We start from the raw sequence: 143,757 nt of genomic DNA, 5'->3' as shown, positions 1-143,757 counted from the left end.
TTTCTTGCTTTTTTGAAACAGTCTCAGGCTCAGGCACTTGCTTGCAAAGTCTATGGGCACGGGTTCAATTCTCCAATATCCACGTAAAGTGGTACATGCATCTGTCTTTCATTTGCAGTGGCAGGGGATGTTAGCATGCCCATACTCTCTCTCTCTCTCTCAAATAATAAAAAAATAAATACATAATATTAAAAAAAAAAAAGAAACAGGGTTTCATGTAGCCAAAGCTGACCTTGAACTCCTGATCCTTCTGTCTCAACTTTCGTTTTTTGTCATTTTTTTAAATTATTTATTTATTTATTTGAGAGCGACAGACACAAAGAGAAAGACAGATAAAGGGGGAGAGAGAGAATGGGCGCGCCAGGGCTTCCAGCCTCTGCAAACGAACTCCAGACGCGTGCGCCCCCTTGTGCATCTGGCTAACGTGGGACCTGGGGAACTGAGCCTCGAACCGGGGTCCTTAGGCTTCACAGGCAAGCGCTTAACCACTAAGCCATCTCTCCAGCCCTTTGTCATTTTTTTGAGGTATGGTCTCATCTAACCCAGGCTAATCTGGAATTCATTATGTCGTCTCAGGCTAGCCTGAGGATCACAGTGATCCTCCTACTTCTGCCTCCCTAGTGCTGGGAGTAAAGGTGTGTGTCACCATGCCCGTTTTCCTCACCTTTCTGAGTGCTGGAATTATAGGCCTGCCCCACCCCATCCAACAAAGACTAGACACAAAGGAAAGAGGAGTACAGCATCAGTGTCTGGCAACTCAGAGGGCTCCAGAAACCTAGGATTCAATGCCCCAGAGGAGGGGCCACTGCAGTGTTGCTGCTGCCTCAGAGCTGAAACTCAGCTTTAAGAAAGTGGATTCTGTCAATGTTGATGGTCTCTGATGAGCACAGTAATGCTTACTCTGCATCTGCTGGGAAAAAGCTGGAGCCTCAAGCCCAGTACCATCTTTATAGAGAGAAGGGAAGGGAAAGAAGAGAAGCAAGTAAGCAAACCAGCCAGCTTTGTACAGCACTTGCCTAGCATGCAGGAGGCCCTGGATTCAATCCCCAGCAATGAATAAACCCAGGCAGGATGGTACTTGCCTATAATCCTAACACTTGGGAGGTAGATGCAAGAGGATCAGAAGTTCAAGTTTATCCTCAGCCACAGAGCTGTGGACCTGAGCTATGTAAGGCTCTGTCTCACAGACAGAGAGATGGGGGTGGGAGAAAAAAAAAGAAATAGGTTTTATCTAGAGCAGTATTTACTTTGACCTGGGGGTGGGTGGCTAGGCTCAGCTGAACAGGCCTCCTTTAAAGCCTCTCATGAGATGCAGCCAGTGGTGGCTGGGGCTGGACTCATACCCACTGGGCTGTATTCCTGTGTGTGGTGCTCAGGCATTGCCAGGGGCTGGAGCAGCTAAGGCTCCTTGGGTATGTTTCTGTATCTGGGTGGTCATTCCAAATGGGGGTCTCAGGAGAACAGGACTTTCTGCAGTGCAGCTGAGGATCCCTAGAGTATCAGAAGAACTGGGGGGAAGCCACATGCCTTTAATAGTGTAGATTGGAAGATCCTCAGAATCACATTCTCTGCATTCCATCATGGAAAGCCAGTCTATATTTAAAGGGGGAGAACTGGATTGTACCTTGATGAAAAAAATGTTAAAATTATCAGAGCCAGGCATGGCGGCACACACATTTTTCCCAGCACTCAGGAGGCAGAGGTACGAGGGTTGCTGTAAGTTCGAGACCACCCTGAGACTACATAGTGAATTCCGAGTCAACCTGGGCTACTACCTCAGGGGAAAAAAAAAAATCAAAAACTAGCCAGGCGTGGTGGTGCATGCCTTTAATCCCAGACCTCTCAAAAAAACAAAACAAAACAAAATAAATAAGTAGCCAGGTGTGGTGGTACATGCCTTTAATCCCAGCACTTGGGAGGCAGAGGTAGGAGGATTACTGAGTTTGAGGCCACCCTGAAACCACATAGTGAATTCCAGGTCAACCTGCACTACAGACCCTACCTCTAAAAACAAAAACAAACAATAAATAATTTTAAAATGTCAAAAAAAAGATACATTTTAAAACCATCTCAAAATAAAGGGGTTGAAATCAAGTTAATTCTCAGGCTAGAGAGATGGCTTAGCAGTTAAGATGCTTACCTACAAAGCCAAAGGACCCAGGTTACATTCCTGAGGACCCACATAAACCAGATGTACAAGGTGGCACATGCATGTGGAGTTTGTTTACAGTGGCTGGATGTCCTGGTGCTCCCCCATCTCAAATAAATAAAAAATATGTGGCAAAAAGTCATTCCACCTAAAATATAGTATGGTGCAAAGAAGAAGCCATCTAGCGAAAGTATGGAAATGCCATCTGCAAAGCCCTAAGGCGCCTAATGAGATTCACAGGTGAAGGAGGTTAGTTAGAAGAAAGGTAGACTGAGGATCCTTCTGGAGAGAGGAAGTCTTCACAGTCTGGTGGGCCTGTACTCCTTTGAAATGTACTTTCCCTACTGATGTCTGGCTTTCTCCTCCCCATTTCTCTGGGAAGCAGTCTGTGATGGTTTGATTCAGGGATCCCCAATAAACTTAGATGTTCTGAATGCTAGGTTCCCAGCTGATGGAGATTTGGGAATTAATGCCTCCAAGGAGGCATTGCATTGTTGGGGGAAGGCTTATGGGTGTTATAGCCAGTTTCCACTTGCCAGTGTTTGGCACACTCTCCTGTTGCTACTGTCCACCTTATGTTGACCAGGGGGAGATGTCCACCCTCTGCTCTTGCCATCGTTTTCCCCTGCCATCATGGAGCTTCCCCTTGAATCTGTAAGCCAAAATACTAGCTTACCCACTAGCTGATCTTGGTTAGGTGATTTCTACCAGCAATGCAAACCTAACTGTAACACCTTCCTTAATCCAAACTTGGGCTCAGTGTCCCTTCCATAGGGTTTTGGGTCCTTTGCCTTGGCTCAGTGCTCGCCAATGTCTATCATTTCTCCATTCCTTCATTCCTTTTCGTTCCCAGGGTTTAAACTGCACTAAGACACAGGGCAGTATGCTGCATTCCCTAGAGTGTTTAAGTGATGAATGGCTGAAGTGAGGAGTGGGATATTCCTGAGCCACTACACAGGACTCAAAACCACACAATGGGAGCAAGCTCTGTCACTTTGTCTGCAGGTCTCCTGTGTCCTCCCCACACAGGTACACCAGAGCTGGGCAAAGCTGAGCTGAAAGGTGATTAACTAGTTCCTTCATGTCAGCAGCCAGCAGGGCAATCTGCTCAGCCATGGCCTTCCTACCACCTCCCCAAATCAGCCAATCCTCTTCCCAGGTCCTCTCTGGGAGTAGATCGACCTGCTTCCCACTAAAACCTTAGACGTGATAATAGGAGCAAAAGAAATAAGGGTCACAAGTAGGACAATTGGTGGCAACAAGATGAACACAGATTAATGAAGCGGACCTTGCCCCAGCCTCCTCAGCCTGGACTGGGGAAGGTTCATGGTTGATACCCATTAAAGGGCTTAATGAAATAATTATAATTCACACCCAAGAGCATCAAAGAATCAATACTGGGGAACTTTGAGCCACTCTGGGGGTGGCATCCCACTGGCTTCACAGTTCAGCACAGCAGGCAGAGCCAGTAGGAAGCAAATGCAGTTGACATGGAAGTTGCATTAAAAGAGGGCAATAATAGATTAAAAGCTGCTGGGATCCTGGAGACTGGACGTCGATATCCTTTAGTCCCTGCCTTGCCCCAATTCTGCCCCTACCATGCACTATTAGCCCAAATCAATGGGCTGTCAATTGACATCACGAGCTACAGCATTAATGCGAGCTCACAAAGGAAGTCCAGCCCTATGTTATCACTTCTCTCGCTTCCAAATTACCACATAATGCAGGCTTCGGGCAGCTTGTGACATGTTAACACTATGCACGATTTGTTGGGATTGGACTAAACATTTCATAGCTAAAGATTTCATCAGAGACTTGATGACAGAAATAAACTGCTGCCTGTGGGGAAATCATTGGAAATAATAGAATTAGGCATTGTTTGGGAATCCAGAGACAGGATGGAGGGATATGAAGAGACAGAGAGAAATGAGGCCTTCAATCGGTGGCCTGCTGTGTGGGGGAGCAGCTCTAGAGAAAAAGACTGAAATTCAAAGGCCTTTTGTTAGTCCCAAAGAACAGGTATCTGGATTTTGTCTAGGGCCCACTTTCTATTTCCTTTTTTAAAAAAATATTATTTATTTATTTGCAAGCAGACAGAGATAAGAAAAGAGAGACACAGAGTGGGCACACCCAGGACTTCTAGCTGCTGCAAACAAACTCTAGATGTATGTGCCACTGTGCATATGGCTTTACATGGGTGTTGGGGAACAGAACCCAGGTTGTTAGGTTTTGCAGGTACCTTAACTGCTGAGCCATCTCACCAGCTCCTCACTTCCTATTTCTTGTTTGGAGGGAACTCCTAAGGTTCAACAGAGAATGTGATTGTGCTGTGACCATCTACTCCCAAAATGACAAATTTAAGTCCTTACCCCAGAAAGATTCTTTACTTGGAACAGAGGCAACTGGAAAATTAATGATTATGGTGGGCCTTTATCCAATTTAAGTAATGGTATCCTAAATGTAGACACAGATGGGCACAGAAGACAATGTGAACACAAACAGGGCGAAGACAGCCAGGTGACTGGAGTGAGTCAAGGAGTACCTGGGGTTACCAGCAGACAACAGGGGAATCACTGGACAATTCCCTCCTCAGCACGTTCAGATCAAGCCTGGACTCAGCCCAACCCTTGATTTCAGACTAACAGTCCCTATAGAATGGTGACGCATTTCTGCTTTTTGAAGCTATCCATCTTTGGTGCTTTTTACAGCACCCTTAGGAGATATTAATATTTAGGTGATAGCTAAGGCAGCCCCAATTTACTGAGCTTTCTCAATCAGCTGTGGAACTAACTTCTATATACACTGACATTTCATCCTTTATGTTTAGTAGTCTAACCTCCATTTCCACAGGTATGGTTTAAAAAAAAAATTTGAAAGTAGGCATGGTGGTGTACACCTTTGATCCTAGCACTCACTCCAGATGCAGAGGTAGGAGGACCAGTGAGTTCAAGGCCACCCTGAGACTACATGGTGAATTCCAGGTCACCCTGGGCTAGAGTGGAACCCTACCTTAAAAAACCAAAAAAAAAAAAAAAAAAAAAGGAAGAAAAAAGCAATGTTTTCATGTCCCACACACCTTATAAAGTGGGTATAGGTCTCTAATTAGACAGAATGATGAGAAATACTAAGTATGGTTTTCTCAAGTTTGTTTGCAGCCTGCTTTCAAGTCTTATCTGCTATTCCCTGTGAGTGGGAACTATTTAAGCACACAATATTTCAGTGCAAATGTAGATTAAAAACAAGTATGGCCAGGCGTGGTGGTGCATGCCTTTAATCCCAGCACTAGGGAGGCAGAAGTAGGTGGATCGCCACGAGTTTGAGGCCACCCTGAGATACAGAGTGAATTCCAGGTCAGCCTGGGCTAGAGTGAGACCCTACCTCGAAAAACCAAAAAAAAAAAAAAAAAGTATGGTTCTTCTAGGTGTGGTGGCTCATGCCTTTTATCCTAGCACTTGGGAGGCAGAGGTAGCAAAATTGCTGTGAGTTAAAGGCCACCTTGAGTATACAGAATGAATTCTAGGTCAGCCTGGGGCTACAGTGAGACCCTACCTCGAGAAACCAAAAAAATAAATAAATAAATAAAAATAAAAAAAATTATGGGATGGAGAGATGGCTCAGCAGATAAAGCACTTGCTTGCAAAGCCTAACTACCCAGGTTCAAGTACCGAGTACCCATGCAAAGCTAGATGCACAAAGTGGTGCATAAATCTGGAATTCATTTGCAGAAGCTGGAGGCCCTGGCCTATCCATTCTCTATTCTCTCTCTGCTTACAAATAAAATAAAAATATTTATAAAAACAGCCAGGCATGGTGGCACATGCCTTTAATCCAGCACTTAGGAGGCAGAGGTAAGAGGATCGCCATGAGTTGAAGGCCACCCTGAGACTACATAATAAATTCCAAAGCTGGGCATGGTGGTGTACACCTTTAATTCCAGCACTTGGGAGGCAGAGGTAGGAGGATCACTGTGAGTTTGAGGCCACCCTGAGACTACATAGTAAATTCTAGGTCAGCCTGAGCTAGAGTGAAACTCTACCTCGAGAAGAAAAAAATTCCAGGTCAGCCTGAACTACAGTGAGACCCTACCTTGAAAAAACAAAAATAGCCCCCATTGTTTAGATCCTTTGTTTGTGTGTGTGTGTGTGTGTGTGTGTGTGTGTGTGTGTGCACGTACACAGGGTCTCAGCATGTAGCCCAGGCTAGCCTCTAATTTAAAATACTCCCTGTATCTCCCAAATGCTGACATTATAGGCATGCAGTACCACATTCAACCTTACTCAGATCCTTCAGCACAGAACCTTATCCCACCTTCCCAGCTACTGTAACAGCTTGCATTCACTCTTGTTCTCTCCCTGCTCCCCCCAACTCCTTGGACAAGGTGAACAGGCAGCCCCACAAGCCAATGTAGTTCTGAAACATGGTAGTAGAGGCCAGTCACAACAGACCACATATGTGGTTGTTTATGAAATGCCCAGGAAGTATGGCTGTCTAAGGCTAGGAGGGGTGTGGGGCTGGGGAGAAATGCAGAGAGGTAGTGGTGAGATTTTGTTTGAATTGTTCCAAATTGTGCTGCACCATTCTGTGAATATGCTGAGGATATTGACAAGCACTTTAAGCGAGTAAGTTACATGGCATAGCTATATCTCAAAGCTCTTGTGTTCTTTTTTTTTTTTTTTTTTTTTAGGTTTTTCGATCGAGGTAGGGTCTCATTCTGGTCCAGGCTGACCTGGAATTCACTATGTAGTCTCAGGCTGGCCTCGAACTCATGGTGATCCTACCTCTGCCTCCCAAGTGCTGGGATTAAAGGTATGTGCCACCACACCCAGCTTCTTACATCCATTTTTAAAGGTCATCTCAAAAAGTAGTAAGTCAGAGGATGAGAATTAACATAGGAATTTAAAACTAGCAAATGCAATTAGTAAAGATTGTTATCTCTTTGCCATCAAGCCAGATTTCCTGGCCTCCTGCCCCCACTAGCACCTCCATGTATTCTGTCCCTTTCCTTACAAATGTAGTTAGGTCTCTACTTTTAAGCCATACTCTACCACACCCCTAGAAGGGGCATTTGTTTAGTTGGGAATGCCATATTTGGAAAATGAAATGTAAGCTTGGGGTTGCCTGCACACTTGCTATTTCTGTTTCCAGGTAGTAAGGCAATTGGTGAAACAAAGCGCAGTTTTTGATAGAATCAGTCCAATAGCTTCCTTTGCATATCCTGGTAGTTGCTTTGTAGTTAACTACTGCCATCTACTGGAAAAAAAAAATGACCTTTCCTTAGTAGGCGCACCCTTATTTGCCCCAAAGTCCCACTCCAAACAGACGTGGTGGTGCTCACCTTTAAAGCCAGCACTTGGGAAACAGGCCAGCCTGGCATAGAATGAGATCCAGGTCAGCCTCAATTAGTGAGACCCTACCTTGAACAAATAAAAGCACAGTTGCTAATCCAACAATTCATGTCCAAAACATTATCATACAATACTTTGTTGTGTATTCAGTTTATGTATTGAGATGGGCATGGTTGCATATGCCTTTGGTCCCAGCACTTGGGATGTAGAGGTAGGAGGATGTCCATGAGTCCAAGGCCACCCATAGTGAATTTTCAGGCCAGCCTGGGCTACAGTGAAACCCTACCGTGAAAAGCCAAAAAAGTACATGTATGAAGTTAAATGCTGGGCATGTTAAAGCATGCCTTCGGTCCTAGTTCGGAGCTGGAGACCCTACCTTGGGGGGTGGGGGGGGGGAAGAATCCGAATCTTGCTACTCCACTAACCATAAAGGTCTTTTTTTTTTTTTTATTTTTTGGTTTTTCGAGGTAGTGTCTCACTCTGGCTCAGGCTGGCCTGGAATTAACTATGTAGTCTCAGGGTGGCCTTGAATTCTGGGAGATCCTTCTACCTCTACTTCCCAAATGCTGGGATTAAAGGCATGCACCATCACGCCTGGCTTTTAAAGGTCACTTTTTCTATTAAAGCTAGCCTACTTAACGTTTGAGCAAGATCGTCTAGAGGTATTTATCATTACATGTGGTTGTCTCTTTTAGAATTTCATTTGAGAAAAGACAAAGAGGTAGAGAATGGGGGCTCAGGGATTCCAGCCACTGCAAATTAACTCCAGACACATGTGCCCCTTGTGCATCTGGGTCCTTTGGCTTTGCAGGCAAACTTCTTAGCCGCTCTCTTCTCCAGCCCTTATTTGAATACAGTATTGGCACGAATTCTATTTCTATAGCTAATTTCTCCCTTAGTGAAGTCTTGGTGCTGGGGAGATGGGTCAGCAGCCACCTTATTATGTAAAGTTGGGACAGGCACTCATTTGCAGGGGCAGAGACTGTGGTGTGCCTTATATGCATAACATAGGCAAGGAAAACCTTGACAGTTATAGTAATAATTTAACTACAAACCAGGGATGGATTCTACCTACCACGTGAAGGGAATTAAAGGCACACACCACCACACACACAGCTGCTTACCTTCTGAGACCAGCCTGGGCTAGTGAGACCCTACCTCAAAGAGACAACTGACTTATAATCATGGAAAATGCTAATAAAAATTTCTTAAAAAGACAACTGAATATCAGCACCAAAGATGTGCTGGGATGTTTCAGAAAGACTACTTGCCCAGGAATGGTGGCACAAGACTCTAATGCCAGCACTCATGAGGCAGAGGTAGAAGAAACACTGCTGAGTTCAAGGCCATGCTGAGTCTATATGGAATTCCAGGTGAGCCTTGAAAAACCATTAAATACCTTGATAAGGTTGGGTAAGGTGCAGTTTATGTGCAATCCCGGCACTTGGGGCAGCGCAAGTCAAAACGATCCCAGGTCCACTCAAAATGATCTAGATAACTTAAGGCAATCTAAAACAGCCCAGAACAAGTTTTCCAAAAAACCCAACAGTACTAAAAATGGTACCCACCTGTGAAGGAGCTTCATCTTACAGCACAGCAGAAAACTATTTAGGCTGTGTACTTAAATTGCACCCTGTGCTCAATTCACTATTGGGACAAGTCTAGCCAGTAGGTGGAAGCCTAGCAGCCATGCAATACACAATATTCCCTAATCAACCCTTGTAAGACATGTAAAAAGGCAAAGGGTGTCTCAACATTACATTATACTAAGTACCTTTTGCACGCCTTTAATCCTAGCACTTGGGAAGGCAGAGTTCTAGGCCATCCTGAGTGAATTCAACAGTAAATTGCAGGTCAGCCTGAGCTAGCTAGGGTGAAGACTATACCTCAGAAAAACCAGGACCAGGGCTGAGAGAGATGGCTTAGCGGTTGAGGGACATGTCTGCAAAACCTAAGGACACTGGTTTAATTCTCCAGGTCCCACATAAGCCAGATGCACATGCATGTGGAGTTTGTTTGCAGTGGCTAGAGGCCCTGAGGTGCCCACTCTCATCTGTAATAAATAGTCACTTGAGTAATGGGTTTCTTTAAGCTCCTCTACTTCAGAGCTACCCCAGTTCATGCATGAAAGCAAACTACAAACTACCCACCCCAACTTCCACTTTACCACCTTACTATATCTATAGGCATCCAAGGCCAGACCAGTAATTGAGAGTCACACAAGTGCATTCTGCCAATTTTAAATAGTTTATTTAAGACATTGCATTTTTCACTTACATACAGTGCTTATAAAGTGCAATGTTATTTCCTTTCCCTGTGCACAAATGTTCCATATTCAAGTATTGAGAATGCTCAGTAAAATTTATAGCAGCCGAACTTTAAACTGCCACAGAACTCACTAATTTGGGTCCTTCAAACATTTGACTGGAACAAGACTGTCTACTTGGGCTGATTTAATCAACCTCTTCAATGGTGGGCCCTGAGGAAGCACCACCAGAGGGAGGAGCTCCCCCTCCAGGAAAGCCCCCAGGCATTCCTCCTGGCATGCCTCCTGCACTCTGGTACAGCTTGGTGATGATGGGATTGCACACCTTCTCCAATTCTTTCTGCTGATGCTCAAATTCTTCCTTCTCTGCAGTCTAGGAGGGAAAAAAAATCCCATTAAAAGTGAGCACTTTACTAGTACAAAAAAATCCCACTTATTAAAGCCAAGTTTTGGCTATTGAAATTGAGTCACTCAGACATCCAAGGAAGGTTGTAACCAACACTGCCAAATTCTGGTGGAAACCGCGAATGTATGGAACCATTCATCACAGTGACCCTCCTATAAACCCAGCTAATTATTTAGAAAACAATACCAACCTGATTCTTATCCAGCCAGCTGATGATTTCATTACACTTATCCAGAATCTTCTGTTTATCCTCATCATTGATCTTGCCTTGAAGTTTCTCATCTTCAACAGTTGCTTTCATGTTGAATGCATAGGACTCCAGGGAATTCTTGGATGATACCTTGTCTCTCTGCTTCTCATCTTCAGCTTTGTACTTCTCAGCTTCCTGGACCATTCTCTCAATGTCCTCCTTGCTCAAACGGCCTGTTGAGGAATCATGTGTTAAAATGTTAAGAGAAAGTTCTAATTAACCAGTCAGTCCTTTTTAGGTGCCTTTTATTTGAAGATCCAACAGGATCCTAGTGAGAATGACAGTGCTTCCTTACCCTTGTCATTTGTGATGGTAATCTTGTTCTCTTTTCCTGTACTCTTGTCTACAGCAGAAACATTGAGGATACCATTGGCATCAATATCAAATGTAACTTCAATCTGAGGAACACCACGGGGTGCAGGAGGTATGCCTGTGAGTTCAAACTTCCCAAGCAGGTTGTTATCCTTGGTCATGGCTCTTTCACCTTCATATACCTTGGTGTAATAAGAAACATGTTACTGTAATATTAAGACTTCTGTGCTTATGACTATACACCTAACTAGGGGGGAAAGGCTAGTCGCTCAGACATCCAAGGAAGGAACTGGCCAACACAGTGTTTCTGGTGGAAACTACGAATGGTTTTGGAATCCATCATCATAGCGAAAACTTCATGCATTGTCCAAACTAACCAAAATTAAAATGTACCTGAATTAGCACACCAGGCTGGTTGTCAGAATAGGTAGTGAAGGTCTGTGTTTGCTTGGTAGGAATGGTAGTGTTTCGTTTGATGAGGACAGTCATGACTCCACCAGCTGTTTCAATACCCAGAGAAAGAGGAGTGACATCCAGAAGCAGCAAGTCCTGAACATTCTCAGACTTGTCACCCGATAGAATGGCTGCCTGGACAGCTAACAAGAGGGAAAAAAAAATAACATGTTAGTTAAGAGGCACTATTTCTGAAAAAAAATCACTTCAACCCATTTCACTCGCTCAGACATCCAAGGAAGGAACTGGCCAACACAAGGTTTCTGGTGGAAACTACGAATGGTTTTGGAATCCATCATCACAGCGAGCCACCCACATATCAGCCTGTGAGGGTTACAAAGTTCTATTACCTGCACCATAGGCAACAGCTTCATCAGGGTTGATGCTCTTATTCAGTTCCTTTCCATTGAAAAAGTCCTGTAGAAGCTTCTGAATCTTGGGGATACGAGTAGAACCCCCCACCAGGACAATGTCGTGGATCTGTGACTTATCCAGCTTGGCATCCCTAAGAGCCTTTTCTACAGGGTCTAGAGTGCCACGGAACAGGTCAGCATTCAGCTCTTCAAATCGAGCACGGGTGATGGAGGTGTAGAAGTCGATTCCTTCATAAAGGGAATCAATCTCAATACTGGCCTGGGTGCTAGAGGAGAGGGTGCGCTTGGCTCGTTCACAAGCAGTGCGGAGACGCCGCACAGCTCTCTTGTTCTCACTGATGTCTTTCTTATGCTTGCGTTTGAATTCAGCAATGAAATGGTTGACCATTCGGTTATCAAAGTCTTCACCACCCAAGTGGGTGTCTCCAGCTGTAGATTTTACCTCAAAGATTCCATCCTCAATAGTGAGGATTGACACATCAAAAGTGCCACCTCCCAAATCAAAAATCAGCACATTTCTCTCTGCCCCAACCTATTTTTGAAAAAAAAAAAAGACTTATAAAAATCCTGATGGTTACAAGCCTTTACAACTGAGATTTACATACACAAAACACATACCTTCTTGTCTAAACCATAAGCAATAGCAGCAGCAGTTGGCTCATTGATAATCCTAAGTACATTGAGACCAGCAATGGTTCCAGCATCTTTGGTTGCCTGCCGCTGGGAGTCGTTAAAGTATGCTGGCACTGTGACCACCGCATTGGTAACAGTCTAGGAATGCAAAGGAAAATACAAATGAGCACGTGGTCTCAATCCCAACGGTAACCCTTACTAATACAGAAGACAGCTTTGAGAAAATTTGACGATTAAATGCACTTCATATGAGTACATAACAAGGCTGTAAGCACCCCTAGATGACCGCTATACTGCCCAAATCTCACCTTCCCTAGGTATGCCTCTGCGATTTCCTTCATCTTTGTCAGAACCATGGAGGACACCTCCTCTGGATAGAAGCTTTTTGTCTCTCCCTTGTATTCTACTTGGACCTTGGGCCTGCCAGCATCATTTACCACCATGAAAGGCCAATGCTTCATGTCAGACTGAACAACGGCATCATCAAACCTACGTCCAATTAGACGTTTGGCATCTGTAAAGTATAACAAATTTCGTCATATCCCAGATTGAGAAATGCACCTAAACATGTATATGAGCCTGCCTAGTCTCCCATCACAGGAAAAACGCCCCAACTGAGCGTTCGTAAATACGAACTCTGTATGGACGTTAGTAGCTTAACTCCTTAAGTTGCTGTATGAATTAAAAAACTTCCTAAATTTTCGTTGCCCCATTACTCCAAGCCCACACCACAGACCTCTTAAAAAAGTGACTTACCAAAAACCGTGTTGGTGGGGTTCATAGCAACCTGATTCTTGGCAGCATCACCAATCAATCGTTCGGTGTCAGTAAAGGCGACATAGCTTGGTGTGGTTCGGTTGCCCTGATCGTTGGCAATAATTTCCACTTTTCCGTGCTGGAAGACACCCACACAAGAGTAGGTGGTGCCAAGATCAATGCCAACAGCAGGTCCCTTAGACATGGTTGCTGAAAAGAGATTAAAAAACGCGCCCGAGGTCAATTCCTTCCCCACCTAAGCACGGCTGCGCCCGAACCCCCTTTTGTGTAAGGCAGCCAGGCGGAAGCGCGCACGTAACTGCAGCCCGGGGCTCCTGCCAGCGCTGCCTGGCAGAGGCCGCCCTTAGCGGACGGTCTGCGACAATGCTGAGCACGTGGCCTCGCCGCGGCGGCCCTCTGACCTCCTTGGCAGGCGCCGGCGTCCCCGGACGGCCTGCTCACGAACCACTCCGCACACATCCGCCCCGCCCCGGGTGCCAGCTTATGAGAGGAGCACAGCAGCGAGGTGAGGCCGGGCCAAGAGAGGCGCGGCCGGGGCGGCGACCTGCGCGCTGGAGCGGACGCGGCAAGCACCCTCCCCCCGCCCGTCGCGCGGTCTCGGAGGGCCCCGGGGCGGGGACGCCGCCCTGCCGCACCGCGCGGCCCCATCCGCTCCGCTCCCCCTCCTGCAGCCTCCCGCCTTCGCTGCGCTCCGCCATCGCGAGAGCGCGCGGCCTTCCGCCCCGGCAAGCCACCCGCCACCTGCCGTCGCCACCCTTCAACGCTACCCGGGTGTCGGCACCGGCTCCCCGCTGCTCCCTTCAGGCTTTCGGGCCGGGATGAGGACTTACCTCACGACTAGCGCCGACTCTGCTCACGAAGACGCCACGCAAGACCCCCAGAAAGCTAACACCGCGTTCAATGAGACCGGTTTCCGCCCGCCACCCTGTCTCTTATACCCTGTCTCAGAACCTTCCAGAAGGGTCCCGCCCCAGCCGCTGTCTATCATGCATGCCTCAGCCAATGGACGGCAGGAAGCCTCTGCACGCACCAATGAGGACCGCGGGCCTGCTCCGAGGGCTCGTCCCCCTCCCGCGCCCAGCCCGCCCCTAGGCGCGATGACGCACGGCCGCGGCGTTCTGGAACTTTCATGCTCGCCCCCGCTCTCCGACCGGCCCGGGGAAAGGGGAGGGTGGGGCGGAGAGAGCCCGCGCGCGGGAGTCTTCAGTCACTGGAGCGGGGGAGGGGAGCGCCCCACGGTACGCATGCGCGGCCAGCCCGCGCGGGCAAAGCGGGACCGGAAGGAGGTGGGGAAAGAAGGGAGGATGCTCTTGAAAGCAGCCAATGATCGCAGCGTTAGCCGAGACTTGAGCCCCGCGGAATGGGCTGATTGAGCGCAAGCCCTGAAGGGAGGGGTCGGGGTCCCGGTGCCCGGGGAAGAGAAGACGGAAGTGCGGCGAGGACAAAATGGCCGCGAAGGTTGTCGCCCCCCTCCCCCACTCCAGTGCTCCTTCTCCTTTCCCAAGTCCCGCGTCGCTGGTGGGGCCGTCCTCCTCGCTCCGCACGACCCAGCTTGCGCGTACCCACTTTTCGAAGAGTGGGGTAACCTAGTCGCCCCAAGTCCCGACTTAGGGGCGCCATTAGGCCGCCACGCGGGCTGGCTTCTGTGTCTGCGAGAGGAGGGACAAAGCAGCCCGGCTGCCCTTCAGGGCTGGTTTGAGGAGGCCGACTTCCCTGAAACACCTCGGGGTACGGTCCTGTTTTGTCCCTCATTGAAGTGAGTGGTCAGAAACCGGGCACCAACCCCGGCCCCCTCAGCTCTCGGGCCGAGCCGCCCCTGGCCCGCTGGCCCCTCTTCTCTCCGGGAAATAAACGTTCCAGGCAGGGTCTTTGTTTCCTTGAGAGCGAGCCCTTGAACCTTGGCAGTCCTCGCGACCTTCATTTCGCGTTCTCGAACTTTTATTTTCAGTAACATGAGGTAATGTTTTTCCTGACTTGACCTTTTCTTTTTAACCAAAACTGAAAGGCGGACCCTTATACAGTCCTTGAAAACGTGTTTGAGCCATAAACAGCTGCGCCTACAATTTGGTAGGTAGTTCGGTGCTTGTGGGAGGGCATCTGGGGCCTTGTCATTGTCTGCCAGTCTCAGCGCCTTGAACACTTTCCATGTGACCTTTCAAAGGCAGGACAGCTAATTCTACTCAGTAGATAGACATACATACACAAAAAGTTTGTTTTTTTTCTTAAGAATTTCTAACAACCTTAGTTTCAGGACTGGAATTGGAAGATCTCCAGGCCATGTAAGGAAGGTTATCTGAATATTGAGGACACCCTGTCCTTGTTAAAGCCAGTAAACCATTGAGACAATTCATTTTAAAAAAAGAATGATAAATTAAAAAAGGAAGAATGTTTTTATATATTTGCTTCTTGGGGGAATGCTGACTTGGAGTCCATGGAGATTTTACACATATATATGGCCTTTTCTACTCTCCAGATGTTAATTATATGCTTTGTGTGTATTATTGCTCCCTACCCCACCTAGGTAAGGACTCACTCTAGCTCCAGGAATTCCTCGAACTCACAAGGATCCTCCTTCCAATGCCTTTCATGCACCACCAAGCCTGGCTCTACACAAGGTTTTTCAACATACAAAGTGCTCATATTTGTTAATTATCAAAATAATTATCTCAAGCAAGGTGTGGTGACACATGCCTTTAATCCCAGCACTTGGGAGGCAGAGAGAGGAGGATGGCCATGAGTTCAAGGCCAACCTGAGACTACATAGTGAATTCCAGGTCAGCTTGTCTAAGAGTGAGACCCTGCCTTGAAAAGAAAACAAAACGAAACAAAATTCTTTCTAAGGTATATATTAATGAGGCAGTTTAGGGAGTGACAGAACCTTCAAAGTGAATAACTTCCTCCTTGACTAAATGTGGAAATTATTCTTAGGCCCATAGGGGGAAATCTAGGTCAGAAATGTCGGAAGGTTCTGGGCCTTTCCTTCTCTCTCCCCTTTAGGAAGTCCTTCCACTCCCTTCTGGGAAGGCCCTTCCTAGAAAATTTAAGATTTCTGGGAAGGTTGCCCTTTTTTTCCAGACATCTGAAGTCAGGACTAGACTGGCTAAACCAACTGTGCACCCATGCAGCTCATATGAAGCCCGATCTGAGTCTTGAGGTGGCTTTCTCAAACCCTCTCTTGCTTCCCTGGGCAAGAGCTCTACCTGCCTTCCCGTAAGATCCCCTTGTCCCTTAAGCTGTCTTTTTTTTTTTTTTAATAAGATTTTATTTTTATTTATTTATTTAGGTAAGGGAAAGAGGGGGAGAGAGAGAGAATGGGCACACCAGGGCTTCCAGCCACTGCAAATAAACTCCAGATACATGTGCCACCTTGTGCATCTGGCTTACATGGGTCCTGAGGAATCGAACGGAGGTCCTTTGGCTTTGCAGGCAAGCACCTCAACTGCTAAACCATCTCTCTAGCTCCCCCTTTTTTTTTCAAAATGTTTTTTATTAACTTCCATTTAAAAAATACCCCATGGTAATGGCCTCCCTCCCCTCACTTTCCCCTTTGAGACCCCATTCCCTATCATATCCCCTCTCCCTCTCCATCAGTCTCTCTTTTATTTTGATGTCATGATCTTTTCCTCCTATTATGATGGTCTTGTGTAGGTAGTGTCAGGCACTGTGAGGTTATGGATACCCAGGCCATTTTGTGTCTGGGGGGGAGCATGTTCTTTGGCTCTTACATTCTGTCCGCCACCTCTTCCACAATAGACCTTGAGATGGTGTGATAGAGATATTGCAGTGCTGAATGCTCCTGTCACTTCGTTTTAGCACCATGATGCTGAGTTATCCCAAGGTCACTGCCATCTGAAAAGAGAACATTCTCTACCAAAAGTGAGAGTAGCATTAATATAAGTGTATGAACATTAAGAGAAGTGCTTACTGGGCAGTTTGATAAGTATAGTATATGCATTTAGCCAGACAGCAGCAGATGTTACACCCCTAGGGCTCATGTTTGAGGTTTTTAGTATCAGGGATGTATTCCTTCCCATAGAGCAATTAGAGGGCAGTTGGTTTCCACCATAACAGATGTGCCACTGTTGCACTCATTGGCTCATTTGGCCTGGCTGGCCAAATAAGGCTTGCACTGTCCACTGTTGAGTATCTTCACTGGTATTGTCTCTCCCATTGAACTACAAGCAGAATGGCTTCTTCCAGCTGTCAGCTGGTCTACATGGAGGAGGTTATTAGCCCAGTTCCAGCAGGATTTCTCAGTGGCCTTGCAGCCCAAGTATGTGGAATTTTCAGCAATAGTTAAAGCTGTTCTTGAAAGCTCTAAGTAATAAAATCATTGTGCACCTTATCCTCTGGTCTATGGATTTTATTCATTGCATTGATAAAACAAGAATCTGAAGACACCTCAAAATTATTGATGCATTGGCTTATTGTATTGGTACATTGGTGAAGCACCCCAAAATTCCTGTATTATTATTCCCATATTAGGAGAAAATTGAGGCATAGGGATGTTACTTTTTTTTCTTTCCTAATGTGGCTTCCACATTCAATCCCAGAATTCAGGAGATTTAGATATCTATTAGAATTAGTAATCCTGTGGAATAACAAGGTAGGAGAATCACAGTGACTTCAAGACCTGCTTTGGCTACAGAGTGAGGTCTAGGTTAGCATGAGTTAGATACTCAAAAACAAAACAAAAACCAGGCATGATGGTACACAGCTTTAATCCCAGAACTCAAGAGGCAGAAGTAGGATTGCAGGGAGTTCAATGCCAGCCTGGGACTTCAAAGTGAGCTCCAGGTCATCCTGGGCTAGTGTAAGACCTTGCCTTGACAAAACCAAAAAAGGCAAACCTCATGGGCTGGAGAGATGGCTCAGCAATTAAGAGACTTGCCTGCAAGGCTTCAGGACCGGGGTTCAATTCCCCAGTACCCATACAAACCAGGTGCACAAAGTGGCACATGTGTCTGGAGTTCATTTTCAGTGGTTAGATGCCCTGGTGCACCCTTTCTGTCTATACTGTTGTTGTTTTTTTTAATTTATTTTATTTGAGAGAGAAAGTGGCAGTTAGAGAGAGAATGGATGTGCCAGGGTCTTCAGCTGCTGCAAATGAATTCCAGATGCATGTGCCACCTTGTGCATCGGTCTAAGTAGATCCTAGGGAATCAAATTTGGGTACTTTGGCTTTACAGACTAGCACCATAAGTGGTAAGCTATCCCACCCCCACACACATTTTCTGTCTATTTGTCTCTGTCTCATCTCAGATGAATAAAATACTAAAAAAAAACCTACAGTGTAACCTTTACAAAAACAGTTCTGAGCTGGGCGTGGTGGCACATGCCTTTAATCCCAGCACTTGGGGGGCAGAGGTAGGAGGATCACCATGAGTTTGAGGCCACCCTGAGTGAGACCCCTGAGACTGCATAGTGAATTCCAGATCAGCCTGAGCTAGAGTGAAACCCTGCCTCAAAAAGAAAACAATAAAAAACCAGTTCCAACTCTAGAAAAAAGAGTAGGCACTGACTTTCCTTTGGTGTCTGCACACTTCCTCTTTCACATTCAAGAGCCCAGGTCCCAGCCGGACTGATGTGGTGCTTCTTGTAACCCCCTCATTCACGAAACTAAAATAGGAGGATTCTGTCTGAAGAAATGGCTTAGTGGTTAAAGGCGCTTGCCTGCAAAGCAAAAGGACCACAGTTTGATTCCCCAGGACCCACGAAAGCCAGATGCACAAGGTGGCACATGCATCAGAAGTTAGTTTGCAGCGGCTGGAGACCCTGGCATGCCCATTCTCTACTCTCCCTCTGCCTCTCTCTCAAATAAATAAATAAATAATTTTTTTCAAGGTAAGGTCTCACTCTAGCCCAGGCTGACCTGGAACTTACTCTGTAGTCCCAGGCTGGCCTCGAACTCACAGTGATCCTCCTACCTCTGCCTCCTGAGTGCTGGGATTAAAGGCATTTGCCACCATGCCCAGTTTGTTTTAGATGCAGAGTCTCATGTAGACCAGGCTGGTGTCAAATTTGAGGCAATCCTATTTTACTTTAAAAAAAAAAAATGCTGGGTGTGGTGGCACAGGCTTTTAATCACAGCACTTGGGAGGCAGAGGTAGGTGGATCACTGAGTTCAAGGCCACCCTGAGATTGCACAGTGAGTTCCAGGTCAGCCTGGACTAGAGTGAGACCCTATCTCAAAACAAAAAAAAGGAGCCAGGCATGGTGGCACACATCTTGTTTGTTTGTTTTTTTTTTTAATTTTTTATTTATTTATTTGAGAGTGACAGACATAGAGAGAAAGACAGATAGAGGGAGAGAGAGAGAATGGGCGTGCCAGGGCTTCCAGCCTCTGCAAACGAACTCCAGACGCGTGCGCCCCCTTGTGCATCTGGCTAATGTGTGACCTGGGGAACTGAGCCTCGAACCGGGGTCCTTAGACTTCACAGGCAAGCGCTTAACCACTAAGTCATCTCTCCAGCCCGGCACACATCTTTAATCCCAGCAATGGAAGATGTAGGAGATCACCTCAAATTCAAGGTCACCCTGAGACTACAAAGTAAATTCCAGGTCAGCCTGGACTAGAGTGAAACCCTACCTTGAAAAACCAAATACAAAAATATACATGAAAGTATACTTCTACACCTTTAATCCCAACACTGGGAACAGGAAGGCAGAGGTAGGAGGATTTCTGAGTTCAAGGTCAGCCTGGGCTAGAGTGAGAGCCTACCTCGAAAACCAAAAAAAAAAGTATACTTTCTGTGGGGTCTGGAGGTACAGGCCTACAATCCTATAATCCTGAACATTCGAAAACTAAAATAAGAGGCTAGGAAATTCAAAGCTTGCCTAAAGTACAGAGTGACTTTAAGGCCAGCCTGGGCAACTTAGTAAAATCCTCTCAAAAAGTGCAGGGGGCAGGGGCTGGAGGGATGGCTTATTGGATAATGTGCTTGCCTGCAAAGCCTAAAGACCTAGGTTTAATTCCCCACATAAGCCAGGTGCACAAGGTTTGCAGTTATTGGAGGTCCTAACATGCCCATATTGTCTCTCTCTATGCCTCATTCTCTCTCAAATAAGTAAGTGTAGGATGGTCAGCATGGTGGCACACGCCTTTAATCCCAGCACTGGGGAGGCAGAGGTAGGAGAATTGCCATGAGTATGAGGCCACCTTGAGACTACATAGTGAATTCCAGGTCAGCCTGAGCTAGAATAAAACCCTACCTCAAAAATCAAAAAAAAAGAAAAAGTAAAACAACCTCTCTTTGTAGTCCCTCAAAATATGTTTAGGATTTGGACAATGGTTTTATCAAGTGATTCAGACTTTTATATATTAAAAGTGCAAAATATGATAAATGCCATTTTGATTTTGTTTTGTTTTTTGAGGTAGGTTCTCACCTAAGATTTAAGGCATGTACTACCATACCCGACCATGTGTGACTGATTTTAGATCTTGAATAACTGTGCTGTTTGAAATCCTGTGCATAAAAAGGCAGAAAAAGCTGGGCATGGTGGCACTCCTTTAATCCCAGAACTCAGGAGGCAGAGGTAGGAGGATCGCCATGAGTTTGAGGCCACCCTGAGACTGCATAGTGAATTCCAGGTCAGCCTGAACTAGAGCAAGACCCTACCTTGAATATCCCAAAATAAATAAAATCAACCAAACGTGGTGATGCAGGCCTGTAATCTGTGAACTCAGGAGACAGGCAATAAGGGTATTTCAAATTCAAGGCCAGCCACATCCACATAGCAAGAGTTTCAGGCCAGTCAGGGCTACATAATGAAACCCTGTCTCAATTATAACAAAATAACTTGCTGAGCATGGTGGCTCAAGCCTTTAATCCCAACAGTTGGAATACAGAGGTAGGAGGATTGCTGTGAGTTCAAGGCCAGCCTGGGACTATAGAGTTCCAGGATAGTCTGGGCTAGAGGGAGACCCCACCTTGAAAAAAAAAAAGTTTGGGTGCTTTGAGCTACAAAGAAATTTGAAATGTGTGGTTTCTGATGAGAGAATAGGGTCATATTGACGTTGTCATGTGTCCATCACATGCTAAGCACTGTTCTAAGTGGGCTGTATGTGCTTCCTCCTTTAATTTTCACCACATACCTATAGTCTCAGCATTTTGGAGATTGAGACAAGAAGATCACAGGGTCAAGGTCAGCCTGAGCTGCAAAGAAAGAACCTGTCTCAAAAGCTAATGACATTTTAAAAGATTCTGTAGCTGAGTATAGTGGTAGCACTTAGGAGACGGAGTTAGGAAGATCTCCGGAGTTCAAGGCCAGCCTGGGACTAAAGAGTGAGTTCTAGGTCAGCCTTGGCTAGAATGAGACCTTACCCCAAAAGATCAAAAATGCTGGGGTCGGGGGGAGACTGGAGAGAGTGCTCAGTGGTTAAAGGCTTGCAAATCTGACCGCTGGGTTCAATACCTCAGTACCAACCTAAAGCCAAATGCACTAGGTGGTATATATGTTTGGAGTTTGTTTGCAATGGCAGGAGGCCCAAGTGAGTACATCCCTCCCCCCCGCCTTTCTCTGTCTCTCTCAACTAAATAGATCAAAATAATAATAATAATAAACCAGAAATCTTAGGAGGTAGCAATTATGGTCAATTTTGTCCATGCAAAAAGTAAGGCACGTAAGTAAGTAAGATTAAATGACTGAGCACAACATCTCCTTTCTGCTATCTAAAATACCAGCATGAAGCCCTGAGTGGTGGCACATGCCTTTAATCCCAGCACTTGGGAAGTAGAGGTAGAAGGATCGCCATGACTTCAAGGCCACCCTGAGAGTACATAGTTAATTCCAGGTCAACCTGGGCCAGAGAGACCCTACCCTGAAAAACCAAAAAAATAAAAATACAAGTAAAATAAAATACCAGCATGAGCCGGGCGTGGTGGCACACACCTTTAATTCCAGCAGAGGTAGTAGGATTGCCATGAGTTCAAGGCCACCTTGAGACTACAGAGTGAATTCTAGGTCAGCCTGAGCTAGACTGAGACACTACCTCGTAAAACCAAAAATAAAGAAATAAATAAATAAAATACCAGCATGTACAGAAAGGTAAAACATTAAAGTGAAGATTGGATTGTGTGGCTTTTAGTCTCAGAGTACTTGGTTTTATCAGACTTTAGTCAGCCCCCTGGGATGCCTTGTCAGTAGTCAGCATAAAGTCTTGTTTTGACTTGTATGGTCATCATGGAAGAGTGGCAAGAACATGGATTTTTAAGTCAGATGTGAACTTGAATTCCAGCTATTTACTTGTATAGTGGCATAGAGATAATCTCTCTGTTTTTCTGTTTCTTGCCTTAATCTTCCTTCTTCCCACCCTCTCTGTTTTGAGATGGCAGTTGCAGTTGCTGTATAGCTCAGCTGGTCTGAACAGCAGCCGTCTACTGCCTCAGCCTCCTGAATACTGTGAGATGGCAAGTTTGTGTCACAACACCCACCTTCAGAGTCTAGAGTACAATGCCTTCAAAGTTTTGGCGATTTGAAGCATGTTAAGTTTTTCGTCCTTTGCTTGTCTTTTCAGTTCTTTTCCTTTTTCCTTACAATTCCTAAGACTGAAAGTCTCAGAAGCCCCAAAGTCTTTTATTGAATTCTGAAAGATATCCAAGATCTGTAAAATATGATGACTCCGTCATGTCCCCTTTGGTTCAAACCTGTTTTGAGAAAGATAATATATAAAAACTGGCCGGGCATGGTGGCGCATGCCTTTAATCCCAGCACTTGGGAGGCAGAGGTGGGAGGATCATCGAGAGTTCGAGGCCACCCTGAGACTACATAGTTAATTCCAGGTCAGCCAGGACCAAAGTGAGACCCTACCTCGAAAAAAAAAAAAAAAAAAAAACAAACAAAAAAAAAAAACTGCCACACTCAAATTTATGTTGTTGGTATAAAGAAGAATTGGGATTGCTTAGATGTGTGCAAATATAATTTTTCTTCCTTTCCTTCCCTTTCTGTTATTAAAAAAGATTTTATCTGAGAGAAAGACTGAGGGGATGAGTAACAGACTCCAGGCAATGTATCACTTTGAGTTCTGGCTCTATGTGGGTATTGGGGAATTGAACCCAGACAGTCATACTTCACAAACTAGCCCCTTTAATCACAGAGCAATCTCCCCAAGAGCCTTCCTTTCCTTTTTTTCCCTCCCCTCCCCCTTCCTTCCTTTCGTCCTTTCTCTAAATTGCTCAGGCCCTAGTACAAATCACTCTGTAGCCAAGGCAAGCCTTGAACCTGTCTCAGTTTCCCAAGGAGCTAGGATTCTGTGCCACCAGACCCAGCTTATAAGTAGAACCTTTATATTTTGCTGCTACCAGAGACTATATATATGTATAGATGATCCTAATTCTATTCATACTTGCAGCATACAGTTAAAGAACCACTAAAATTCAAAAGAAGAAAATTGGGTTGGGAATGTGATTTGGGAATGTTTACCTAGAATGTCAGGTCCCACTACCACACAAAAAGAGGAGTCTTGAATTTCTGATCCTCTGCATTTCTTATCCTTTGCTTTCACCTCCCAAGTCCTGGCATTTAGAAGCATGTGCTGCCAAGCCTATGTGGTATGAGTGTGTTTCCTTGCACATGGTAGGAAAGTGCTCCACGACTGATCTTCACTCCCAGCCTGCTTTTAACATTAAAAAAAAAAATTAAATATATTTTACTTGTATTTATTTATTTGAGAGGGAGAGAGAAGAAGAACTCCAGATGTATGAGCCACCTTGTACATCTGGCTTATATGGATCCTGGGGAATTCAACCTGTGTCCTTTGGCTTTGTAGGCAAGTGCCTTAATTGCTAAGACACTTCTCCAGCCCAACATTAAATTTTTGAGCTCAGTAGCTGAGGCAAGTCTTGAATTTTCTTTTCTTTTTCTTCATTCCTTCCTTTCTTTCTTCCTTCTTCTTTCTTTTATTTTCTTTCTTTTTTTGTGTACTTTGCTTTATGCGGGTACTGGGGAATGAATTTTCAATCTCCCTATCTCAGTCACCTGAGTAGCTGGGATTCCAGGCCCATACCACCAGGCCCAACACAAACAGATTTTATAAAATGTTTTGGTACATCATTACCAGTACTTGTTGAATAAGAATATTATGGTATTGTTGCCAGGCATGGTGGTGCACGTCTTTAATCTCAGCACTTGGGAGGCAGAGGTAGAAGGCTATCCATGAGTCTGAGGCCACCCTAAGACTACATAGTGAATTCCTGGTCAGCCTGGGCTAGAGCAAGACCTCACCTCAAACACACACACACACACACACACGCACACACACACACACACACACACACTTACACACACACATATACAAATATTATGTTATCATTGATTGAAAAACTTCCAAATAGTTTACTAATTTATTAGGTAATATGTTAATACTAAGTTAATCAACCCATGTTAGATAGCCCTGTATTTTTTCCCTAAGAGGTTTAAGTTTAGAATTTAATAATTTATTTATGATTCTGGGCATCTCCCCAGTCCCTCCTTTAATTATATACATATATATATAAAGATTTATTTATTTATTTATTTATTTATTTATTTATTTATTTATTTATTTATTTATTTGAGACAGAGTGAGTGAAACTGGGTGCACCAGGGCCTCTAGCCACTGCAAATGAACTCTAGATGCATGCATGTGCTACCATGTGCATCTGGCTTACATGGGATCTGGAGAATCAAACCTGGGTCCTTAGGCTTCCCACAGGCATGTGCCTTAACCACTAAGCAATCTCTCCAGCCCCTTTTTAAAATTTTTTTGAGCTAGGGTCTCACTTTATCCTAGGCTGACCTAGAATTCACTAATCTCAGGCTGGCCTAGAACTCACAATGATCCTCCTACCTAATCCTCCCAAGTGCCAGGATAAAAGGCTTATACCACCATGCCCAGCTAATTATATATATAATTTTCTTAGACAGGTCCCATGTAGTCCAGGCTGGCCTAGAACTTGCATATAACTGAGCAGTAACTTGGGCTCCAAGTGCTGGGATTACGTCAGTGCTACCGCATCTGGCTTTTTAAGACATCTTGTTTAGCCCCTACACTGTGGGAAGGTGTTTCATTAATTGTGTTGTTTGTTGGGTTTTTTTTTTTTTTTTTTTTCAAAGAAGGGTCTCATTCTAGCCCAAGCTGACCTGGAATTCACTATGTAGTCTCAGGCTGGTCTCAAACTCAGAGTGATCTTTCTAACTCTGCCTCCCAAGTGCTAGAATTATAGGCATGTACCACTATGCCCTGCTATTTTTTTAATTGAAAACTTTTTAAAAAGTGAGGTCAGGGGAAGAGACTGAGTAAAGGAAAGGTGGAAGGAGGGCCAATAAAAGTCTAAGAGGATATAAATAAGTCATATGGAAAACTACTTTTTTGGACAATGGAACACACGGGAGCTATAGATTATTGCTAGAAATTTTCAGTGCTGGGGATGGTATACCTTCCAGTGAGTTGTTGGCCAGGGAGGTCCCTGATGCTTCCAAAACATTAGAAGCCATCACCAAGGCCCTTGGTTTCCCACCAGAAATAGATGGCAAAACCCTGTTGCTGAAAACTGCACATACTTGGGCTGTAAGGTCACTGAGAAACCCTGCTGGAGCTGAGCTGAAAACCTCCTCCTTGTAGACCAGCTGACAGAAAGCTGGAAAAAGCCATGCTGCATGTGGGCCAATAGGAGAGAAATCACCAGTGAAGATACCCAACAGTGGACACTGCAAGCCTTATATTTGGTCAGCCAGGCCAAATGAGCCAATGGGTACAATAGTGGCATATCTGTTGTGGGGGAAACCAACTGCCCTCTAATTTTACTGGAGGCCCACTCCATGGGAGGGAATACATCCTGATACTGAAAGCCTACAACATGAGTCCTAGGGGTGTAACATCTGCTGGTGTGTGGCTAAATGTTCATACCCATATATTAATGCTACTCTCACTTTTGGTTTAGAGAAGCTTCTCTTTTCATATGGTAATGACCTTGGGATGATTCAGAAGGTATCATGGTGCTGATAAATGACAGAGGAGTGCTCAGCAATGAAATATCCCAATCACACCTTCCAAGGCTCAGGGTCCATCACGAAAGAGGTGGCAGGAAGAATGTAGGAGCCAAAGGAAGGGTAGGACTTCTTATAACGTGCTCCCTCCAGACACAAAATGGCCTGGATATCCATGACCTCACAGTGTCTGACACTACCTACACAAGACCATCATAATAGGAGGAAAAGATCATGACATCAAAATAAAAAGAGAGACTGATTGAGAGGGGGAGGGGATATGATAGAGAGTGGAGTTTCAAAGAGGAAAAGAGGGAGGGAGGGAAGGAATTACCATGAGATATTGTTTACAATTATGGGAGTTGTCAATAAAATAGTAATAATTTTATTTGTTCATTTGTTGTGTACGTGAGTGTAGGTGCATACATGCCACACTGCATGTGGGTCAGATGCCAACTTTCAGGCTGGTCCTCACCTTCTATCTCATGTGTGGCAAGATCTTTTTTTGTAGTTCACTGCTCCATTCCAGAACTGGGAAATTCTCTTTTCTCAGCACAGAAACCACCATAGCTTCCAGCTTTGACATGGGGTCGTAGGGTCCAAACTCAGTACCAGGAGTTCCACGGCAAGCACTTTATCCACTTAGTCATTTCCTCAGCCCTTAATTAAAATCTTTATCAGAATTGCTTATAACTAGAAAAACTGATTGCTATCTATTTACTTATTTTTCTTTCTTTCTTTTTTTTTTTTTTTTTTTTAGGTTTTTCAGGGTAGAGTCGCAGTCTAGCACAGCCTGACTTGGAACTCACTCTGTAGTACCAGGCTGGCCTTGAACTCACAGCAAGCCTCCTATCTCTGCCTTCTAAGTGCTAAGTGCTGGAATTCAAGGCCTATGCCACCATGCCAAGTTTTCTTTCTTCTCTCTTTCTCTGTTTGAGAAAGTGTGAGAGGGAAAGAGACAGACAGACACACACACACACACACACACATACACACACACAGAGAGAGAGAGAGAGAGAGAGAGGGAGAGCGGGAGAGAGAGAGAGAGAGAGAGAGAATGGGTGCACCACTGCCTCCAGCCACTGCAAACAAACTCCAGATGCGTATGCCCCCTTGTGCATCTGGCTAACGTGGGTCTTAGGGAATCAAATCTGGGTCCCTTGGCTTTATAGGCAAATGCCTTAACTGCTAAGCCATCTCTCCAGCTCTCTCTCTCTTTTTTTTTTATTTTTTGTGTTTTTTGGTTTTTCAAGGTAGGGTCTCACTCTAGCTCAGGCTGACCTGGAATTCACTATGGAGTCTCAGGGTGGCCTCGAACTCACAGTGATCCTCCTACCTCTGCCTCCCAAGTGCTAGGATTAAAGGCGTGTGCCACCACACCTGGCTAATAGTTTTATTTTTATTTATTTATTTGTGAGAAAGAGGCAAAGAGAGAGAGAGAGCGCTAGAGCCTCCAGCCACTGCAAATGAAGACCAGATGCATGTGCCACCTTGTGCATCTGGCTTATGTGCATTCTGGGAAATTGAACCAAGTTTCTTTGGATTTGCAGACAAGTGCCTTAATCACTCAGCCACCTCTCCAGCCCTCTTCTTTCTTTTTTTTTGGGGGGGGGGGTTGTTTTCGAGGCAGAGTCTTGTTCTACCCCAAATTGACCTGGAATTCACTATGTAGTCCCAGGGTGGCCTTGAACTCAGGGCACTCCTCCTACCTCTGCCTCCCTAGTGCTGGGATTAGAGGCATGCACCACTATACCTGGCTGTCATTTACTTATTTTTCAGAAAGATCTTGCTCTGTAGCCCGTGCTTTCCTTGAACTTACTTGTAGCCCAGCCTGGAACTTGTGACCCGCCTTGCCTCAACCACTCATGTGCTGGGATTGCAGGGATGTATATTACACTGTTACCGCCAGGTTTACATTCAGCCACTGCTACTGACTTAACTCCTGTGCCAGAGCTTGTTTTCTTTTCTTTCTCATCTTTTCTTTTCTTCTTCTTCTTTTTTTTTTTTTTGAGATAGGGTCTCACTCTCTGGATAGCCTTGAACTCATAACTATCCTCCTACCTCTGTCTCCTGAGTGTTGGGATTAAAGGCATGTGTCACCATGCCTGGCAGCTTTCTTGTTTGTAAAATGAGAATGCGAACATTGTTTTATGGGATTGATGGGAGTATGAAGTTGAGACAAAAATATATTATGTATTTAGAATATAAATTATTTAATGTATCTATAAAAAAGGAAAAGAGAAGGGGAAGGGAAGAAAGGGGAGGGGAGGAGAGGAGCCAGTATGGTATTGCTCCCCTATAATGCCAGTACTCATAGGCAGCTCAAGAGTGCAAGGTCACCCTCAGCTTTATCTATAGTGCATGGCTAGTCTGGGCCATGAGATGCTGTATAAAAAATATAAAGAGAAGCCGGGCATCGTAGTGCATGCCTTTAGATGCCTTTAGTCCCAGCACTCGGGAGGCAGAGGTAGAAGGATCACTGTGAGTTCGAGGCCACCCTGAGACGACATAGTGAATTCCAGAGGTCAGCCTGGACTAGAGTGAAACCTTACCTCAAAAAAAAAACAATAATGACAACTACATACACACACACACACACACACACACACACACACACACACACACATAGAGAGAGAGAGCGAGAGCGAGCAGTGGGTGTGATGATTTACACCTTTAATTCCAGCACTCAGAAGGCTGAGGTAGGAGGATTGCCATGAGTTCAAAATCAGCTTGGGTAAGTGTGAGACCCTGTCAGAGAGAGAGAGAGAGAAAGAGAGAGAGAGAGAACGAACAAAAGAATGTGTGGCCCATGACATTTCAGCGATAAGTACTAGTGCTGCTATTATTTTTTGGACCTCTGTGGAGTTGTTTTCAGAGTGTTGCAAATCTCTAAGTGTATACTTGTCTTTTCAGATTTAATGGAATCCCTTAGTGTGTGTTTCTTCTTGTTCACTATGGCACAAAATACTTGCTTAGTATTGTTTTTTGTAATTTTTGGGGGGTGTTCTAAGATAGGGTCTCACACTAGCTCAGGCTGACCTGGAATTCACTATGTGGTCTCAGGGTGGCCTCAAACTCAAGTTGATCCTCCTACCTCTGCCTCCCAAGTGCTGGGATTAAAGGCGTGCACTACCACGTCCAGCTAGCTTAGTACTTTTATTTGCATACACACATGCTCCCCTCCCAGGTCTCTTGAAAGTGCAAATGAACTACATATATGCATCACTTCCTCCTCCTCCTCCTCCTCCTCTTCTTCTTCTTCTTCTTCTTCTTCTTCTTCTTCTTCTTCTTCTTCTTCTTCTTCTATTTCTTCTTCTTCTTCTTTTTTTTGTTTGTTTTTTGTTGTTTTGTTGTTGTTGTCTTTCGAGGTAGGGTCTCGCTCTATCACTCTAGCCCAGGCTGACTTGAAATTCATTCTGTAGTCTCAGGGTAGACTTGAACTCACAGTAGTCCTCCTGCCTCTGCCTCCAAAGTGCTAGGATTTAAGGTGTGTGCCACCACACCCAGCTTTCTGCATCTGGATTTATGTTGATGCTAGGGAATTGAACCCAGATTGTTAGCTTTTGCAAGCCAGCACCTTTAATTGCTGAGCCATCTCCTTAGCTCTTTTTTGATAAAGTCCTTAAGGGCAGCAACTCTTCCATCTGTGCTATTTAACATCTTACCTTGAGAGGAAAAGAATAAAAAGTACTGTGTATTCTTGTGACTGAAATCAATGAATAAAAGATCATATTTAGCCTGAGTTCTGTTCTTCTGGGAACAAGGTTATAAACACATTTCCAGTGCAGGTTCCAGGAGCTTCAGTCTCTCCCACAGGTCACATTTATTTACTTGTTTTTAATTACTGATGTAAATGGATCTATAATAAAGACTTGGTGATTCTCGAGGTCCCATTTACAACGCAACTCAGGAGTTAAAATTGAAACATAAACAACTTAACACCAAAAATGAACCAAAATATAAATATCTTTTTGGAACAGCAATTCTGAAATTCTTTTTAGACAAGTTGACGACAAAGACATCAGTTTCATTGTTTTATAACTAAGTTTGGTTTATAATATTTTATTGGAGTGGCTATTCTTTAAACATCCACATTATTCCATCTGCATTTTCTTTTACAAACTTAGCTTTCTTCTGCTATGTAGTTACATTATCATTTTCTGTTTGTTTCCTGGAAAATCAGTCAATATGTAATCTGCAAACCCATCAGATGGTAGAGGCTCTGACTTTTATCATAAACCCAGAGGCCCAGTGCCTGACTCAGAGAGAGGAGTTCAGTCACTGCTGAGACTTTACCGCCTTATGTCTCAGAAGTTTGCAGCTCTTAGTATAATCTGTGTTCTGTGTTGGATGTTTTCCATTGTGAATAGGTTTCCAAACAATTTGATATTCAATGATATTAGTCTCTGAAAACATGTTTAAATAATTGGAAACTCCTTTTCATACAAAGGGAATTGATTCCTGCTTTCAAAACATAGGCAGGAAAACTTAGGCTCAAAGATAGAAAATAATAAGAGAAAATTGCTAGTGAGGGCACAGCTGCAGCCTCCACTGTAAACTTGTCTGGCTCAGGTACTCCAGGAGTGAGAAGTGTCTGAATTACATAGCAGAAGAGATAGGTTGCCTGGATACCATACTCCAAGAAGAACAAAAATGCAGCCAGAGTACTTTTTTTTTAATCTTACAATGAGATAAGAGTTGGTATGAGAAGCATTTCAGATATGCCAGTTCTTTTACACTAGCAGACATTCTTGATTATTTCCTCAGTGTCTCTTGTTTTCTACCTTTTTTAGAAAAAGATGAAGCACAGGTTAAACTTTCACCTTAGCATGCGTGAGGCCCACCAAAAACAAAGATACTTTAACCCCAGGATAAATTCCTGTGGACTTTAGAATAAAATGAATTTATATTCTGTGAGGACATTATTGTGAGAATTAAATGTACAAATGAGGAACTCGGGAAATGTGGCCGTCTCAGAGATCAACCTTTTCCTTTTAAGCACTCGGTTCTCGTTTTAGAGACTGTTTTTACCACAGTATGCACTGTGCTGCTCTTCCCTCTAGCCTGCTGCCCTTTCTGCTCTACCAGTGGCGGTCAGCTGACATTCATGTCCTGTTCCTTGGAGGCTAGCTCAAGTTTAGCATCTGTGCTATAGACAGCCCTAGAAGTCAAAGCTATTAAAACTATACCGAAGGCTGCTGCTTCCTTTTTACTTCCTGGACACCTTCCTCTCCTGTGCATCAGATGCCTCAGTAATTCTTCTGGTGAATCCTTTCTGCTACTTCCCTCCAAGATACTGACAACTGAAGTTAGCTGAACCCTGTCCCATCACCCCTTGTTATTCTTACCCTCTCTTCCCTAAATGTTAGTTTGTTTTCCTCTTAGCCCAGGTCTAGGCCTCCTTGGAAGCTCAAGTTGGGAAGACACTGAGGTTTGCTGTGTGTCAGCTTTTCAGGAGGGAATGATTTTGGCATGCACTGATCATGCCTTTAGAAAATGATCTTTTTGATACTTTAAGGCCTAGGGTCATCAGAAGTCTCAGGTTTACATTTCTAAAATGAAAGAAATGGAGATGCTCTGAGTTTGGTGCTATATTCAGTTTCCTGATATCACTTTTTGACATCTTAGCAGATCTCTCTTTCCAGTCCAGTCAGTCTTGAAATACTGGTTTCATGTGGCCTCAGGAAGAGACCATACTGGTATGCCAAGTGATCTTTCAACATCCCTAGGTCTATAAGATACTTTTCTTAAGAACACCGAGAAATGATGTGTAGTGAATGTTTGTTTCTTCTCAAACTATCCAGCTGGAAAGTCCTTAAAGATATCATATTTGAGGAGAAACTCACAATTGCTCCAGTTTATATTTTTATGTCTATTAGCAATTCTCTGAACATTACAATGGAAAGCTTTTCACAAATTCTTGTCACATTTTCGACTCTTTTCTTAGCTCTTATTTTAGGGTTCAATGGAAGTAGGAAGTAGTTGTCAAAGTAAGAAAAACTCACTTTTCTCCATCTCCCAGTATTTCAAATACTTCTGCAGTTAATATCCAAACCTTATGACACATGAAATCAAGTCAATATAGAAGAAACATGTTTCTTTTTCTTTCTTCCTTCCTTCCTTCCTTCCTTCCTTTCTTTCATTTTCTTTTCTTTTTTTGAATTTCTTAGAAGTAGTTAGCCTGGTACATGGTGCAGGTAGGCATAATATAAGGCTGTGGGTTTCTGTTTGACTATCTGAATAATCACAATTATCCAATAAGTTTATAGAAATGAATAGAAAATTTACGAACATGGTCCCATTTCTTCTTGACAATGATGACTTGAAACATTGATTCAAAACATCCTAGGTGAGATGGTTTTAGTTATTCAATCTCACCTTTCCTTAATATTCTCCCCACAAGTCCTGGTCAGCAAATGATCCCCCACCCCACACTCTGGTCTAACTGCACAATGAGATGATCAGCTTATATCCTTTTGTTTATTTGGTGCCCCATAGGGAAAGTGCTCATCAACCCGTTCCATGTGATGTTCACTGCTACTTAAATGACCTCTTAGCTGGCTGAGGGAGTTGTGTGGCTGGTGAGTGAGCTCCAATGACTAGAAGAGTCCTGAGACCCTGACTCCTAGAAAAGCACAGGTCAAGTCCACTTGGATTCAGACAGTTTGGAAGGCTCTGCTCTGGCTGGGAATCGTGCTGAGCGTGGTTTCTGCTTTGGTCAGGGTAGCATGGTGGGCTTTCTTTGGTTCAGAACCTCTTGCTTCTGGCCCCATGAGGCTGTAGGCCTGGGGGGCTAGCCCTGGCTGGGGTGCTGCTTCCGTGGACAGTGTCCGCTGGCTGCGTGAGGCACTGTTCGCAGTGGAGCGTGTGGAGGAGGAACCGGAGCGTGAGCTCTGAGAACCTGAGGAAGAGGAGCTGGCCTTCACAAGGCGGGCTTTGGGAGCTTCGGCATCTTCTCTGAAGGGAAAAAACCAGCAGTTAGTTTAGTTTTGGCAGGACTGTGACAGTGTCCACCAAGGCTACTTCCTCCTGGGTGTCCCAGTAAATTCCTCAAGTAGCAAACCTCAAATACCATCAGAAGACAACCATTTAGGCAACTAAGCACCTCCTCATTTCATAAGAGATAATGATTGGTTTAGGCAAATGCTTATCTTGTTAGCCCAGAGGTCTAGCCTGTTACACTGCGAGGACACAGATCAACTTGAGATGGTCTAGGTGGTATCTGCTCTAATTTAGGGTTTGTGGACTTAAACCCTGTTGTGTCGTGCATGTTATACCCATCTGTTATTATGTGTCCTTTGTAAGTAGATATGGATCAGAAGTAATGTAAAGTTGAGACAGTTTTACAATAAAGTTAGATCAACTGTATCTTTTATCCCTAGACTGTAATGTCCTGCCTACTAGCATAATCCTTTTTACAGACTCTTGGTTCAGAATATTTATACTGACTGAGTACTGTGGAACTAGCTCTGGAAAGGAAGTTCTGTCTAAGTAGGAAAGCTTACCGAATTTCGTTAGGTCTGTCTTCTTCCTCATATCTCTCTTTGTCCTTCCTCCGGATTAGCAGCCATATTAAGAGGAAGATGAGCAGGGCTCCAGCCACTATGCCCGTCACTGCTCCTGCAACCATGCCGATGCTGTGCACATCTGTTTTCTCAGAGGCAGAAGCACAAGGAAGCCAAACATAAGCCAGGAAACACATGAACGCACGAAACAACGCTGAAGGTGACTCCGGAGGAGCTCCTGTTCCCTCTCCTGTGTATGATTCCCTTTCGATACTCTTGCAGTTGAAAGTCAGTTACCGAACCAAAAACTTTACTCATAATTAGCCCCGACTTTAGATGGTTAGTTAGTTCACATGATAAGATGGCCTGGGAAAGTTGAATTACTATATATGTTCAAAGATCTGTCAACCACAACAGAATAAATTTGGGCAGTTTTTAGACCTGCCAAATCCTTGCTTTCTTTAATTTCTTCCTTTTGCCAGTAAAATAAAAAGAATATAAATGACAGTATAAGACTCTATGGGGAGGGGGGGGCTGTACAGATGGCTCAGCAGTTAAGACACTTGCCTGCAAAGCCTAAGGACACAGGATCCATTTCCCATACCCATGTAAAGCCAGATACACAGGGTGGTTCATGTATCTGGAATTTGGGTTTGCAGTGGCTGGAGGCCCTGGTGTGCTCATTCTTTCTCTCTCTCTCTCCATATATATATGTCTCTCTCACTCTCTCAAATAAATAATAAATAAGAATATTTTTTAAAAAAGACTCTGACCGGGCATGGTGGCCCAAGCCTTTAATCCCAGCTCAGGAGGCAGAGGTAGGAGGATTGCCATGAGTTCGAGGCCACCTGAGACTCCATAGTGAATTCCAGGTCAGCCTGGGCTAGAGTGAGACCCCACCTCGAAAAAACAAAAAACAAAACCAAAACAAAACAAAAAGACTCTGGGATTACCCATGGCTCCTAGAAATTCAAAAATCAAGGTAGTTATGATTCACACATGAGTAACATATGCTCTTTCATTTATATACTAAATATTTATTTATTTTTCTTTTTTATGTATACTAAATATTTATTAACTGCCTATCCTAAGCCAGGCACAGTCCTAGGTACAGTTGTTTACATTCTGAAAAAGGGAAACAGATCCACTGTCTGAAGTTATTTTTATTTATTTTATCCTCTGAGACCCTTGCACTTAGTTTTATTCATGACAAATGCCTTATACTAAGCCACAATGCAAGAATGAAATTTCACAATGAAACCAAAAGACTCTTTGGAGGGTAGGGGTAGAGCTCAGTGTGGAGTGTTTGCCTGGTATGCCGAAGGCCAGGGGTTGTGTCCTCAGCACCACAAAAGAAAGGACAAAAAGAAAAACCTGAGCCAGGTGTGGTGGCGCTTGCCTTTAATCCCAGTACTTAGGAGGCAGAGGTAGGAGGATTGCCATGAATTTGAGGACAGTCTGAGATTGCATATTCAATTCCAGGTCAGCCTGGGCTAGAGTAAGACCCTACCTCAAAACAAACAAACAAGCAAACACAAAAACCCTTGAGATACTTACACTGCACAGTCACTCGTACCACACAGCTTTCCTTCCCAGCCTCATTGCCTGCAGTGCACTGGTAGAGCCCAGAGTAGGACATTGTGAGGTTCTGCAGCAGAACACGGCCAGGGTTGTTGTAGTCTATAGAAGCAGGAACAATTACAGGAAATCCCTTTAGTGATGGTAACTAGATTGTTTGCTGTAGTACATACTACATATGTACCTAAGATATCTAAGATAGCTCCATGGGATGAAATGATAGAAAACACCTCTTTGTGGAACATGAGAAAACTTTTAGAATATATTTATTTATTTATTTAAAAGAGAGGAAGAGAGAGAGGGAATGGGTACACCAGGGCCTCCAGCCACTGCAAACAAACTCCAGATGCATGTGCCCCTTGTGTGTCTGGCTAATGTGGGTCCTGGGAAATCAAACCTGAGTCCTTTGGCTTTGCAGGAAGACCCCTTAACCACTAAGCAATCCCTCCAGCCCGAGAAAACTTTTAAATTGTAATGCATCCTCAAACCTACAAAGAACTGAACATTGGTTTGTGGGCCCAAGCTTATAATCCAGCTATTCAGGAAACTGAGGCAAGAGGGTCACACGTTTAAGGTCTACTTGAGCTACACAGTGAGTTCAAGACTAGCCTGGGAAATTTAGACCCTTTTTCAAAACAAACAAAATGTAGAGAGAGGGCTGGAGCTGGGCATGGTGGTGTACACCTTTAATCCCAACACTTGAGAGGCAGAGGTAGGAGAATTGCTGTGAGTTTGAGGCCACCATGAGACTACAAAGTGAATTCTAGGTCAGCCAGAGCTAGAGTGAGACTCTACCTTAAACAAACAAAAAACCAAACAGGGGTGGGGGGCTAAAATTATAGCCCAGTGATAGAGTGGCCTAGAGCACACAAGGCCTACTGCTGGGGAAAAAAAAAAGATTGTGAACAGTCAAGATAGTAGATATAGTGGATTTATGTAGCCCATCTCTTCTCTCTCTCCTACTTTGTCATTTTAAAACAAATTTTCTCTTTTCCTAGTTTATAGATGAAGAAAATGGAAGTTTAAGAGGTTTAACAGCTAGCTTGCACATGGTGGTGAACTCCTGAAATCCCAGCACTTGAGAAGTAGAGGCAGGATGATGAGGAGTTCAAGGCCATTCTTGGCTATATAGCAAGTTCAGTGCCAACCTGAGCTGCATAAGATCCTGTCTCCAAACAACAACAGAAAGAGGTTCAGGCTGAATATGATGATACATGCCTATAATCCCACATGGAAGTAGAGGCTGAAGGACCAAATGTTGAAGGCCAGCTTGGGCTATGTAAGTCCCTACACTCAGAGAGTACCATAGAAATACACTTACAGAGTCCGTACATATAGCAATGCTACGTGAAATTCTGTCTTGAAAAGAAAAAACAGGGCTGGAGAAACGGCTTAGCAGTTAAGGCACTTGCCTGCAAAACCAAGGACCCAGGTACAATTCCCTAGGCCCTCGTAAACCAGATACACAAGGTGGCACATGCATCTGGAGTTCATTTGCAGTGGCTAGAGGTCCTGGCATGCCCATTCTCTCTATTTGTCTCTTTCTTTCTATCAAGTAAATAAATAAAAATAGCCAGAGGTGGTGGCACATGCCTTGAATCCCAGTACTCGGGAGGCAGAGGCCGGAGGATTGCCATGAAGTTCAAGGCCACCCTGAGACTACATTGAGACTACATAGTGAATTCCAGGTCAGCCTGGGCTAGAGTGAGTGAGACTCTGCCTTGGAAAAGCAAACAAACAAACAAACAAATGAAAGAAAGAAAATAAAAGAAAAAAAACAAACAAGAAGTTTAGCAGCAAATTCAAGGACATAGTGAGTTGCTAACCAAGCATCTGGAGAATACAGGACTACAGGACTGTCCTGTTGACCCAGCTTACTGTAGGAAGACCACTCACCAATCCTGGATTTGGGAGGCAAATGTTCGTCCTCTCCCTCCTTTTCCCGGACTCTCTGCCAGTGGTACACTATGGGCTTAGTGCCAGAAGATGACTCACACTGTAGAGTCAGGTCACTTCCTTCTGTCAGCTCACCTTCCAATTCACATCTGGGCTTGGATGGTCTCACTGGCCAAAAGAGGAAAATACAATCATTGAGATTCTTCAAATACTAAATTTTAGTGGAAAAATTGTCCTCTTGAGCTATTTCTTCAGCCTGCCAGTCTTTATGACTATTTGACTTGTGTTCAATTTTAAGTTGAAGTTCAACTAGCCATGCTTTGCATTCCAGAAGGCAGCATATCCTGCCCCCTTCTCTCTCTCTCTCTCTTTCTCTCTCACACACACACACACATACACACACACACCACTCTTAACTGCTACTAGTGGTGCTATAAGATTCAGTGATGGATGCAGGGACTCCCATAGCATGTCTCATAAAAGAGGGTCGAGGGAGAGGACTCAGTGAGTAAACCACTTCCTACACAAATGTGGGGACCTGAGTTCAGACCCCCAGAACCCACACTGTGTCCACAGATTGTCTATAGTCCCAGTATTCTATGGCGAGATTGGCGGCAGACTTAGGAGAATCCCCTGGAAGCTCTTGGGCCAGTGAGCCTGGTGAATGCAGTAGAAAATCAGAGATCCTATCTGAAACACAGTGGAGGGCGGAGGGTGGTGCTCGCTTCAGCAGCACACATACTAAAATTGGAACAATACAGAGAAGTTAGCATGGCCCCTGTACAGGGATGACATGCAAATTTGTGAAGCATTCTATATTAAAAAAAAAAAAAAGTGGAGGGTGAAGACCAACACCTGGGGTTGGGGTTATTGTCCTCTGACTTACACATACCTGTTGTGGTATATGTTACACACACAAAGGTTGAAAAACAGGGGACACTGTTACTTATTAGAAATTTTAAGAAAGTTAATTGTAATTTTACTGGTAACAAAACAGGGATAGAAGATCATTACTTTGAAAAGTAAGTAAGTAGAACTTAGTAGTTGTTTTCTTTTTTCTTTTCTGTTTTGTCTTTTGAAACAGGGTCTTGCTCTGTAGCCCAAGCCAGCCTCAAACTTTTGGCAATCCTCCTGCTATATATAGCCTCTCAAGTAAGCCACAAAACTCAGTAGTAATTCCTAATGTCAAAGTGCAGAAGTACCTTTTTTTTTTTTTTTTTTTTTTTTTGAGGTAGGGTTTCACTCTAGTCCAGGCTGACCTGCAATTCACTCTGTATTCTAAGGGAGGCCTCGAACTCATGGAGTTCCTCCTACCTCTGCCTCCTGAGTGCCGGGATTAAAGGTGTGTGAGTCAACACACCTGGCCAGAAGTGAATTTGAAAAATTTTTTTTGTTCATTTTTATTTATTTGTTTGAGAGAGAAAGAGGGAGAGAGAGAGAGAGAGAGAGAGAGAGAGAAAGAGGAAGAGAGGGAGAGAGAGAATGGGCGTGCCAGGGTTTCCAGCTACTGCAAATGAATTCCAGATGCATGTGCCCCCTTGTGCATCTGGCTAACGTGGGTCCTGGAGAATCGAGCCTCAAAGCGGGGTCCTTAGGCTTCACAGGCAAGCGCTTAACTGCTAAGCCATCTCTCCAGCCCTGAAAATATTTTTTGCTGTTGATTTTTTCAAGGTAGGGTCTCACTCACTCTCGCTCAAGCTGACCTGGAACTCACTCTGTAGTCCCAGGCTGGCCTCAAACTCAGTGATCTTATCTTTGACCCCCAAGTGCTGGGATTAAAAGCGTGTATCACCACTACCTGCTAATATTTATTTTTATTTTATTTTGTATTTTTAATTTTTATTTGTTTATTTTTATTTATTTATGTGAGAAAGAGACAGGGAGAATGGGCACACCAGGGCCTCCAGCCACTGCAAACAAACTCCAGATGCATGTGCCCCCTTGTGCATCTGGTTTACATGGAAGCTGGGGAATCGAGCCTTGAACCAGGGTCCTTAGACTTCATAGGCAAGTGCTTAACTGCTAAGCCATCTCTGCAGCCCTATTTTTTTTATTTTTATTTGTAAGCAGAGAGAGAGAAAACGCACAGAATGAAGATGGGTGTGCCAGGATTTCTTGCTGTGCAAATAAACTCCAGACACATGCATCACTTTGTGGCATTTGGATTTATGTGGGTACTGGGTAATCAAACTAGGGCTGGCAGGCTTTGGAAGCAATCTCCTCTAATCACTGAACCATCTCCCTAGCTCCAAGAGCAGAAGGGAATTAGAATAACATCTCAGAGGTTTAAGATAAATGTGGGGGTGGGGATATCAATCAGTGATAGATCACCTGATATTTAAGGTTTTGGCTTACATCCTCAGAACCCCAAAATAGCAACAACAAAAGGTTTACAGTTTTTTGATTTTGGTACTGGGGATTGAATTTAGGGCATCCTGCATGCTGGGCAAGTTCTATCAGTGAGGTACATGCTGTTTCCCCGTTTTGACACTGTCTCACTAAGGTAATCAAGCTGATCTTGAACTCTTTACTTAGTTTGTAGACTGTGAACTTTGATACCTCTGCCTCAGTCTCCTGAGGAGATGGGAATACAGGCCTGTGGTACCAGTTAAATTTAATATAAGGATACTATAAAAAATATTAGAAGCTGGGCGTGGTGGTGCCACATGCCTTTAATCTCAGCACTCGGGAGGCAAAAGTGGGTGGATCTCTGTGAGTTTGAGGCCACTCTGAGATTACATAGTGAATTCCAGGTCAGCCTGGGCTAGATCAGGACCCTACCTCAACAAAACAAAACAAAACAAAGAAAATGGAGGATATTTAAAACTTTAAAACAAACTGGTGGTTTGAGTCAGGTTCCCCCACAAATTTAGGTATTCTGGCCAGGCGTGGTGGTGCACACCTTTAATCCTAGCCCTCGGGAAACAGAGGTAGGAGGATCAATGAGAGTTCAAGGCTACCCTGAGACTACACAGTGAATTCCAGGTTAGCCTGAGCCAGAGTGAGACCCTGCCTCGAAAAACAAAAACAAAAACAAACAAACAAAAACAAATTTAGGTGTGCTGAATGCTAGGTTCCAAGCTGATGGAGATTAGGGAATTAATGCCTCCTGGAGGGAGTGTATTTTTGGGGGTGAGCTTTTGGGTATTATAGCCAGTTTTCCCCTGCCAGTGTTTGGTACACTCTCCTTTTCCTGTTGTCCATGTTTTGTGGGCCGGGGTTGATGTCCACTCTCTACTCATACCATCATTTCCCACTGCCATTGTGGAGCTTCCCCTCGAGCCCGTGAGCCAAAATAAACCTCTTTTTCCCACAAGATGCTCTTGGTTGGGTGATTTCTACCAGCAATGAGAACTTGACTGCAACAGTAAAGTGTTACCAAGGAATGGGATTGCTTCTAGATACCTGACTGTGTGGCTTTGGCCTCTTGGAGCTGATTTTCCAGAAGAATGTGGAAGGATTTGAAACCTTGGCCTAAGAGATGCCTTGCAGTGCTGTAAATACAACTTGATAGACTATTCTGGTCAGAGTTGACAGGTTTGAATGCAGGATGAACTATGGACTAAGAGGTTTGGCTTATGATGGTTAGAAAGAGCTTTGCCTAGACTGGGCTAGCAGTTTGTGTGAGAAGCTTGCTGTTATGCCAGTGTTCTTAGAAGTTGTGCAGGGTTGCTTTGCATAGAAATGAACTGGTGTAAGCAGAGGAATATGGAACAGAAAAATCTTCGGAGAACTGCTGCCTGTTCAGCTGCAATTGAAAGATTACAACCTCTGAGATTGGGCTTGCTGACCTACATTGGGGCAACAGGAAGAATGTAGACTCTTGAAGAGGCCTCAGTACTGAAGGAGTGCCCTGTTCTTCAAAGTCTGCTTTATTCCTCTTGGATCAACAAATTGGCACCCTACCTGGTATTGCGCAATATAAGAAATGCAGGAAAGAGAGGGTCATTGAGTTTGCAACACGGTCTTGTGTTTTGGAAATGGCTATGAGCAGTTTTGCTGGATGCTTGAACGGAGACCCAGTGGAGCCATGAGGATGAACCACGGATTGCAGTGGAGACCCAGTGGAGATGCCAGGATCACAAGGTGGCTGCTAAGGAAAGCTGCCAGCCCCAGTGAAGTTTTGCAGGACTGTGAGTAGCCTAGCTGGAAGGGCAGAATTGGAATACTAGAGACTTGTTGCTGGTTAGAATTATTGGACTTGGAGATTTGTCACTGGCTAGTTGTTGGACTTGAGGCTACAGAGTTTGATGTTTGCCCTGGTTGTTTTAAATCTTGTATTGGTTAAATATTTCTTTGCTATGCCCAATGCCATCTTTTGCAGTGTGAATGTTTACTCTGTGCCATTATGGGTTTTGGAGGGATTTTTTTGGTACTATGGCTCAGTTAAAAGATCTTGGACTATGGGGATATATAAACATCATTTGAATTGATAAAAACTATGGGTACTTTAAAAATTGGATGAATGCATTGCATTTTAACATGGATGGTAATCAGCTTATGGGGGCCAGGGGTGGAATGTGGTGGTTTGCGCAAGGTGTCCCCTATAAACTTAGGTGTGCTGAATGCTAGGTTCCCAGCTGATGGAGATTTGGGAATCAACATCTTCAGGAGGCAGTGTATAGTTGGGGGAGGGCTTATGTGTGTTGTAGCCAGTTTCCCATACCAGTGTTTGGCACACTCTCCTGTTCCTGTTGTCTACCTTATATGGACCAGGGCGTGATGTCCACCCTCTGCTCATGCCATCATTTTCTCCTACCATTGTGGAGCTTCCCCTCAAGCCTGTAAGCCAAATAAACCTTTTCCCCACAAGCTGCTCTTGGTTGGGTGATTTTTTTTTATTTATTTTTTTAAATTTTTTATTTATTTATTTGAGAGCGACAGACACAGAGAGAAAGACAGATAGAGGGAGAGAGAGAATGGGCGCGCCAGGGCTTCCAGCCTCTGCAAACGAACTCCAGACGCGTGCGCCCCCTTGTGCATCTGGCTAACGTGGGACCTGGGGAACCGAGCCTCGAACCGGGGTCCTTAGGCTTCACAGGCAAGCGCTTAACCGCTACGCCATCTCTCCAGCCCGGTTGGGTGATTTTTACCAGCAACGAGGAAACTGATTGCAACAAAAACTATCATGAAAAACTGTAATTATATGTTCTTTTCTCATTATAGCTAAAACATAAAACATAATTGCTTCTTTGCAGGGATTTGGGAAGTAGATGAAGTATTTCAAAGTATAGAATACGAAGTCATAGACACGTGTTTTTTTTTAAACTAGCAGGCTCCATTTTGGTATCCCTCCCAGACACCTTTGGGTCCTACCTTACCTAAGACTTTTAAGATGACATGGCTCCACACGTAGCGTCCTGAGTTTTTCACTTTGCAGGTGTATCGGCCCTCATCACTGGGCTTCAGAGGCTCAATCTGCAGGGAGGCGTCTCCTGCCAGGAAATTGGAAGCAAAGGCCACTCGGCCTTTCTGTTCCTCAGTCAAGTTATTGTAGACATGGCGACTGGAGTAAGTAATCACCTGTAGGACAGACCAAGGTGGAGTCAAGCAGTGTGGCTGTCAGCCTTCTGCTGTCAAAGTGAGAAGAGGGCCAAGTGTGGTAACGCAAACCTATAATCCCAGCACTGACGAGGCTAAGGACCAGCCTAGGTGACAAAGCAAAATCCTGTATAAAACAAACAATGGGACTAGTGCCAGCAGCACAGAGTAGTCAAGCTTGGGGCTGATTCTCAGAGACTAAGAGACATCTGTTCTGATAAAAGTACAATCCTTTTGCTTAGGCCTTGCTTTTCCTTCCAAAAATAAAGTATGTGTGTAGCAATTATAAAGTACTAATTACTTCATTAAATGCTCAGAACTGTTCCATTTTGTGTTACATACTGAAGATCACACATATTTTTAAAAAATATTTTTATTTTTGTTTATTTGAGAGAGAGAGAGAGAGAGAGAGAGAGAGAGAGAGAGAGAGAGAGGCAGAGAGGGGGGAGGCAGAGACAGGGGGAGGCGGATAAAGAGACAATGGACACACCAGGGCCTCCAGCCATTGCAAACAAACTCCATATGCACATGCTATCTTGTGCATAAGGCTTATGTGGTTCCTGGGGAATCAAGCCTCGGTCCTTTGGCTTTGCAGGCAAGTACCTTAACCGCTAAGACATTTTCCCAGCCCCTGAAGGTCCCACATCTAAGTGAAGGGAAGGAGAAAAGCTTGCAAAGTATATAGTTATGTATACATGAAGCTTAGGATATTTCTGGAAGGTATGCAGGAAGTGGCACTAGTAGTTGATTCTAAGGAGAGTTGATAGAATAGATAAGGATGGAGAAGAAAGTTACTTTTCCCTTCTTAACTTTTTCTATCTTCTGCATTTTCTGAAAATCACTTGTGTGTAATCTCTTTAAAATACCCTACTTCTTGTGCTAAGTGTTTTTTGCATGACAACAATGTTTCAAGTAGCACCCTGTCCAAGTAGTTAGTGTTCTCATTTCATACACAGGTGGCAGAACCAGGATTTGAACATAGGTCTTTATAGCCATCTTCTGTATTCTGGGTTTGTTTGTTTTGGTTTTTCAAGGTAGGGTCTCATTCTAGCCCAGGCTGACCTGGAATTCACTATGTAGTCTCAGGGTAGCCTCAAACTCACAGTGATCCTCCTGCTTCTGCCTTCTAAGAGCTGGGATTAATGGTGGGTGTCTGGCTTTTTTTTTTTTTTTTTTTGGAGGCAGGGTTTCTTGCCTAGACTGGCTTGAACTCCCTGTGTAGCTGAGGATGACCTTTAACTTCTGATCCTCCGGCCTCCACCTCACAAATTCTGGGATTATAGGCATGTGCCACCACACCCAGTTTGTTCATTGTTATAAATCAGTGATTTATTTCTGTTTCCTGTGTATATTTAATTATCCATTAACAGGTTAAAATGGAGGAGAAAAGCTAAAACTGAAAAAAAAAATCTGTTTTGTTTTTATGAGTTCAGAGTCCAGAAGAAGGGACAAGGACATTAATAATCAGGTGAATAATCAGGTCTGAGCTGGGTGTGGAGGTGCACACCCACACCCACTTTTGCTCCAGCACTTGGGAGGCAGAGGCAGGAATTTGAGGCCACCATGAGACTGCAAAGTGAATTCCAGGTCAGTCTGGCCTACAGCAAGACCCTGCCTTGAAAAACAAAACAACAACAACAACGAAATTCAGGTCTGATACTGAGGGCTATGTCATTATTTGGTTTCCTTCATTTTTTTTTTTCTCTTTCATGAAGATTACTGAAAATAACCTACATAGACAAATCATAGTTCTGCCTTCCATAAAAGAAAAAAACAGCTACAGGTTTCATATGTTTTTTTTTTTTTTCCCAGTTAAGGAGACCAAGGTTTGGATTTCTCAAACAGAAAAGAAAAAAAAAAACACCTCCGGATTCCTATCTGCCTGAAGCACAGCCTCTAGCTGTTGAACCTTGCCCTGTATGCTCCTACTGTGTCACTCCGGTTCCCGGTTAGTCCCAGGCGCCACGCTGACCCTGGCCACCCTCACTGCATCCTCACTGCAGCTTTTGTCCTCCGCATCACTCAGGTCTTCCTATCAACGTCAGCTAGCCTGGAGCGACTGCTTCCATCAGGCTTAGAGGAGCCATCCGGATGAAAGAAAGTCTGTTCTTAATTTTAAGTAATTATAATGGAGTGGGATTAACACACAGAAGGAGAAAGAAAGAAAAAGAAAACAGAAGCATTCATTTGGAATGTATCGGGAAGTATCCCAGAAAAGTTGGTGGCCTGGGCTAGAGCAACCCCCCCCTCGAAATACCACCCCCCAAAAAAGAAAAGTTGGTGACATTTGATTTTGGCTCAGAAACGTGAGCAGACTAAGAAGCCGGAAGAGAGGGCTGGAAGAGTTCGCAGACACTTTACATAGAACTGTCCTACTGCACGCATGCGTGCATATGCAAATCTTCCTAGCACATTCCTGGCAGCAACTGTTGTAAATTGTTTCACTCTGAGCTCCTTAACCCTCCTGGGTCACGTGATGCTGCTCTGCAGCTTTCCTGAAAAGACTCAAATCCATCCAGTACAATCCCCATCAGTTCTGTCTCCATTATATCAAAGCTCCTCGGTGGGTGTCATCAACCACTTTGCCTTTGCCAGGTCTCAAAGAAAAACGTTTCCTCAACTCTCGGCATGTTCTTTGTACTAAGCTGGGCCAGCACCATGAGCAGGGGCCTGACAGACAGCTCCTGCTCTGAAGAACTCGCTTACTGTCTTGGGGAAGAAGAGGCAGAAGGTGGTGGCAGAAGAGTCAGGGAAATTAACATGGTAACTGATAATATGCTCCTGACATTTTCATTCAATACTGCCCTCTCATTTTCAAATACCACTACTGTGGGGCCAGGACTGGTGGCTATGCTGGTAGTCTAGCACTGGAAAGGTAAAGGCAGGAGGATTGAGAGTTCAAGTTCACCTTGACTATACAGCAAGTTGGAAGACAGACAGGGATATAGGAGGCAGGCCCTGTCTCAAAAAAGAGCCAAGAAAAGAAAAAGAAAGAAAGAGGCGGGAGGGAGGACAGAAGGAAGGAGGGAAGGAAGGGAAAGGGAGGGAGGAAGGAAAAAGAAGGAAGGAAGGAAAAGAAAAGAGAAAAATTAGATTTGGAAACTAGGTGCTTCAGAGATGTGGAGACATAAGTCAAAGATACCCTGTGGTCTAGACTGCCCTGGGTTCTCGCAGGCAGACCCTATTGGTAGGTGCCTCTTCAGCACCTGTCCATTATTTCTTTGTTGTTGTTGTTTTGAGGCAGAGTTTCATTCTAGTCCAGGCTGACTGGAATTCACTATGTAGTCTCATCTCAGGGTGGCCTTGAACTCACAGTGATCCTCCTACCCCTGCCTCCTGAGTGCTGGGATTAAAGACGTATGTCACCACACCAGGCTTCTTTTTCTTTTCCTCCTTTCCACCCCATGGTTTTGGGTTTGTTTTTCTTTTCTTTCTTTTCTCTTCTTTTTTTTTTTTTTTTTTTTTTTTTTTTGAGGTAGGGTCTTACTCTAGTCCAGACTAACCTGAAACTCACTCTGTAGTCCCAGGTTGGCCTTGAATGCAACAGTGATACTCCTATGTCTGCCTCCCAAGTACCGGGGTTAAAGGCATGTGCCACCATGCCTGGCTTTTGTGTTTTCTTCTTAAAATATTTTCTTTATTTATTAGATAGATGGGGAGGGAGAGAATGGGTGCACCAGGGCCTCTAGCCACTGCAAATGAACTCCAAATGCATGTACTACCTTGTTCATCTGGTTTACATGGGTACTGGAGAATTGAGCCTTGGTCCTCAGGCTTTCCAGGCAAGTGCCTTAACTGCTAAGCCATCTCATTGTGTGTGTGTGTGTGTGTGTGTGTGTTTTGGATTTTTGAGGTAGGGTCTCACTCTAGCCAACGGTGACATGGAACTCACTCTGTAGTCTTCAGACTGGTCTAGAACTCAATAATCCTCCTATCTCTGACCCCCCCCTTTGTGGGGTTTAAAGGCATGTACCACCATTCCTGGCCCTATTGTGTCGTCCTTCCCCCCGCCTCCCAGGTAAGGTCTCACTCTGGCTCAGGCTGACCTGGAATTCACTATGTGCTCTCAGGGTGGCCTCAAACTCATGGTGATCTTCCTACCTCTGCCTCCCAAGGGATTAAAGGCGTGCACCACCACGCCCAGCTTGTTTTTGAGGTAAGGTTTCACTCTAGCCCAGGCTGACCTGCAATTCACTGTGTAATCTCAGGGTGGCCTCAAACTCTAGGCGGTCCTCTGCTTACCAAATGCTTGGATTAAAGGCATGGGCCACCATGTCCGGCCCCCTTGTGTTTTTAATTTTAGAAAAAATAGTGCTGAGACTAAGTTGTTTGTTCACTGGAGTGTGATAGAACAAGGAACAACAATTTATATAAATCACAGCTGTTGTGAGGCTGTTGTTTCGTGACATTCTTAGAGGACCTACGTCAGTTTGTTGGGATGTGTGGAACAGATGGATCAACTTCACTTCTTGGCAGTTGTTCTGCTGTGCTATGGCTTGTGCAGCAACTGCAAAACTGCTCTGAATGCAGATGGATGCAGGTTCTGTCTGCTTCAAATCAAAGTTTTCTTGCTCAAATTCATAGGGAAAGGGGGAAAAAAAGTGAAGTATGAGAGACTAGGTATGAGATTTAGAAAATCTCTGTTCTAATTTTTAAAAATTTATTTATTAGAGACAGAGAGGGTGAGAGAAAGAAAGAGTGAGAGAGAATGGGCACACCATGGCCTCTAGCCACCACAAAATGAATTCCAGATGCACATGCCACCACATGCATCTGGCTTTCGTGGGACCTGGAGAATCAAACCTGGGTCCTTAGGCTTTGCAAGCAAGTGCCTTAACTGCTAAGCCATCTATCTCTCCAGTCCTCTATTCTAATTTAAAAAATATTTATTTGAGAGAGAGAGAGAGAAAGGTCATGCCAGGGCCTCTAGCCACTGCAAATGAACTCCAGATCCATGTGCCTCCCTGTACATCTTTCTTACTTGGGTACTGGGGAATCAAACCAGGGTTCTTAGGCTTCGCAGGCAAGTACCTTAACTGCTAAGCCATTTCTCCAGCCCTTTTCTAATTTTTTTCTCAATTTTTATTAACATTTTCCATGATTATAAAAAATATCCTATGGTAATACCCTCCCTTTTCTAATTTTTATTTATTTATTTATTTTTTGTTTTTGGTTTTTCAAGGTAGGGTCTCACTCTAGCCCAGCCTGACCTGGAATTCACTATGGAGTCTCAGGGTGGCCTCGAACCCATGGCAATCCTACCACCTCTGCCTCCCTAGGGCTGGGATTTAAGGTGTGCGCAACCACACTTGACCCTTTTCTAATTTTTAATGTGAAAACAAATAAAAGGGAAAATTTTCAAATGTGTCTCTGGCCTTGGGGAAAGTGGCTAGTTTTACCTTAAAAATACAGTTGAGCCGGTCATGGGTGGCTCATGCCTTTAATCCCAGCCCTTGGGAGGCAGAGGGAGGATTGCCATGAGCTCAAGGTCACCCTAAGACTAATTCCAGGTCAGCCTGGGCTAGAGCGAGACTCTGTCTTGAGAACAAAAAATTGTATATATATGTGGTATTTCCACCCTTAGAACAAGGAAGAAAGCTCCAGAGTTCATGTAACCATGCTATCATGACAAACCCAGACAAGTACAAATGTTCCTGACTGCCTACCCACCCCCAGATGTTCCCTGCCTGTTCTTAGCATCCCAGACAAAAGAGATAACACATTTCTTCTCGGATTGAGATGCACAGCTAAACTTAGGATCTGCGTCAGTGGTTAGCCTACTTATTTAAGCCCAGCGTCATTCCAGCCTTCCTGTCTTCTCAGCCACCTTCATCCTATTCCCAACACCTTGGTAGTCGTGCAATTCTGGCAGCTAGACCTACTATTTATTTATCTCCCTGTTGAGATTCCCAACTACCCACGGCTGTCCTTTTAAACCCTTATTCTTGGCTAGGTGTGGTGGTACATGCCTGTGATCCCATCATTCAGGAAGCTGAGGAGTAGGAAGGGAAATTAGCGACTAACCTGAGGTACATGGTAAGAAGCAATCAAAGCTTTAGACAAGCTCTCTTACAGGAAGTTATCCTTGACCTTGCCCCTCTTCCATCTCCTCTTGGTCATATGCTCTCGGTTATATAGTAACCCTCTCTTTCCTGTGGCTCCACCTTTAAGGTTTCATTATTTGCTTTTAATTATTATTCATAAGTATTAAGTGAAAATTACAGAAATAAACAAGGATAAATTGTGGGTTTTTTTTTTTAAGGTTTTCAAGGTAGTGTCTCATTCCAGCCCAGGCTGACCCAGAATTCACTATGTAGTCTCAGGCTGGCCTTGAACTCACTTGGATCCACCTACCTCTGCCAACCCTCCACCCCCCCCCCCCACCAGTACTGGGATTAAAATTGTGTACCACCATATCTGGCTAATGTTAACTTTTAAAGTATGCACCATTCTGAGTAATATTATGAAATCTTTGCAGATCAAGGCTTTTGCACCATTCTATCTGGAATAATTGTCTCCCCATATTTTATTTACCACATAACACATATTACACTTTCAAATTATTTATGGAGACAATATATCTATGGGCTGGAGAGATGGCTCAGCAGTTAAAGGCCACTTGCTTGCAAAGCCTGACTGCCTGGGTTTGAATCCCCAGAATCCATGTAAAGCCCAACACCTTAAATTGTGAGTGTGTCTGGAGCTTGTCTGCAGAGGCAGGAAGCTCTGGCATGTCCACATACTCTCTCCTACCCTTCCTCTCTAAAATAAATATTTTTTAAAGATATATTTTTAAAATAATTAATTTATTTAAGAGAGAAAGAGAGAGAGAGGCAGATAGAGAGAAAGAGAGAATGGGCACAGCAGGACCTCCAGCCACTGCAAACAAACTCCAGACGCATGCACCCCCTTGTGCATCTGGCTTACATGGGTCCTGGGGAATCAAACTGGGGTCCTTAGGCTTCGTAGGCAAATGCCTTAATGGCTAAGCCATTTCACCAGTCCATAAATATTTTTTTAAATGCAAACTAGGTGAGCTTAGACAATTTGCTCACTTTAAGTGTGTGTATGTGTGTGTGTGTGTGTGTGTGTGTGTGTGTGTGTGTGTGCACAGGTGAACATAACTCAGCTCCTTGTTTGCAAGACGAACCTAGTAATCCTATAATCCTGGTTCTGAGAATTAAATGGGATAATATGTAGTAAAAAAATTGTATCTGCATATAACTAGCCTCCCTCTCTCCGTCTCTATGATACATAGCATGGCACGGGTAAGTGCTAAAGAAAGCTGTGTGATCTGAGCAGTTGAATTAATGGCCATCGTTAGATAAACAGCTGAAGATAAGTGTGGAATTGTGAGTGCATAAAGCCATGTAAGTGAACTTTTAAAATCTACATTAGCTTTCTTACTTTTTTGGGGGGGGGCATGTGTATATGAGTGCTGTGCATGTATGTGTGTGGGCATATGTGTATGCATGGGTGTACATGCACATACATGTGTGTGGAGACCAGAGATCAACATTGGAATCTTCAATTGCTCTTCACTTTATTTTTTGAGACAAGTTCTCTCCTTGAACCTCGAGTTTACCCATTCTGCTATAGTAGCTAGCCAGTAGTCCTAGGAATCTGCCTGTGTCCACCTCCTCAGTACTGTGATTATAGGTGTACACCACCACATCCGCATTTTATGTGGATGCTAGGGTCAGAACTCGGGCCCTGATGCACAGCAGGCTCTTTACCCACAGAGCCATCTCCCCAGGCCAGCCTTCCTCAAATTTTTTTTTTTTTTTTCAAGGTAGGGTCTCACTCTGGCTGAGGCTGACAACTATGTAGTCTCAGGATGGCTTCAAACTCACAGTGATCCTCTACTTCTGCTTCCCGAGTGCTGGGATTAAAGGCATGTGTCACAACGCCTGGCTTCTTTCTCATTTTTTTTAAACATTATTTATTTATTTGAGAGAGTGAGAAAGAGGGAGGGGGGAGAGAGAGAGCGCGAGAGAGAGAGGCATGCCAGAGCCTCCAGCCACTGCAAACAAACTCCAGATGCATGTGCCACCTTGTGCATCTGGCTAATGTGGGTCCTGGGGAATTGAACCAAGGTCCTTTAGCTTTGTAGGCAAACACCTTAACCTTTAAGCCATCTCTCTAGCCCCCCCCCTTTTAAAATATGTATTTTTTTGAGACAGAGTCTCATGTTAGTCCAGGCTAACCTGGAACTCACTCTGTAGTCCAGGCTGATCTCAAACTCCTGCCTTAGCTTCCTAAGGTCTGAGATTGACAGTGTGCGTCACCATTCCTGGCTTCTCTCTCTCTCTCTTTGTGGCATGTAGACACAGTGTAGGCATGTGTACAGCAAAGGTGTTGTCCATTGTTTTCCTCTATTGCTTTCCTGAGACAAGTTCTCTCAGTTGAACCCAAAGCTACCTGATTGGGCAAGTCGAGCCTATACACTTTCCCAAGGGAATCATGTCTAACCCACCAGCATTTGCTTGGATACTGGAATGAAATTTTAGCCGTCACACTTGCCCGGCTAGTCAAGTGCTTTATCCACTGAACCATCTCTCTAGCCCCTAAACTTTCTCACTCACTTGGATATAGAGCGCAGAAGCTATTGTTTCTTTAGTTCAAATGAAAATTCTTGGGTGAGTGTTGAAAGTGTAAGGCTGGTCTAGACGAGCAGTGGCAAACAACACATACACAAGGGAGAAAAACATCGTGTGATGCTTGTTAAAGATGGCAACTGGACCCGGGTGTGGTGGCACACAACTTTAATCCTAGCACTCAGGAGGCAGAGGTAGGAGGATCACCATGAGTTCAAGGCCACCCTGAAACTCCATAGTGAATTCCAGGTCATTTTGGCCTAGAGCAAAACCCTATCTCAAAAAATAGAATAGAGCCGGGTGTGGTGGCGCACGCCTTTAATCCCAGCACTCGGGAGGCAGAGGTAGGAGGATCGCTGTGAGTTCAAGGCCACCCTGAGACTCCATAGTGAATTCCAGGTCAGCCTGAGCCAGAGTGAGACCCTACCTTGAAATACCAAAAAAAAAAAAAACAAAAAAAAAAAAACAGAATAGAGCACAAAAGAAAAAGAAACAAGATGGTAACTGGGGTCATGAGGATAGGCAGAACAACTGTTGCCATGGGTCTTGAGTGGGGGGAGAGAGCTTATGCTCAGCTCTGATCCCAACAAGGACAAGTAGACCTTATGGTTCGGGGCAGGGTGGACATGAATGGATGGAACAGTAAGAAGAACCATCAGGGGGAAGCTCTACTGGCTTGATCACAGCATGGCTGAGGGTTGACCAGTGTGATTAGATACCAAACATCAGAGATTTTTCACTGAACTGATTTAGAAGGATTCTTGCTCCTAACAGATTTTACAAGGACTGAAAGGAACGTCCACGGGATGCCCAGTTAAGAACTCAGAAACCCTACTCAAGTATGGACAGAGGACAGTCTATCAGATTTATTCTTGGATTTTTGTTATGGGAGTATAGACTCTTATTTATTTCATTCAGAACTTAGAATATCATGTCTAGGCCTGACCAATATGTTGTTTGAAGAAACATGTTCAGGTTAGGGTGACCTTGCTCTTCACAGAACAGGTTGTCTGAGAAGGACGCACTAGAACAAAATGACAAGCAGCATCAGAATAAGGTGATGTGGATGGTCACTTGAGTGAACTAAACTCCAGCATGATCCTGACATTTATTTTTAGTGAAAACTTTAAGCATCTCCCCAAATGAGACATCTTGTATAATTAGTAGAGACAGAATGGAGGAAGGAACACATTCATACACACACACACTCTCTCTCTCTCTTTTTGGTTTTGTTTTTTCAAAGTAGGGTCTTGCTATAGCCCAGGCTGACCTGGAATTTATTATGTAGTCTCAGGGTGGCCTTAACTCATGGCAATCCTCCTATCTCTACCTCTTGAGTATGGGGCTAAAGGTGTGCACCGCCACGTGTGGCCTCATTTTAAAAAAATGTTTATTTTTATTTATTTATTTGAGAGTGATAGAGAAAGAGGCAGGGGGAGAGAGAGAGAGAGAGAGAGAGAGAGAGGGAGAATGGGTGCACCAGGGCCTCCAGCCACTGCAAACAAACTCCACATGTCCCCTTGTGCATCTGTGTTATGTGGGTCCTGGGGAATTGAGCCTTGAACCATGGGTCCTTAGTCTTCATAGGCAAGTACTTACCCGCTAAGCCATCTCTCATCTCTCCAACCCCAGCCTCATATTTTAATCAGGGAAAGCACAGTTCAAGGAAGGAAAATTTACAAGCTTCTCCAAGTTATAGATTTTAAAATCTCTCTCTGTGTGTGTGTGTGTGTGTGTGTGTGTGTGTGTATGTGTGTGTGTGTGATGTGGACTTGTGAGTGTGGGCATGCATGCTATGTGCATATAAGGAGGTCCGGGGACAACCTCAGGTGCCAGTCCTCACCTTCCACATTGCTTGAGGCAGGGTCTCTTGTTTGCCACTGCATATGTTGGGCTAGCTGGCCTCGATCTTCTGGGGATTTTCCTGTCTCTCATCTCACTGTAGCAGCGCTGACTACAGGATCAAGTTGCTGCATCTCATTCCCCTTCCTAAACCCAGGTGTTCATAGGGCAGATTCCCTCTCCAGATGCCAGCTGGCTTTGAGGTACTGCTGGCTGGTCCAAAGACCATGGACGCTTATCCTCACAACCCCAATGCTCTTTTGCACTTTTCCATTTCTGTCTGGAGACAGGTTTGAACCCTGGCTGACTTCAAACTCAAGATCTTCCTGCCTGTACCTCATGAATGCTAGGATTTTAGGTGTGTGCCACAACCTCCAGTCCTTTCTTTTCTAAAGCTCTATATTGGAGTTCTTCAGGTAGAAGCCAGATGAGAGAGAACAGCACATTCTTTCAGACTCGGGGAGAAGAGCTAGAAGGCTGAAGAGCGCAACTGTATGTAAGAGGACAAGGAAGAGAGGTGCTCTAGCCAAGAGTCTACTCACCACTTTTTGGTTCCCTTCATTATCAGTGAGCAGCCATTCAATATCCAGGGTGTCTTTTTCTGGAAGCCCCAGCTGATGGTGACAGGGCAAAGTAACCTTTTCCTCTGCCACTCTCTTGATCTCAGTGTGAGTTCCCAGTGTTCCAGCATAGTAGGAAACTGAAAGAGGAAAACCTCTAATGAGCCAGGTGGACGCTGGGTGACTGTGTGTGGAGCAAATAGTACAACAAGTAACTTTTAGATGTTTCTGTGGGCAAAGGTCAAGGTTTGGAACAATCCTGGGCTAGAAGTTCTAGGGGTCCCTTTGTCTCATACTGGCTTCTCTGCTAACAGAATTCATCACATCTCTAACCTCCCTGAATTTCATCCCATTAGTGCTTCCCTTTCCGGTTGATAAATTCTTTAATCATATACTTTTGTGAGACAGGCTCTTACACTATCACTCAGGCTGACCTGGGAACTCACTATGTAGCCCTGGCTGACCTCAGACTCATGACAATTCTTATGCCTCAACCTCTCTTACCCAGATTCTCTTACTAGGTTTTTTAGCAACCATGAAATGATTGTTGGCTTGATGGTAGAAGACTAATCCCAGCTACTAGGAATGTTGAGATGGGAGGATCATAGGTTCTAGGCCAGCCTAGGCTATAGAGTGAGTTGAAGGGTTACTTCATGAGACTCAGTTTCAAAATAAAAAGTGAAAAGAGGGCTGTGGGTATAGCTCAGTGGTGATGCACTTGCCTAGCTAGATTCAATCCCATATACTGAATAAACAAAACTCAATGATATAGGTCAACAATTGTATCTTTTGATCTCTTTATCGTCAAGTAGCAGAAGCTTCCAAAACAATGGTACTTGTGAAAACTATCCCCAGCAAGTCTTGTTCAAAATTCAATACCATCTGAATCTAGAGAGAACCTTAGAGATGAACTTCCTTATCTTGTGAATGCGAAGCAGTTGCATGTACATAGGAGGATGGAAGATAATGAAATGGTGGTGAAGAAGGAAGGGAGAGAGTGAAAGAGTGGACTTTGGAAAATGGAATACATGTAGATAGAAGGAAAGGATAAGGAAAGACACTGAGAAGTGGGCTGTGGGGAGAAATAATAAGAAAGCCAGGAGGTGGATATCAATGAATGGTAATAAATACTTCTGCGTGGTTCTAGCATTCACTCTGATTCACGAGTTGCCTATAATAGCATCCAGCCTCTCTTTGTATCTAGCATGCTCAGGTTAACATAATGAACCCAATTTCTGTTCCTAGTCACTTCTTCTCATGTGTCTCCCAAACATCAAGTTCTGTTGAGACAAAGGGAGAGCAAAGTGCAAGACCACAAGATGAGTTTCATGTGTTAGACTCATATCTGGCCAAATTTATGTAGTGCTTTTTTTATGATACAAGGTCTTATCATGTAGCAGAGGCTGATCGCCAACTGGAAATCTTCCTGTTTAGCCTCCTGGGGGCTGGAATGAGAGGTGTGTGCCACCGTGCCCAGCTTATGAGGTGAAATTAATGTAGAAATATTCTCTCTGCTTGCAAATAAATGAACCAGCAGATACAAATATTTAGCTGGGCATGGTGGCACACACCTTTAATCCCAGCACTCTGGAGGCTGTGGTAGGAGGATTGCTTTGAGTTTGAGGCCAGCCTGGAGTTACAGACTTCTAGTTCAGCCTAGACTAGCATGAGACCTTACTTTGAAAAAAAAAAAAATAGAAGTAATACTTTCAGTTTCCTTTTACTGCATATATTAAGATGATTTTCTGTTAATTAGTGTATTGTCACTTTTGGTTTTTATACAACAGTTTGAATATACTGCAGATATTCAATAGACATTCACTGAATTGATTTGAATCTAACCCACACATTTGTTTTACCAATGAGCAAACTAAAGCACAGGGTTAAATGAGATGTCCCCAAGTTCCAATAGCTCCTTTAGAGCAGAAGTTGCCTATATTGTAGCCCATCCTCCTTTGGTCCCCATGGAACAGCTACTGAGTAGATGAGCAAACCACCCGTCTGACAAGCTTGTAAGAGGAGCTCTGACTTTTTTTTTTTTAATTTTTATTAACATTTTCCATGATTATAAAATATATCCCATTGTAATTCCCTCCCTCCCCACCCCCACACTTTCCCATTTGAAATTCCATTCTCCATCATATTACCTCCCCATTACAATCATTGTAGTTACATATATACAATATCAACCTATTAAGTATCCTCCTCCCTTCCTTTCTCTACCGAGGAGCTCTGACTTTTATCCCTACTGAACCAACAGTGCTCAAATGAAACTCCTGCCCTCCACCCCAGACAGAGCTAGAGATCCTTGTACTAACTGAGTGCACACTGCAGGCACTTACTATAACTCTGTATAAACAAAGAATCAGCTATGAAACTTGCTGAAGTAGGCCACTAGAGGGAATCAAAGGTTCAGATTTGGTTGATGTCCCTAAGGGACCGGAACACAGTGGTAGGTGGTGCGCTCTGATGGAGAGCCAAGTTCTATGTATACCATATCCAGAGTTAAACACAGCAGTGCCAGGTGGGGTGCCTCACTGAATACGAATGACTTAGCCAAGGCAGGGAACACCACCCAGAGTTCAAGAGTCTGTTATCTTTCCTGCACCTCAGCCCTTGAGAAACTGAGATGCCACCGGGGAATCCAGAGAATTCTGTGATTCATCTGTAGTCTTTTAAATTTTATTTTGTAACTATACCCCCTCTTTGATAGCCTAAGCTAGCAGAGGCCTGAGCGTGGTATTTAACTCCAGGGCTGAGTAGTGTTTGTGGAGACTACTTGGCATGTGTCTGCCATCTGGTGGGTAACCGAGAAGGGGCAGTCCAAGCACTCTGTGGCTAGTGTAAGATTCCCTGGGCATTGAAGGATCCATCTTCATTAAATAAACACATTGGTTCAATTTATGAGGAAATTTCAGCCCAGAGAATAGAAATATCAGATAGCAAACTAAGGTGGCACATGCAGGGAAGGGGTTGCTGGGATGCTGTTGCAGCATTGACTGTGGGAAGGGGTGTTGGAAGGGGGTGGTGTAAGGACTGCCTCTGGTATATGTGTTAAATGCCTTCATAGAAGCCACAGACTATCCCCAGTTGGAGTTTGTGCTTGCAGTTCAGGCAACTTAACGAGCAGCCTGGGAGAAAGAGCAGCCTGGCCTTGGTGTGCTCATCAGCAAGCCCCTAGCGCAGAGACTGACGCACACAGAAGCTGTCCTGTGAAGTGTCAGCTCCTTCCCATGCTCCTTGACTAGCAGGGTTGTTCTATCTATCTATCTATCTATCTATCTATCTATCTATCTATCTATCTATCTATCTATCTATCTATCTTGCCTACATTCAGTTAAGACTAGCTAATGGTTTCATCCTCTAAAATCTCGGCAATATTTCATTAAACTATTGGTAAGTCCTAACCTTCTTCAAAGAGATGAGGGAAGAACTTTAACAAAACCTACTTTTCTTCTATTACCCCAAGAGAGAATCCTTCCACTTTTTTCTCTCTCTCTGTCTTTTGATTTTTCAAGGGAGGGTCTTACTGAAACCCAGGCTGACCTATAATTCACTATGTAGTCTCAGGGTGGCCTCAAACTTATAGCAATACTTCTACTTCTGCCTCCCAAGTGCAGGGATTAAAGGTGTGCACTACCATACCTGGCTCCCACTTCTCTAATACTTACTGAATACCTGCAGAGCAAGACTTGTCCCTAATTGCCCATGTTTACTCTCCCAAACATGAGATCCTTAAGGGTTACCACTCTCAGTACAGGCACCCCACACATCCTGAGGATCCACCTGGGTCAAGCCACAGTACTTGGTGCCGAGGTTGTGATTTGAGTTGCTTGGCAGTCTGTGTAGACCTGTGGTCTACCAAGTCAGAGCACCACAGAAGGTTTCTACCTGATGCCAGGCATATGTGCCCAGCCATGCATGCTATGTAGTGGACAGTAGAGTGCCCTCTACTAGGAAGTAGAAATGTTTCAAAGAACCCTTCCCACTCCCTTCTACTTGGTGATATCTCTTTTCTTAGTGGGACGAGTTTTTCTGTGCTTGGCTTTACCCAAAATACTTCAGTAAACCTGAAGAGAATCAAAGCATCCTATCCGGCTAGAAAAATGCAAGAGAGGGCCAGGCATAGTGGCACACTCCTGTCATCCCAGCACTCTGAAGACCGAGGAAGTAGGACTGCTGTGAGTTCAAAGTTAGCCTGGCTACATCACAAGTTAGAGGCCAGCCTGGGCCACAGGAGACTTGCCTAAAAAAATTGAAAGGGGGTTGGAGAGATGGCTCAGCAGTTGAGGGGCTTGCCTGCAAAGCCAAAGGACCCAGGTTCAAGCCTCCAGGACCCACATAAGCCAGATGTACAAGGTGGCACATGAACCTGGAGTTTGCAGCAGCTGGAGGCACTGACACATCCATTCTCTCTTTCTCTGCCTCTTTCTCTCTCTCTCTATTACTCAAATAAGTACATAAAAATTAAAAAAAGATTACTTTAAAAAAATGAATGGGATTTTGTAAATTTTCTAATCTTCTCATTTGCCCAAATGTCTCTTGATATAAATGCAAATATATATTCTATAACCTTCTGTAGGGTGAGGGTTCTGTGTGCGCTCACGCACATATGCATGAGACATTTAAAAAATATTTAAAATTTTTTTATTTTATTTACTTATTTGTAGTCAGAGATAGAAGAGAGACAGAGAGATGAGAGAGATGAGAGAGAGAGAGAGAGAGAGAGGGAGGGAGGGAGGGAGAGGGAGAGAGAGAGGGAGAGGGAGAGGGAGAGGGGAGGGAGAGAGAGAAAGAGAGGCATGCCAGGGTCTCTAGCCACTGCAAATGAAGTCCAGACACATGGGCTACATTGTGTATCTGGTTTGTGTGGGTCCTGGGGAATTGAACCTGGGTCCTTAGGCTTTTGAAGGCAAGTGCTTTAACCACTAAGCAATCTCTCCAGCACAAGACATTACACTGTTTGGAATATGACACACCTCAAGATGTGTTGACATGATGTAATAGAAAGAGGATGAGCTTCAGAATAAGTGGCTATGAGACCACTTTGTACCCAGACAATTCTGAGTCTTTTTCTTTTTCTTTTTTCTTTTTTTTTTGAGCCTTTTTCTTCTTAGCAGAATAAGAATAAAAACCCTCTCCTTGAAAGACTGTTGTGAGGTTTATATATGGGGGCATAAAAGCAATTGCTACCAACTGTTTTTTTTTTTTTTTTTTTTTTTCAAGGTAGGGTCTCATTCTAGCTCAGGCTGACCTGGAATTCAACTGTAGTCTCAGAGTGGCCTCGAACTCACAGTAATCCTCCTACCTCTGCCTCCCGAATGCTGGGATTAAAGGTGTGCATCACCACACCCAACAATTTGATACTATTTTATATGCTGCATTTGAAAAGACAAGGAGAAACAGAAAACACACCCAGAAGGCAAGCCAGGATGCTTAGAAGTTTAGATGTTATTTTGTTTGACAACTTTATTTGACCACATTAGTCTCCTCCCACCTCTCTCTATACATTATGCAAACCATATGAGGTGTCGTTACCTTCTTGTTGCTGGGACAAAGACCCCTAACCCAAAGCAGCTGTGAGAAAGCGTTTATTTTGGCTTATAGTCTCAAGGGGAAGCTCCATGATGGCAGAGAAAAGATGGTAGAGCTGAGGCTGAACATTACCTCCTTGCCAACAGTAGGCAGAAAACAGCATCAGGAGAGTGAACTGAACTCTGGTAAGGAGGAGCTGGCTACAACAAGCCTCAGCCCTCCCCCAGAGACACACCTCCATCAGAAAGGCTCCACTGCTCAAATTGCCACCAACTGGGGGAAAGCGGTTTATGGGGGACATCTGATTCAAACCACCACAATATGGCACTGTACCTCTACATGTTTCAACAAGCACCTCTTGAAACTTCCCCACACAGATCATTCACATGCCTAAAAAATAATATTACATGCAAATTCACTTCTGGGTTGGAGAGATGGCTTAGCAGTTAAGCTATGCCTGCAAAGCCTAATGGCCTGAGTGACCTAGGTTCAATTCCCCAGTACTCACATAAAGCCTGATACACAAAGTGGCGCATGAATCTGGAGTTTGTTTGCAGTGGCTAGGGGCCCTGGCTCACCCATTCTCTCTCTTTCTCGTCCTCACTCCCTCTCTCTACTTGCAAATAATTTTTTTTTTTTTTTCGTTTTTCAAGGTAGGGTTTCACTCTAGTCTAGGCTGACCTGGAATTCACTATGTAGTCTCAGGGTGTCCTTGAACTCTCAGTGATACTCCTACCTCTGCCTCCTGAGTACTGGGATTAAAGGCGTGCGCTGCCACACCCAGATTAAATAAACATGTTTTTTTTTTAAATTAAAAAAAAATTTTTTTTTTAAATTTTTTTAAATTTATTTATTTGAGAGCGACAGACACAGAGAGAAAGACAGATAGAGGGAGAGAGAGAGAATGGGCGTGCCAGGGCTTCCAGCCTCTGCAAACGAACTCCAGACGCGTGCGCCCCCTTGTGCATCTGGCTAACGTGGGACCTGGGGAACTGAGCCTCGAACCGGGGTCCTTAGGCTTCAAAGGCAAGCGCTTAACCGCTAAGCCATTTCTCCAGCCCTTTTTAAAAATTTTTATTAACATTTTCCATGATTATAAAATATATCCCATGGTAATTCCCTCCCTCCCCACCCAATAAACATGTTTTTAAAAAAAATATTTTTATTTTCATATTAGAAAGAGAGAATGGGCCTGCCAGGGCCCCTGTCCACTGAAAATGAACTTCAGATGCATGTGCCACTATGTGCATCTAGATTTTGTTGGTACTAGGGAATCCTACATGGACATTCGGGCTTTGGCTTTTTTTTAATAAACATGTTTTTGAAAACTCATTTCTAACAAGAGCATTTAAAGAAGGTACCAGTGGGCAAGTGGGAGGTAGTTCAGATATGTCTTTGTTCTACAGAATTGAGGAAGGAAAAGCACTCAGGTGGAGGGAGCACCTGGAGTATGGGGAGCTGGCCTCTCTGTAGACTCCCATGAGCACCCTTACTGTGGGCTAGTAGAAGGATCCCTTGTCTATGCAGTGCGTGTTGCTTTTCCAGCCCTACACCAGCCTGCTCCAGAATATCTCTGCCAGCTCTTTATCTGAAGATCTTCAGAAGAGGTCCAACTTCTTCTCCAATACAAATGTATTTGGTATTTAGACAAAGCCTAGAGCTAAAGGAAGGGAGCAGCCAGTGGAATTCCGACATCCTGGAATCGGTGTCTGTGCAGTTTTCCCCAAGCAGGTATTTCTTCCAAGAGTGCTTAAACCGTGGTGTGGTAGTGTGGGCCCAAGAACCAAGATGGCAGCCTGAGCTGCGGTCCATATGCTGAGCACCTCCTCTCCTTCCAAGACCATGGCTGGTTTTAAAGAATGAAGAGGAGGGAGAAAGAAGAAAGGGGAAAGGGAGAAGGTGAGGAAAGGGAAGAGAAGAAAAGGGGGAAAGGGGAGGAGGAAAGAAAAGGAAAAGCCAAACATTTGTTTTGAAAAAAAGTGAAGCTGGTGTGGTGGTGCACTCCCAGCACTAGGGAGGCAGAGACAGGAGGATGACTGTGAGTTAAGAGATCGGCCTGGGCAAGAGCAAGGCCCTACCTTGAAAAACAAACACACAAACCAAAAAAAAAAAAAAAAGGAAAAAGTGAGACAAGTTTGGTTTTTATTTTTATTTATTTATTATTTATTTACTTATTTTAAGAGAGAGAATGAGTATGGGTGTGCCAGGGCCTCCTGCCACTATAAAGGATCTCCAGATGCACACGCCACTTTATGCATCTGGCTTTACATGGGCCATTATGGGGTATTGAACCCAGGCTGTCAGGTTTTGCAAACAAGTACCTTTAACCACTGAACAATCTCTCCATCCCAGACAAGTTTTTATTCTGTGTTTGGCTTTTGAAATGCTGAGAATCAAACTCACAGCCTTGTATGTGGGAAGCAAATGCTATAACCTCAGTCCTAAAATTTCAGTTTAAACACAGGCTGATTAAAGATGATAGACTCAGGGCTAAGGAGATGGCTTAGTTGGTAAAACACTTTCTGTAAACTCCCCACATAAATGCTAGGTATGCATATGCCAGGGTAAGCTGGCTAGCTAAATTGGTAAGGTCTGAGTTCAAGTGAGAGACCCTGTTTTAATAAATATATGGAGAATGATTGAAGAAGACAGCCAACATCAACCTCTGGCGTTTGCATGCATACACACATTTGAAAACACACACACAAACACCAAAATTAAAATAAAAAGAAAACAGATCTACCTTTTCCCCTCTGTGACAGACTGTCTCAATATGTGTTTTGTATGTTTTATCTACTTAAAAATTATATTGTTGGGGCTGGAGAGATGGCTTAGCAGTTAAGGCGCTTGCCCCTGAAGCCTCAGGACACATGTTCAAATCTCCAAGTCCCACGCAGCCAGACACACAGTGACTGCAATGCAAAGCCTGCAATGTCACGTGCACACAAGGGAGCACACTCATCTGGAGTTCATTCACAGTGGCTGAAAGGCCCCGGCACACCCATTCTCTCTCTCTCTCTCAAAAATAAAAAATAAAAATAGGGCTGGAGAGATGGTTTAGTGGTTAAGGTGCTTGCCTGCAAAGCCAAAGGACCCAGGTTTGATTCCCCAGGATCCACGTATAAGCCAGATGCACAAGATGGCACATGCATCTGGTGCTTGTTTGTAGCAGCTGAAGGTACTGATGGGCCCATTCTCCCTCCCTCTCTCTGAAATAAATAAATAAAGTTTTTTTTTTTTTTAAAATAAATTACATTGTTGGAGGATTGCCATGAGTTTGAGGCCAGCCTGAGACTACACAATGAATTCCAGGTCAGCCTAGGCTAGAGTGAGACCCCACCTCAAAAACGAAAAACCAAAAAATTACATTGTTCTCTTTACTTACTACTAAGATGGTTCTAGGAATACAAAAAATGGCAAGTCCTGTGTTCTCCAAAGCCTGGGAAAGTTGCTGGCTGGTGAGACCTTACGTTAAATTAACAATTAACTCAGTTTGTTCAAAAGCATCATCTCAAGTGAAGCCTCTGGCTATGCAATGAGCTAATGTTAGCAAGTCTGTTTAGAAGAGCAGACTAAGAGGCTGGGGATGGCTCAGTGGTTAACAGTGCTGCTTGCAAAGCTTGTCAGCCTGGGGTGGATTCCCCAGCACCAATGTAAACCTAAAGCCAGGTGCACACGTTGTATATGGAGTTCATTTGCAGTGGCGTGAGGCTCTAGTGCATCTGCAACTCTCTCTCTCTGTTTCTCATAAGTAATATAAAATAGCTATGTGTGGTGATACATGCCTTTAATCCCAGCACTTGGGAGCAGAGGTAGGAGGGTTGCTGTGAGTTCAAGGCCACCCTGATACTACATAGTGAATTCTAGGTTGGCCTGGGCTAGAGCAAGACCCTACCTCGAAAAACCAAACAAATAAAATAAAATAAAATTATGGGCTGGAGAGATTGGCTTAGCGGTTAAGCGCTTGCCTATGAAGCCTAAGGACCCTGGTTCGAGGCTCGGTTCCCCAGGTCCCACATTAGCCAGACGCACAAGGGGGCGCACGCGTCTGGAGTTCGTTTGCAGTGGCTGGAGGCCCTGGCACGCCCATTCTCTCTCTCTCTCTCTCTCTCTCTCTCTCTCTCTCTGCCTCTTCCTCTGTCACTCTCAAATAAATAAATAAAAACAAAAAAAAATTAAAAAAAAATTATGGCATGTGACAATAGGCACTGGGGAAACTACCTACATTTGATTTTTCTTTTCTTTCCCCCACCCAAAATAATAGCCTTTACTTTGAAATTGTCAGCTAGGAAACAGATCACTTTTATTCAGTGTTTATGCACAGAGCTAGGTTGACATGATGGATTCTCTTGAGGTCCATAGTTGTTTTGCTAGCAAGGATCCTGAACAAACCCAAGATAAAGTTAAATAAAAAATAAATGTTTAAAGTTACAACTCAACACAAGTAGGGTGGAGACATCCTGGAGATCTGGGAGATTAAGAACTTTATTGATAACTGGTTGGCAAGGTTGTCAACTAAGTGTGGGTTTGCATTCATGGAGATATGATGCGCCAGACATGGGGAGTGAAAACCCCCTGGTACTTTATGTGACCCAAGCTAGCACATCCAGAGCATCTGTATGCAGTTTTGGATGCTAATAGCTGACAAAGACATCGATCAAAACGTTGGCATTCAGAGGATTGTGGCCAGGAAATAATGGGGTCTGAGAAACATGTCATTAGAGGAGTAGCTGACAGTTATGACTATAAGTTAGGAGGATGACATTCTAAAGGGCAGTGTGGTGGCTGCCATGTCAACATTTAAAAGACTTCAGATAGCCAGGCCTGGTGATGCAGGGCTGTAATTCCAGCTATTAGGGAGGCTTCAGCAGGAGAATCACAAATCTAAAGCCTGCCTGTGCTATAGTGTCAGTTCAAGGCCAGCTTAGGCAACTTCATAAGACTTTGCTTCAAAATCAAAAGGGGACTGGAGAGATGGCTTAGCGGTTAAGCACTTGCCTGTGAAGACTAACGACCTCGGTTCGAGGCTTGATTCTCCAGGACCCACATTAGCCAGATGCACAAGGGGGCTCATGCGTCTGGAGTTTGTTTGCAGTGGCCAAAGACCTTGGCGTGCCCATTCTGTCTCTTTCTCTCTCTCTGCCTCTTTCTCTCTCTCTCTGTCCATCACTTTCAAATAAATAAAAATAAACAAAAAGAATTAAAAAAAAAAACAAAATTAAAAGGAAAAAGAGAAGCTGGGCTTGGTGGCACACACCTTTAATCCCAGCACTAGGGAGGCAGAGGTAGGAGGATTGCTGTGAGTTCGAGGTCACCCTGAGACTACATAGTGAATTCCAGGTCAGCCTGGGCTAGAGGAAGACCTTACCTCAAAACAAAATAAAACAAAACAAAACAAACAAAAACAAACAAAAAAACCCCAACCAAAAAAAAATAATATATATATATTAAAATATAAATATATAAAAATATAAAATATATATAGCTTAGAGGTACAGCCCTTGCCCAGTGTTTGTAAGACCTTAGGTACAATCCTAGCATGGTGGGAAGATGGGTGTCAGGGGAAGCTGTAAATCAAAGAATGGGATTTTCTGTAGCCTGAACTAGATATTGGCTCCAGGTCAGAGTGAGAGGAGTGCCTATCTCAGCTAAACGAGCCATGCTATGACCGTGGCCACCCCATGACCATGGTCAAGCAAGACTTCTTTGAGTACTTTTATTTTCTAAACTTACTGTGGCATCAAGGTTCATGAATACCTGTTAGCTGTTCTCATTGTTAGTTCAGTTGCACACAATCTGGTGCCTTTAAGTATCTGGCCACCTCATTCTGTTGTTTTGTTTCACTGAGATATGGTCTCATGTAGCCCAGGTTGGCCTTCAGTTAGCCAAGGATGACCTTGACCTCTTTTTATCTTCTTGCCCCCACCTCTTCAGTGCTGGGATTATCACCATGCGTCACCTCACCTGACTAAATTCTCTATGCTATCCACATTTATCAACTCCCTCTCTCTTTCTTTTTGGTTTTTCAAGGTAGGGTTTCATTCTAGACCAGGCTGGCCTGGAATTCACTATGTCGTCTCAGGGTAGCCTCAAACTCAAGGTGATCTTACCTCTTCCTCATCAGTGCTGGGTAGATTTAAATTTTAATTAAGGCACTTAAAAAATTTTTTTTCAAGGTAGTATCTCATTCTAGCCCAGGCTGACTTGGAATTCACTCTGTATTCTCAGGATGGTCTTGTACTCACAGCAATCATCCTACCTCTGCCTCCCGAGTGCTGGGATTAAAGACATGTGCCACCACGCCTGGCAATTAAGGCACTTTTTAAGAAAAGGAGGGTGGGCTGGAGAGGTTGGTTAGTACTTGCCTGCAAAACCTAAGGATCCAGGTTCAAGTCCCCATTATCCATATGTTAGCCAGATGCACAAGGTGGAACATGTGTCTGGAGTTCTTTTGCAGTGGCTGGATGCCCTGGTAAGCCCATTCTCTCTGTCTGCCTGTCTCTCTCCCAAAACAAGTAAATAAATGAAGTAGTTTTTAAACAAAGAAGAGGAAGGTTATGCTAGTGGTTATGAAAGGGATGTTATATGTGTGCGATGAATTCATTATCCCCAGGCTTTTCTATTTATTGAGTTCTTAGTATATTTAAGGTACTGTCTTGGGTAAATTTGATGCAGAATATAAAATACTATCATATGTCAATGTATTTTTGTCACCATTAATGTGCTCTTAACACAACTTATACCAAGGGTCTAATTTTGTTTCTTTGTTTGCATGACTTTTACAGATTTCAGAAGGGCTCCTGAAAGAAACTGGCTTCTGCAACCAGAGTATTCCTTTCCTATTGTGGGTGTTTTAATCCACAAGGGGGCAGAATTTAGTTAGAAAGGATTAGCAAATACCTCACTGTGTCACCTCTTAACAAAGATTATAATTGACAACTTTCCTTGATTTAAGCTTGATATACATTTGTTGCCATTTGCTTATATGAATTTTTAAATGAGAGAGAGAAAGAAATAGGGAGAGAGAGAGATGGGCGCACGAGGGCCTCCAGCCACTGCAAAGGAATTCCAGATGCGTGTGCCCCTTTGTGCATCTGGGTCCTGGGGAATAGAACCTGGGTGTCTGGCTTTGCAGGCAAACGCATTAACCACAAAGTCATCTCTCCAGCCCCGTTTGTATGAATTTTCAACTATCTGAACTCCACATACGAGAGCTTGAAGGGGAAAAATGGAAACCTAAGAAAAGATCAGGTTAAATATTGAAATACACAGGAAATAGAAGCATACATTGTGTTTAAGTTAATAACTTTTCACAACTTAAGATCTTTTCTCTTAACCTTTTTACAACCAAAATTAGATGTTTGTATTGTTTGTCTAAGTCCAAAAACCTCACTTTAATTGCAGAATGTATTATGAGAAAAAAATAGAATAATTAATTACTCAGATGCCATGAAGTATTATCATCTCTGGGTTATATTAGGCAGTTAATAAAAACAAAGAAGGAAGGGACAAAACCTATTCCCCAGTCACATGCCTGTACTCCTTGCACTTTGGAGGTGGAAGCAGGAAGATTGCCAGGAATATGAGGCAAGTCTGGCCTACAGCATGAGGACCAGGCCAGCTGGGCTATAGAGCGAGATTCTGTCTTGGGAGGGTAATAAAGGGCGATCACTCAGTTTATAAAGCACTTGTCCCACAAGCAGGAGAGCTTGACTTCCAGTTCCAGGTGCCCTGTTTACAGGGGCCATAGAGTGGCAGCTCTGGTGCCAGCAAGCCTACGGCAGGAAAGGTGGCAGGCCAGAAGGAATGCAGACAGGAAAATCTGCAGGAAGCTCATGGACGCGCATGTCTCTAACAAGGTAGAGGACAAGACACATCCAAAAGTTGTCCTCTAGCCTTCACACACATGTCCCCCATACTCACACGAAAACCCATGCACACATGCATCCACATGTGCACAAACTACCAGAAAACTAAACCCCTCTTCCAGATGTTTAAGTGGTGCTGAGGAGCCAGTAAAGAACTCTCAAGGTGCTTTCAGTATTGACATTTACATGTTGTTCTAGTCCAGTAACCTACCCTGAACTACAATATCCTGGAATGCCCTGGCTTATGGAATCTGGAGCCTCAAACTGGTGCAGGTCACCTAAGTCACTGTCACAGCTGCAGGCCGATCTACCAGAACTAGTCTGCGGAAACTGTCAGCTTATTCAGATTCTCTATAAGTGAGACTCTGAAATCACAATAAAACTATCCTAAAGAGCCCAGCATGGTGGCACACGCCTTTAATCCCAGCACTCGGGAGACAGAGGTAGGAGGAATGCTGTGAATTGGAGGCCACCCTGAGACTATATAGTGAATTCCAGGTCAGCCTGGAAGCGAGACCCTACTTCAACAAACAAACAAACAAACAAACAAACCCCCAAAACAAAACAAAAAAAAAACAACCTGTTCTGAGGTCTTGACAGCTATTATTGTGTCTTGCTATCATTGTTCATAGTAATACACTCAGGGATATGGTTCTCCACCTTTCCTGAACATATTATTGCTTTGCTTCTTTGTGTGCCACAAATGAACAAGGACATTGACAACATAGTTGGCACTCAGAGAGGAGCAACCAGGAGTAGACATTTTTTTAAATTAATTAATTATTTATTAGAGACATGGGGGGAGAGAGACAGAGACAGAGACAGAGAGAGAGAGAGAGAGAGAGAGAGAGAGAGAGAGGGAGAGAGAATGGGCATGCCAGGGCCTCTAGCCACTGCAAACGAACTCCAAACGCATGCACCACCATGTGCATCTGGCTAACACGGGACCTGGAGAATGGAACCTAGGTCCTTTGGCTTTGCTGGCAAACGCCTTAACCACTAAGCAATCTCTCCAGATCCAGGATTACACTTTTATTCAATGAATATAAGTGGCATTACTGCATTTGGTCCTGCTAAGGGTAGAGATGAACCACATTGTCTTTTGCCTGTGAACCTCATGAGCACAGTCTCACAGATCAACAAAAGGTATCTTTCCACTCCAGTCCAGCCTGTATGTAAGCAGTGTTGTGCAAGCTCTGGACTGCCCTGAGGACTCGGGAGGAAGATCACGAGGTGATCAAGGTGGCTTTATAGAAAAGGCAGGAGAGACTCTGGGCCTTGAGTTGGTCGAAATTATTTCTTGTTGCTGTAAATGATAGGTTACGGCATGCCACAGACAGTGAATGGCAGTCTAACTGCTTGGTGGACCAGTCACCACACTGACCCTGAGTGAAGGCATGCTGGAACATCATCCTGACAAATTCTCATGTCTGGTGTAGGAAGTTCAATATATGATGTAAACTTTGCCACTCTTCTGTAGATTGGAGGTTGCCTGAGAATCAATTTTTCTTTTCCTTTTTTTTAAATTTCATTTTTTGTTAATTTTTGTTTTTTAAGGTAGGGTCTTGTTCTACCTCAGGCTGACCTGAAAGTCACTATGTAGTCTCAGGGTGGCCTTGAACTCACGGTGATCCTCCTACCTCTGCCTCCTGAGTGCTGGGATTAAAGGTATATGCCACCATGCCCAGCTTCTTTTCTTTCTTAAAAAACCATTTTTATTTATTTATTTGAGACAGGGAGAGCAGGAGACAGTATGGGTGTGTCAGGGCCTTTTGCCACTGTAAATGAATTTCAGATGCATGCACCACTTTATGCATCTGGCTTTACATAGGTGCTAGGGAATTGAACCCAGCCTTTGCAAGCAAATGCCTTTAACCACTAAGCAATCTCTCCAACCCTTTAGTTTAGTTTTTTTTTTTTTTTAATTTTTGGTTATTTTTGTTTATTTATTTGAGAGCAACAGACAGAGAGAGAAAGAGGCAGAGAGAGAGAGAATGGGCACACTAGGGCCTTTAGCCACTGCAAACGAACTCCAGATGCATGTACTCCCTTGTTCATCTGGCTAACTTTGGTCCTGGGGAATCGAGCCTTGAACCAGAGTCCTTAGGCTTCGCAGGCAAGCACTTGACTGCTAAGCCATCTCTCTAGCCCACCCTGTAGTTTTTTGTAAGACAGGATCTTGCTATGTATTCCAGGCTGGTCTCAAACTCAGATAATCCTCCTGCCTCAGCCTCCTGAGTGTTGGGATTACAGGTATGTGCTGCCATATTTGGATTGGGAATAATGTCTTTTTTACATATCAAAGGTGTTTATTTTATTTATTTATTTAATTAAAAAATATTTTATTTATTTGAGAGAGAAAGAGGGAGGGAGAGAGAGAATGAGAATATGGGCATAGCAGGGCCTCTAGCCATTATACATGAATTCCAGATGCATGTGCCACCATGTGCATCTGGCTTATGTGGGTACCAGGAAATTGAACCTGTGTCTTTAAGCTTTACAGGCAAGTGCCTTAACCACTAAGCCATCTATCCAGCCTGGGAATAATATTTTATCAAAGCAATCCTTCTGGTCCACGAAGACTGGGTCACTCAGAATTAGAGCAGCCCTTGGGTTCTGTCCTCAGCAGTATGCTCATACATGTCTCCTGCATGCACTCATGTTCACGTATGCAGCAGTATGCTCAGGTACACCCCATGCATGCACTCATATTCATATACTCAGTAGTATGCTCACACACGTCCCATGCATGCACTCATGTTCACGTATTCCAGGGCACATATATGGACACGCCTGACCACAGCCCTCTGCATGCATGCCTGTGCCAGTCCACAGAGAGACAGAACACACCCCTTTGATTGTGACACAGTCAGAGGACTAGAGCTCACCCTAGCCTATTTCACTGACCGATCTATTTATAGCCTCTGTCTCATTCCAAATGCTACAGCACTTTCTAAACTTAAATCTTTTATTACCTTCAGTACAGAGAGATTCAAACAGAAGAGGAAACTTAAAAATAGACACAAGTAAGAGGGCAATAGTCAATTGTTAGGTATCCTTGACAATGGAGAATTGAGGTTACGTTGATGCCTCAATTCAATCTTTATCCTTCCCTTTACCTTCATGTCAAAGATAATAGCAAAGAGAAAGAGACTGGTTGAACTTCATCTCTTCCCTTCCTCAATTACTTTCTAGGGATAGCAGAGGCAGAAGCCAGAGAGCTATGTTTTCTACTCACAGAGGAATCACCCCCAGTGTGATAAAAATGGCAAGACAAATTTGCTATCCTTTACATTTAACCCTCCCATATGGAAGCCTTTCTTTCTCTCTTCTTCCCTTCCCTTCCCCTTCCTTCTTTCCTTCCTCCCTCCCTCACTTCCTTCCTTTCATTTTTTTAAGAAATGTTTCAAGATACAGTCTTGCTCTAGCCCAGGCTGACCTGGAATTCACCATGTAATCTCAGGCTGGCCTCAAACTCACAGTGATCACCCTACCTCTGCCTCCCAAGCGTTAGGATTAAAGGCGTGAGCCACCATGCCAGCTTCATCCAGCCACTTTAAGAGAGAGAGATCTGTACTACTGCCAGTGTATTTTACTGACTCCCACTATTTCTTGTTAATAAAAATTATTGTTCTAGACTCCTCTCAAAGCTTTTCATTGTCTTCTTTTCTGCTCTTGGTCATATTTAGAGATGTTTCTCAATATTTCTTTTCTTATGATCCCACTTTTTTACATACAGATAACTCACCTATCTTTACTATTACTTGAGATAGATTAAGTAATGGTATTTTAGAGCAGGTATTAAAAATCTGCACATGAGTATAATGCTGATTGAAAGAAGGTGGGCACAAAAAAGTGAAATGTATGTGATTCTGTTTCTATAAGGTACAGAAATAGGAAAAGATGCATATGTGCTGTTAGTCTAGACAGTCGTCTCTCTTAGAGGATAAAACTGTGAAGGGAAGGGAGTGGGATGGCAGCTTATGCTCTAGTTCTTGAATCTGGTGCTTGCTTCCTGACTGCATTTATTTTGTGAAGTTCATTAAGTTGCATATTTATGGTGGCACATTTCTCTGTATGCATAGAATAGTTTGTTCAGATATGCTGCAAATTACATTTTGTCACAATGTAGCTGCTAAAAACTACAAACATACAGTATGTCTTGGTTTCTGTGGGCTAGGAGCATGGGTGTTGGTTAGCTAGACAGTTTCTGTGAGCTAGGATCATGGGTATTGGTTAGTTAGACGGTTTCTGTGGGCTAGGAGCGTGGGTGTTGGTTAGCTAGATCGTTTCTGTGGGCTAGGAGCGTGGGTGTTGGTTAGCTAGCCGGTTTCTGTGGGCTAGGAGCGTGGGTGTTGGTTAGCTAGGCGGTTTCTGTGGGCTAGGAGCGTGGGTGTTGGTTAGCTAGACGGTTTCTGTGGGGTAGGAGTGTGGGTGTTGGTTAGCTAGACGGTTTCTGTGGGCTAGGAGCGTGGGTGTTGGTTAGCTAGACGGTTTCTGTGGGCTAGGAGCGTGGGTCTTGGTTAGCTAGACGGTTTCTGTGGGGTAGGAGTGTGGGTGTTGGTTAGCTAGATGGTTCTATGGGCTAGGAGCATGGGTGTTGTTTAGTTAGACAGTTTCTATGTGCTAGGAGTGTGGGTATTAGTTAGCTGGATGGTTTCTGTGGGCTAGGAGCTTGGGTATTCCTATTCTCTCTTACTCTATCTGTCTCTTTCTTGCTTTCAAATAAATAAAAATAAATACATTTTTAAACAAAGAATTGGGTTTTTAACTTGAGTCTGCAGCTGGCTGGAGGAGGTGTCACTGGCGGGTGGAACTTGAAATCCCACTCTAAGGTGTGTGGAGATTAGTTTGAGCTGTGGAGGTTGCGTGCTTTTTGGTGGTGTCTCTCTGCTTGGATCTGTGGAAGTGAGCCAGCTTCTTCCAACACTGATGGTGTTTCCCTGGATTTGTAATCCTGAAATAAACCCTTTCCTCTCATAAACTGCTTCTGGTCAGGTGTTTGTCTCAACAACAAGGAGCTGACTGCAATATCACCATTCATTTATTTTCTTGGACTATAGGATGGGGAAATTTTTACAGAACTGCTGCCATACTGATCTCAAGGAACCCAAAACTATCTTTAGAGATTATCGCAAATGGGGCTAGCGAGATGGCTTAGTGGTTAAGATACTTGTTTGTGAAGCCTAAGGATCCAGATTTGATTCCCCAGTGCCCACATAAGCTAGATGCACAAGGTGGCGCATGTGTCTAGAGTTTGTTTGCAATGGCTACAGAACCTGATACACCTATTTTTTTTCTCTCTCTCTCTGCCTCTTCCTCTCTCTCTCTCTCTCCCTCCTTCTCCTACTCTCAAATAAATAAAATATAAAAAAAGAAAGAAAGAGAAAATAAAAAATAACAAGATTATAGCAAATAAAATGCAACAGATAGTAATTTCCTATATGGTGTTTGTAAACATTAAAAAGCGTAGCGGCAGAGGCCGGGAATGGTGGCACACACCTTTAATCCCAGCACTTTAGAGGTTGAGGTAGGGGGATCACTTTGAGTTTGAGTCCAGCCTGAGACTGTAGAGTGAGTTTCAGACCAGTGGGGTATAATGAGACCTTACTTCGTAAAAACCAATAAATAGATACATTAGATCATTTACTTAACACAGGTTTAAAAAAATATTTTAAGATTAGCATGCTTTTTACACTGAAAGCATGAGCAAAACTAGCATCAGACTTGGAGCTTTTCACAAGGACAAAACCCAAGAGCTTCTTTTTCTCCCAGAGACTGCTAACAGCAATTAAAACCTCGACCTTGGTCAGGGTGCTACTTACTGGCATACACATAAATGGGTTAAACCAGACTCAACTTTGAAATGTGCTTCCCTACATCCAGTTTATGTCACTACAGAAAATGTCAAGTCTCAGCAAAGGAGGATTTGTAATGGCAATTTCCCCTCACTTTACTTTCTTCCTGTCACCCACACCCAGATGACTCAAATGGCTGCTTCATGTTCATTTGCTTCTTGTGTGCTCATGAATTTATCCAAATGATCTAACTGTGAGTCTTGGGTTTGTCTTGCTGAGATTGCCTTTGCATCATCAGAGCATCAAACCAGTTTGGGCTGACCTCCCACCTAAAGATCTGCTATCCTTCATGCTAGGGGCAAAATTCTAACCTTAATTGCCATTACCAGTCCTGGGAGAAAAGATCTCTAGCCGGGCACAGTGGCACATGCCTTTAATTCCAGCCCTTGAGAGGCAGAGATAGGAGGATGGCCATTAGTTCAAAGCCACCCTGAGATTATGTAGTGAATTCCAGGTCAGCCTGGGCTAGAGCAAGACCCTACCTCAAAAAACCAAAAAGAAAAAGAAAAAAGAAAAAAGAAAAAAGAAAAACAAGCGGTGCATCCTAGACCTCAAGTCACCCTTTTGCTCTACGTGTGTAGATTTCAATCCTTGAGTCCTTTAGTGAACTGGCTTACCCCTCTAAGTACTGCGGCTTCCGCCACCGTGTTTTGGCACATCAGTTATTTCTCCTCCATCTGCTCGCATCAGGCAAACATTTGTTGACATTTCTCTTTCACTTGTACTTCCTCTCCCATCTTCTTGTCCTTGTGGATTTGTATCCGTTTTGTTTCTTTACTTTCAACTTAATGTAAGTTGGGAAAGAGAAAAACACTTGTCTATGATCCACTGTGTCATCTAAAATTGAATCCGTAAGTGATTTGGAGGGGAGGACTTGTGTAGTCTTCTATACTGCAGGCATCTCCTCATTTTGTGACCAACTAAGAACTTGACTCCATCTGTGGCGTTAACCCTCCCACTTCCTGTGTTCAGCCCAGTGTGTCCTCCCACTGCCTCGCTACTTGTGGTAGTGTGGTCCAATCCTGTGTCACAGAGGATAGCCCTTCAGAGTCAGAGTATCTTGTTTTTGTGCTCAGGAGGCTCCTGTAGACACTGGGTGGTCACACTCCTGCTGGGAACCATTTCTGTCTGCCCCAGGAGACAAAAGGAGAAAACCTTCTGTTTCCCATTAGATCCCCTGTTCCATGACGTCTTACTGGAATGGATGGCATTGGGAGACTTGAAAGCAAGTTTCATCCGAAATGAGGAAACTGCCATTCACTTTCCAAGTCTGACTGTATGTCTGTCTTTTTGAGAAAAGGTCTTTCTATGTGGCTCATGCTGGCTTCAAACTTATAACCATCCTGCTTCAACTTCTTATGTTTTTTTTTTAAAATTTTGAGATAGGGTCTCAATATGATGGCCAAGTTGGCTTTGAATTCTTGGGCTCAAGCAATCCTGCTGCTTCAGTCTCCTGTGTTTAGTTTATTAATTTTTTTCTCTGTTTCCATGCTGGGGTCTGCAAGTCTCACCATGCACTTGACTATTGAGCCACACATTCAGCTAGTGGGGCTTTGCTAATTTTGACTTAAGAAATACCAAAGAGAAAAAGTATGTAGGGTGTGTGTGAGTGAGAGAGAGAGAGAGAGAGAGAGAGAGAGACTGAGAGGGACAGAGGCTGACCTAGAGCTCACTCTGAGCTCTGTAGCTCAGGCTGGCCTTAGACTCACAGGGATCCTCCTACCTCAGCCTCTTGAATTCTGGGATTAAAACATAAATCACCAACATCCAGCTAGATTTTTAAATTTTTAAAAATTTAATTAATTATTTATTTGTTTTTTCAAAGTAGGATCTCACTCTAGCTCAGGCTGACTACATAGTCTTAGGCTGGCCTCAAACTCACCTCCTACTTTTGCCTCCCAAGTGCTGGGATTGAAGGTGTATGTCACCATGCCCAGAATTTTAAAAAATTTTTCTTTATTTCACACAGAGAGAGGCAGGGCAGGGGTGGTGGAGAGAGAGAGAGAGAGAGAGAGAGAGAGAGAGAGAGAGAGAGAGGGAGAGAATGGGCAGGTCAGAGCCCCTAGCCACTGCAAACAAACTCCACACGCATATGCCACCTTGTGCACCTGGCTTAGGTGGGTCTTAGGGAGTTGAACCTGGGTACTTTGGCTTTGCAGGGTAGTGCGATAAGTGCTAAGCCATCTCTCCAGCCCCTGGAAATTTTTTTTAGAGAATATTTTCTTTTGATTCATTCCCCCTGCCTCTCTCCTTTCCTTTCTTTCTTTTTGTTAAATAGGCATGTTTTATTTACAGTATTTTGTTTCAGACTGGGGAAAATGAGTCAAGGCTTTCAGAACACTGTAGGGAAGCACAAAGGCCCTCAGGATGAGCCATCAGCTCACTCCATAAACCAGGCCCTGTCCTGCCCAGCACGGCTCTGTCCCCACCCTCAGCTCTTGCTGAGCTTGCAGCTTGGAAGCCCTTCTAGTGATTGAAGCCTCCTTAGGAAAAATATTTGTTTAAATCTTTCATTTTTCTCTGTGGTCTGTAAAAGCCACTACGGTTTTTAGTGTTGAATTCAGCTTTTCTGGGCATATCATATATCCCTCCAGTTGTGACCTTTCTGGGGCCATGAACTCTGCAGAACTCTAGAAGAGAGACTTGAGAAATTGGCAGTGAAGACCTTGAGGCAGGACACACAGGCAAATTTCTTAGCCCCTAGTTCTTGTATAACAAGTGAGTGTGAAGGTGGACCTTGTATTATCTCTTAGCATTGCACAGGGCTTCCAGGTGAGACACAGGAGTCAGATTAATATGATTCCTTTATCGTGCTTTCTTGGAGCACTCAATAGAGTTATAAGGCACATGGAAGAATTCACAAATCTTGTAAGACAGCATAATATTGGCACAACTTTTAAGGCTACAGGAACCAAGAGGAGATGGCAGTCAATGATGGCATAATCAGTAAAGGCAGCAAGACTTCCAGTGGGGAGGGTCACAGCATTTCAGATGGCAGGGTAAGTAACAGGTGAAGGGAAGCTGGAAAGCCACAGAGGCAGGTCCAAGTGCAGGGTATCTGTTTGGGATTGAGCTGATTAGTCGAGGTCGGGTTGCAAAGGAGCAGGGAGGAAGGTCTGAGTTGTCTGAGGGGAGACTTCGGAGTGGCAACTTTCTAGATAATAGCAAGGGAGCTGTCTCCTTCTCTCCCTCTCCCACCCCTTCCTCTTACTTTTAGTGTAACAGAAAGTGCCTGCTTTTATCTATTATTTTCCAGCTGACTGGTTTACCATTCCTTGAGATTAACCCAGAGGCAGGTAGACATTATTTCTGCCCTCTCACTGATGCAGCATCCTCACTCTCCTGGTGGGCCCCATGTCACAGGTGAGTGAATGAGATAAAAAGGGATCTGGATCTATTTCACTCACCGTGAAGGCTCATCTGGCTACAGACAATGATAGGGCCAAATTCCTTCTCTCCTGGATTGTGCCTCTGTAATAATGTAACAAGCATCTCCTCTATCACTTTGTTTGCTTTTGTTTCTTCAGACAGAGTCTAACTACATAGCCCAGGCTGGGCTTGAACTCATGATCCTCCTCCTGCCTCCCAGGTGTATGGAATACAGGCATGGACCACTATGCCTAGTCATACTTCATCATCTTTTGGAATATCTGGTCACACAATTTTATGACCCTAATTAATTAATTTACTTAACAAATACTTGTTGGGCACATACTATGTACCAGGTACCATTAAAAGTACTAAGAATGAGCCAGGTGTGGTGGTACATGCCTTTAATCTCAGCACCTGTGAGGCAGAGGTAGGAGGATCGACATGAGTTCAAGGCCACCCTGAGACTACATAGTGAATTCCAGGTCAGCTTGGGCCAAAGTGAAACCCTACCTTAAAAAAAAAAAAAGGATAAAGCTCAAAGACATTCTTTTTTAAAAAAATATTTTATTATTTATTTACTAGTGAGAGACAGAATGGCATGCCAGGGCCTCTAGCCACTGCAAACAAACTCCAGACACATGTGCCACCATGTTCATCTGGCTCATGTGGGTTCTAGGAATTGAACTTGGGTCCTTAGGCTTTGCAGGCAAGTGCCTTAACCACTAAGCTATCTCGCCAACTTCCATAGACATTTCTTATTGATAATTTCCATAATTCTAGACAATAAATCATGATAATCCTCTCCCCCTTTCCCTTTCACAAATCCATTCTCCTTTTTATCCCTTTCCTCTCTCTACTAGTCTCTCTTTTGTTTTGATGTCAGCATCTTTTCCTCCTATTATGAGGGTCTTGTGAAGGTAGTGTTAGGCACCACAAGATCAAAAAATATGGAACGCTTCATGAATTTGCATGTCATCCTTTTGTGGGGGCCATGCTAATCTTCTCTGTAACGTTCCAACTTTAGCATATGTACTACCAAAGTGAGCACTCATAGACATTCTTTTTGTTTTTGTGTTTTGGTTTTTTGAGGTAGGGTCTTGCTCTAGCCCAAGAGCACCTGGAATTCACTTGGTAGTCTCTGGGTAGCCTGGAACTCACAGCGATCCTCCTACCTTTGCCTCCTGAGTGCTGGGATTAAAGGCGTGTGCCACCACACATGGCCCCTCATAGACATTCTTAACTAAAGCGAGACTCAAAAAAATGTTATGATGTTGGGTTGCTGTGGAAAGCTGATGTGAAAGCATTAGTTATGTTATTCATTCATATATTCATGAGTTAATTAAGCATCAACTTTCTGTTTTTGAGGCAGGTTATGAAATAATAATGAAGAAAACAGATCTAGTCTTTTCTCTTATAAAGCTTATCATTGAAGTAGACACCAGGAATAAAAGAAAAATATCTCAGCATTTAATTATAATTATATTAATAAAATTAAGTCACTAGATGGGTAAATGTCATAAATTCTATAAGGGAAAACACAGGAAGCTATGTACATACAATTGTATCTTTGAACACACTGATTGTTTCTTCTTGTGCTGGGGATAAAACCTAGGTTCTTGCACATTAAACAAGGGCTCTACCCCTGAGCTATACACACAACCTTCTAACACTTTTTATTTATGTATTTGTTTTTAGTTTTTTTGAGGTAGGGTCTCACTTTAGTCCAGGCTGACCTGGAATTTGCTATGTAACTTTAGAGTGGGCTTGAACTCATGGAAACCTTCGTACCTCAGCCTTCTAAATCCTGGGATTAAAAATGAGCACCACTATGCCCAGGTCCTTTTTTTTTGGTTTTTGGAGGTAGGGTCTCACTCTAGCCCAGGCTGACCTGGAATTAACTATGGAGTCTCAGGGTAGCCTTGAACTTACAGCAATTCTCCTACCTCTGCCTCCCAGTGCTGGAATTAAAGGCATGCGCCACCACGCCCAGCCCAGGTCCTATTTTTATTATTATTATTTTTTTCCTATTTTTAAAATATATTTTATTTATTTATTGAGAGAGAGAGAGAAAGACAGAGAGAGAATGGGCATGCCAAGGCCTCCAGCCACTGCAAATGAACTCCAGATGCCTGTTCCCCCTGTGCATCTGGCTTACATGGGTCCTGGAGAGTTGAACTGGGATCCTTTGGTTTTACAGGCAAGCACCTTAACTGCTAAACCATCTCTCCAGCCCCCTAGTTCCTATTTTTTTTTAAATATTTTATTTCAAATACACAGAAATCAGTGGCTCTCCTATATACTAACAACAAACATGTGAAGGATGAAATCAGGGAATCTCTCCCATTCACAGTTTCCTCAAAAAAAAAAAAAAAAAAAAAAAAAAAAAAGTACCTTGGAATAAACTTAACCAGGGAAGTGAAGGATCTCTACAATGAGAACTTTAAAACACTCCAGTGAGATATTGCAGAAGACACAAGGAAATGGAAAGACATCCCATGTTCTTGGACTGGAAGAATCAATATTGTGAAAATGTCAATCTTACTAAAAGCAATCTACACATTTAATGTAATCCCCATTAAAATTCCAATGGCATTTTTTCACAGGAATAGAAAAAAACAATCCTAAAATTCACATGGAAGCACAAAAATCTTGAATAGCCAAAACAAACAAAAAAAGGCTTATGGGAGACAGAAGTCATCAGTGGTGAAAACAGTGGACATTGGAAGCCTCAGTTTTGGCCAGACAGGCCAAGTGACTGAATGAGTGCAATAGTGGCACATCTGCTCTGGGGGAAACCAACTGTTCTCTAATTGGACTGAAGGTCCACTCTATGGGAGGGAATAAATGCCTGGTAATGAAAACCTAATCATAAGCCTATGGCAGGGGAGGTCATAGGCCTTAAAGTCTGCTCTTGTCTGGATAAATGCATATATTACTCTCACCAAATTGCCCTGAAAGCACAACACTTAATGTTCATGTTCATATGTTAATGCTACTTTTAATCTCACTTCTGGTTAAAGAAGCTTCTCTTTTCAGATGGTGATGACCACTGGGATGACCCAAAAGTCAACATAGTGCTGAGAAGAAGGGATGGAGGAGTGTCCAGCACTGAAACATCTCTATCACACCCTCCAAGGCTCAGGGTCCATTGTGGAAGAGGTGGCGGAAAGAATCTAAGAGCCAAAGGAAGGGTATCACTCCTTATATACAAATGTCCGGATAGATATTGGCCTTGATATCAAGACCTTGCAGTGCCTAGCAATACCTACATGAGACCCTCATAATAGGAGAAAAATATGATGACATTAAATTAAAAGAGAGTCTAATAGAGGGAGGGGATATGACAGAGAGCAGAGTTAGGGAAAGGTGGGGGAGGGAAATACCATGGTTTGTTGTCTGTAAGTATAGGAGTCAATAAAAAAATTAAAATATTTTATTTCTTTTGTTTATGAGAGAGATAAGGAGAAGAGAGAGAATAGGCTCACCAGGGTCTCTAGCCATTGCAAACAAACTTTAGACAAATGTGCCACCATGTGCATCTGGTTTACATGGGTTCTGGTGAATCAAATCTGGGTCCTTAGGCACTAAACCTTCTCTCCAGCCCTCCTATATTTTGTAACATATTTATTTATTTATTTGAGAGAGAGAGAGAGAGAGAAAGAGAGGCAGGTAGAGAAAGAGAGAATGGAGCCGGGCGTGGTGGTGCACACCTTTAATCCCAGCACTAGGGAGGCAGAGGTAGGAGGATTGCTGTGAGTTTAAGGCCACCCGGAGACTACAGATTGAATTCCAGGTCAGCCTTGGCTAGAGTGAAACCCTACCTTGGAAAACCAAAAAAAAAAAAAACCCACAAAAAACAGAGAGAGAGAGAATGGGCATGCTAGGGCCTCTAGCTGTTGCAAACAAACTGTAGACGCATATGACACCTTGTGCATCTAGTTCATTTGCAGTGGCTGGAGGCCCCACCATGCCCATTTTCTTTCTTTGTCTCTTCTACTCTCTCTCCCTCTTTCTTTCAAATAAATAAATAAATATTTTTTTTTTTGAAAAAAGAAGCATCTTTCACATTTAGACATCAGAGTTCAACCTTCCAGAAGTAGAGAAACAGTAATTCTACATGAACTCTTTTAGATAATAGAGCATTACTATAACCCTAAAAGCCAAAGGTATCAAACAGACACAAGAAAATCTCTGTGGCTGGAGAGATGGTTCAGTGGATACAATGCTCATCACACAGGCTGGAGTATCTGTGTTTGATTCCATGCCCCACATAAACTGGAAGCCATGGTGGGCTTTTGTAATCACAGCATGCTGATGGCAAGATGAGTGGCATAGATAGGAAAATATTCAAAAAGCTCAGCAAAGAACAGCAGAATAAGAATCCAGAGTGAGAAACCCTGCTTCAAAGGTAACAGGAGGCAGACAGGCAAGGACCAATCTGAAAGTTGTTCTCTGATCTGCACACGTACACACACACACACACACACACGTACACACACATGCACACACACACACACACACACACACACATGTTCCCTTCACACTTGTGGAGGCCAGAGGACAATTTCAAGTGCTGTTCTTCAGGCACTATCCATTTCTTTCTTTTCTTCTTCTCCTCCTTTTCTCCTCTTTCTCTTCCTCTCCTTTTTGAGACAGTGTCTTTCTCACTGGCCTAGAACTCACAAATTACTCTAGACTGGCTGGCCAGTGAGCCCCCAGGATCTGCCTGTTTCTATCTCCATCATGCTGTGATTATAAGTGCACACCACCATGCCAAGTAGCTTTTATTTATTTATTTTAAATTTTTGGTTTCTCGAGGTAGGGTCTCACTCTAGCTCAGGCTGACCTGGAATTCACTCTGTAGTCTCAGGGTGGCCTCGAACTCATGGCAATCCTCCTACCTCTGCCTTCCAAACACTGGGATTAAAGGTGTGCACCACCATGCTCAGCTATTTATTTATTTTTATTGTTTACTTCTTTTTTATTAGAGACAGAGAGAGGGAGAGGGAGATGGGGGCTCTGAGAAAGAGAGAGAGAGAATGGGTGCACCTGGGCCTCTAGCCACTGCAAACAAACTCCAGATGCATGCTCCACCTTGTGCATCTGGCCTATGTGGGACTTGGAGAATCAAGTCCTGGGTCCTTAGGCTTCACAAGCAAGCACCTTAACTGCTAAGTCATCTCTCCAGCCCTATTTATTTTTTAATCTTAAGATGTTTTATTTATTTATTTATATTTATTTATTTATTTATTCATTTATTTATTTATGTGCATGTCTGTGTGTGTGTGTGTGTGTGTGTGTGTGTGTGTGTGTGTGTGTGTATGAATGCCCCTGGGGTCTCTTGCCCCTGCAAACAAATGCCCATCTGGCTTTATGTGGCTGGGAAATTTAACCTGGGATAGCAGGCTTTGCAAGCAAGTGCCTTACCTGCTGAACTATCTCCCTCTACCCCCAAACTGTTTGTTAAGATGAGTTCTGGGGAATCAAACTTAGGTCCTCATGTTTGCAAGGCAAGCACTTTACTGTGTGATTTCTCCAGCCCCAAAACAGAACTTCTGAAAAACCAAGAAACAAAATTAAGACAAGTTACAAAGTGAAAATAATTAAAAATTTAATCATTATCAATATGATTTTGTTTGAATAGTAAATAAGAACTTGATCCCTTTTAAATAATTAAATTTAAGATATACAGAAGTGGCAAAACCTTGTGGAACTTGTATACTAACCTTATGGAGCACTTACTAAGAGCTCAATGAGTTTATGCAGTCCTTAAGTGACCCTATCAGGCAGGGTCAGAGAAGGCAAATCAATTGGCTAAGGAAAACTTAGCCTACATTTGAATCCAATGATGGCTGCTTAGCAGCTGGCATCCCTAAGTGTTCTTTAGTATCACTGATTTGTTGTCTGACCACATCACCTTCTAAATCATGGAGCCAAACGTCAAGGTACATTGATGCAAGTTAATAGCAAAGTAGGGACTTGAACTCAGGTCTTCTTGTACTGTTTTTGTTTCAGAAACTGTTACTTTCCTAGCTTATCCACCTACTCTTTCCTTTTCACCAAAGTGTCTATTTTTTTCCTATGTGGAAGCTTTAGGCCTGAAATATGAAACATAAATATAACTTACAGAGACAAGGTCTGAATGTCTCTTGTGCTGTTTAGTCTTCAAAACCACTAAGCCACAGAGGAGACTGCCCACTCTAAGAAAAGAGTTTACTAAAGCATGACAGTGTAATCCTCCCTTTAAAGAAACAAATATAATGAAAAAGGAATAAAAATGAAGGGAAAATAAGGTAAGAAAAATTAGGGATAGGACTGTGAACATTGTATGGTATTCAAGATAATCACTGTCTGGGGTCAGGGGAGGGGATGGAGGACAGGAAGTGTTGGAGGAGGGTTAATCAATGTCAAATATGTTATGAATAACTATATGGAAACCTACTTCTTCACTAGCATGTATATATATATATATACACACACACACACACATATATATGCTAGTGAAGAAATATATATATATATACGCATATATATGCTAGTGAATATATATATATATATATATATATATACACACACACATATACATATACATACATACATACATATATATGCTAGTGAAGAAATATATATATGTCATATAGATTGCAACAGAAATATTTCAGTGCCAAGGGTAGGATACCTACCAGTGAGTTGTTGGTCAAAGAGACCCCTGATGCCCACCAAACAGTAAGGTGATTGCCAATGCTCTTGATTGCCCACCAGAACTGGATAGGAAGACCCTTTTGCTAAAGATAGTATATGCATGGGCTGCAGGGCATTGGGAAATCAAGCTGGAGCTGAGCTAGAAGCCTCCTTTGTTGACTAGCTGTCATGGTGCTGGAAAATGCTATGTAGCCTGCTGGGGGAGAAAAGTTATCAATAGTCTTAACCAGCAGTGGACCCTGCAAGCTATACCACTGACAAGCCAGGCAAAATGTGCCAACTGGTGCAATGGTGGCATGTCTGTTATGGGGGAAACTAATTGCTTTCTGGATTTGAAGTCCTCTTCACAGGAGGGAATTCATGTCTGGTACTGAAAACCTAGTTTAAACCTTATGGCTGGGAAGATCATAAGGTCTAAGGAGAACTCTATTACTGTTGTTGGGCTAAACAGATATATTATAGCCACCAAATTGTCCTCTAAATATTTGTGTTTGTACCAATTTATTAATGCTGCTCTTGCTTTTGGTTAGAGAAGTTTCTCTTTTCAGATGTCAGTGACTACTGGAGAGAATCAAAATACATCAAAGTGCTCAGAAAAAAGTGACAGTGGAGTATTCAGCACTGAGAGACATTTCTATCACACCCTTCAAGGCTCAGGGACCTTTGCAGAAGGGGTGGTGAAAAGAATATAAAAGCCAAAAGATGGACAGGAGTGTTTTGGAGTGCTATCTTTCAGACACTAATTGGCCATTACATTCATGGCCTCACAGTGGCTGTTACTATTTACAAAAGACCTGAATAATATAAAGGCATGGTGGTGTATGCCTTTAATTCTAGCACTTTAATTCAGATGAAGTAGGAGGATTGCTGTGAGTTTGAGACCAGCCTGAGAGTACATAGTGAATTCCAGGTCAACCTGGGCTACAGCAAGACCCTACCTCAATAAAACAAAACAAAACAAAACAAACAAACCAAAAAGGGGGCTGGAGGGATGGATTAGTGGTTAAGGTGTTTGCCTGCAAAGCCAAAGAACCCAGGTTCAATTCCCCAGGACCCACATTAGCCAGATGCACAAGGGGGCACACGCATCTGGAGTTTGTTTGCAGTGGCTGGAGGCCCTGGAGCTCTCCCTCTCTCTTCCCCTCTTTTTCTGGGAAATAAATAAACAAAAATATTGAAAAAATAAGGACTAGTTGGAAAGAAGAAGGAATTCAGTGGAGGATGGATGGGGAACGGAGGCGGGGTGGGGGGAAGGAGGGTGGTTGAAGGGGATTATGATCAGGGTACATTGTATATAGAAGTTGTCAGTAAAGTGTTTTATAAAAGATAATCTCTATCCTTTTGTGGACAAAGATAAGTTCTCATCAGCCTCACTCACAGCCCTCAAAGTCACTTCAAAAGTCCCTGAGAAGTGGCCCCAGGAGCACCAAGACTTAGAAGTCCTGCTCTGTCCTTTGGGAAGGATTTGGCAAAATTTAAAGGGAAGAAAAGCCAGGCATGGTGGCACACACCTTTAATCCCAGCACTTGGGAGGCCGAGGTAGGAGGATTGCTGTGAGTTCGAGGATATCCTGAGACTACAGAGTGAATTCCACGTCAGCCTGGGCTAGAGTGAGACCCTACCTCAAAAAAACAAAACAAAACAACAACAAAAAAAATAAAGGGAAGAAAAAATAATAATTATTTATTAGCCAATCAGTGTGAATTAAGAAGAAAAACAGTATTGACTAGATGTTTAAGCAAGTAAGGAGGGAGAAGAAAAGTGACTTCCTTCTCTCTTGTTACATAGATTGATGTCCCTTAAGTGATGGGGGAAAGCCAGCTTTTCCAGGAGGCACTATCACCAGCTGCAGCATTCCTGCATCCTGCAGGCGGCAGGGCATGGGAAGTGAGTGTTCAGGAATGAAGCTCCAGCTATTGCAAATGCATGGGAAAACGTGGTTCAGGAATTAGGAAAGGGTTCACCCACCTAAAACCCCGTCACAAGTTGTCTCTGAGCCATCATGGTGCCTATGTGTATATGCGAGTCACAGACAGCGTAACTAACCATCATATTCACAGACACCATTGCCATCATGATAGTGTCTGAGTATATGATATTCACAGACAGCAAAAATGGTGTGGTAAGATCTTTGTTTTCCTTCCCCAAATGGTTCTCAAGAATAATATATGTCACTCCAAAATAAAGTTTAGGCAATCATTTTCCTTCCTCCAGAATGGTTTGCCCTATTTATTTTTGATCTTGTTCTCCCTCCCAGGCAAAGGCCGTAGAAAGTTCACTTTTCCCACCAACTCCATCAAGAAATATTTTCTAGCACACAGAGGTTGGACAAACATATGGGAAACAATAGTCTAAGTCTTTCAGGAAAATTTAAATTCCTCTTAGATTAATTTTATGTGTTTAAGATTAGGGACATCTGGGTATGGTGGTTCATGCCTGTAATATCAGCACTCAGGCGGTTGAGGCAGAAAAATCAGGAGTTCAAGGCTAGCCTCAGATACATAGCAAATTCAAAGCCACCCTGGGCTATAAGAGATCCTATTTTAAAAAACAAACAGCTGGGCATGGTGGTGCACGCCTTTAGTCCCAGCACTCAGGAGGCAGAGGTAGGAGGATTGCTGTGAGTTCAAGGCTATCCTGAGACTACGTAGTGAATTCCAGGTCAACCTGAGCTACAGTGAAACCCTACCTCAAACAAACAAACAAACAAAAGATTACAAACAAAGATGGAGTGGGACATGATGATCAGACTGGCCTAGAGTGAGACCCTACAAAAAATAAAAATAAAAAAAAAATAAAAAAGGAGGTCCCAAACAAATCCTCTCTAAACCCTTAAACACACTGGGTTTAAAAGAATAGTATGACCAATGGTTACCGGAGCTGGTTTAGGTCTGATTGGAGTCCTAACTGCCATTTACTAAGGTTCTTAATTATCCTAAATCTACTTTATCATGGGTCAATGAGCATAATAGTACTTTTTGTATTAAATACAATAACGCTTGTTTTAAAGCACAGAGCATATATTAGTACAAATCTTTGCTTCTTAAGAGTTGGGTTATATCCTGATGAATCCATCATATGAATGGAAAATACCATAATTTCAATGACTCACTATATCTTACAGAACACAAGCGCTAAGCAATCCAGTCGAGGAGAACATGGCTGTTTCCCCTCATGGCCCCCTGGCTGACAGTGTCAGGAGAGTATAGCACCTCTTATGCAAACCCTGGGAATGCAACAAAATTCAAGATGGAATTGCTACTGCATGTACATTGCTTTTGCGCCTCTGTAAAGATGAAAAATCTTGTTAAACAATTGTTTTCTTTTAAAGACTTAGATAGACTTTATTAGATTAAGAGAAGGAAAGAGAAAAGGTATGGACGGCTCCTGCCATGTGGAAGGGAAGAGGGGTAGAGAGCCTAGAAGGGAGTAGAGGTGCACCCCATCTCAGCCCATCTGGGCTGAGACAAGGGGGCTTACTAGAGCAGGGACCTGGACTTTCAAAAGAGGTGAAAAACCCTAAGGAGCAAACCGTCGTTAAGTTACAGACCACATGTATATCACCTGTTCTCTAGGAAGGAGTGGAAAGAAAAAAAAGTGTAGAGTTGGACATGGTGACACACTGCCTATAATCCTAGTACTTGGGAGGTGGATACAGGAGGATCAGGGGTTCAAGATCATTCACCCCTAAATAGAGTTCAAAGCCAATCTGAGCTACAGGAAACCCTATCTCCAGAGAACAAAGCAACATAGAAAGAAAGAAAGAAAGAGAGAAAGGAAGAAAGGGAAGAAAGAAAGAAAGAGAGAAAGAAAGAGAGAAAAACATGTTAAAACTAAAGTGTGAAAATAAAGGACTAGGGCTGGAAAGATGGCTCAATGGTTAAGGCTCTTGCCTGGAAAGCCTAATGACCTGGGTTCAATTTCCCAGTACTCACATAAAGCCAAATGCACAAAGTGGCACATGCATTTGGAGTTCATTAGCAGTAGCCTTGGCATGCCCATTCTCTCTGTCTGTCTCTCTCTGCTTGGAGATAAATTTAAAAAGTTCCTAACAGTCACATAAATATATATTTTAAAGGCTAATTCTGGGGAAGAAATATGTGAGCTCTAAGGAAGGTGCTGTGACAGAGCTTCATTTAGCACCAACTAGAGAGAGTTATGATTTCTGTCTCCCTCCAAGCTGATCCCATACCATGGCAGGGTACACAGGTGAAAGAGCTAGGAGACCACAAAGGAACTTCGGGGAACTGACAAACAGGAAAGCTATTTGGAGTGGCCATGTGAAGTAGGCTATTTCCTAACTAACAGTTTCCTAATTCTCTAACTTTTGTGGTCATAATTACTCACTAAAGAGAATCCTAGATTTGTTAGGATAATCTGAAAATATGGTTAAGGAAGGATGAGAAGTTTCCAGTCATGCCATTATAAAACCAACAGTATCTAATGAATAGAAATGAGGCTGACAAGTAAAATGGGGCAGGTCTGCACGTGACATACTCATACCTTGACTTAATTGTGACCAGGTCCTCTCGGTCCTCCTTTGGTTCAGGCCTAGTTTGGACTCTGTCTTGGTTTGCTTAGTTTTAGCAAGATTCCTACTGAGGCACTTTAGTGAAAATCCCTTAATCTGAATCTGACCATTCTCAATATTTTATCACCCTGGTCTAGTTTCAGCAAACACCCTGTTAGGTCAGTTCAGCAAAGAATTACTACTTTTATTCCTCCTATTCTCCAGTGCCTTCTTCCTAATGTATGGATATAAATCCTTATCTTTTATTTTAAGCTAAGCTTTCTTTCTCTCTACTACTACTACTATTACTACAAAACCGTATTATAGAGGCCACCAACAGCATTCAGGACACCTTGCCATATTTTCTGTTTTAAGCTGATAATATCTGAGAAGCAGCAGGCACAAGAACTCTAATGTTCTCCCCCAGCAGGCCATGGGAGTGGTGTCTCCCTACATCTACAGTGAAGAAGGCTTAGGGGTTCTAAGAGGAGTCTCTGTGAACAGGCTGTACACAGTATTCCTTAGTTTGTTATCCCTTTTCCATGACTGTTCACCCATCAAATCTACTCTAAAAACAGCGTTTTAACTATTTCTGTGAATTTTCATTTCCTCACCAGTGTTGCTATGTTATATAAAGGGGCTGGCGAGATGGTTCAGTGGTTAAAGGCTTTTGCTTATAAAGCATGCTGGCCCAGGGTTTGATTTGCTTGTACCCATGTAAAACTAGATGTAAAAAGTAGCATAAGCATTTGGTGTTGCTTTTTAGTGGCAAGAGACCCTGATATTAACCTGCTCCCCCAACACATGCAAATAAATAAATAAAAATGTTTAAGAAACTTATGTTAGCTAAATTTATATGTTTCTTTCTCTCTCTCTTTCTCTCTTTACATTTGTATTTTTTGAGGTAGGAACTCACTGAAGTCCAGGCTGACCTGGAATTCACTATGTAGTCTCAGATAGGCATTCTTCCTTTCTGGGATTAAAGGTGTGCAACCATACCCAGTTCTTTTGTCTTTTTTAAATTAATTAATTAATTTATTTACTATATATAGAGAGACAGAGAGAATGGGCATGCCATGGCCTCCAGCCACTGTAAACCAACTCCAAATGCATGTGTTACCTTGTGCATCTGGCTTTATGTGGGTCCTGGGGAATTGATTCTAGGTCCTTTGGCTTTGCAGGCAAGTGTCTTTACCTCCAAGCCATCCCTCCAGCCCTCTCTTGCCTTTTGTAACTGAGTCCAGGCTGGAAATCTGAAAGGGCAGAAGGGAAAAGAGATTTTTTTGTTTTCCTGTCCTACTCTCTTGAACAAGTCTTCCTTGCCACCTTTAATAAGTGTTATGGATATTTTTTTCTTTAGCAATAACATACTGAGGCGATTAGATCATTCTTGGTGCATAAGCCAAGGGGAGCCAATGGGGCTTTTCAGCAAGGATGTTTTGTGTTCAAGTCTGAAGACTAGCATGTGGGCTGTTAGCACAGGAGGCTTGGTTTCTTAGAGACCAGCAGCAATACATCCCCAAACAGCAATAAACAAATTAACTGGGTTTTCTTTCTTTCTTTTTACTTTTTGCATCTAAAAATGTTTTATTTAACCCCTCTCATTCATTCATCTAGTTTTGTTAAATTGGCTGTTTTTGATCCTGTGAATTTTTTTTTCCTTGTTCAGCTCAAAACAACATAATACTTGAGAAAATGGGCACACATCTTTATAATGTTCATACAAATGTTCTCAATAGTAAAACTGTTTCTGTAAAAATGGCAGCTCTGCCTTATAAATCCCATACACTGCATGTATATATGGTTAAGGCTTGTCAATGTCCCAGAGGGAGTAATTAAAATCAAAATCACAATGAGGTGCCAGATACCTCGGGGTTCCAGGCCAGGTATGGGGTTGTGTGAGAGAAGGTGGTTGTCTGCTACAAGTTTATATTTCCAGTGTAACATTTCACGGCTGGAGCCTGGATTACTGCCTTCAAGAAATACCTTTTGCAATGTAAGCCACAAGAATAGCTTTAACTATTAACTTACCAAAAATGGAACCGGGTTTACAGGCTAGCAAGCAGAATTTGGTTCTCAGGGTGGACGGGGCTGTCAGGGATTGTCCTCATTGCAAATTGGGTAAATCAACTTTAGGTGCCTACCTCCCTGAGCCCCGTGTCCCCCCTATTCCATCCCCTCTTGGCTAGACAACCAAACTGCACTGTTCATAGCACGAGCGGAGGAAGGTCACGAGCTGCAGAGGCTCCCCAGGGCAGATGGCCATCTCTAAGAATCAACAGTGTCCCCAGGGGCCTGCTCAGGACATGGGTCATCCTCTGGGCGCTCGCTGACTCTCCCCTGGGCCCAGGACCACGACCGCAAGCAGCCCCCCCACGCGCAGCCCGGGCTGCCCCGCGACCTCGGGAGGGTTGCAGAGAGAGGGCCGCCGAGCCGCAGGCGGCCACCCGCGGGCCCAGCTCCTCCCGCCTGCGCGCCGGCTTCTGCGGGGCGGCGGAAGGCGCCAGGCGGGGTGATTGAAACCACATGTGCGCCAGGCCTGCGAGCGACCCAGACAGGCCCGGCTGCCGCTGCCGGTCCCCTGGGCTTCCAGCCAGGCTCTCTGAGGGCCCGAGACCACTGCTATCCACGCAAGAACAGCTTTAAAAAAAAAAAAAAAATTAATGAAAGAGCCACCCCTCAACAAACATAGGACCAGAAGCCCTGCAAGCCTGGGTAGCCTCCGGAGCCCTTCGTTGTCAGCTGCTGGGGAGGTCCCCACTCCCTCGCAGGAGAGAAGGGATAGAGTTTACTTGCTGCTGGGAGGTAAATTTATCCAAATATGTGTGTACACACAGACTACAAAACATTATTTTACCTTGAATTAAAATGTGTATTTGCAGGGCATGCAAAGGCCAGGCACTCCTTTAGATCTAGCACTTGAGTCTGCGGTAGAGGAATCACTCTAAGTTCAAGGTCAGTTTGGGACTATAGAGTGAGTTTCAGATGAGCTTGGGCTACAGTGAGACCCTGCCTCAAAACAACAAAAGTGGTGCGGTATGGTGGTGCAGGCCTTTTTTAATCCTAGCACTCGCCGGCAGAGAATGGCCTTGGGTTTGAGGCCACCCTGACATTACATAATGAATTCCAGGTCAGCCTGGGTTACAGTGAGCCCCTATCTCGGAAAAACAAAACAAAACAAACATAAAAAGGTGTATTGTTTGTAACTTACTACATATTTTAGCAGAGTTTGCAAAAATTTCCCATAATATAATGGACATTCACTTTCAACTTTATGATGGGATTTATGAAGGCGATGGGACAAGACAGAGGGACGAGCTATAGTGCACCAATATCAGCAGTTTTTGCTTAGGGGAGAAATTAACAACACCCCTGGTCTACCAGCCCAACCCACATTTTGTATGAATTGGAGCTAAAGTTATTTCTTTCTCTCTCTCTCTCTGTACCCGCACACGCACACATGTGAGTGTGCATGTGTATTTACAGTGCTGGTGTCAGCCCAGGACCTTGTGCATGCGAGGTAAATGTCCCTAGCTCTTTGTAATTTTAAATATTAGGGAAGAAGAGCCAGGCGTGGCGGCACACTCTAATCCCAGCATTTGGGCAGCTGAGATAGGAAGATTTATCTTGCTATAAATTGAAGGCCAGTCTGGGGCTACTGAGTGAGCTGCAGGTCAGCCTGGGTTAGGGTGAAATCCTACCTTGGAGAGGGTGGGAAATTAGGAAAAAGAAGATGTTACCTGACATATGCAAATTATTAAACTTATTTATTTTTCCATATACATGTACATATGTAGATATTACCCACATCAAGACCGAGCACATTTCCAATGCCCAGAAATCCCCTGTATTTTGTCTTAGTAACCTTCCAAGGCACCTTCACTGTAGATTTGTTTGACCTATTTTGAACTTCATGGCATTACAGTTCATTATGGTCTATGACTGCTTTCAGGCACAGAGCAGAGCTGTGTATTTGCAACAAAAATGGCATGACCTTCAAAGCCTGAGATACTTGCCAGAAGATCAAGTATAGAAAAGAGAGCTGCAAATCTCTGAGCTACCACTTTCCAACCACCTGTTTTGTTTTGTTTTCTTCGAGGTCGAGTCTCGCTTTAGAACAGAATGACCTGGAATTTACTATGTAGTCTCAGGGTGGCTTCAAACAGCGATCCTCCTACCTCTGCCTCACAAGTGCTGGGATCAAAGGCATGCGTCACCACACCCAGCCCCAACCACCTTTGACAAGAGATGTTCAGAAGGCAGCTGGACTATTAGATGTCAAAAATAAAAGAATGAGAACTGATAGTAACTTAGAGGACCTGAGTTCTATAGCTGGTTTTACTATTTGGCAACACATGGCCTACCTAGGGTGACCAACTCTCTCTTTTTAGGGTTTTGTTTCCACCTCTGTCATACAGTGGGAGTGGGAGTGGTCTAGATTCATGGGCAAGCTTCCAGTGGGAACATTTCAAGATTCTAACTTTGAGGGCTGGAGAGATGGCTTAGTGGTTAAGCGCTTGCCTGTGAAGCCTAAGGACCCCAGTTTGAGGCTTGATTCCCCAGGACTCACATTAGCCAGATGCACAAGGGGGCGCACACATCTGGAGTTCGTTTGCAGTGGCTGGAAGCCTTGGTGTGCCCATTCTCTCTCTCTCTTTCCTTCCATCCCTCCTTATCTCTGTCACTTTCAAAGAAATAAGTAAAAATGAACAAAAAATTAAAAAAAAAGATTCTAACTTTGAATTTGCTGTTGCTGGTGACCCATATGTTAGATGATGGCTATCATTAGCTGGTTCAGAAAGTCTTCCCTTGGGCCTCTTTCCAGATGAGTGTGGAGTGAGTTTTCTACTGTCCTTCCATCTGCTTCCTTCAGTCAGCCCCTGCTTCCAGCATTTGCTGAAAGGGTTCCTTTCCTCCAACTCTAGACCATAGCTCTTTGACCTCGGTCGATGTTCCAGGCCAGGCAAGTCTACCAGAGGCATGTCTGTGCCCCTGTTCTGTGAATTTTAGGATGTCTACCAGCATCACTGGCCTCGGTCAATGGAGGCTAGTTGCACCCTCTCCATAGACCCTCCTTTATCCCTCACTCAGGTTGTGGCAATCAAACATGTCTTCAGACATTGTCATATGTTCCCTTGGGGACAAAATTGCCCCTTGGGAATCACTGTGCTCAACCTAGGTCTCTGTGAGCCTAGCTCACGCACCTGACTCTCATTCGCAATGGGCTCTTCTGCCTGTGAATTGTTATTGTACTTATCATGTGTTGTAACATCACTCAACCTTACTCACCTAATTTACTTTTTAAAATATTTTTTTATTTAGTTATTATTTGAGGGAGAAATAGGCAGAGAGAGAGAATGGGTGTGCCAGGGTCTCCAGCCACTGAAATCAAACTCCAGATGCATGCACCCCTTTGTGCATCTGGCTTACATAGGTTCTGGGGAATTCAACCTGGGTCCTTTGGCTTTGCAGGCAAGTACCTTAACCACTAAGAATTCTCTCCAGCCCTGCTTATTTTTATTTAAAAGAGAGGAAAAGGAAGAGATAGAGAGAGAACGAGAGAGAATGGACATGCCAGGGTCTCTAGCCACTAGAAACAAACTTTAGATGCATGCGCCACTTTGGACATCTGACTTACAAACGTCTTAGGGAATCAAACCTGGGTCCTTTGGCTTTTCAGGCAACCACCTTAGCTGCTAAGTCATCTCTCCAGCCCCTGTTTAATTTTAATAATGTGTATGAGGTGGCTTGTATAGTCTTGGACACATTGTCTGTAGTGTGCACAGATCACCCAACCCCCAGCTCCAGAACACAGTAAATGCATTTTGGAAGCAGGGACCATGTTTTTATAATGCTTTGGATTTGGCACTGGTGCCCACAAACTACTGTAGTCATCAATAACATACATGGACTCCTCTCATTACATCCCTGTTGGATTGGCTACTATTTCCGGTACAGCCAATAGTAGAGATTAAACTGATTTAGTCAAAATGCTTCAAGTTTGACCTTCATCCTAGGTGTCAAGGTTGAGAAAAGGTGAGAGGTAAATGCCCAGGCACTGCCCTGAATGATCCGATTATGGTCTCAGAAGTTGCTGAAATGTGAGTTTAAGGCTAGGTGTGGGTGGTGCCCATCTGTAACCCCTGCACTCAGGTGGTTGAGAAGAAGAATAGAGTTCTAGCCCATCCTTGGCCACATAGTTTCAGGATAGCATGAAAAACTGAGGCCCTGATCAAGAAAAAAAGTATGAAAGATCTTGTTAATATTTTTATTCATTTATTCGACAGAGACAGAGAGGCTGGGTGTGGTGGCGTATGCCTTTAATCCCAGCACTCGGGAGGCAGAGGTAGGAGGAGAGAGAAAGAGTGAGTGAGAGAGAAAGAGAATGGATGTGTGAGGTCAAACAAACCCCAGATTCATAAGCCACTTTGTTCATCTGGTGTTATGTGGAACTGGGGAGGTGAACCAGGGGCTAATAAGTTTTGTAAGCAAGTGCCTTTATCTACTAAGCCATCTCTCCAGACTTTTGTTAATAGTTTTGTATTAGTTATAGGACTGGGCACAGTGGCACACACCTTTAATCCCAGCACTTGGGAGGCAGAGATAGGAGGATCGCTGTAAATTGTGACCAGCCTGGGACTACAGAGTGAGTTCCAGGGCAGCCTGGGCTAGAGTGAAACCCTACCTAAAACAAACAAAAAACCCCCAATGGTTTTTATATTTGTTATAAACTGAAATAAATTTTATACATTTAAGTTAAATAAAATATAGCATTATTTTCATCTGCTTTTCAAAAGTTAATTTATTTGAAAGAGAGAGAGAAAGAATATGGGTACATCAGGGCCTCCAGCCACTGCAAATGAACTCCAGATGCATGTGACATCTTGTGCACCTAGTTTATGTGAGTCCCGGGGAATTGAACCAAGATGCCTTGGCTCTGCAGGCAAATGCCTTAACCACTAAACCTTCTATCCAACCCTGCTTTTTTTTTTTTTTTTTAATTTTACATGGTTAGTACAATTTTTTTTTTTCAAGATAGGGTATCCCTTTAGCCCAGGCTGACCTGGACTATGTAGTCTCAGGCTGGCCTTAAGCTCATGGCCATCCTCCTACCTTTGTCTCTGAAGTGTTCAGTTTAAAGGCATGCACCACCACTCGAAAAGTTTCTCCTTTCCTTCTACTTTTGCCGCTGCTTGCCAACTTCCAGACTCTGCAGGCTCTGCCTCTGTTTGCCATAGATGCCCTGGGTTTACAGAAGCATGTATACAGTAGTTGCTTTACATGAGTGCTGAAGACTGAGGAACTTGGGTCTGCAAACTTGCAAACAAGCGCCTTTAACCACCGAGTCATCTTTCCAGCTCTGTTTCTCTATTTTCTATGAACCATCTTATTCTTTAGTGACCTGTCACTAAAGGATCTGCTTGGGCAGCTGACTGTGACACACTGGTTGAGAATCTTGCCTAAGATGACTCTGATTAGGTCAGGACCACTCGAAACTGAGGTAAGAGGACATATCCTTCACTCGCCCATCTCTAGTTGGTGTGCTCTTGGGGCATGGGTTTGACTTTGCCAATGATTTGAATGTGCTTAGTGAGCTGTGTTCCTTGCCAAGCACTGCAGAATGACACCTCGTTCCAGCCTTAGTGGGTGCCATGAAAGACATGTCTGCTGGGAGTCACATCTATCACATCCCCCTGCCTGTCACTTTGCGTCCCTCCTCCTGTTCTTTGGTATGTGCTTATGGCCTCTCTCAGGATGAAGATACATGACAGTGGCAAACTGGTCTGGGCCAAGTGCGGAGCCCAGTTGCTCATCAAGGCTTGATAGTGGCTGAAGGTAGGGCAGGGCTGTGTGCGAATCATTATGCATAGGAGCATGGAAGAGATGAAAGGAGCCTCTTACTGTTATTTCTTGTCAGGTCTATAGCATGCTGATAATTCTGCCAGACATCTATCTATTAAGGTTTAAAGCTCTTTCAAAATATTTTATTTTTATGTATTTATTTATTTGAGAGAGAGAGAAAGAATGGGCACACCAGGGCCTCCAGCCACTGCAAACGAACTACAGATGCATGTGCCACCTTGTGCTCCTGGTTTATGTGGGTCCTGGGGAATCCAACCTGGGTCCTTTGGTTTTGCAGGCAGGTAAACCTGAGTCCTTTGGCTTTACAGGCAAGCAAATCTGTGTCCTTTGGTTTGCAACCAGAGCCTGAGAAAAGTCTTATGTAGTGATTAAAACCAAGGGCACTAGAGTTGGATTTGAAGTGAAGCCCACTACTGTGTGCAGGAGTGTGCTGCTTAACCTCTGGCCCCACTTTCTTTGTCTATGAAAGAAGAATGTGTTCTGTGTCATGTTGTGTTATACTGGGGCAAGGACACTGAACACGAGATCTCTCTCTCTCTCTTTTAAAGTATATTTGCCTAGTGTCATGTCATGTTTTCCCTTTGCCTGCATAGTTCTCCTGTATCTCTTCATGGCATGCACCGCATATGCCCTGCAGTCACACTCTAGTACCTGGTGAAAAACCTTTAGCACCGAGGTTGTGTGGGAAATGCCTGGTGGGAGAAACATGTGGAAAGTGTTTTAGCCACTGAGCTGACATAGATGACCCTCAAAGAAGCTCACTGCGTATGTCTTCTGTTTCTAATGGCTTTCTCTAGGAGTCATACTCTTTTGCCATGAAACACATCTGGCAGAGAGTACAGAGCAGTGACATTAAGTGTAATTGACATTAAAGCATCATTCTGGACTGCCTTTGATGGAGCTCACAAGGTTTCAGGGCTGCAAGCACTGACATTCAAGTTCTCCAATCGTCTGGAACACTGAGCTCTCTGCTCTCCCCAGGCACAAACAGCCTCCAGGGGTGGAGCAAGTAAGAGCTTCAGATGTTTTCTCTGCACAGACTGGAGCTCAACACTTTTATCTGATCCCTTTCTCTGGTCTTGCCTTTCCTTCCTTCAGCTTCTCTGTGTCTATCCTATTGTCTTGACCATATCTGCCCTCAGCAATTTACCCCCATGCCCTAGGGGGCAGAAAAGCCCTTCCACCACCAGCTTTGTTCTCTTTTCCATCCTTCTGGACCCCTCACTTCACAGGTGCATATATTCCCTTTTTCTTTCTGTTTCTCCCCTCATCTGGCAGATGTTATGTCTACTTCTGCCTTCCTCACTCATGTGCACGTGTGCTTTAACTCCTAGCCCATCTCTCTCTTATCTCCTTCACCCTGTAGCATGTGTGCCCACAACCCTGGGTCTTCCTCCCACTTGGCAGGTTCTTTCTCTCATGCTAAGTGTCCCTGGTCTGATTTCTTGGCAGGAACTCCACCACCAGCATCTCTGTGTGACAGTCATGAACACTGCAGTGCATGCACAGAGGTTCCCTTTCCCTAAACATCTCCCTCTCCTTCTCAGACCTCCCCAAAACACCTGACAAAGCTCAAGGGAGGTTTAGTTCTGCACAGTTTAGAAGTGACAGAGCTGCACTCTCTCTGAGCTTCCTGAGGAAAGCCAGGCACCATGAGACACAGAAAATAAAACAGCCTATATAGAGTCCCATAGGACTCTGCCTAAGCTTAGCAGTATGTAGGTGTCCTTTTTGGTGGCATGAATATAAATGTTCCTATAACCTCAAGTACTTTTGATTAAGCTTCCTACTTAATACCTAGCAGGTGGAGCCCTGATGGAGGAGGTGTGTTGATTGGGCCGGATCTTGAGTATAGCTTACTGTGTGTTCAGAGCCAACTCCAGCTTCCTGTTTTCTCTGTGCTGTGCATCTGTGATGAAGCTTCCCCTTGAATCCATAAGCCAGAAATAAATCCTTCCCATGCTTTTGGTGAGGTGTTTTGTCCCAGCAATAAGAATGGCTACAACATATGTCATCTAGTAAGGAGAGACAGGCTGAAGGTTTGCTTCCCCTTCCCAGTTCTAATGACATATGGTCACATGTCACACTAGTCTCCAGTGTGCCTGTGTTTGCAGATGGAGCCTTAATGAAGCAACTGAGGTTAAAAAGTAAAGTTGGGACACTGGCCTAACAGCATTAATGTCTTTATAAGAAGAGACTATAGAGCTATCTCTCTGTTTACACATGTAAGAAGTCCTTATAAGACACAGTGGGAAGGCTGATTATCTGTAAACTACAAAGAGAGCCCCCACCAGACAGCAAATCAGCTAGCACTTGGATATTAATTTCTAGCCCCTAGACCTATGAGAAAGTTAGAGTCTGCTGTTTGCCCCACCCTTTGGTGTTTTTGTATGGCAGCCTGAGTAGATGGATACAGGAGCAGAGGCTTCAGTCCTAGTCAAGCTTCCAGGTGACTGCAGACTCACTCACCTTGACTGCAAACTTTGGATCATATCAGCCAGAGCTCCCCCCCACCTCCAATCCACCTAAGCTGCTGCTGCTTCGTTTCTGCTCTGGTGGTCAGTGTTCATTTTGTTAAGTCACTATGTTGGGGATGTACTCTTTTTTTGTTGTTCATTTTTAAAATTTATTTGAGAGCAATAGAGAGCGAGAAAGAGAAAGGCAGATAGATAGATAAAGAATGGGCGCGCCAGGGCCTCCAGCCACTGCAAACGAACTCCAGATGTGTGCGCCCCCTTGTGCATCTGGCTAACGTGGGTCCTGGGGAATAGAGCCTCAAACTGGGGTCCTTAGGCTTTACAGGCAAGCGCTTAACCACTAAGCCATCTCTTCAGCCCTGGGATGTACTCTTAAAACATTATTTTTATTTATTAATGAGAGAGAAAGAGAGCAACTAAGCAAAAGCACTAGAGAAAATGGGCATGCCTTGCAGGGCCTTTAGCCACTGCAAATGAACTCCAGACACATGTGGCACCTTGTGCATCTGGCTTACATGGGTCCTGGGAAATCTAACCTAGGTCCTTTGGCTTTGCAGGTAAGTGCTTTAACTGCTAAGCCATCTTTCTAGCCTTTTTTTTTTTGTTGTTGTTGTTGTTGTTTTTTGTTTTGTTTTTCAAGGTAGGGTTTCATTCTAGTCTAGGCTGACCTGGAATTCAATATGTAGTCTCAAAGTGCCCTCAAACTCAAGGTGATCGTCCTACCTCTGCTTCCCAAGTGCTGGGATTAAAGGCGTGTGCCACCAAGCCTGGTGGGATGTACTTTTTTATGCTGTAGTATTTCACTGACGGAAGAAATGGGCAGAATACCACATAAGGCATTGTGTATTGCTCGAAGAAGAAAGCATCGTTTATGGGACTTCTTAAATAGGCTCACAAGCTGTACTTTCTTTCTTCTGGCTGTAACTATGGTGAGAACACGTGGTAGAGAGATATTACATCTCACAGAAAAAAAAAAAAAAACTTACAAATGCTCCCTCCCTCCTCCAAAAAGTTCCATGAAGCATTTCTAGCAGCATTTCTAGGGCTCCAGGAAAAATCCCCATGGATGTCACCATGTGGGCACTTTCCTTCCAGGACTCTGTCTTCTCCTTTGCTAATAAATTGTTTTTGTCAGCCTTTCTATTGAGTGGCTGAGGTTTTAGACCAAAGTAATGTTTTATCAGTGTTAAGACTAAAATCACCAAGGGATACGTTCATTCCTTGGGGAATGGAGGAATTACAGAGCTTAGATGGCTAGGACCAATTTATCAGCTGCCTCTGACTTCCAAATCTTTTCACGGGAACTTAGGGAAAGTACTGTCACAGTGCAGCCCAGCAGGGTAAATGGGATATTCTGAAACAGCTTTAGGACGTCAAATCTCTCTTGAAATAAATAATACCAGCCCAGGAGAGTCCTAGAATGCAAAGTTAGGCTTTATTAGGAATCACTTCTTTTTTTGTTTGCTTATTTATTCAAGGTAGGGTCTCACTCTAGCTCGGGCTGGCCTGGAACTCACTATGTAGTTTCAGGATGGCCTCGAACTTATGGTGATCCTCCTATCTCTGCTTCCTGAGTGCTGGGACTAAAGGTGTGCACCACCGTGCCAAACAGGAGTCACTTTTAAAAAAAAATAAAACTGTTTGTGGCCAGGCGTGGTGGCTCATGCCTTTAATCCAAATGCTTGGGAGGTCAAGGTAGGAGGACTGCCATAAGTTAGAGGCCACCCTGAGACTATGTAGTGAGTTCCAGGTCAGCCTGGACTAGAGCGAGACCCTACCTTGAAAAAAAACAAAAGTAAAAACATTTAAAAAGTTTGTGTGTTTTTAGACAGTGGTTGTGCCATGTGTGCATGTGTGAAGGGCCACGTGGCACCATCAGGTGTTCTCCTTTGTGCATTGCTTCCTTGAAATGGAGCCTCTCACTGAACTTAGAGCGGCTGGGGTTTGGTCAGTGTGACCTTCCAGCAAGCCCCAGCAACTCTCCTGTCTCCACATCCCTCATGGGGAGAGGGGTGGTCACAATAGTTACGTGGATGCTGGGGATTGAACTGAGGTCCTCGTGTTTGTGACACAAGTGTTCTTACCTGCTGAGTTGTTTCCAGCCCCAGACAAGCTCTTTCTTTCTTTTCTTTTCTTTTTTTTTTTTTGGTTTATGGAGAAAGGGTTTCACTCTAGCCCAGGCTCACATGGAATTCACTATGTAGTCTCAGGGTGGCCTCAAACTCACGGCAATCCTCTTACCTCTGCCTCCTGAGTGCTGGGATTAAAGGCATGAACCACCACGCCTAGCCTTCTTTTTTCCTTTTATTTACTTTTGGTTTTTTGAGGTAGGGTCTCACTCCAGCACAGGCTGACCTGGAATTCACTATGTAGTCTTAGGGTGGCCTCGAATTCCTGGTGATCCTCCTACTTCTGTCTCCTGAGTGCTGGTATTAAAGGTGTGCGCCACCACTGCTGGCTCAGACAAACTCTTTCTATCATAAAGAAGAAATGAAGGCCCAGCAGTCACTCTTCCATGCCCTCTGTGATATAGAGGAATGGAGCACTGCCCAAGACTCCAGTTTGAAGATTTTTTTGGTTTGCTCGTTCGGTTTTATTTGGCTTGGTTTGGTGTTTTGAGACAAGATCTCACTATGTAGCTAGGCTGGCTTTGAAATCAAGATCTTGCCACCTTCATTTGCCAAGAGCTGGGATTACAGATATGTGCCACCACACCTGGGCTTGATCTTTATATTTTGAGTTCAGATCATTTTAAAGTGAAGTGGAGGGGGGTGGGAGGTTATGTTCTCCTGAGATACGGAACCCCTCTCAGGACTGCTCCATTACCCTTACCACAGCCATTTCGTTATTAAGTTAGCCACTTCCTGCTTCTTCCTATGTGTTCCCTTCAGCACAACCCCCCAGGCAAGGGCTTCAGGCTTTCATGAAGCTCGCTGAACCCACCTGCAAGTTCTGAAGTCCAGCCAGCCTTTGCAAGGTAGCAAGAAAGTGTAATGGAAAGTGCTCTCAGACTGCAGGTTAGAGGAGGACTCTCATCCCTGGCACTGGTCCACCCTGGGGTCACAGGCAAGTCACGTAGTTTCTCAGCATCTAAGTGCCCTTCCATTACAGCCTGCTGTCTCGTCAATCAGAGAAAGCAATCCCTTTTAATGGGCTCGCCAGCTAACACTCAGCGTGCCTAGATATTGTAATGCTGCAATCTTGATAAAATGCTTCTCTCCCTGAGAAGAATACTTAAAAGCAATAACCATGGTGAAGGAAGAAGGCACTGAGGATGTGAAAGATTGTGTGTGTCTGTGTGTGTGTGTAAGAAGATCCGCCATAAAGGGCTTCATGGTGTGTGACACAGGAAATGGTCAGTGAGTGTTAGCTGTATTTGTTATTCCACATCTAATTCATTGGACCTCTCCCCACGCCCCTTGGGTATCAAATATTGTGTGAGGCGCTGGAGATACAAATATAAAAAGATATCTTTTCTCTGAAGAAATTTGTGAGGTAGTTGCTACCAGGCTTGGTTCTGAGACTTTTACAAAATATGGAGAAATGTGGAGAAAACTCAAGGTAATAAAGAAATGAATGTGTTTGAATTTGGATGTGTATGGATGCTAATTAGAAAATGATCAAAACAGTGTCTGTAAGGTCTGGCAAAAAGTGTGATCTTCCAGGTCTATACCTAGTTTCTGTGCAAAGATAAATAATCAGCCTGTGGATCTTCCAGAATGTGTGCATACCAGATTGCCAGAGAACCCACATGAGAGCCTATAGGGCATGTGAATACAGCACAACCCGGATAGCCATGGGGCCAGCCTGCACACAACAGTGAGGAGGAAGCAGGAACAAAGAGGTAGTGGGGGAGAGAAGGCTAAATTCTATCAGCTCATGTCTCGGGTGCTTCAGGAAGTCAGTGAGGTCTTCCAGGCAGGTGTGGGGTAATGTGCACAACACCTGAGTGAGAACATGAGAACACATCCCTTTTGTTGGATGGAGCCAACAATTGCATCAAGTTGGTATGCTGCGTCAGTTTTAATTGATGTTGGCTTTTCTCTGCAGTTTCTACCTGGAGCTAATTACCTCACACTTAACAAAACAAGGAATGGGCAACTGACAATTACGAGGCAGTGAGGTAAGTGCTAACATATGGCAATGTTCCCAGGTGTGCAGAGGGCACACAGAAGGCCAATGGTGCCCTGAGTCTGCAAGGATGAGGACGTGTCACTACCAGCACCCTCATTCTCTTGGCAATTGTTGCTTTCAAATCTGTTTTTCAGTGTCTAGTTCAAAAGGGGAAGAGGTGGGGAAAGTATCGGTCTTTACCCCATTTACCAGGTTTGTTTGTTTTTAAGACCTTGTGCCTGATGGGGATGAACTTGTTTTTGTAAAAATTACTTTTGTAAATTATTATTGTAAATATGATTTATTTTGAAATGCTTAGAGAACTAGAAATCAGATGCTGGTGGTAATAATTTATTGCAATTGGAGGCTGGGGGATGGCTGAGCAGTTACAGGCACTTGCTTGCAAAACCTGCTAGGTAGGGACGACGGGGGTCAATTGCCAAGCCACTCACGTAAGCAAGAAGTGGCACAAGTGTCTGTTGTTCATTTGCAGCAGCAAGAGATCCTGGCACATGCATGTACCTGTGTGCCGCTGCCCCATACACACATGTAAATGAAAAATTTTTAGAAGAAAACTTATTGCAATAACTCAAATATACTCCATGAATTTAATATTTCTCCTAAGAAAGCATATTACTGACATTTTTGATGATACACCTTAGAAACAAGTATTGCTAAATATCTTCATTGCACTTTTAGTGACTTCCCAAAGACTGGCTCACATGGACAGTTTATTTTAAGGAAAAATCAAAGGACAGCAGCCTTGCAACTCAAGACTCCTGGGAGCATGGGCTGAATTATGTGGAATTATTTGGGATGGCTTGTGTTAGGCAAGGACAAGCCTTTGATCTCTTGCAACGCAAAAACCCTGCCTGTCCTACTTCACTTCTCTTCCTCTTGAATTCTCTTACTCAGCAAATACCTGCGGTGCAAATGCTTCCAAGAAGTCCACAAACACCTTGCCTCCTACTTACTGACTGGAACAGGCAGGGTTCAGTTTCCCTGGATCCAGAATGCCAGCGACACTGCGCAGGAGTCAGGACAGGCAGTTAATCAGGCAGAAGTGAGTGCTGGGTGCGCACACACTGCCCAGCCCTTGGCTAGCCCCAGGCTCTCTCAGTGGTGTTTTCAAAAGCAGAATTCTAGGCTTCATCTCTAACTGCAAGTATCTTATCATCTATTTGGAGAGATAAGTGGAGAAAATAATTCACCTGTTAAATATTTATCAAACCCTTACCATGTGCCAGACCTGTCATCCTCAACTTGCGCGTGAGAAATACTGATTCTTTTCTTGTTTTAGACGCAGAGTGGCTGGGTCTTATTCCACAGAGCAGCAGTTTTCCAACCAGCGGGTCACCTGGGAACTTGTTATACATGCAAATTTTCAGCCCCGGGGCACTCTGTGTGGGTTTGTTCCAGCAATCTGTGCCTTAATAATCCCTCCAGGGCTGTCATGCATGCGTACTCAACTCTGAGGATCATGTGCTGCGCCTTGTGGAGTATATGGACCCGGAGCCAGGACTGTGGCATCATGGGAGATACAGGGCTGCATGCACAGCCTTTAATGTGAAGGAGCTCCTGGTTTAGTGGATGATGTTAAGACAGATGCTACAGAATTTCTTCCATGTGGGGAGAAGTTCCTGGAGGAGCTGAAGCTGGTCCTACTCAATCTCAAGCTCATTACAAGGAGCTGCAGGAAAACCATGCAAAGGGGCAGATAACAGAAGATGGGGAGGAGGAGAAGAGCAGACTACACTGCTCTCTGCTCAGTCTTGAAGGTATCCACTTATTCATTCAACAAACATCTCCTGAATGCCTTCTCTTGCAGCTGACTGTTTATGATTTACAGCTCACCAACTTCCAAAGAGGATTTGGGGTGGTTTAGAATGTTAAAACACATCTCTAACAGGAACATGAATAATGCAGATAGCGCAGAGACACATTAAGAAGATCTGGGGATTAGTTTCTCAGGCACCTGGGATGAACTGATTGAGGACTGGCTGGGAGCAAGACACTGCAGAGGTGGTACGGCTTCTCCTGAGTGAGTAGATGGACTTACAGTCCATGGGAAGACAAAAGTGGACATAAATAACTGTATTTAGGCAAAGAGCTTTAGAATTTTGGGGGGCAGGAGAGATCACCACTTGCTGGCAAAGTGGATACCTATGTACAGAAGCCAGAGAGGTCTGGAGAGATGGCTTAGTGGTAAAGGCATTTGCCTGCAAAGCAAAAGGACCCAGGTTTGATTCCCCAGATTCCACATAAAGCCAAAAGCACAAGGTGGTCCATGCGTCTGGATTTTGTTTGCAGCAGCTAGAGGCCCATTCTCTCTCAAATAAATTAAAAAAAAATAAAAAATATTTATTTATTTATTTGAGAGGGAGAGAGACAGACAGACAGAGAGACGGAATGGGTGCACCAGGGCCTTCAGCCACTGTAAACAAACTCCAGACACATGGGCCACCTTGTGCTTCTGTCTTATGTGAGTCCTGGGAACTTGAACCTGGGTCCTTTGGCTTGGCAGGAAAATACCTTAACTGCTAAGCCATATCTCCATACATACATACATACACACACATATATATGTGATATATATTACATATATATATATAATAATATCATATTATACACACACACACACACACACACACATATATAAGTGTGTAAAAATGTGGAACCCTCCCTGGGTGATCTGAGTGCACAGTGAAGTAGGTGAGGCACGGGCCACTGAGGCCTGGCAGCCGGCTGAGGGCAGGAAATAGGGAGGGGGAGCAACGTCAGATTCAGGTCCCAAAGAGATAGCGGTAGGATCAGAACCAACTGTACTAGGGGGCACGAGATTAATGACTAGCTGAGACCGTTAGCGGGAGGGGAATGGGGCATCTCTGCTTAAATTCTGTCCCTTTACTCCAGACTATTGTCTTGTAAAGCTCCTTAGTTGGGCACATTTCCTCTGGCAAATATATTGTCCAAATCTCATGTTTTGTAAGAAACAATGCAATTAATTGATCTATTGTATATTTGCTAACAGTGACCTGACGTGGCACCATGGCCTGCTGTTTCCAGGGCTTGTTCCACTCTAGGTGAAGTACTAAATCACTTACTTCCATGCAAATCAATAGTAATGTACCTGCTAAAAATTGTTTTAAACAGCTGACCTTATTTATTTTTATTTACCTCCCTCAGTGGACCCCTACATTTCCCAGCGATTAAAGTAAGGCACACTGTTGGTGATATACTATATTTTTCAATGAATGAAAGAAAGACCAATCCAGTGATGATACCATCAGCACGACACTTGTGGGCACATTTTACATCCACTGGTTTATGCACGTGCCTCATCTGAGAGCAGACAAGCTCATCCATTTGCCTATTGCCAGTACCAAATGCAGTGTTGGGCACATAGTAAGTGTGATAAATTTAGATGAATAAATGAAGTTGTAATTTTCACTGAAAGGTTTTAAAACATGACATACTCCTAAAAGTTAATAAAAGTGACCTCAGAATCCTCGGAATTGAAACCAACTTAAGAATGTGGTAACATAATCAAGCAGATTGCAATTTGGCTAGGGAAGAAAGGAGAGCACAACAGAAGGGTCATGATGTCTGCAAAGTTCTAGAAAAAGGAACTAAAAATGTGATGTGAACAGCACCACTCCATGCTGTGCCTGAGAGAGGGTGCTGTGACAAAAAAAGACACCTCTTCCAAGTAGACAGCTTCTCCTATTTTTATTAGGATCCTCACAGCCACCAGAGTAACTTCTGGTCTGTCATCAGCCTCCTGAGGACACGGTGTCTCCCAGGAGGGAGTGTTCTGAGCAAGCAACTAGCTTCAGTATAAACAGGCTGCTAAAAACAGCTTGACAGAAAGAAATATGAGCTCAGTTCTTCTATACACTAAGTCAGAAACCTTACTCACTGGATCTTCGTTTTTTAAATCTATAAAACAAGAAAAAGAGCCAGGCGTGGTGGTGCACACCTTTAATCCCAGCACTCCTAGGAGGCAGAGGTAGGAGGATCACCGTGGGTTTGAGGCTACCCTGAGACTACATAGTAAATTCCAGGTCAGCCTGGGCCAGAGTGAAACCCTACCTCGAAAACAAACAAACAAACAAAAAAAAAAAAAAACAAGACAGAAACTAACCTTGGGATTGGGAGGTAGTTCAGCGGTTAAAGGCGCTTGTTTGCAAAGCCCAGGTTCAATTTCCCAGAACCCATGTAAAGCTGCTTGAGGGTCAGACTCATTTACAGTAGTGAGACTCTGTCTCAAAGAAGGTGGAACAGACACCTCTTTTGACCTCAGCACAGCTCCATGGCATGCATATACTCTCCCTATATACAGAAACAAACAAATAGCAAATAAAGAATGAAACCAAAAGCTCAGCTTTATGTAAACATTGAAAAGCATAAATGCATGTAGCCCCTCTAATGTGTGTGAACCCAGCATCTGATACCTAGACCATAATATTAACACTCCTTATCCTTGTCCTTGGCTACCCTTTGCCCTACCTTAGATGTCCCTTCACACATCAGCAAAGGCGTTATTAGTAGTCTGCATCTAGTTGGCGCACACAGGTCCACTGGAGCACCCACATGCACAATACTGAATTAGTGATCCCTTGCGGCCTCAGCAGCCAGAAAGCCTTCCTCTTTTAGTATTGGTATTTTTATTATTATTATTTATTTCTATTTTTTGAAGTAGGGTTTTGCTCTAGTCCAGGCTGACCTGGACTTCACTATGCAGTCTCAGAGTGGCTTCAAACTTACAGCGATCCTCCTACCTCTGTCTTCCGAATACTGGGATTAAAGGCAAATGCTACCATGTTTGTCTTAGTATTTTAAGTTCCCAAATTTGCTAGAAATTCATACAGCTAGCTTTGAGGAGAGTGTTGTTTTGTATCCTACAGTAGTCTTTCTTCGTTGTTTTGTTTTGGTGCTAGGGATCAAACCCAGGTCTCTGCACATGCTAGGAAAGCACTCTACCACTGAGTGCCTACCCGACCCAGCCCTTGTTTTCTGTTTTTTTTTTTTGTTTTGTTTTTCAAGGTAGGGTTTCACTCTAGTCTAACCTGGAATTCATTATGTAGTCTCAGGGTGGCCTCTATCTCACAGCGATCCTCCTACCTCTGCCTCCCGAGTGCCGGGAGTAACGGCGTGCACCACCACGCCCGGCTCAGCCCTTGTGTTCTGAGACAAGATCTATGTAACCCAGCTGGCCTTGAACTTTCGACATCTCTCCCACCCCTATGTCTCTAAATCCCAAGTGGTGGAATTACATTCACATGCCACGTCCGGCTTCCAACAGCGTTCTTTTTACACAACCCCAAGTCTGCAGGGACATTTACAAATCCCTACTTAATCTTTTATCATCCTAGGGGCTGAGGACAGGGTCCTCTGTGACCTGGAACTCTCCCCAAGCAGATACCCGGAAATGAAGGAGGTGCAAAGGGTAGAAGTTGGGACAAGTGAATGTTCAGACTGGACTCTCAACACTGTCTAGCTAATTTTCTCTGCTAAAATTTTTCTGCTTCCTAAATGCTCAAGATGATTTGCAATTAAATTTGAGGGGAAAATGGAAGAAAAATTCAAGGGACATGAGGACTGAATTTCTTATCACAAAGTTATATGGCTTTGTTCTTGTGGTGGTTTACCCTGATTGTTAACTTGACAGGACTGAGAGCCACCCAGGCAACTAACTACCTCTGGGCACGCCTGTGGGGAATGATCCGATTAGGTTAGTGGAGGCGGAAAGCCCACCTTAACTGTGAGTGCTGCATTCTGTGGTTGGGGTCCTGAACTGTTTCACAAGGAGAGCTGGCTGAGTTCCAGCATTCATCACGTCTGCTTCCTCAGGGTGGACTGAGTGAGTGGCATCTACTTCAAGCTCCTGTCACCATGCTGGACTGTAACTTTGAACTATACATTGAAATAAACACTCTTTCCATAAGTTGCTTCTGGTCAGCTATTTTATTCCAGTAAAGAAGATGTGACTAAAACAACCCCATGTTAAAAAAACAAACTCATGGTTTATAGCCATGATACTTCCATTCTTTCCACCTTCCAACTTCCTTCTGCAACTGGCATGTTCTTTTCAGCTTTCTCCTTTTTTTTTTTTTTATGAATCATCAAATTTTATTTTCTACTCTTTATGTACAAACTCCAAAATTTGGTTTGAATCATAAAATTCATTTTAATAAATCATTATTTTTATATCTACAAATGTATTAATATACAAAGTCAAAATTCTATAAATTTTTACCCACTCATTTTTATTCACCATCTAACTTAGTTAATTAGTAGCATTTTCTTGGTAATTCCTACTTCCCATCAAGTATTGTTCAGCATTACCAGCAAAATTATGATACTTGTACTCACAATATATAACTATCTGTCTCTGTTACCACTATTTACATAAATTGCTTAATAGAATAATCTATAAAATATTGGACCTAGCCAAATGTGGTGACTCTTACCTTTAATTCCAGCCCTCAGGAGGCTAAGGCAGGAGGGTCAGCATGAATTTGAGGTCAGCTTGGGCTATAGACCAACCTGGGCTAGAGTGAGATTCTGCCTCAAAAAAAATCAACAAGAAAAAGACACTTGCAGTTTTACATTAAGTAAGTATGAAACTTTGATGTTTTCTTATTTTTTTTTAATTTTGTTTATTTGTTTGTTTTTTGAAATAGACTGGCCAAAGCTGACCTGAAACTCACTATGTAGTTTCATAATAGCCTTGAACTCATAGCAATCCTCCTGCCTCTGCCTCCTGAGTTCAGCTTTCTCCTTTTTAAAAAATACTTCTATTGACAACTTCCATACATATAGACAATATGCCATAATTCCCCTCCCACCAGCCCTTCTTCCCCAGCCCCCAACTTCCTCCTCCACTGAATCCCTTTTTAGTTACAGATAGTCTCTCTTCAATTTTGATGTCGTCATTTTCCCCCTCTTCTTATGCAGGTCTTGTGTAGGTAGTGTCAGCCACTGTGAGATCATGAATACCACAGCTATTTCGCGTCCAGAACACAGTATTGCAAAGCACTCCTCCCCTTTCTTTGGCCCTTACATTCTTTCTGCCACCTCCTCTGCAGTGGTCCCTGAGCCTTGGATGGTATGATAGAGTTGTCTCATTTGGTGCTGAACACACCACTGTCATTTCTTCCCAGCACTTCGGTGGGTTTTGAATCACCTTGCAACTGGCTTATTCTTGCTCTACAGGCCTGAAGGGGGAGCAGTTGAATCCACATTCTGGGAAACTGGTGATGTTTAGATGTAGGAAGGTTTCTTAGGATTACCGCCTGTCTCCCCATGCTCCAGGTGCCTCTTCTCCAACTTTTCTTTTGCCCAACGCCAGGGCTCCGCTCTCTTCAGAGGGATTGACTATAAATGGTCATCAGGGGGAGGCAGCCAGAATGCCAAGAGCTATGAGCCTGACAGAGCTTGTGTATCAGCCTGACAGCTTCAATAGCCCAGAGTCTGCAAGGAATCCAAACAGCCCTCCTTCCTTCCTCCTCAACCACAGGCCGCCTGCCTGCCCCTTGGGCTTGTTTAAACAGGATGAGAGCAGGCTGTGTTTGGACTCAGAGGCCAGTGACCTTTTCCGAGTGTGGGAGAACAGGTCAGCAAGACTGGGTAGCTTGAATGTAAGCTCTTTTCCGCTTTTTAGGTTCACCTAACTCTCAGAAACTGAGGGAGGTAGGCATTTCACTGTCTTAGAAGTCTACTGCCAAACATGGGACGTGGCCATAGCTGATGCCAATGACTTGGGTCAGAGGGCGGTGCTCACTGTAGCTCATGTTACTGCGTGCCGGCATGGAGCTAAGTGCCTTGGGATAATGGGCACGGTGCTTGGCATATAATAAGTACTCAATACGTGACAGCTAGTCTCAATGATCTCAAAGATCACTCTGTGATGAGCTACTTTTTCCCTCTGTTTGGGACAGCTATTGGAGAAGTTCGATGACCTATTTGAGGTTTCATAGCCATCAGGTCTGAGATGTAATGTGATGCAGGGCCAGTTTGCAAATCGTGTAGTGGCCTCCATTCTGTGCCACCTCTTACTGTAGAGGCAATTTGAGGACCAGCTCTGAACAAGTCCCCTCCTTGCATTAGCAATGGAAGTTAAGGACCTCCAGGGCTCCTTCCCCTGCAACCGGCTGTGACTTTCAGCTGCAAAGATCTCGGGGAAGTGTCTTCCCTGGTGGTGAACCCGCCCCCCTCCTGGTGCTGGGAAAATCTACTGTAGGGACAGGATAGCACATTTCCACGAGAAGCAAATGAGATGTGGTCTTTCAGGCTCCATGCAGGAGACAGCCTGAGCACCGGCAGGGCACAAAGATGCTCCGAAAGCAGCAGGCCCCTTTCACACTGACTGACGGCTGATGACTTGCTGAAGTCAGCAAAGGAAGTGGGGCTGGGAAAACCTTCCCTTTCAGCAGAATCGGAACTGAGAAAACAGTCAGGGGCTGAAAATCTGCTACCATCATTGGTTTCTTCCCTCCACTCAGCCACAGTCTGGTGGTCCACTGCATGCTGCATGTGGGACAGCCACAACCTGGCTGGGATAGCACTGTAACATCACACCCTGATGCTGGAGCCAGGGCATTCCCTCATCAGCCAGCAGCACTTACATGGCTAGCCCTACCTACAGTGGATTTGGCTGGCCTCATTGGGTAGCTTTCTCTGAAAGCCTTTCTTTCCTTCCAGACTTGGAAACCACAGCACTGGTTGGACCACTTAGCTTGAAACGGGGAAGGACTCCTGTTGGAGTCTTTGGAACTTGGAAGCTACTTGTCTCCTTGTCACTGAAACTGCCCACCACTGCCTTGGGGTGGTGGGGAGGTCATATAGATGGTCACCTGTCCCTTCTGCTCAACTGTCAGATCCTACCTGATAAACAGTACCCTATTTTCCCATCTTTTTTGCGGGGGGGGGGACGTTTGAATTCATCTCTTCTAAGGATCTCTCTGGTATGAGATTGTATCCAGCAGTACTTCTCCGCTCCTGCCCCAGTTTTGACATCTACAAGGTCAAGATTCATTTGCTACTACTTATGTTCTCATTCACAGTTCTCTGGGGTTGATCTTGTTAGGAAGAAAGCAGGAAAGACTCTCCTCAATAGCTTTTTGTCCTTCCCTCTCTGCTTGGCGTGTCCCATCAGATGTAAAGGCCCGGGTCTCTGCACCTCCCCCAGGCCCCTGCTCTTGGCCTCTCCGAGGCGCACGGCGTCTATTCTGGTCAATGCTGTATCCCTCCTCCAGGATCAGTGTTGCAGTCAGGTTCACAATGCTGGAAGAAATCACCCGATGAAGAGCCACTCGTGGAAAAAGGGTTTATTTTGGCTTACAGACTCGAGGGGAAGTTCTATGATGGCAGGGGAAAGCGATAGCATGAGCAGAGGGTGGACATCACCTTCTGGGTAACATCAGGTGAAAACAACAACAACAACAAACAGCAGGAGAGTGTGCCAAACCCTGGCAAGGGGACACTGGCTATAACACCCATAAGCTTGACCCCAACAATACACTGCCTCCTGGAGGTGTTAATTCCCAAATCTCCATCAGCTGGGAACCTAGCATTCAGAACACCTAAGTTTATGGGGGACACTGGAATCAAACCACCACAGCCAGCTATACAAGATGATAGTGAGGAAATCCCTGATTTTCAGAGAGCTTCGAACTTGAAGGACCACCATAAGAAGGGGGAGGGAGGACAGAAAGAGCTCTCATCCCTTAAAGGTCCAATTGTGTATTTTTTTGCATTTTGAAAATGGTGCGCTTGGCCCTGCTGCGCAGTATCATCACGACTCTGGGCTCCTTGGAGGCAGCTGGGCTATGAGGTCTAGGAGGAGGTGCAAAGGGACAGTGATTTTGCTTTGGCTGTGAGGGCCTCCGGGACTCCCAGGGGAGCCCACAGGCTTTGTATATACTTATGTGAACTTAAGATGCTAATGACTGTTGTGGAACCAAGAGCCCTGCTGGGTTCTGTGAGCAACCGGGCCTATTCTTAACACAGCCATCTTCATCTTCAGGGCTGTAGGATGCAATGCCAGATCTGGACTTGGGAATGCAGCTGGCATGGAAACCTGCCCGGTCTACAACAGAACCGCGGGGCTCCTGAAGGAAGCAGTGACAAATGCAGTGTCAAAAGCACAAGCCTGGCTAAGATCATCTTGTCAACCTTCTGGTGTCCAGGCTACGCTGTCCAACCTCTCTTAGAGAGAGAGGTTTTTGTCTCAATCTTAAGGGGTCCCTACTCGAATCAGTCACCCTTCCCAATGGCTGCACTGTGGAAATTCCTCCCTGATATGTTAGCTTACTGCCCTCCAAGCCGCCGCCTTCTTTTTTTTTTTCTTCCTGCTCTGTGATGAGGGCTTACATATTAAATGCCTGTCATTAGTGTTCCTTGATACCATGCTGGTCCCAGCTCAATAACCAATGTCAGTCTATTCCTCACTGGACAATGACTCTGTGCCAGGCACCGGGCACCGGGCACAGCACAATGAACGAGTTAAATTTCACCCTCCCCAATGCATGGTCTCATATATGGAGACATTCGGTTACCTTTATCACAACAGAAACAGAGCTATGAGCCTTTGGGAATGATGAGTAAGGTTTCCCATAAAGGCTAATGTCTGAGCCTGGCCTTAAAGGCCAAGTAAGCATCTTCCATGTAGAAAAGGAGGGGGAAGGGCATTCTAAGCAGAAGGAAGAATACATGCTGAAAGATCAGACTTGAAAGGGTCTGGCCTGTGTGGTGGGCAGTTAAGTCACACTAAGCAGCAAGATCCCTACCTCCTGGTTTGGAATCAACAGGTAGTCACGGTCTGCACTGAGCCTAGGGGCAACCTGATCACTGAGCCAAAAGGTCACAGACCTGGGGACAACAGGCTACTCTGGGAAGGGTGGCCTGGAAGAAAGAGTGGTTGGGAGGCTTAGGCACTAATGGAAGCAAAACAGAGCCATTTGAGGATGAGAGGTACTTGATATTTAGCAATTATTAAGTAACTTTAAAAAATTACATGTACTTAGTATGCAAAGCTTCGATAATAAGGGCAAAAATAATGAAGGCAGCAATAATCAAACACCCTGAACATTTCACTACAAACTTCTTTTTGGTCTTTTTTTCTACATTGGCAAGGTGAGCATTTTGCTATACATACAGTTTTATAGTTTTTATTTTCAACAGTATAACATAAGCATTTGTTCAAGTCATAAGAGCTCTTGACTATCTGTTTTTCTAGCAATATTCTATTCATTGTTATGTACTTGGGATTCATAAGTCACTTAGCTACTTTCCTGTTCAGGGGTTTTTGTTTGTGCTGCTGTTTTTGTAGCAATGCTTTGTACATAAACTTTTGGGTGGTAAATAAGTTTCTTGCTTGTTTGTTTTTACTGCATTAGAGATCAAATCCAAGGACACATGATAGGTAAGTCCCCACCTCCCCCGCCAACCTCCAGCCCTGTGGGCATCACATTTTATGTCCTTGGCACAGATTTCCAACCATGGCATGAATCACTGGGCCACCATTATTATTTTTTTAAATTGCTGAAGCAGAGTTTTAAATTCTTCTTTAAAAGGTCTGTGGTGGGCTGGAGAGATGGCTTAGCGGTTAAGCGCTTGCCTATGAAGCCTAAGGACCCCGGTTCGAGGCTCGGTTCCCCAGGTCCCACGTTAGCCAGATGCACAAGGGGGCGCACGCGTCTGGAGTTCGTTTGCAGAGGCTGGAGGCCCTGGCGCGCCCATTCTCTCTCTTCCCTTCTATCTGTCTTTCTCTCTGTGTCTGTCGCCTTCAAATAAATAAATAAAAAAATTAAAAAAAAAAAATAAAAGGTCTGTGGTGTTTGCCACCCCTTCCCCCAAGTAATAACACATTTGCTTTCCTGGAAGGTCTTTCCACAGGGCCTGGTGCTGTCCCTTTCCTCACCATTGTGCTTGTCATCTCTTCAAGCCACATTAACAGTCTCCCTGCACACTTGGATGTGGGCTGGGGGCTTCGATGTCTCTACACTTTCCTTTCCCAGACTTCCTCAATATAACTATCAGTAAGGGCAGATAAGGTTTGCTTTTTCCTGCTGGAACAGGGTGGCAGGTGGGATCATCTCAGAGCAAGATGGAGAACAAGCCAGTAGCAGCTGAGGCTCTGGCTTTGGAGCACATGCACTTGTTCATAGCACAAGATTCCTTCGTGGTGGGGGCGACAACGTGGCCCAGCTGTTCTGGGACAGCCTTGTTTCTAGCCTGTTTTTTGAAGCATGTGTTTTCTAGCCAGAGCAGAACACTGATAACTGTAAGGCAGCTTAAGTCTGCATAAAAACACAAGGAACAAGGGAAGCTAAGCGTGGTGGTGCACGGCTTTAATCCCAGCACTTGGGAGGCAGAGGTAGGAGGATCGCTGAGAGTTCCAGGACACCCTGAGACTACATAGTGAATTCCAGGTCAGCCTGAGCTAGAGTGAGACCCTACCTCAAAAAGCAAAAACCACCAAACCAAACAAACAACAACAACAAAAACCACAAGGGAGTGATTGCATTGTGCTGGCTCATTTTAATGTCATCAACTATCAATTGGATTGTTGTGATTAAGGGAAAGAGCACAGGCCTGACAATCAGATGCATATGAATGTATAGTCGGCGAAGTTTCTTTACCCCTGAGAGCCTTGCCATTTTCCTCTGAGAAATGGGAGTTTGCAGTTTTACGGATACAGAAACTGAGGCTCAGGGATAGTTTGCTTAAATAAAGCCTTGGAGTGGATGGATAGCATCATTCCCTCCAGCACATTATTAATATCTGGGCTTAGAATGGAAACTTTTATTAAAATTCCAGTATTGGAGATTGAACCCAGGGCCCTGCACATGCTAGGGAAACACTTTTCCAGTGAGTATAACCTCCCCAGCCCTGGAACCTAAATTTCTAGAAATCTTATTCTTTTCGCCTGAAGTAGAGGCTGGGACCTTATCTTCCCAGCATCTGTTCTTGCATGGAAGTGTACTCTCTCAACCACATTATCCTAGCTCACATTCTCTTTTATTTCTAGCACTAGAAATAGGAAGTAATTCAATCTTTTGTTGCTGTCTAGTGTGTGTAATAGGAAATGCCAATTGCTCCCATCTTCTGTTAACAGAAGCTACATGGTCAAGTGGAAAGGATGACACCAGCAAGGCTGCCTGGACTGAACCACATTCTGCCCCCAACCTGACTCTTTTTCCATCTGGACACTACAGCACTGTCCCTTGTAATACAATATTTCACATCCCTGACATTGGGTCTCCTTGAGCTGTTTTTGTAAGCACTGAAAAAATGAATACACGAGCCTCCCACTTGCTACCTCCTGCCTTCTCTGGAAGATGTATCTGGTCTCTGGGGAGACTGCAATGGATGACCTTGCTGGCTTATCCGTCTTCCGAAGGAGGCCCCTGTGGCTGAGGCAACAACCTAATGCCCTTTATAGTCTCTTTCTGTTGAAGGCCCCATGAGATTTCTTTAATCCAGAAATTAGAAAGCACTTAGGATTTTTTTCTAAACGGTTGTGTGAGAGTTATTTAATTCATACCTTGTTATTCAACCTAGCATTTTTTCCCTTTGGCTTAAGCCATCTGCTTTGTGCTTGTTGTGAAACACGTTGTCATGATCTTGAAAGTACAGGAGTGGAAAGGGGGAGAAAGGGCTTTATATTGCAAAAGTGGTAGCTTTCTCTTCATTTTCAATGCCTCAAAAATCTAGCTGGAAGCATTTCAACTTTGGCTGGATTCTGATTTATTTGGGCCACTGCATTTGTCCGCAAAGGCTGCGGACATATGAGTCTCAGTGTCAACTGGGAACAGAGCTTGATGGGCCCCGTCCATCCAAGAGAGCTTTAAAAGAGGATGGTGTTTGTTTTCTGGATACAGAGTGAGCATGGAGGGGCTTACTCGGAAGGTGTGCATCCTGGTTTCTGACTGCACATGGAAAATTTTAGGTTCATAAATATTTGGGGGTTAGAAATGTTCTGTGCTCAGTAGATAAGGTGTTTGCCACACAAGTGTGAGGACTGAAGTTCAGAACCGCAGTGCCTGTGTAAATGCCAAGTGGCTGTGGAAGCCTGTCATTCCAGCACTGGGGAGGAGGAGGCAGTGACAGAATCTCTGGGGCAAGATGGCTAGCCAGTCTAGCTGAATCCGAGACTCGTAAGTTCAAGGGAAGGAGCATGTCTCAGTCAATAAGGCGGAGACCAATCCAGGAAGAGAGCTGGTGTCTATCTCTGGCCTCCACACACACATACACATACACATACATATGCACCTGCACATACATGGGAAGACTTGTACTTACATATGCAAACCACACACACATACAAAAGAATTGACTCCTATAGCTGTGAGTTACGTTAGGAAGTGTCATCTAGCGTGATGTGCATGAGTATTAAATAAGATAATAAAGGCCAAGCATGAGCTGGGCATGGTGGTGCATGCCTTTAATCCCAGCACTTGGAAGGCAGAGATAGGAGGATCACCGTGAGTTCGAGGCCACTCTGAGACTACATAGTGAATTCCAGGTCAGCCTGAGCTAGAACGAAATCTTACCTTGAACCCCACCCCCCAAGAAAAGAATAAGTAAATAAAAATAAAATGAGATAATATCAGAAATGTCAGCTATAGTACGCAGACAGCTATTTATGTACAGCTGTCAACTGCCTTTTTGTCCTTGTTGAAATGTCATTCTTTTCTTTCTCTGAGGTAGGGTTTCACTCTAGCTCAGGCTGACCTGGAGTTCACTATGTAGTCTCAGGGTGACCTCGAACTCATGGAAATCCTCCTACCTCTGTCTCCAGAGTTCTGGGATTAAAGGTGTGCATCACCAAGCCCAGCTTGAAATGTCATTCTTAAAGTAACGATTGTGATTCTTTTCATGCCCTTTTGCTATTTCTATTATTAGTGAATTTATTATTTATTTACTTATTTTGAGGTAGGATCTCACTCTAGCCCTGGCTGACCTGGAATTCATTATGTAGTCTCAGGCTACCCTCGAACTCATGGCAATCCCCCTACCTCTGCCTCCTGAGTACTGGGATTAAAGGTGTACGCCACCACATCCGGCTGAATCAGCAAGTCTTAAAAGAGGGGAACCTGAGTCATGGCCCCAGACTCCTTGGGTTGGAGTCTACTTTTCAGGCGTAAGAATTTGATGGCAGATTTATTCTTAAACTCAGATGGATGGTTCATGAGGATCCAGAGAAGCCAAATGGGGCTAGAAATGTGGGCTCAGACCTCAGGGTATGGAGAAATCAGGACCACACCAAGCAGGTGCAGTCTTCATTGTGAGGGGCCAACAGGTGCTACCAAATCTGGACTAGAACAGTACCCATCTTCACTCCCAAAGGCTTGCCATGGTCACAGGTGGCTTCCCAGCATCTTTCCTGAATCCTTCTCCCAGTCCCTACATGAAGGTTAGACATTAAAACTTGCATTCCTAAGCTGGAGATGTAGTACACTTGGTAGAATGCTTGTCTAGCAGTTATGAAGTTCCTTGTTCCATCCCTGGCACCATCCAGATGAGGCACAGTGGTGTATGCCTGTCATCCCAGCACTTAGAGGGTGGAGGGAGGCGAATCAGAAGGTCAGGGTTATCCTCAGCTACAAAGTAAGTTTGAAGTCAGCCTGGGATACATGAAATCCTCTTGTTTTGTTTGTATAAATCAATTTCTAGGGATACTGTGGGTTTTTGGATTTACATATTTAAAACTGGAGTGTAGCTAGGCATGGTGGCACATCCCTTTAATCCCAGCACTTGGGAGGCAGAGGTTGGAGGATCTCCATGAGTTCAAGGTCACTCTGATTCCAGGTCAGCCTGGGCAAAAGTGAGACCCTACCTCAAAAAACCAAAAACCAAAACCCAAACAAATGTGGAGTGTAGCTGGATTATAGTGAGGGCTTCATGTATGTGTGTGTGTGTGTGTGTGTGTGTATATGTGTGTGTGTGTGTGTATATATATATATATATATATATATATATATATATATATATATATACACACACACACATACATACATACATACATACATCTACATATATATACACTTATATATATACATACATACAAATATATAGATATATATGTATATCCTAATTGAACAAACTGTATAGTTGAAATACATGCACTTTATCATGTGGCATCCACAGAGCAGCCTTTGGTAACTCAGGCATAAGTCATCTTTACACCAAGCCCCTAGGAAGAACGTCTGTTGGTGCTAAGTGGCTCTGAATGTAAGGAAGGCCAGGCATGCCAAGGTGACAAAGATGTTTGAGCAGGAATACATCCGAGTTTGTATTTCCTTTCTTGGGTTTCCACTGTCTTTATCCGTCCCTTCACTCTGGCACTTTTTTCACTTTCACAGTCACAGAGACCCAGGCTCAAGCCTTGCTTTCTGGCAATGACTAATTGGGTGCCACTGGACAAATCACCTCTCCGAGTTTCAGCAGTTTGCTCCTCTGTGAAATGTAAGCTGTCTCAGAACCATGATGGACATAAGCTCAGTCTACATGCCTGGCACATAAAATGACCTCGATTTATGATGGCTAGCCCTCCGATTGCAATAACCAGGGCAAAAAGTTTAAAGGAGATGGGAGTGCTTTGTTTGGGTGAGAGAAGAGCCAGACAGGGGATACACATGAGAGGGCATCCTTTAGCTTTTTAGAGTCTGTGGGGAGAAAGAGAGTGTGTGGCCATGATGCAACAGAAAAGATGTCATCCCTTAAGCTTTCTGGCCCTGTGTCCATTGGGCAGGTCACTTACACCACTCTGAGCCTCAGTATCCATATTTGGTACATTTCAGGGATCTGTTAATTACATGAAATAAGGAGCATAGGGCCTGTCAAAGACACATGTGGGCCCTTAATTTGCAAGGTGATTGGGGTTACTCATCTTTCTGGCCCTAGCAGGCGGCGGCTGCCTAGAGAGAAGGTTCTGCTCCAGGTAGAGTCGCTCCTTGGGCTGCATTGTCTTAGGGAAGCTCTTGGCAGGCACTGAGCTCCTTCCTGTTCTCCTGTTCAAGTTGGGCAGGGGACCACGTTCCTCAGCAGGATGAGTTTCTGCTGGGTAGAAAGTGGGGCAGACAGACTTGCAAAGGTTTTCAGCGAGTTTACATTTAGCCTAGGTCAGAAAGAACAGGGAGGGGTGGAGACTGCAGAAATGAGTGGATATACTCATGACAAATCTTCTACTGGCAAACTCTACAGCAGCTAGCACACACTTGGTAGGCGAGGGATCATAGTACTTTCTTTCTCAAGCAGCAAAGACTGGCGGTGTTAGAATCAGAAGGACTCCATCTTTGGACTCTGACTTCCATTTCATTGTAACTCTCTGTTCCCCAAGAGTGACCCAATCACCCCTCCTAATTGTCACATTCCTGGAATAACCTGGACCACCTTTTCCAATGAGCACTTCTTTGAAGTGGCCCAAGCCCTGAAGCAAGGTGGGCCACCCAGCAACCAAAGAATCCCAATAACCCACTGCCCCACAAGTACCCACTAGTCTGTAAGGGAAGTGGCTCTGGTCAGAGCTCTTCTCAGGCTTCCCTGAATAGAGCCTGTCTCAGCTGTAGAGCCAGCCTTCTCTCTTGTTTCATTCCCAGCCTTTCCTAACTGGCAGTCTTCTGGAGGCCACACGCAAAGCTACTGAGTAGTTGTGTAAAGGAAGTCTGTAAATCCTGGGGATCTACTCTAGTTGTAAAAAAAAAAAAAAAGATGTGTCCTAAGATGGAAAGGCTGAGAGACAGCCAAGAACAAGGAATGCTTATCAGGGGTACAGAGCAATGTTAACTTATCGTCCCAGAAGCCAGACTGCCTGGATTCATAATCTATGCCTTGCTGCTTCCTTGCCAGCCATATAATCTCTCAAGTAGTAAACCTCTGCAATGCCCAGTATCTTCATTGTCACATGGGATTTTTGATAGACTTGTCATAGAATTAACTAAAATAATGTACACGAAGAGCTTTGCACTTATGAGCTGGAGAGATGGTTCAGCAGTGCTTGCCTGTAAAGCCTAAGGACCGGAGTTCCCAGTTCCCATATCAAGCCAGATGCACGAAGTGGCACATGTGTCTGGAGTTTGTTTGCAGTGGCTAGAGGCCCTGGTACGTCCATTCTCCCCCACCCCCTGACTCTTTCTCTATCTCACACTCTGAAATAAATAAATAAAATATTTAAAAGATTTTCACTCAAAACCTTATTTAATGACTTTTCATTTCTAAACTTTTTCTATTAATATGAGCCATGCAAGGGAGACCAAAAGTTTTCTCATCATGTTTCTGGAGCATCTCTGTACAAAGCTCTAAGCACAAGGTTATAGAAGAAGTGACAGGGACCAAAGTCCAGGCTCCCCTAGAAACACACCAGACAAGCACATTGCTGTAGGTGGAATGTTTGTGAGGCTCCCTCCTTCCACTAAAGCTCCTATGGATAAACCATCCTTAGTGTGATGGCATTTGGGCAAAGCCAGTGGAAGATATAATTTATCTTGAGGGATGGAGGGACCAAGATAGCTTTCAGGCCTTCTTCCCACCACGTGAGGATACAAAAAGAAAAGAGTGGCGATCATCCCACAGGAAGCCCTTACCAAACACTGATCTACCATTCCCTGGTCTTGGACTTCTCAGCTCTTAGAACAGTTAAAAAGAAATTTCTGTTGTTTACAAGCAGTGTGTGATAGTTTATACAGCAGCCTGATGGACTAAGGCAGACATGGACAGGGATAGAAACAGATATTCAGGGGTCAGGGAGAAAGTACAACAGGCTAAGGTGATGGAGTAATGTCTAGCCAGGCAGGCATTCTGGTCAGATGGCAGAGGGCTTTCATGTAAGGGTGCAGTGAGGCAACATTTGCCCTGAACCCTGGAAGGCAGTGTGCCAGTCTTGCAAGGATCTAGGGAAAGGGCATTCCTGGGCATTGGGAGAAGCAAGCGCCAAGACCCTGAGGCAGAGAACACTTGGCATCACCAGGGGCAGAAGTTTGGGCAGGTCAGATTGCACAGGGCCTGGGAAGCCAGGAAATGGTAGTTCTCTGTTCTTGTTGAGGGCAGAGCCGGTGAGAGGGGCTGTGGTTCAAACCTCAACAACGAGGTCCCCAGCTCCTGCCTGGAATGGTAAAAACAAGCCATCCATCCATGGCTGTCCCACCAAGTTAGGCTCCAGGGATCTACATCTTCTGTGTGCAAAAGGATCTGTCCCTGCTCCTTACTGGTCTCTGTCCCCTCCTTCAGGATGAAAACCTGAGGCTCAGAAGATGAGTCCCTCCTGGCTTAGTCACTTTTCCACTGTTATAACAAAATAGTAAACTTGGTGTTGCAGTCAGGTTACATTTCTAGAAGAAAACACCTGGCCAAGAGCAGCTTGTGTGTGGTGGGGGGAAGGTTTATTTTGGCTTATGGACTCTAGGGGAAGCTCCATGATGGCAGGGGAAATCGATGGCATGAGCAAAAGGTGGACATCACCTCCTGGCCAATATCAGACTGACAATATCAACAGGAGAGTGTGCCAACCACTGGCAAGAGGAAACTGGCTATACTACCCATACGCCTTTCCCCAACAACACACTGCCTCCAAGAGGTGTTAATTCCCAAATCTTCATCAGCTGAGAACCTAGCATTCACAACATCAAAGTTTATGGGCGGGAAAGGGGGGAACATCTGAATCAAGCCACCACAGTTGGGTAACATATACACAAAAATGTCTGTTGAAAGTGAGTAACAGGAAATTTCAAGATTGGTGGCTCCCTCAGTTGGGTCTCTGGCAGGTGTTTCCATGATGGGACTGTTTGTAGAGAGAGGTCACATCCTGACGCAGGATGCCAGCAACTCATGTCTCATAAAAAGTGACTACTATAGGAGTAACCAGGGTCCCTCAGTGACTACTTTAATTCTCTCTGAGGGCAGCACCCATTAAAAGTTCTCTGAACGTCCGCGCTTGGGACTTCCTGCGCATGAGCCTGTGTGGCACAAACCGCATGTAAACCATCCCTTCTACCACCAGTCCTCAACACAGCGCCTGAGGTGGGTCGCCCATCCGGCCTGTAGGCTTTGCATGTGTGCTACTTCCGGGGTGAGACAGGGTTGCACAACAGCCCCCAGCCCCACACGTCCCCCCCTCCTCCCCCGGGCTCCAGTCTCTCTGCAGCTCCACATGCCACCCTCACCCACGTGCAGGCAATGCCCTCCAGGGACCTTGCTTTCACCTGCTGGCACCAGTTCTTCTTCCTGGGTTTGCTAAAGCGCCTTCCATCGCACCAACCATCCTTCTCCAAAGCTATTTCCTTTATTGTCAACTCTAAATAGTTTCAAATTGAACCTCCCCTTGTATGACACTAAGTACTATTTTCCTTTTTCTCTGTCAATCTGGTCCCCTCGCCCAGCAGAGTCTACCAGGCTTGGGTCTTGTGTGGCTCCATCTCCACTCATAGGACCAAACCCAGGGAGCTGCTCTCTGACTGAATCCTCTCCTAAGATCCACCTCCAACTCAGGGGACACAACATGTGTGGAAAAATCTGTTATAAAAACCAAGGTCACAGATAGCTCCCCCTCTTGTAGGCAACGTGACAGCTTGATTTCTCGGTGTCAGGGCAGGATTCATGTCACTGTGGAGATCAGCACGGTCTGAAACGGCTCTAACTGAGCCGTGAGCACATCTGTCGCAGGCCTGTCTGTCAGTCATGCCCTTCCCTGGGCTGCCCTTCTTCCCAGCTGCCCACGGGCATGTGACTTGGAACACAAGAAAGCTAACAAGTGAGAGTTTGGCTTCTTTTACTTTGAGTCTGCTCTGCAATCTCAGAAATAAAGATGTCTTTTCCCACCTTGCTTGGTGTTTATTGTTTTAACATGATAGTCAGGTTTTAGAGAAAAGTAAAAAAGGAGGGTGGGGGGGAACTGGAGAGATGGCTTAGTAGTTAAGGTGCTTGCCTGCAAAGCCTAAGGACCCAGGTTCGATTTCCTAGTACCCATGTAATCCAGATGCACAGGAGTTCATTTGTGGTGGCTGGATGCCCTGGGTGCCCATTCTCTCTATCTCTTTCTTTCTTAAATAAATTAAAAAAATATATTTAGCCAGGCATAGTTGTGCACACCTTTAATCCCAGCACTCAAGAGGCAAAGGTAGGAGGATCACCATGAGTTTGAGGCCACCTCAGGCTACATAGTTAATTCCAGGTCAGCCTGGACCAGAGTGAGACCCTACCTTGAAAACCACCCCCAAAAAGTATTTATTTATTTATTTAAAAAATGATGATGATCCCCTCCACCTTCAGGACTCTGAACCAGGTAAGCCAAGGTCTAAAGAAGTTATTAAAGTCTCCGAAGAGCTGACCAACTCTATCTGCTTCCCCCGCCCCCATCCAAGAAATAATTCCACTACCTGTTTCCACCCAAGCCTGGTAACCACTCTGGGAAAGGCCAGACAGGGGTGTCATTCATAGTTTGTTTCTTGTGATGAAGGAGCCAGGCGTGGTTAGGCGTTGCTCTCAGCCTCATTACTCCATCCGCTGGTAACAATGGGGACTGCTACCTGCCAACTGTGTTCCGATGCTCACTGGCTATCTTTATAGGCTGTGACGCCCCAGCCTTGGCCCAATCCATGAGAATAGGCCTGGGGACTGAGGAACTGCACCACCCTGAGAAAAGGTGGGATGGAAGAGCTCAACCATGGTTCACTTAACATTCCCACACCCCAAAGTTTCATCCAGCCTTTCCTTCAGCCTTTCCTTCCAACTTGGACAAATGGAAGACCCTGACTCCTTCCCCACTATGTTTGTAGACTGTCTTTTGTTTTGTTGACCAAGGCCTGTGGTCACTGGAATGCTGTCCCCAACTCAGATAATCCAGATGTGAACCTCCAATTCCTGCAAGCCTGTCATTGGTGACAAGTACTGCTCCAGAGTTTCTCAGATGCCATTTTTGTTTTTGTTGCTTGTTTTTCAAGGTAGCGTCTCACTGTAGCTCAGGCTGACCTGGAATTCATTATGTCATCTCAGGGTGGCCTCGAACTCATGGTGATCCTCTTACTTCTGCCTCCTAAGTGCTGGAATTAAATGAGTGTGCTTCCACAAGTGGCTTGCCATTTTTTTATATGTATATTTATTTATTTGAGAGAGAGGAAGAAGCAGAGAGGAAGAGAGAAAGAGAGAATGGGCAAGCCAGGGCCTCCAGCCACTCCAAACGAACTCCAGATGCATGTGCTCCCTTGTGCATCTGGCTTACATGGGTCCTGGAGAGTCAAATCTGGATCCTTTGGCTTTGCAGGCAAATGCCTTAACCACTAAGCCATCTCTCCAGCCCTACCATTTTATTTTTTTTAACTTCATGGAAATCTTGTAAAAATGCAGATAATGGTTCAGGGAGTGGGAGAGGAGTTGTGGTTAGACCTGAGAGACTGCATTTCATGTGTGTGTGTGTGTGTGTGTGTGTGTGTGTACATGCACAAGCACATGTGCATGTATATAAAGGTACACATGCACATGTGTGTATATGGGTATGGAGGCCAGAGGACAACCTCAGGTGTCATTCTTCAGGCACTGTCCACACTTTTTGAGACAGGGGACAGGATCTCTCATGAACCTGGAAATCACCTCATTAGGCTAGACTGGTTGGCCAGGGAGCCATGGGGAACAGACTCCCTAGCACTAGGGAGACACCCCCAGGCCCAGCTTTTTTACATGGGTGGTGAGGTCGGAGCACAGGTCCTCATGCCTGCAAGGCAAGCACGTTACCCACTGAGCTATCTTCCCAGGCAGACAGGTCTCCTTTCCCCTCGAGCTCCCAGATCTGGGTGTCGCACTGAGAGGGAAGGTGCTCGGGGAATCAGGAGAACAGCTTTCTCCAGACTGTCCAGTTTTCCACACTGAAGATCTTGAAGTCCACCCCCTGAGGAAACCTTCAGTCCTGGGCAAAGGGAGGTAGATGGTGACTACCTACCAAACCAGAAGCCTTTCCCGTGTGGGAAGCAGCCATGTCTCCTGGCAGCTGTCTTTCAAAGGAAGCTAGCTCCTGAGGGTGTACTTGATGAGCTGAGCTGGAGAAGAGGTGCCAGAAGGAGGGAGTGTACAGCCCTGCTCAGTGCTGTGGGGTACAGCTACCACTTACAGGGGGTCCTTGCTATGCAAAGCAGGGGAAAAGCAGTAACTTCAGAACCAGGATACCTGGCTTCCAGTTTTGACTCCACTACTATGTTACAACACAAAAATTGCTTAACCTCACCGATCTTTATCTGCAAAAGGCACGCTGAAAAGACCTGCTCCTCAATGTTCCCATGACAATTACTGGAGTGGGCATGTGTTCTTAAGTGTCTCACCCAAGCTCTTGGGATCACTGGCTGACTTGTGTGTGTGCTTTTTTTTCTGCTTGCTCAGCCTTGGTGAGACCTTGGTCGGGTTGGTGATGAGCAAGGTGGACCCACTAAGGCAGAAAAGCAAAGCAAAGAGAGGAAATGGGTAGTACACTCTGTGCACTGAGGGCAGAGCCCAGAACTGGCCACTCGACCATGCTTAACTCTTTTGCCATTCCCTCCAGAAGACCTAGGACAGACAGAGCAGTTAGTAACCCAGTTCGTGTTGCTTGGCTGGCCTTGTTCACAGCAGAGGCTGAAGTTCAAGACAATATTAGAATTTTTTAACAAAACCCGCAAAATCACACACCTTAAAACTTAGAAATAAGCCAGCCAAGTCTGTGAAGGCTGAACAGGTGCTGGCGACAGAGCAGGAGGCAGAGCACTTCCGCATCAGCGATCCCACACTCCCTGCCCCGCACCGCTGCAGCTGGGCCACTTCGCACCATCACGCTCCAGGGCTCACCAGGGTGAGTGGCCTTCAGGGCTTTGACTTTGAGGCTGGCCAGAAAGGCCCCTCTACACACCTGCACATGTCCCCATCATCTTTGGTTCCACACCTCAATTATCATCCCCTCTTTTGGGCCTTTCTGATGATAATTCCTTACTGAAGATACTCTTGGGAGAGGTAACATCTTGACTTATATTCATTAAAGTGTCCCTTTATTCCTGCTTAATTCACTTTCAAATATTTAACATGTGCCAGCCAGTGTACTTGGAATTCCCTGCCTGTGATCAGAGAAAAGACCTTGACTGCTACCATAACATGGCTGAAGCTATTGGAAAGTTGTGAACAATGTACTCTGGGGGTGCAGTGCTCTCTCCCTTCCTCGGGAGTCAGGGAAGGCTTTGCAGATGAGGCCATGTTACAGGATGGAAGGAGCTGGTCCATGGGGAAGAAACTCTAGGAAGGGAAGAGCAGCCAGCGGATGGGTGCATGACAAGGTAAGGGTCCTAAGCAAAGCACCACTGTGAGCTTAGGCCCAGTTGACAGCAAAGCCTTCAGAAGTGGGTCCCCTCTAGAGACCATGGGGTGAGTATTTGGAAAGGAGAGGAAAGAAAGAGGCAGCACACAGAAGAGGACCATTCACATCTCTCCCCATGCGCGCTCTCTCTCTCTTCTGTGTCCCCACACCCAAGAGCAGGTCCTGTGGGAGGAGCAGGGAGAAGTTCAGTTACAGTGACAGCATGCAGGGGACAGACACCTGGATTCCTTGGGGCCTAGAAAGCTGCAGGGCTCCAGGAACAGGGTGTGAGAGGTAGTAGAACAGAGATGGTGGCTGTGGCGAGGCAGCCTTGATTTAAGTTTTTCTTCTGTGGAGAGTGGAGGGAGGCAAGACGGAGCCCACTGCCTGTGGCTATGTGATGCAGGACGAGAGATGGGACTCCCCTGAGAGGAAAGCAGATGGGTCCCAGGCCTCAGAGGACAACACACTCCACCAGCCTGGCTCTAGAATGCACACTGACTAGGAATTCTAGGCCTGCAGGAATCTGGGACATCAGCTCAGACCTCTTTTGTAGGGAGAAAAATCACTCTTTGCTGCTTGGGTCAATGGAAAAAACATGTTTTTCTTCTCACCTTGCGGCTTTCCTTTCCTCACAAACTCAAAAAGGAAATGTAGCTCAACACATCTTGGATTGGGGTGTTGGGCTCTTCAGAGTCTAATTTTAGTTGGGACATGAGTGTCTGAGGACACAGGAACCTGTAGTTCTGTGTGAGATGGTCTCCATGTGTGTGTCAGTGATCCTGTTCTGTGTCAGGATCCAGTCAATGATGGATCAAATATATGAGACAGTCCATATATCTCCTAGTGACGTGATGTCCACCTTCTTTCCATAGCTACGCTCTACGATGTCTGAATAGGGACGGAATCACTTAGTGATATTATTTCTCAGAACATACTCCTGTTGCTAGGTGACACATGTATGTTACCCACGCTGCCTCTTCGTTCTCATCCTCCCTTGTCAATAGTGAAGCAGAATGCAAACAGCCATTATCTATGCTCAGGATTACTTCTGAGGACAGAAGACCTGACCTCTTATACCTCACTTTCCTAACATGTAAAATAAAAATAATAGCAGCCACACAAATTGTTGTAAAGATACAAAAAAAAATTACCTGGATGAGCATCTCTTGTCATGACAGTTCCTCCATAAAACATGACTTGATTGTGAAAGTAGAAATACACCAACCAGCCGGGCATGGTGGCACTTGCCTTTAATCCCAGCACTCAGGAGGCAGAGGTAGAGGTAGGAGGATCACTGTGAGTTTGAGGTCACCCTAACACTGCAGGGTGAATTCCAGGTCAGCCTGGGTTACAGTGAGACTCTACCTCAAAAAACCAAAAAAAAAAAAAAAAAAAAAAGGGCTGGAGAGATGGCTTAGCGGTTAAGCGCTTGCCTATGAAGACTAAGGACCGTGGTTCGAGGCTCAACTCCCCAGGACCCATGTTAGCCAGATGCACAAGGGGGCGCATGCATCTGGAGTTCGTTCGCAGTGGCTAGAGGCCCTGGCGTGCCCATTCTCTATCTATCTATCTGACTTTCTCTATCTCTGTCACTCTCAAATAAATAAATAAATAAATAAATAAATAAATAAATAAAAAGAAAAGAAAAGAGAAAGAAGCACACCAACCAGTTTTTGCCCAAGCTGGGGCCCTCCATGCTGCACAGGCACAAGGGAACTTGTAGCAGAGCAGGACAAAGTGCCGGAAAGAAGACTTACAGGCTCTGGTGTCCCTCCATGCTAAATAGCACAGAAATGGCGATCTTGCCCACAGCTAAATAGTACAAAAGGCTATTCTCTCAGAGCAGCTGGAGACAGATGGACCGCAGATGAGCCCAGGAGTCTTAAGAGGTCCTGGAGCAGGGTGATAGTCCCCAAAGGACACTAGGAGACTTGCCTGTGGGGTAAAGGCATAGCAGTGGCCATTGGAGGATTGCCTGGGTCAGCTGACTCCAAAAAGGCCCACCAAACAGCCGTGGGCTGACACTCTTCCGAGCAAAGACAGTCATGGTATTAACAACCGACCTTCATTACCTCTGTCCACTATACAGCAAGCAGGGAGCTAAAACTCGATAGGCTTACTTCATTTAATTTTCACCCCCCCAACACAAAAATCGCCCTGACATTGTCATTAAATGTAATGACTGCTAAGAAAACTAAGGTCAAGGAGGTAAAGGAGTCAAGCAATTATGAAATACCCAGTCTGCTCATGCCAGGACCAGGGACCCCAGGGGACCAGGCTCTTCCAACGGTCACTCCGCGGCTGGTCCAGGAGGTCTTGTATGCTTTCCCTCTGCTCTTCCCTTGAAGAGTGATTGCGAATAATTGGAACTGTCATTGGGAGTAATGAGAAGTGACAGAGGTTGGGTTAGAAGGCTTATTGCTCCAAGCCTGACAATCCTCACAAACCCAAGCCTAAATTTAAACAATGAAGTCACAAAGCAATTTCTCTCTCAGGGATTTGAGTTTTTCCTCCCCCCAGCCCCCCAGAAAAGAAATAAGAATGTCGGAAGCGGGGTCTTAGTTCCACACAATGGATCTCTTTTGGAACAGAAAAGTCCCTTAGGTGGAGGAATATCATATAAACCCTAGGTGAGGAGACTTCCATCCTTAATGAACATGTCTGAATTCACTGATGCTATTCTGTCTTCTCAACCTCCCAGGAGGCAGGAGGCAATGGCAGGCCTCTGTCGCTGGCAGGTTGTGAGGAAGAATGACACAATAGGCTTCAATAGGCAAGGACACTGGGAGAGTGTCAATCCCTCCAGGAAGCACTGGCAGCATGCCAAGGACACACACTGATTAATCCACCCTTTCTGGTGCTGATGGGGTGACCGTTGCCGGGCGCTGCTAATTTAGCACCAACCTCGCTAACGTGCGCGTGCTGTGAGGGACCGCAGATCAGAGTCCCCGAAGACCCTGCCTCTCAGACAGCACGTAATTACGTGGCCTCTCCCTGGAATTGCTAGAAACCTCCGCAAGTCCCTCATGCCTGCTCCCCCCATGTGTGCAAGCCCCCACCTACAAATGCCTCCCCCCACTGCTGAGTTCCTGGGTGTAGGAACTGCGTCTTTCCTATAATCAGTGTTGGAGCGTACATAGCTCAGGGACTGCACACTCTTCGGTAATTGTTTTGTGAGGGAGACAGTGTGAATGAAGAAGGAGCTGTGAAGGCTAAAGAGCCCTCAAGGAGAGCAATGACTTGCTGCTGCCATCCTTGACCCAGAGAAGGCTCAGAGAGGCCTCTCTGTAGAGAAGCAAATGCTCAGAGAGGCAGCTCTGTAGAGCAGAAAGGGCTCAGAGAGAAGGCTCTGTAGAGCAGAAAGGATTCACAGAGGCTGCTATGTAGACATCAAGTAGCTTTAGCTTAGCTTTTCACTCAGCTCTTTCTTTTCTTTTGGTTTTTCGAGGTACGGTCTGGCTCTAGCCCAGGCTGACCTGGAATTCACTATGTAGTCTCAGGGTGGCCTTGAACTCATGGAAATCCTCCTTCCTCTGCCTCCCAAGTGCTGGGATTAAAGGCGTGTGCCACCACGCCTGGCCTCACTTGGCTGTGTCTAAGCCTTCCTCCTCCCCCTTGTCCTTCCCTTCCTCTTCCTCTCTTCCCTCTATCTTGTTCTTCTCGGCTTTCATGACCTAACCACCACAGATCCCCTTTGCTATATGATTAGAAAACCTCTAACATTCCATACCAAATGAGGGGCTATTCTGAAGACATTTGCCTATTTTCTCCTCTCAGTAGGGACCTAAAGGAGACGGCTTTCTACCCTGCCTTCTCCCGAGACAAAGAAGTTTCCAGCCTTATCACAGCCAGACTTTGGCTGAGGAGACACACAGTGATCCAGCAGACTGCCACTCACAAAATAAAGGTTTCATTTCAGTGTGCTTCCCCATTCTGGTCTGTAGGGTGCCAAAGGAAATAAACTTTTATTTTTTCCAGAATCCAGACGATTGGGAAGCTCAGAGAACCAGATTCTTTTTGAAGGGTAGGAGGATACAGTTTGCATTCTTTCTTTAGGATATAAGGAGCCCCTAAAACAAAAATTTAACTAGCAAAAGGAGCATGCAGGCAAATCATACAATCCCCAAACCTTCACAGTCTACAGCCTCAAGACTTTGTACTAAGGGAGGCTCCTGTGACAGACCCCAAAGCAGGGCACACGGCCTCTCCAAGCACCTCCAGGAGAGCAAGGGTCCTCTGACCCATCAGAAGGAACCAGGGTGCACAGAGGATGTGTGGTCACGTGCTTAGAAACAATAGTCATGCATGCAGCGGGGAAAGGGGCTGGGTGAAAACGTTCCAATGGGTTTTTTCCACTTGAGGGTTTACGGTTTGGCTTCTTGTCTATGTGGCCTCTGCTCCATCCAGCCCCTCTCATCTTGGTTGTGTGTCAGGAGAACAGGGGTTTGGAGGCAACAAGATTAACATACAAAAGGTGGTGATCACATCCAAAAGACTGGAAACCTTCTCAATGCTGGCTACATATAACAAATAAGCATGCTCAGAACACCAACAACAACAACAAACCCACAATATCCCAAGGGTGCTAGGTCTACAAAGGGCCATGAGGCTCATAGCTCAAAGCTTTTGGGCTGTACGTCTTTTCCAGCTCGCTAGCCCATCTTGGGAGTGTCTTTCTCCCTTGTATAAACTGTGTCTGTTTCTATTACCTTACTATGTGTCTCTGGCATAATTCATTGTTAACAGACACAAGAACCTGAATATTTCAAGTGTGTGGCCTCTAGGGGACTCAGACCTGCGCATACCTATGGTGATTCACTTAATACAGTAGCACTGAGCCTTGTCTATAGAAATACTGTGTCTCTCTTGGTAAATGGAAAACATACCAGTCTTCTAATGTTCTTGCTCACTGTTTCCTTTTCTGTTGTTGTTTTTGTTTTTTAATTTAATTGTATTGATTTATTTGAGGGAGAGAATGGGTGCACAGGGCCTCCAGCCATTGCAAACTAACTCCAGATACATGCACCACCTTGTGCATCTGGCTTACATGGGTCTTGGGGAACCGAACTGAGGTCTTTTGGCTTTGCAGGCAAACACCTTAACTGTTAAGCCATCTCTCCAGCCCTGTTTGTTTTTAATATTTTTATTTATTTAATTACAAGGAGAAAGAGAGAGTGTGTGAGAGAAACGGAGAGAATGGGCACATCATGGAACGTTGCCACGGCAAATGAACTCCAGACACACGTGCCACTTTGTGAATCTGGCTTTATTTTACTTACTAATTTTTTCTTCTTGAATCTGGCTTTATATGGGTAATGGGAAATTGAATCAAGACAGTCAAGCTTTGCATGCAAGTGCCTTTAACTGCTAAGCCATCTCTTTAGTCTTGTTGTTTTGTACCAAGTCTACTCTGTAGCCCATTCCTGAACTCACAACTTAGGCCAGGCTGGGCTTGAACTCAGTGATCCGCCAACCTCATGCTTCCAAGTGCTGTGATATTAGGTGTGGGCTACCACACCAGCTCTGACAAGGTATTTTTGATTTCACGTTTCCTGAGTCTGTTTATTTGTAAAATGGAGCAATAATGACATTTATTCTCAAATCATCTCTTGATGATATAGACTATGCTCATGTACTTTGTACAAACGTAAGAGATCTATCCAGGTATAATAGTGTGACCTGCAACCCCAGCACTCAGGAGACTCAGATAGGAAGATCACTCTGAGGTCAAGGCCATCCTGGGCTCCAGAGATAGACCTTGTCTCACAATAAATGAAAGAGAGAGAGAGAGACAGAGAGAAAGAAACTAAGGGTAATATTCCTACTAAAACGATCCTTTCTTGGGATATTATAAATAAACTAGTAACATACAACTCAAATTTCAAACCCTGACACAAATCCAAATCCATACAAAGAACCCATTAAGCATGGGCACATGTTGTTATGTATAAATTTTGTGTTAATTTAGAAAAGATAATATTCAATGCTTGCAAATAGTTTCATACAACAGACCCTCAACACTCGAAGTTTCTCCTGCAGGTCCATGCTAGGTGTTACTTTGTAGGGAACTCTACCTACATTAAGTCCTTTTGTTAAGTATTTCCATTATAACCTTCCTGAGCAAAAAGTTCTGGTCATCACCCTGACCTTGAATACGGTCTTGGCTCATAGAGCCACAGGCAGTTCAAGGATGGGGGTCACTACTGCTTTGTTCATATGGCTTAGTTGGCTCTTCTGGGTTTATAATCACATGCCACTCATAAGAGTGGGCGATACCTGAAATAAGTCAAATAAGCATGTGACACCTGTGTGTTCTTAATTATGCCTCTGTTCTGACCAGCTATAAATTAAGTTAAAATTAAAAGTAAATTCAGAATTAAAAGAGTCAGAGAATGGTAACAGTATAAAGCAACTGAGAGATAACCTTATTGTAATGTTCCTGCTTATTGAGGAAGAAATTGAAGGTAGGGAGGTATGAAGTACCCTGAAGTACACAGCAAAGTTCTAAAGGAACAAGAGCCACTGATTTCCAATCTTGTTCTCATATGCACAAAACCCCATCTTTCAACCTTAGGGTATTCATTCCTTGTTTCAAAACACATCAAACATGACACTTCAGAAAGTTTCCAAGATTTCCAGTTATGATGGCTAAATTGAAATGTTACGACATCTGCCCTATTTTTCAAGTAATTTCTCAACATGAAAACCATTCCAATTATTCAGCATTTAGTTCATTTGACTGAAGGATGGGAAGAGCAACTCTGATCTTTAAACTGACCACATGAGCTGAAAAAGGAAGGAAACACATTTTTCTATTTCAAGAATGTATCATAGGACATGTGATAGAATTAAGGTTCCAGTTTTGGCCTTTTCACTAATGTAGATGTATAACCTTAGCTAAATCTCTTTGAAATTTGGTAAAAGAAGGGGTAGGTTTATATAAAAGTTGAATTTGGGTCCTAAGGAAACCTACCAGGAGGTCTATGAGCACCTAGAAATCACTGGCAAAATTTGATGTGTAAGTGTTTTCTAGGAAGTGGGTCTGTGGTTTTTCCTTTCTTGTTTGGTGTGTGTACATGTGCACGTATGCATGTACTCACAGATGCGTGTGCCCTGGGCCTGTTTTCTTGAGATAGTCTCTCATTCAACCCAGAGTTGTTATTTACCCCATTTTTTTCAGTCAGCAAGCTCCAGTGATTTTTCTGGTCTTTGCTCCTCCACCTCCACAGGACTGGGGTTAAAGATGCACATGGCTGCGCCCAGTTGGTTTCATGGGTGTTGGGGAATTTAACATGGGTGGTCTGAAGACTTCATCTTTGCACAGCAAGCGCTCTTAGCCACTGAACCATCTCACCAAGCCCCAACTTTTGTGCTTTTTTTCTTTTAAAAAATAGTTATTTATTTGAGGGAGAGAGTGGGGGGGCAGATAGAGAATGGGCATGCCAGAGCAGGCATCACTTTGTGCATCTGGCTTACATGCATACTGGGGAATTGAACTTGTATCCTTAGACTTCACAGGCAAGCACCTTAACCACTAAGCAATCTCTCCAGCCCAGTTTTGTGCTTTTAACTAGATTCTCAGAATAGCCTGGGGTTTAAAATATTTAAGAACCAGTGATTCAAGTAGTTATTTAATTTTTACCCAGTTATGACCATCTTCGTACCTTTAAAAATGTCTATCTAGTTCATTATCATTATGTACTTTGATAAAATACACTGATGTGTTACTCTGATAAGCATAAGACAAAAATCATATGGGACCAGACATGAGCTGAGTGGCATGACAGATCATTATTGTGACCATCACCACCAATGTGGAAAGATGAGGGAAGGACATGGGATCTGTCACTGCACTGTAGACCATAGACTATGCACACATGCCTTCCTCAAGCTCACTGTCTGAGAAACCAAGCTTCTCAGAATGAAGTATTTGCACAAAGTATTAAAAGCAATCAGTACTGGGCTATAGATACAGGTCAGTAGTAGAGCACTTTAGTTAGCATGCATGAGGTCATGGGTTTTGTCTTGAATGCTTTTTCCCCAAAGTTAACCTAAAAGTTAACTTAAAAATAAACCAATGAGGTTGAAGAGATTGCTTAGTGATTAGGGCCCTTGCCTGTGAAGCCTAAGGACTCATGTTTGACTCTCCAGGTCCCACATAAGCCAGATGCACAAAGTGATGCAAGGTCGCACATGCACACAAGGGGGCACACATGTCTGGACTTCGGTTGCAGTGGCTAAGGCTCTGGTGTGCCTCTCTCACTCTTTCTCTCTTGCATAACAACAAAAAAGGCCAGTCTGTTGTGTTTGCCTCAAAAACAAAAAAACAAAAGGTAAGAGAGCTCCTAAAGATTTTTGAAAGAAAGGTTATAGCCTCAAAAATATTTTTGTTTTGTTTTTTCTCAAGGTAGGGTCTCGCTATACCCCAGGTTAGAATTCACTATGTAATCTCAGGCTGGCCTCAAACTCATGGCAGTTCTCCTAACTCTGCTTCCCAAGTGCTGGGATTAAAGGCGTGTGCCACCATGCCTGGGTCTCACAGATATTTTGAATTCAATATCCTCCATCCCTGGGCCACCCTTTTTTTTTTTTTTTTTTTTTTTTTTTGGTTTTTGAGGTAGGGTCTCACTCTAGTTCAAGCTGACCTGGAATTCACTATGTAGTCTCAGGGTGGCCTTGAACTCACGATGATCCTCCTACCTCTGCGTCCCGATTGCTGGGACTAAAAGTGTGCGCCACCATGCCCAGCCTCCCTGCCCCATTTTATAGACAAGAATCAGAACCAGAATCCAAAGAGCTTACCAACCCATTTTTGCTTCCTCACTGCCCCACAAGGTAGCAGTGTGCATGGCGTGGGTACAATGTGGGCCAGAGATCAGACAGGACTCAGACATAACAGCTATTACCAAGGCCAGAATAGACATTAAAACAGAATAATGAGGACTTGAGCGGGGGACAGGGGTGGGAAGGGGCTGGGCCCCCTTTTCTCAGTTCCTGAACTCAGAGCACTCAGCCATTAGCAGGTCCAGAAAGCAAGGAGTGAACTGTTCATCCTTGTTCAGACTATGAACTCTCTCAGCCCTCCTAACTCCCCAGCGATACTGTGCATTCTATACAAACAAGGCTCAGATGGAGTCCACCATGGTGAGATACAGCACAAGATGCTTTGGGGAACCAGTGGAATCCATCATGGTGAGATATAGCACAAGATACTTTTGGGGGGCTAGTGGAGTCCACCATGGTGAAATATAGCACAAGATGCTTTTGGGGGACCAGTGGAGCCCACCACGATGAGAAGTAGCACAAGATGTTCTTTGAAGGAAGTGGAAGATGTACATATTCGTGCAACTCTGGGTTTTCATACTGGCTCTGCATGACTCAAAGACGCTGGGAAAAAAGGGTGGGGCTAATTCAGCCACAGAACTGCCTTCCCTGTGGGATCTAGGCCCATGTGGGGTGCCACTTAGGGAGACGTTCCTCTGGTATCATTCACTCCCTTTGGATGCCTGTCTTTCACCTTTTTTTCCTCTTGAGGTAGGGTGTCACTCTAGTCCAGTCTGACCTGAAATTCACTATGGAGTCTCAGGGTGGCCTCAAACTCACAGTGATCCTCCTACCTCTGCCTCCTGAGTGCTGGGACAGTTTGGGAAACTCAGAATCAGGATGTCATAAGCCTGAGTGTGTCTGACAATGACCTGGGTATAAATGACAAAGATTCACCTTTTCCTTCCCTTCTCCCTGGTTTTTAGTTTGTAATAAGTTTATAAGGATGGACCCAAGAAAGAAACCAGGCAGAGAATCAACCCAACAGGCTACCATCTCATCAGAGGACTGGCTAGACCAAGTAAGGGCTCAATACAGAAGGAACTGTTACATCAGGAGCATCTCTTGATCCCTGCCTCAATCAGATCCTCTTTGCTCATGAGCAGAAAGGATGACTATGACCAAGGGTCACAGCCAGGCCTGCCAGCTGATTTCAACCGACCACATGGACCAAAGTCACTTTCCACTTTCCACTGTATACAACCTAACTTCAAATCCAATGTCTTCTAATTATGAATTTTCTGCCTTGAGCAAGTTACCTGACCTCAGTAACCCTGCTTTCACTTGCAAAATGAAGTTAGTCATGGGTGGTCAGTAAGGTTGACATGCATAGAGGAGATAGCAGCAATGCACACGTAAAGTGCTCAGAATAACAAGGACTTGATGAAGGCGCCTAACTTCTCATGAGGCAATTTTGTGGTTTGATTCCATGGACCATTTGGTCATTGGTAGCTTAGTGGTCAAGGCAAGCAAGGGTCACGAAAGCGCCATCTAGCTATGCCAGATGTGCTCAGGAGCAGGGCTGTCATCAGCCAGCATTTATTTCAAAGGGCTTGGAAAAGAAACCCTCCGCCTCCCTACTTGAGCAATAGCTTGAATAAGTCCTGCTCTTCTTTGCTGAAGCTTAGGTAGCTGCCAGCCTGGGAGGTGGGACTCAGGCATGCCAGCTCCTTTACAAAGTTTCAATGAAAGACCAAGAGCTCTGGCCAGTGTGGCTCTTTAGTTCTCCTTCACTTTTGCTTGCTGGTTCTTTTAAGTGTTAGTGCCCACTTAACTTCTGGCATTATTGGCTGTCAGGGATGAAGGGACCCTTTTGTTTGAGAGCTAAAGAAATAAAGCCCTGCATAGGAAGTTCGAGGTCACCTGGCTAGTGAGTTCAAATCCACTGACTACTTCTGTGACCTGTTGACCACCAGTGGCCCACCCTTCAATCTTCTGAACTCCAGCAAACTGGGTCTTGATTCCAGATGGACACCACCCTTGCTTCCTTGATAGAAGCTGTGACTTTTGTTCAGTGTAGGTCTTCTCTTGTCTGCCCGCCCTGGTCCCTCACAAATTCACACTCCTCTGGCTTCACATATAACTGCTGTGCCCAGTCCTGCAAACCTGACTGGGTCTAGTCCAGGCAAGTCAGCCTGTGCCTCAAGGAGACCAGCCTGGGTGCCCCTCATCTGAAAGGACCACTCAGGACGCTCTTTCTGCCCGGAGCTGGACTCAGGGTAAAGAAGTGGCCGCTCTTTCTCTTGGTTGCCTGCTCTGCCCCCATCTATTGGGGCCCTCCGTGCTCCCTGGGCCCAGGCTCCCTCAGTCCAGCGCCCACATTCCCATTCTCCCCTGTTCTCTCTCCTTCCTTGTCTTTCCCTTTCTCTCCACCCTGGGGTCGCTTTCAGCCTTGGAACTTCTGCGGGTCACCTGGCTTCTAGGTGATCCCTGAGCCCTGTTTCTCTGCCTCTCTCCTCCTTCCCTTCCTCTTTTCTCTCTCCTCCTTCTCCCTTCCTCTTATCCCTCAGCACATCTGTTTCTAATCTGAGTGCTCAGAGGCGTCTGTTTGAAACAAAAAAAAAAAGCTCCCCCAACCCTCCGAACATGACACAAAAATCCCCGGGTGAACCTTCCCTCCCCCAATTCTCCACTTTGCCCAGATACTGCCAAAACCAAACGCGGCGCTGCGAAGTGCCCTCCACACCAAAGGCTCTCCACCAAACTCAACCAGGAAACGCCCCCGCTCCGCAGCCCGCTCCAGAGCCCAGATGTGTGAGACATTTCGATGGCCGACTGGGCGGTCCTCCGCTGCCAGATGCGCTCCTCCGTGGCGCGGAGGCAGGGACCGAGGGACTGCCGCACTCCGGGGGCTGTGGACGCAGCCGAAGGCTCGGCGGGGTTTGCCCCGGACCATCTCTACTCCAGCCCTCCCCTCGACACTTACCTAGCAAGAAGGGGAGGAGGAACATCCCGATCCCTGGACGCGGGCACGTCCCCGCGGCGCTGCCTGGCTGCCGGGCGACCGGGCGACCGGGCGCCGCCGACGGACCTCGGGCGAGCAGGGCGCGGCGCCTCGGGGTGCGCGCGGAGGGCTGCAGCCATGTGCGGCGCGGGAGCCGGCCCCGCCGCGCCCTGCGCCCGGCTCCCCGCGCGCTGCGCTCTGGCCGCCGAGGGCTTCTCGCTCTCGCCCGGACGCAAGCCGGGCCCAGGGTCGGGGAGGAGAAGGCTTGGCAGCAAGGAAGGCGCTACCGCTCCATGGAACACTTTTCCCTGTTTGGAAAGAAAACCGAGTGGAGAAAGAGAGAGAGGAAAAAATTGAGCTGAAACCACATGGTTGCCTCCTACCGCAGCCCCTCCCTCCATCCCTCCTTCCACCCCTCCCTCCCCTCTCCCTCCCTCCCGTCCCCGCTCGCTGCCTCCCGCCCTCCCTGCGTTTGGGGTTCGCGGCGGGGGCTGCTTGGCCTGGGGCTTTGCCTCCTACCCGGGGTGGGTGGGGGGGCGCGCCGGGGTTCCAGGGACCGGGAATGGCAGCGAAAGGCGCCCAGTGCAGAACTGATGATGTATAGGAGAGAATCCACTTGGGCCCAAAGCCTGTGTTTGAGGCCTTCTCAATTCTGTCTCTTCCCTTTAACCCACCACTTCTCTTTTACATCTCAATCAGACATACTCTGTACTCCCTATCTATCTGTTCCAGCCCCCCCCCTCACACACACACACACACACACACGCACGCACACACACACACACACACACACACACACACACACCCCTCTTCTTTCTATCTTCTACCTGGGCTCCCCTTTTCCCCTATTCTGTCCCCTCCCCTCGAGATGGGTCTGGATGAAGCCACTAGAGAGCTGCACTCGGACATAGGTTGTGAGGAAAGTCCACTACTGGTTTGGCTGTTGCTTGCCTGACCTGCCAGTCCTGGCGCCTGGCAGACACACGTCGCTTGGGCTTTCACGTTGGCTTTTGTCAGTATTTACAGTGCCTACCATTAAATCTGGCCATCACCCCAGCAAAGTCCAAGACTGGGAAAAATGGGTTCCTTATGCAGCATCCTGGAGTTCATGCTCAGTCAAATCGTCCCTGTTGAAAGACAGAAAGAATGAGAGCAAGAGAAAGAGGGAGAGAGGAGGAGGAGGAGGGAAGAGAGGAGGAGGAGGAGGGAAGGGGAAAGAGGAGAAGAGGGGGAGCACCCAAACCAACCGCATTCTGCATTGCATGTGGCCCTGGGCAAAATGCCACCTCCTTTCAGTTAGAAAAGAAGCCAGAGGAAAAGGAATGTTCCGGTGCAAGGACCTTGATCCTGCTTGCCAGAGACCCTGCATGGGAGACACCCCCCCACACACACACACTAGAGGCTGGTGGCCCTATATAGGGGCAAGAACGAGAACCTACCACCTTGGTGCTTAGCGGAGACACAGGTCAATAGAGAAAAGGGCAATCAGTGTCTCAGGTCTCAGTGCTCAGAATGCTTGTCAGGCAGTCATGGCTTGAGCCTCACAGGAGCTCCTGGTCTCAGTGTGTAGATGATGCTGGAGGGCTGGTGAGAATGCTGGTGGTTGCTCACCTTAGACCCACCTCTTGGACTGGGAGCTGGGAACAGAGCCTAGGTAGCAAGGTTGAACAAGAGCAATTAACCTCTGGGGCCAGTGGGCTGTGACTTTTCCATGCCTTCCTTCTGGTGCCCTCAGCCCTCTTGTACTGACTTAGTCCTTCCCAGTGGCACCGAAAACCAGCCCCATTACGCAGAAGAGGAAAGTAGAGTCCAGGAGAGGCTGTGGAACTCTTGCAAGGCCACTCAGAAAAGATGGCAAAAGGGCATGGTGGCACACACCTTCAATCCCAGCACTCAGGAGGCAGAGATAGGAGGACCACCATGAGTTCGAGGCCATCCTGGGACTATAGAGTGAGTTCCAGGTCAGTCTGGGCTACAGTAAGACCCTACCTCAAAAAAAATCCAATAAAACAAACAAACACATAAAAAGAAATGATGGCAAAAGAAGGCCTGTTTGGCAGACTTTGGGGTCAACTTACCCTCTGCACTCCCCCTTCTTACTCCCTTTCCCTTCTCCCTCCATCAGTGCTGGTAATCCAACCCAGACCTCATATTAGCTAGGCTAGCCTTAGGGATAAGCATTTTTTAAATTTTTAAAAATATTTTATTTTTATTTATTTGACAGAAAAAGAGGGGGAGAGAGAAAGGGGGGGGGGGAGAGGGAGAGGGAGAGAATGGCCATGCCAGGGCCTCCAGCCACTGCAAATGAACTCCAGATGTGTGTGCCTCCTTGTGCATCTGGCTAACATGAGTCCAGGGGAATCGAACCTGGGTCATTTGGCTTTGCAGGCAAATGCTTTAACCACTAAACCATCCCTCCAGCCCTTTTTTAAAAATTTTATTTTTATTTATTTGACAGAGAAAGAGGGAGAGAGAGAGAATAAGCATTTTTATTATGCATTAAAGGTCTACAAATGGCAACTCAAGAGGGTATCTTGCCCTGAATCACAGAATGTTAAAACATTTCCATTCCAATATTAATACTTTAATGTAATAGTTTAAAAATGTTACCTTTTATATCATGAAATATTTAAAAGCTTTTATTTTGAAGAAAATTTTCATCTTTTAACTTCTTATCTAATAAAAATAGATACTTTTACAACTATAAACAGTATGTGAATGTGTTGAAGATAATTATTTATAATGACTAAAGAAGATGGGAGAGAAAGTATACAAAAGATAAGTTCAGGCTGGAGAGATGGCTTAGCGATTAAGGTGTTTGCCTACAAAGCCAATGGACCTCCATTCAATTCCCCAGGACCCATGTAAGCCAGATGCACTAGGTGGTGCATGTGTCTGGAGTTCGTTTGCAGTAGCTGGAGGCCCTGGTGTGCCCCTTCTCCCTCTCTCTGTCTCTCTCTCTGCCTCTCTCAAATAAATAAAAAAATAAAATAAAATGTTAAAAAAAGAAAAGTTCTTGTAATTTCTACTTTATAGTTAAAAAAAATATGTGTCATCGTTCCAGACATGCAGAAAAATAATAAAATAAAAAGTTCTTGTGTACCCTGTACTCAGATTTCCTCTACTTTCTAGGGTAGGTGCATTTACACATGATTTTAAAGTGGTGGCTCTACTCCACTGTTGCTGGAGGCCTTGCTCATGAGCCTGACCAATCCATTGCTATTATGGCTTGAAGACTGGCACGTACCTGAAGCCAGGCTCATGTGAGTATAGCAACTGTGTGTTAGATCTACAGCACGGAGGCTGAAGATAACAAGATCCCTTTGCCCTTGGTCATTAGGCATCATCCCAGAAGAGAAGATTAGGTTGAGGTAAGCTCTTAAACACTCACTTTTTCCAGGTCCCAAGTGTTGCCACTAGTAGGGAGTTGGTGCATCTTCCTTGGGAAGGGTCTTTAGCCTCCGGAGATGACTGACCTAAATCTAAACCTTGTCTGCTGTGCTGTTTTGGGGATGGCTGCTGTCACAAGCCTACGCTGAGTCCCACACAGGCTGGTGCAGTGGAGAGGGCAAGCATGTGGCAGTCTTCAGTGGATTGCCAAGACCAGCACAAGAGAACACCACTACATGTGAGCTTCTTTTCTTTCTTTTCTTTTCTTTCTTTCTTTCTTTCTTTCTTTCTTTCTTTCTTTCTTTCTTTCTTTCTTTCTTTCTCTCTTCCTTCCTTCCTTCCTCCCCTCCCTCCCTCCCTCCCTCCCTCCCTCCCTCCCTTCCTTCCTTCCTTCCTTCCTTCCTTCCTTCCTTCTTTCCTTCCTTCTCTCCTTCCTTCCTTTCCTTTCCTTTTCTTCCTTTCCTTTCCTTTCCTTTCCTTTCCTTTCCTTTCCTTTCCTTTCCTTTCCTTTCCTTCCTTCCCTTCCCTTCCCTTCCCTTCCCTTCCCTTCCCTTCCCTTCCCTTCCCTTCCCTTCCCTTCCCTTCCCTTCCCTTTCCTTTCCTTTCCTTTCCTTTCCCCTTCTTTCTTCCTTCCTCCCCTCCCTCCCTTCTTTCTTTCTTTCCTTTTTTTCTGGTAGGGTCTCATTCCAGCCCAGACTGATCTGGAATTCACCATGTAGTCTCAGGGTGGCCTTGAACTCTTTGCAGTCTTCCTACCTCTGCCTCCCAAATGCGGGACTAAAGGTGTGCATCACCATGCCCAGCTACATGTGAACTATTTTAACAACAAACGAGACACTGGCAATAAAAGCATTGGGGATTCCAAGAGAGGAAGGCACACTGTGGACTGGAGTGGCTGAAAAACAATGCTTTCGTATGGCCTTGAGGATGAATAGAAGCTCTAAAACATGTCTCGTGGCTGGACGTGGTGTCACACACCTATAATCCCAACATTGGGCAGGATCACTGTGGGTTCAAGACCAGCATGGGCTACAGAGTGAGACCCTGTCGAAAAGAGAGAAAGAGAGAGTGACAGATTGAGAGTGAAAAAGAGGTGTCCCATCCCTTTGTTCCTTTCTCTCATCTCTCCACTCTCTTGGGTGCCAAAGAATGACAGTCACCCTAACCTCTTCTCTTGAAGAATCTTGGGGCCCGCATGGGCTGCAAGATGCCTTGGGAGAGAACCTAAAGCAGAGAAATTGGTTAAAGTCCATTGCATCAAATGGGCCAAGGACAGGAGGCTATGGAAAAAGGAGACTTGGAAGAAAGTATTATGCTGGTGTGAGCAATCTAACAGTCATTGTGTATGGGAGAGAGTGGAAAGAAAAAAGAGACACCACAGTGAGTGTAAGAGATTAATATCATGTTCTTTTTAAAATTATTATTATTATCAACAACTTCCATGAATATAAAAAATATCCCATGGTAATGCCCTCTCTCTCCCCACTTTCCCTTTGAAACTCCATTCTCCATCATATCCCCTCCCCATCTAAATAAGTCTCTCTTTTATTTTGATGTCATGATCTTTTCTTCCTATTATGATGGTCTTGTGTAGGTAGTGTCAGGCACTGTGATGCCATGGATATCCAGGCCATTTTGTGTCTAGGAGAACACATTGTAAGGAGTCCTATCCTTCCTTTGGCTCTTACATTCTTTCCACCACCTCTTCTGCAATAGACCCTGAGCCTTGGAAGGTGTGATAGAGATACTGTAGTGCTGAGCACTCCTGACACTTCTTTCTAGCACCATGATGCCTTCTGAGTCATCCCAAGGTCACTGTGATCTGAAAAGAGAAGATTCTCCACCAAAAGTGAGAGTAGCATTAATATAAGGGTATGAACATTAAGAGAAGTGCTTACTGGGCAGTTTGATAAGCATAGTATATACATTCAGCCAGACAGCAGCAGACGTTACAGCCCTAGGGCACATGACTACCCCTGTTTTAAGTTTTCAGTATCAGGTATGTAGTCCCTCCCATGGAGCGGGCCTCCAGTACAATTAGGGGGCAGTTGGTTTCCACCATGTGCCACTATTGCACCAGTTGGCTCATTTGGCCTGGCTGGCCAGATATAAGGCTTGCAGTGTCCACTGTTGAATATCTTCAGTGGTGATTTAGTATAGTGTTCTTTATGCTAAGATTTGTTTTGAGACAGGGTCTTGCTAGGTAATCTTGTCTGACTTGGTATATACTATGTAGCCAATGCTGGCCTTGAAGTCTTAACAATCCTCCTGTCTCTGCTGGGATTGCACATGGGAGGTGCAGTAGATTGAACAGATGGTCCCATAGACTGAGGTGTTTTGTTAAAATTGAATTTGCTGTTTCAACCCCCTACCAGACAGATTCTTGTTACAGAAGGTATGTCACTGGGGTGGATCTGAATTTCAGCCCAAAGGTATATAGGGAGGTTTGAGTCCTGGGGTTCTTGCTTGCTTCTGGTCCCTACTTGCTGCTTTTGGGTGTTTTCTGGCTGCTGATGGTATCTCTCTCTCTTTGGATTTG

General features: G+C 44.6%; 2 protein-coding genes and 5 non-coding genes across 7 annotated transcripts; 1 reads left to right on the top strand and 6 right to left on the bottom strand.

The window, feature by feature from the left end:
• Positions 1–9,722: 9,722 nt before the first annotated feature.
• On the bottom strand, positions 9,723–13,950 carry Hspa8 (heat shock protein family A (Hsp70) member 8). Its single transcript, XM_004667344.2, has 9 exons — positions 13,796–13,950; positions 12,945–13,154; positions 12,497–12,702; positions 12,174–12,326; positions 11,532–12,087; positions 11,122–11,324; positions 10,712–10,910; positions 10,357–10,589; positions 9,723–10,133 (listed from the first exon to the last, which is right to left on the bottom strand). Exons 2-9 carry the CDS (start codon positions 13,147–13,149, stop codon positions 9,948–9,950), a joined length of 1,941 nt encoding a protein of 646 aa, XP_004667401.1. The 5' UTR covers positions 13,150–13,154; positions 13,796–13,950; the 3' UTR covers positions 9,723–9,947.
• On the bottom strand, positions 10,228–10,313 carry LOC123459607. Its single transcript, XR_006636366.1, has one exon. It is a non-coding gene; the product is annotated as a small nucleolar RNA SNORD14 (small nucleolar RNA).
• Positions 10,994–11,079, bottom strand: LOC123459606. Its single transcript, XR_006636365.1, has one exon. It is a non-coding gene; the product is annotated as a small nucleolar RNA SNORD14 (small nucleolar RNA).
• Positions 11,403–11,488, bottom strand: LOC123459605. The gene has a single exon (XR_006636364.1). It is a non-coding gene; the product is annotated as a small nucleolar RNA SNORD14 (small nucleolar RNA).
• A 16,006-nt stretch (positions 13,951–29,956) lies between the features above and the next one.
• LOC101600171 (CXADR like membrane protein) lies at positions 29,957–137,899 on the bottom strand. Its single transcript, XM_045145437.1, has 7 exons — positions 137,811–137,899; positions 53,433–53,590; positions 42,232–42,433; positions 36,911–37,078; positions 34,994–35,116; positions 33,437–33,578; positions 29,957–32,888 (listed from the first exon to the last, which is right to left on the bottom strand). Exons 1-7 carry the CDS (start codon positions 137,833–137,835, stop codon positions 32,588–32,590), a joined length of 1,119 nt encoding a protein of 372 aa, XP_045001372.1. The 5' UTR covers positions 137,836–137,899; the 3' UTR covers positions 29,957–32,587.
• Positions 37,628–37,733, top strand: LOC123459687. Its single transcript, XR_006636445.1, has one exon. It is a non-coding gene; the product is annotated as a U6 spliceosomal RNA (small nuclear RNA).
• LOC123459660 lies at positions 77,025–77,131 on the bottom strand. The gene has a single exon (XR_006636418.1). It is a non-coding gene; the product is annotated as a U6 spliceosomal RNA (small nuclear RNA).
• Positions 137,900–143,757: the final 5,858 nt, after the last annotated feature.

The sequence above is a fragment of the Jaculus jaculus genome, chromosome 3 (assembly GCF_020740685.1).
Source record: "Jaculus jaculus isolate mJacJac1 chromosome 3, mJacJac1.mat.Y.cur, whole genome shotgun sequence".
NCBI classification, from domain to species: domain Eukaryota; kingdom Metazoa; phylum Chordata; class Mammalia; order Rodentia; family Dipodidae; genus Jaculus; species Jaculus jaculus.
Note: the sequence above shows the minus strand (reverse complement) of the source record. Positions and strands in the feature narration are given on the sequence as shown.

What these genes read in the sequence shown, in the direction of transcription:
- Hspa8 (XM_004667344.2), bottom strand. Translation starts at nt 13,149, where the DNA reads ATGTCTAAGGGACCTGCTGTTGGCATTGATCTTGGCACCACCTACTCT. An exon ending in AGCCTGGTGTGCTAATTCAG is followed by an intron (nt 10,911 to 11,121) that starts GTACATTTTAAT and finishes TATTACACCAAG; the next exon opens with GTATATGAAGGTGAAAGAGC. An exon ending in TACCATCACAAATGACAAGG is followed by an intron (nt 10,590 to 10,711) that starts GTAAGGAAGCAC and finishes ATTCCTCAACAG; the next exon opens with GCCGTTTGAGCAAGGAGGAC.
- LOC101600171 (XM_045145437.1), bottom strand. Translation starts at nt 137,835, where the DNA reads ATGTTCCTCCTCCCCTTCTTGCTAG. An exon ending in ATGAAGGGAACCAAAAAGTG is followed by an intron (nt 42,434 to 53,432) that starts GTGAGTAGACTC and finishes TCTGTCCTACAG; the next exon opens with GTGATTACTTACTCCAGTCG. An exon ending in GCCTCCCAAATCCAGGATTG is followed by an intron (nt 35,117 to 36,910) that starts GTGAGTGGTCTT and finishes CTGCTTCTATAG; the next exon opens with ACTACAACAACCCTGGCCGT.